This window comes from Ixodes scapularis, unplaced genomic scaffold (genome assembly GCF_016920785.2).
Source record: "Ixodes scapularis isolate PalLabHiFi unplaced genomic scaffold, ASM1692078v2 PGA_scaffold10__122_contigs__length_95168666, whole genome shotgun sequence".
NCBI lineage: Eukaryota > Metazoa > Arthropoda > Arachnida > Ixodida > Ixodidae > Ixodes > Ixodes scapularis.
The window spans coordinates 69,863,480-69,970,895 of record NW_024609836.1 but is presented as its reverse complement, the minus strand read 5'-3'; the positions used below and the strand labels follow the sequence as shown (position 1 = coordinate 69,970,895).

General features: G+C 46.6%; 4 protein-coding genes across 10 annotated transcripts; 2 read left to right on the top strand and 2 right to left on the bottom strand.

Moving 5' to 3' along the window:
• Nucleotides 1-812: 812 nt before the first annotated feature.
• Nucleotides 813-30,893, bottom strand: LOC8036516 (probable 2-oxoglutarate dehydrogenase E1 component DHKTD1, mitochondrial). Its single transcript, XM_029974090.3, has 22 exons — nt 30,161-30,893; nt 29,514-29,625; nt 28,768-28,903; nt 26,857-26,967; nt 26,076-26,187; nt 23,788-23,885; nt 23,529-23,592; nt 22,731-22,804; nt 21,406-21,680; nt 20,919-20,994; nt 19,864-20,055; nt 17,708-17,809; nt 15,540-15,671; nt 14,510-14,630; nt 12,910-13,061; nt 11,714-11,870; nt 11,043-11,143; nt 9,135-9,236; nt 4,668-4,913; nt 2,265-2,328; nt 1,553-1,638; nt 813-1,006 (listed from the first exon to the last, which is right to left on the bottom strand). Exons 1-22 carry the CDS (start codon nt 30,264-30,266, stop codon nt 902-904), a joined length of 2,724 nt encoding a protein of 907 aa, XP_029829950.2. The 5' UTR covers nt 30,267-30,893; the 3' UTR covers nt 813-901.
• Nucleotides 30,894-31,277: 384 nt separating this feature from the next.
• Nucleotides 31,278-80,017, top strand: LOC8036527 (protein Daple). Of its 2 annotated transcripts, none has more exons than XM_029974080.3 (30): nt 31,278-31,482; nt 32,628-32,716; nt 33,955-34,060; nt 34,734-34,803; nt 36,377-36,660; nt 40,478-40,653; nt 41,453-41,534; nt 41,626-41,697; nt 42,457-42,543; nt 43,092-43,238; nt 43,668-43,809; nt 45,119-45,231; nt 46,939-46,977; nt 48,649-48,789; nt 52,347-52,472; nt 55,923-56,099; nt 58,417-58,605; nt 59,269-59,378; nt 60,471-60,551; nt 62,543-62,656; nt 63,513-63,585; nt 64,155-64,394; nt 65,608-65,781; nt 66,722-66,820; nt 67,770-67,970; nt 69,560-69,768; nt 72,885-72,954; nt 73,970-74,072; nt 75,764-75,921; nt 76,782-80,017. In XM_029974080.3, exons 1-30 carry the CDS (start codon nt 31,435-31,437, stop codon nt 77,127-77,129), a joined length of 4,068 nt encoding a protein of 1,355 aa, XP_029829940.2. In that variant the 5' UTR covers nt 31,278-31,434; the 3' UTR covers nt 77,130-80,017. The 2 variants fall into 2 exon arrangements, with proteins under 2 accessions (XP_029829940.2, XP_029829939.2); XM_029974079.3 differs by having other exon boundaries at nt 75,737-75,921.
• A 1,426-nt stretch (nt 80,018-81,443) lies between these two features.
• On the top strand, nt 81,444-95,777 carry LOC8036518. Of its 6 annotated transcripts, none has more exons than XM_029974083.3 (8): nt 81,444-81,911; nt 83,211-83,342; nt 83,462-83,548; nt 85,608-85,742; nt 85,826-85,990; nt 86,079-86,228; nt 86,323-86,430; nt 94,923-95,777. In XM_029974083.3, the coding sequence occupies exons 1-8, from the start codon at nt 81,750-81,752 to the stop codon at nt 95,400-95,402; spliced, it is 1,419 nt and encodes a 472-aa protein (XP_029829943.2). In that variant the 5' UTR covers nt 81,444-81,749; the 3' UTR covers nt 95,403-95,777. The 6 variants fall into 6 exon arrangements, with proteins under 6 accessions (XP_029829943.2, XP_029829947.2, XP_029829945.2 ...); XM_029974087.3 differs by having other exon boundaries at nt 81,512-81,911; nt 85,826-85,981; XM_029974085.4 differs by having other exon boundaries at nt 81,567-81,911; nt 86,076-86,228; nt 94,926-95,777.
• A 1,058-nt stretch (nt 95,778-96,835) lies between these two features.
• On the bottom strand, nt 96,836-100,876 carry LOC8036519. The gene is made up of 3 exons (XM_040207224.1): nt 100,824-100,876; nt 98,391-98,484; nt 96,836-97,603 (listed from the first exon to the last, which is right to left on the bottom strand). The coding sequence occupies exons 1-3, from the start codon at nt 100,830-100,832 to the stop codon at nt 97,056-97,058; spliced, it is 651 nt and encodes a 216-aa protein (XP_040063158.1). The 5' UTR covers nt 100,833-100,876; the 3' UTR covers nt 96,836-97,055.
• Nucleotides 100,877-107,416: the final 6,540 nt, after the last annotated feature.

The following is a 107,416-nucleotide window of genomic DNA, read 5'->3' as shown; positions in this document are numbered from 1 at the left end:
GCACCGGGGAAAAGCAGCACAGCACTCGTCGAAAGTCTCGTCAAAAGAAGTATTGAAAGCAGATGCGTCTGCTTTCGATGCGAGCTTCGCTGCTTTCCCCCGGTGCTGCGCTTTCGTAGAACTTTCGCCAGGTCCTCGAAGATGGGGCTATCGTTCACGCTGGGTTTCAAGTATCTGCTTCGTCGAACAACTTTAATCAAGCACGAAATATCACCCACGGTACAGTGTACTAGACCCACGACTATTTTTATGGCAGCCTGCTGCCATAGTGCTGTTCGCCATATTACTATGATGGATAGAAATAATATAACTCTACCAAAAAGGTGGCCGACCTTGACTGCATTCCTGTCCATAGGCGGGGCTGGTCAAACACAATCCAGGAAATAGACGTAGAGAGCAGTGGCTTCGCCGGTGTTGGGTGTCTGCGTTGCCCGAACTTCGTTTGCGCTTTCTTGTCCCTTTTTAAACTATAGAGCCATGGGCAAAAGATCGCGACCGTTGCGCCATCTCTTGTCTGACGTGCCAAGGGGCGCCCTATTGTTCGAAGACCAGCGACTTTGCTGCTTTCCTCTAAAAGTTAAGCCTTTTTCTTTTTTTACTTTTTCCTCAGGTAAGTTCGCTCTGCCAATTTTATAGAAAAAATGCACCATCTGTGGGCAACACCGCACAGAATCGTAGCGCAATAGGTTAAGAAACCGATTTTTGAGGTCAATTTAAAGAGCCTGGCCGCAATTTGAGACACCCTGTAGTTATGCCCCCCCACTGCTAGGGAAAGGTAAGCTTTCTGATAAAAGGATTTATATGGTAAGCAGTTGCAACATCATAATCCATTTATTTCGTATATATACTAAGGGTTACGCAGCTTCTTAGTTGGGACACCTATGCTAGGCTCCTGGGCTCGTCAACTGCCAAATGCTTTCTGCAGGATTTCTTGGCATTCCCTCTGGTGGACTTGACCTATGCCGACCGCTGGGACGCCAAGGTTTCCACGTCCTGCATACTTGAGCTGGGAGAAACAGATTGCACGGTCGGTCGGAAATGTATGCCGAGACCTTTAAATTGCAAAAGCTTGAAGGGCCCACAAAACGATGTGGGGTTTGAGATTTTGGTAAAAATGCGGGCTTGCCAGACCGGTTGATCAAATTTAATTTTTTTTTCAAGTAAAAAAGCATGTTAGGTGGTTATTAAACACGGAAGATATTACACCGATGTAAACACTTACCTGTGGACAGCTCGATAAAGTTATTCTAATTAAACTGGGTAAAACAAATCCAGCAAATACTCTGCCTTAAGTGCAAGCTTTCTTCCTCTCTTAACACTTTGCCACATGTGCAGCCAGAGCTCGGTGAAAGGCAATGTGCACATTTTGTGGACCTGTTGCCGACTGTAAAAGCGTCCATTTTAAGTTTAGTTGCAAAATTACAATACCTTTTCAAAAGGGACTTTCATGACATTGGATTGGCTTCAATGACCTGTAGTGACTTGAATTCTGCCGCAAGGCGAAACGAGGTACAATTGTTTTTGACATGCGTCCTAGACCTTTTTTACCGACCTGCTTTCCAAGCAAGTTCTGGAAACGAGGTTGCACAAAGAACCATGGCCCCATGTTGCGATGTTCCTCTTGACACCAGACAAACTCTGCATAAAGAAATAAACAATAAAAAAAAGTATACAGACTTATGCACAAACACGTCGTTTACAAATAAGCCCACGTTTACCAAATCGGATTCACGCAAGATAAAGCACCTGCAGATTTGCGTGCACAGTGCAGCAGTGGTGTTGGTGAGAGGAGTTAATGTACCAATACCGAGCAAGCGCCCACTTGACATGTGGAAATAATCTTGAAAAACCAGAGGACGGGCACTTGTCAGATAGGCTCAAAAGCAAAACCGCAGAAGAGGCACACGAAAGGGTGGGTTTCACGGTCACTGCTTCGCACCGGGGTGTTTGGAGAAGCGGTCGACAAGAAGCATCTCTGTTAGCTGGGTGCATTCAAAAGTCTGAAGTAGGCGCCTCATATGTCCTTTGCTTAGTTTTCAAACATTCTAAAAAAGGCAGATGGGCACTTGATGGCGGAGGGACTCAAATTATTTTTTATCTTTGGAATGTAGCGTTACAAACTGTCTTTGCAACAAACCCACACCCTTGCAGCCATGGCTCCACTGGTACCTTCATGTTTTGACAAATGCAACATGTTTCTTCAAAACGCTAGCCAACTGATATAACGGACAAATTAGTTTTTGTTTTGCTGGACATGGACTCACCTTTGGCACGGGTGTATTTGGAGAGTTCTTCGGCCAACTCCTTGGCCGGGAAAGGGCAGAGCGCCTGCAAGAGGAACCAAAGAGCAAAAATGAGCTGAATTCCCAGAAGGAAAGCCTGCTAGAAGAAAGACTGCCTTCTATGAGAGTGCTAACACTTCTGAAGAGAAAGGTAGGAAACACTTACAACTCTAGACCCCCAAGACAAGCCAAAAGATACACAAGCATGGAGAAATCCCACAGGCAATTCCAAAAGAATACTCCAACTGCTGAGATCCATTATCTCCTATCTAGACCTCAGTAAAACATTGAACTTTTTTTTTCTTGTCTGGCCATGCCACAGTGCAACTGCCCTTTCTATTTTTCACCAATAAACACAATTTCATTCATTCAACCGGAGTAAAGGTTATGCAGTCTCTGCAAGATCAAGCACTACCTACGTGAAATGGTTGCTTGCAACACCGAGAACTATTTCAAGCCCAGGACGAAAGAATGATGCATAAAAAAGAGGTTGCGAGCAATGCCGCTGCAGTCGACTGAATTTGAACGTAAACGTGTGAACTGGTCTTGAGAGGTCCAACAAATGCACAGCATCCCTCACACCGTGCGCGTGGGCGCGAACAGAGTGCGGGCACGTGTGTGAAACCTGGCGACGAGTGATGACACTGATCGATCTAATACCCAGTATGGCAGAAGTGATGCTGCTCTGAAGCGTAAGAGCAGCAGAGGTGGACACAGCAGACGCCCAAATGCGGATGAGAGATGGGACGTCGCGACGACAGCGACCCGCGCGTTCGCTCGCCTTTTTCGTCGGCATTTTTGTGACCGACCACCTGGAGCACGGCGTCTGACAGTGTGATGTTCCAGCTCCCGTGACGCAATTCGTTGTTATTTTTGGACCACTTTCGAAGTGCAGGTGGGATGGGGTGGCAAACGTGCCGGTCAAAGATGCATTCTAGGCATCATACTGCCAACCTTACCGTTACGGTTACCGCAACAAAAAAGTAACTCGTTACAGTTAGTTACTTTTAGTTATATTAACAAAACAAAATTTAAAAAAGTAGAAAATGCCCCCCTCCCTCTCCTTTTACACACACACACACCTTAGCCCTATTGCACGATGCAGGTAAAGTTTGCGCAAGGCGATAATGGCACTCGGAATGTCGGAGCACATCATTTGGAGAGTGCGAGGAATGACTAGATTGTATTCATTTAGCGATATCTTAATCCTTACTAAATTGTGAAATGTGGCGACAAAAGTAACGTTGCTACTTTCATCGTTACTTAAAAAAAAATAAGAGAAATACAGTTGCAAGTTACATTTAGAAAATGTAACGCACCACAGTCAAAAGTTGCCAAAAAAGTAACGAAGATACATTAAGGAGCACTGACACATAAAAATCATAGATTTTTTTTTTATTATCTGAAACAATAATTTGAAGATACATTTGGGGAAACTTGGGAATTCAGCATTTGTGAATTAAAAAAAAAAACGATTTCCAAATGCCGATTTTGAAGTTCCCGCGCGATCCACGCCAGTGAAGTGACGTAACATTTTGCGGTCTCCTGCGAGTCGACTTTCTGTCGGACCTCCACTCGACGCTACGAAGCAAAGCGCCGTAACCATGCACCGCGACCCGAAGCGAGGAGAAGGTGAGAAGTGGGATAGAAGGGCGCCGGCCCGGGAAAAAAACGGCTTCTTCCCCGACTTATCGATCATCCTCTGCTCAAGTGCCGCCAAGTTTTCCGAGGGACGATACAAATCCAGGAAGCGACATCGCACCGGACTCTGATTTTTGGCATTTCAAAAAGAGGGGCCGTAGTGCGTTCGCAATTGCGTTAAAACCATGTTTTACGATTTCAGTTATCAGAAATGCCGCCTACAAAGCTTCTAAATTTCGTGATTTTTGACATCACCGATCAAAAGAAGCAAGGAGGTAAGCAGCGGGGAAGAAAAACGCAAAAAATAAAAAGGCGCGCACAAAAAAATTGTTTTTCGCGATGCATTTTTTTTTTTGCATGTCTATGACTACAACTTGCATCATTTTAGACAATAAAAAAAATACAACCTTTTGGGGTGTCGGTGCCCCTTTAAGACATAACTTAAAGACCGACGACCAGTTCGCGCTTTCCACTTTTCACCCGCTTCCCCCTCTCCCTACCCTTTCCACCCATGCCCGCCCCTCTTGGTCCCTTCTTTCCATCCTTCGCTTCCCTCGCCCGAAGGCATGGAGAGGAGGGTCTTCTGCCTTGCAGAATCTCGAGTCTGGTCGTCGGCCTTTAAGACAGTATGAGCACGTTTGCAAAAGCTGGTGACGAGTAACGAGTGGTAACACCTATCCAATCCAATCTGGCCAAATTGGTGTTGCGCTCAATCATAAGCGAGGCTCCATTGTCGACCCTTACCTCGAGCCTGACGATGGCTACGTCCTGGTCCTTGCCCAGTTCTTCCCTCTGCTTGGCCAGGGCATAGTAGTGTTTGCCGCTGCACAGCAGAACCTTGCTGGCAGAGGTTCGAGGAACCGCCTCGCCGAGAACCGGGTGAAAGAAGGTGCCGGGGGCCAACTCCGCGAGGGACGAAGTCGCGGCAGGGTGGCGCAGTAGGATCTTGGGGGAGGCCACCACCAGGGGCTTGCGGAAGTTCCGCAACATCTGCACGGGAGGGCCAGAGTCACAATGGTCTTTTGCAGGTTAAGAAAAAGCGGAACAAGTTCCTCCCAAAATGCCCTCCACTCTTCTACACTTTAATGAACACCCCCTTGACGTAACAAGGCCAACGGGCTGAACTTTCTACATCATCTAAAGAGGCAAATGCGAGGCATGAATTGGACACAAGTGCTGCATCAGCATTTGGCCCATACTTCAGCCAGTGTGTTGCACCATGTTTGCAATAACTTCTTTGCTTTATGAGGAATTGATGTCAAAACATGTGAGGAGATGTGTGCTTTGGTTAAATGATTGTGCGAGATGTTGCATATGTAAAAAAAAACAAAAAAACACAAAGACATGATTTTTTTTTTTCTGCAGAGCTCTTTCAGAAAGGGGTACCCGTGAGCGCGCCTGCGATGGAGAAGCGAAAGTATGTGTGCAAACTGTTCTCTAGAAGCGCAGAGGAACGCGAGAACATAACCTGGGTGGCGAGTGAGCATGTCTGCACAGTGCGACCACGCGGGTAGTTTGCAACGGCGGCTGCCGGAGGGGTGGGGAGGAGGAGGAAGGGAGGGCATTGCGGGAGGGTATGTGGATATAGCAGGATTGATGTGGAGGCGAAGAGCGCTCTCCCCGTGATCGCGTGGGTTTTTCGGAATGGCGGAGGTCTACAGGAAGGAAGGGGGGGGATGGAGGGAGAGTCTTGCCATGTGTAAGGGAGAGAAGTGCCTCTGCTGTAGAGTGGGGTTTCGCATTTGTGTACGAGTATTTTTTGTTGGGAAGGGGCACTGTCAGCTACCGCTGTCAGACAAGTACAGCAAATGTGATCCTATATTTAAACGTTACGAATGGTTTACTCTGAAATAAGAGTCAAAATGCAGGCGAGCTGGTGAACAATCATTATTAAGAATTAAAACCTTGAGACAAGGAAATGAAAATGGACATTTTGAGATGGTGGTGTGTATGCCCCTTTTTGTTTCCGTGTCTCAAGGTTTTAATTCTTAATTATGGTTTACACATTTGCATTTGCCTGTGATTGAATTACCACGGCTTAAAGTCTGGGGGGTCTCAGACCCCCCACTGATTTTAATGGATGGTCTGAGACTCTCCTCCACAGCCCCAGCTTTAGTGAAATTAAAATCATATCTTTCAATATAATAGATTGTTTTCAGGGATGTGACATTTGGGGATTAGCAATTTGAGGGTGGCAGGTCTAGCGTGGGCAAAGTCAACAGTGGGGTTTATTTTATGTGCATCTACTACATCTCGTCTGAGCCAAGCCAGCCCGCCCCCCCCCCCCCACTATTTTCTTGTAGGGACCCCCTAAACCTACGGGAGACTTTCAGCACTGCTTACGACGGGAGAATGCACTTGCACAACCTACTATATGTATTTTTATGCTTTGCTTTTTCACCGTGGGCTCGAAATAATCCGTACATCTCTCATAGATTTGATCGTGCATAGATTGGATCCTGCAAGTACTGCAAACCTTTGGTCTAGTTATACGCAGGTCAGAAAGGTTCCAGGACTATCCGATAGGTGGCGCCAGTGTGCTCTCCAGCGTTCTCTCGTCGTAAGCCGTCGCGAGCGAATGCAACGCAGTCAGTCTGTCAAATGCAAATCTGTGAACCAGCCTCAAAAGGATGGACACCCATCTGCACATACATCTGTGTCCTGTGCATGCCAACATAGTCCCCTCATCCTTCGTCGTCGTCTACACATGCTAGCTGCATTTCTACAGCAATTCGCGTCTCCAGCTCGACGCTCGCCCTCCCGCGGCGGAAACGGGAAGCGCTCTAGTGAGGGTCCCCCGACTCTCCTGCTCAGCGGGCATGGCGGAACTGCTCGCGATCATGGCTCGCGAAATGTCGTTTCCGAATGTAAACAAGACTCTTCACTGTCCCAACGTAGTGCTGCAGCCGGTATGGGATTGTACCTTACTGAAGAGTATTAGTATTGCGCATAGAAGCAAACGCAAGCGGTATGCGTTTGCGTTAGAGTTCCGTGCCCCACGTTGTGCGTGCGCCCCATCGCCATTCGCCATCCAAGACCGCAGTTTCGGGCTCCGCGCACGCGCAGTGTAGAACACGTAAAGCTAACGCAAACAAACAGGGCTTGAGTTCGCTCGTATACGCAATATTAAAACTCACAACTGTTTCACCGGCTTCCAACGCCAACGAAACGTGCTGCAGTGACCAGACGTGCAAGCAGGTAGGCGTTCCTTCGAACTGGAAAGGTTGAGATTGGCAAAACAACGGCGAGCAAATACAAAAGTAAATAAATGTTATGAAAAAACTAATAATTAAAAAAATGCTTTTTTTATTTATTTATTTTTTTTTTTGGGGGGGGGGGGGGCATTTGGTTTGGAAGGTTATTGGCGGCGACTTTGGGCGTTTCGCCGGTTGTCAAAAGTCGCGACTTTGAGCACAATATACTTTATTCACAATTAATGTAATTTTACATGGATTTCTCACATTCGCTAAAATGTTTTCATTGATTTTAGACTATTTTTTTATTGGTAATTAAAATGCAGCAACTGAAACCAGTGATGATAACTAGCACAGTTTTTATTGTCATATTTCTTCGCCCGTTTAATATTAGATCATAAGCAACAAATTATATTAGAACTTGAAGAATTACTTATTCAAATATGTGAATTTTAATATTATTATTATTAATACAAATCGCGGCAAAGTATGCCTCTAATTAACGCCAAGATCGCGAGAATACGCTATTTAACTATAACAGTCTTTCCAGAAAGGTATAATTCTGTTTTCTTTTTAGCATATGAAAAACTCTGACATAGTTATCAAGATAGACAAACAGTCAAACAATGGATGTAATATGAAGTCCTACACGTCCCGTGGTGCTATAAACACACACACACACACACTTCAGCTGTCTGACTCGGATTCCGTCTTTGGGTTGTTGCAGTTTATTAGTTTATACGTTTCATGGACATATTATAAAAATTATAATTATTTTCTTATTCTTGTGCTGGAATAATTGTCATTATTTCCCATGACAATTATCTGAGCGAGAGAAAGGCTGCGAGAACGCACAGATATCAGCGCTGATTTTTTCAGCAACTACAAATATCACCCTGGATCGAACAATATGTCACAAAATAAAGTTTCCGCGAACAACTTTTCTAAGTAAATAATTACGATGTGAGACACATCTTGAGTCGCGAAATAATTCGAAATTAAGGCCTATATCAAGAAATTAAATCCAAAATAGAGGTAAGTTTCGGTTTCGCTCCAGAATTAAAACGCGCATCCTTCCGTAAAAAATACGCTAAACACCGTTCTTGTTTTCAGGTTAAAGGGGTAGCCTGCGCTCATAAAACATTAGCTTCCTTGTATTACCAGAAATAATTTATGCCGCTCAGTGAAGCCAGCACACTAGACGGGCTCAACAGCGGCACGCATCTCTGACCCTCACTAAACCCGCCATCTTGGAAAATGAGTGGCGCCACCTATAGTTAGTTGGAGTCGCGGATAGCTATTACGGGTTCTTCCCACCGCTGGAAATGACGTCAATTGTTGATGTTGTAGTAGTTGTCGTTGTTAATGTTGTAGTAGTTGTACTAGTTGTGATTGTTGCTATTACCGTTGGCAACGTAGGATGTCCGTCGTCTATGTTGTCAAATCCTCAAAAAAGATTGCCTGCGGTAATCGAACCTGGGTTTGCTACGTGCGAAGCAGAACCAAGCGTTACCACATACTAGCTACGCCTCAGCACTAACAACTCGCTCAATACTTGGCGTTTTCGTAGTACTTGCGCGTGCTCTCTGGAAAAAGAAAATAGCCAATAACAAAATACCGTTGTGGTACGTCAATGCCAAGAGCTCGTGCCAAGAGAGGCGCTTTCATGTGCTCCGCAACAAAAAAAGAAACAAGAGCGTTTGCAAAGAAATGGTCAGATGTCCATTTTGTTCCAAACGCTTTTCTTCACGCACGCCACGGTGCGTGAACGTGACGCCGATGCTCAATGACTTTGTCGCGACTTGTTGCAGCTATCGCTGGGACTCTACTGCGGGTTAACGCAGGACTGCTAAATTTTCATAGCACAAATCCACAACCTTGTTGCCTCATGTGCACATGGACGTTGCACCACATGCTGTGCACGGCAAAAGACGGAGCACATTGAGCAACCCTTTCTGTTACAGCACTGCCATGTGATGCCGTCACTCAATCGCCCCTCTTCCCGCCAGACGCTCACCTGCCTCCTCAGCAAGTGGAAGTACTGGGCCGGTGTTGTGGGGTGCACAAAGGAGAAGTTGATGTCATCCCCGTCTACAGCATCCTCCTTGCTGTCTGTCATCTGTAGAACATTTTAGAAAACGATATAGGCTCCAATTATCATCTGCCATGACAAAACATATAGGAAAATTACACTGGTTCCTATCATCATCTGTGATGCTTTGAAATGCAGCGTATTTCGTCAAACACCTTCGGCAAAAGCAGACTCTTGGGCTATTTTCACACTGGCTGCATCTCAACTGGGAGTCGAGGCATAGCCAGCACCGATGGCGCCACCATATGTGGCTACAGAACCGAACACTGAAGTAAAGTTTGCTAAACAAGCCTCCAGCATTAACCAGGCAGTAACACCACTCCCGAACTGCCCGAGTAGTTCAGTGTTTTGAACTACTCGGGCAGTTCGGATGTTCAGGCAGCATGTAGGCCTCCAAAGTTTATGCAAGGTTTTCTAAAAAATTTTAGTGCCAAAAAAGACTCAAAGTTCCGGATAGTATCTGACAAAAAGTATTTGAAAATCACCGAAATAACAGCAAGTTTTAGGCAACCTAACGAACTCAAACCTTGGATGGCTTCTGGCATTTCTAGTTGCAACTCAGTAAAAAACCCAAACATTCCCAACCTTTCTACTGGGTGGATCTGATGGCATGGTAGTCCTTTAAAGGAACCATACAAATATTTTTCATGATGTGCTGTGCTACGATTTATTAAAGAGGTGCCAACAGGTAGTGCATTTTGTGTATCAAAAGTTCAAAGAATGAACTCACCCGAGCAGAAAGTAAAAATTAAGCATGCTTTTTTCCTACATGCGGCATCCGTCTGCAAAACGACACACATCTGATTGGCACAGCAGCCAAAACAAACTACTTTTATTCGTAGCTTGGTAATGATTGGGATGCACTTAGACACGCGGTCTCAGTCACTTCTTCTGACATCTGCTTCACTAACAAAGGCAAGGAGACGTTGGTCAGGATTCCCAAGATGGCTTCTTAGCCCCTGGTAGATTGAAAGAGCTGTTAACGCAGGTTAGAGAAAAAGATCAGAATGCAGTAGCTTGTTTTTGGTCTACAGTGCAGAAATATAAATGGCCAGCATGTGATTTTTTATTTCTTTAATTAGTTTTATCTATCTTAAGGGGCCACACAACAATACTGAGTTGAAATGTTTCTCTCTTCACACAAGCTTACTGGCCCCAGTGAGACCCTAGTATACTCTCACGCAACACCATAGAACGGGAAGTTTCTTCGTTGCGATGTAATATCAAAAATAAAAGCAGACTTTTTATTCCAGTTTCTCCTTTGCAAAACTCAAGTTTTAGAGAACGAAGGCTGCATTGTTGTTGTGACTAGTCACAGGGATTACCCTGTGATGACGATAATCGAATGCAGCTCATAAAGTAGACACGAGCACTGCATGAACACTCGGCTTGGGATGAGCATTCGGGTGGTGGCTCGTGTCAAATCGCCGGAGTGACAGAATCTGCCAAATCCCAACGATGTTGCTAGCTTAGCACGTGCACGCTTTGCTAACTTGAGCACGTGGCTATGGTGAACACTGGCGGAACATAATCAACACCAGGTGACGTAGCCACTCATTCTATTTGCGAATTAAGAAATGAATGCTGCTCGTTTTTCTAACTATTTTTTCTGCAGCTACTATAGTGTGGAGAGATAAACTGACGAGTGTTTCATAGGCTATAACATAAAGAACTAATTCTATGCGGTATTTAGTGGAAGTACGAAAATTGTTGCAGTGGCCTTGAAGCATACTGCCAGCCATGAGGCCAAAACAGGAGGATAAGCTCGCCGACTGCATTAACAGCCTCAAATTTTAGTATCTAGCAAAGCGAGGCAGAGGCTTTTGTACTGACCTGAAGGAACCTCTCGATGCGGCACGAAGAGTGTTCTGGCCCGGCCCCGTCAAAGCCATGTGGAAGCAGCACAACCATACCGCTCTGCAGAAACCACTTGGCTGAAAACAAAGGGAACCAGAAATTTAAAATTCAAGCATTCGAAGAATGCTTGAATTTTGAATTGAGAAAAAACTGGCAGCATTCATAGAATATGAATGCTGCCAGATTATACTAACCGACACCTCTAAAGCACAAAGAGATGAGCTATGTTTAAAGTGACATGACAAGTGGTTACATGTAAGACGTCACAGTATGGTGAACTTTTGATGTGTTACATACAAACAATATTTAGAAAAGTGGTTCTAAAATGGAGGTCCGTGGACTGTTTGGGTCCCCGAAGCCCTCTTCCATCAATCAAGCCAAGCAAAAAAAATTTTTTTTTTATTGATGCTGGCTGTTTTACAATGCTAAAAAGACAAAACTTCACGTGTGCCGAGTGAGTGGTGTTGATTATTCTGTGTTTCAGAGCTTCAAAGTTTACTTTTGTGTTTTCAGAGCTTCAAAGTTTACTTTTGTCATCGTAATTATCCGAAATTCGCGAAATATTGAGCCCGCGAAAATAAATTGTTGTCCACTGGCCTCTAAGGGGACGCAGTTTTGTTAGGTTTCAAGTCCCCGGGATGACCCACCTTCTCCCGAGGTGACGAAGGTGTCCACGACGACCTGCGCGCTGTTGTGGAAGTCGCCGAACTGGGCCTCCCAGATCACCAGGTTCCGAGGGCTCTCGAGGCTGAAGCCGTACTCAAAGGACAGCACCGCTTCTTCTGACAGCAGGCTGTTCACAACCTGCACAAGGCGGGGAGGGAAAAAAATGATACGAAAAAAATTACGGCTTCGTGCTTTGCATCGTCAGTAAGTTTTTGTGATTTTTAAAAGTAATTGTGTCGTGTTTGTTAAAACAGCGGGGAGTTAACCACTTTCGGTGGACATCTCGTGTCTCCCGTGTAGATGAGGAATTTAGCCCATGCAGCACAACTGCTAGCCTGCACCTTTTAACGCACATCGAGCAGTTGGTACAATTCTCATTTGGATCCAAACGGACAGGGGTAAGATCGGGTTGAAACAGCAGTAATAAAGCACCTTTGCTCAGGCTGAAACTTCCCAGCCACGTTTCTCATTTTCTGCATTGAATAGCAACCACAATGTAACACCTGTGCCTCTTCTCCACTAGTACACTCCTGTCCCGAGTGTCCTTTTTACACACGTTTAAAGCTTTTTACATAGGTCTGCATAAGCTCAAAGGTGGCTTTACGATACCATAAACTCAAAACCTTTTAAATGCACAGCATTTATAGGGCCAGCAGCTCTCGGCTCTTACGTGTCCATGGGATGTAACCTCAATGGCGAAATCTTGGTGTTCACATGAAGTCATCGGTGTGACATTGCAGAAGACCCATAAATGCCTGGCATTTGCAGCATCTTTGGGACGTACCAAATGTACGGGTCGATTTTGTTTGAAAACTTTATGGCCTGTTATGATAATGCAATTGCAGGCCGTTCACCTTTGTTGGTGTTAGACTGGTGGCATCTGATAAAACCCGCTTGCTCTACTGACGTCTAACTCCTGGTTAGCTCAGTTGGTAGAGCACTCTGCTGGAAATGGAGGGGTCCCTGGTTCGGTACCAAAACCAGGCAGGTTTTTTTCAGTCGTGCACCAGTCACCTAGCTGTGTTTGGAGATCTGTGTTTGTCCTTTGTCCCCCTTGTTCCCCTTCTCCAGGGATTATTATCGTCTTCATGACCTGACAATATTTGTTTTTGAAGGAGAACTTTTTTTCCCCGGGGCTCGATCAAACCGTGCTTGCAAAAGATTTTTTGGCACTTGCCTCGTAGTTTCCTTGGGGAGGGTGGTCGGGAGGGGGACACAGGTTGTTCAAAGGCACGTAGGGGATCTCGGTGGTGCGGTCCACCAGAATGGAGTGCCTCTGACTGAAGGTGCCCCGCCCCACGTCCTGGCCGCAGATGCGGACGTTGAACCCTGGAAAACCGAGACGAAAACCATCCTTGTGCCTTTTTTTAAAATCCAAAATACATCAAAGGGATCCAAACTTAATACCCTTAACAGGGGGTAGAAGCTGAGCTAGTTGGTGGTACATATTACAACGGTTAAACCAGCTGAACAACGAAATTAGGGAGAAAGGAGTAAAGACAGGCCCAGCGATCACCTGTCTTTACTCCTTTCTCCCTAATTTCGTAGTTCAGCTGGTTTAACCGCTGTAATTAATACCCTTAACGAGAAAAAAAAGAAAAGAAAATTCTTATGGTGACTTGGTGCCATTAGCAAAATGTTAAGCTCATAGAAGTGTTTTTTTTTTTTTTTTTATGGTATCTGCATGAAGCTTTTATTCACAATAGAGAAGTCTGAATTTGGCTGATGGAAAAAACAAAACAAAACATAAACATTCACTGCATTTTCAGAGTTAGTACTATGCCCTAAATGCGTTTAGGAAAAAAAAGAACTTAAATGTCTCCGAGTATTCACAACTAAACTTGTGCTCACCAATGAAAGCAAAAAAAAAAAGAAAAAAGATAGGTATACAGAAACATGTGCCATACTTGCTAACACCCAATAATAGGAGTGAAATTAACGACAAAGGTAAGTATGCAAAGCAGGGCAAGTTGAACGCCCCGGAATCCCAGGAACAACGACGGATGCTTTACAAAGAAGCTGAGACTGATCAGAAAAAGTATAGGTCTCTTTGCGAAATGATCCTTTGTCAAGGGTCTCATCTTAGTCTTTATCGCTCCTCTTTGTACATTCTATAAAGGTAGTACACACCATTGTAAAGCAAGAAAATCCATGTTGAAAACACTTACGAGCAAGAGAAAAACAGACGCTGAAATGCAAACAAGACGACGTGTAATGGCAATGTTTGTCAGTGTTCTGAAATTTTTCTATCTCGAGGAACGCCCATCTTTCTCGACTGGTAGCCGAAGTACCCCTCCTGGTTTCAGCACAGATACAATAAAGCACTGCAGGAGTGTACAGAGCTTGTAAACAATGCGGTAAACTGACCCCGGGAAAGAAAAACAAGCATGTGCAATTAATAATATCAAAACAATACTATTTCCCTTAGATGGTTAGGATCGTATGTGGCAATCGCGGAATCGGGAAACATTTTGAAATCTGGCAAGTCCTTCGTCTGTCCAGCCTACGAACTAAGATCCTAACCATTTAAGAGCAATATTGTTTTGACCTTGTACAAACAATAATGCACACACAGACCTTGTAAAGAATAATACCACATAGTCATGCAACAATGGAGGGTTCAGAGCTTCTAAAATCGAGCTTAAACTACGGGAGAACGCTCTATTTTTGTTTAAGAGTTTGGGGTAACCTTCGAAGGTTTTTGGGTGGGAAAAACCCCTAAGGTTCCTGGGAACCCGGTTTGAGAAACCCATGGGATAGGAAACTGGCCACCTTACCCTGGTAGAGCAAGGAACCAAGAGAAAGTGCTTCGGCCGTGGCCCATTCCAGGTTCGTCCCCTCCCCAATCTTCTTCAGTCGCTCTTGCACCAGCACTTTGTTCAGGTGCGGATGCACCGTCTGCAAATAGACGTCGTAACTTCTCTATCCCTCCGCAGATCCACGGTTGGCAGAGATACAGCAATCGCCCGGATGTCGAGCGACTAAGGAATGATGGTGGGGGATGAGCATTGTGAGCATAATGCCACTCAACCCAAATTTACGTATAATTTAGCAAGATCCAGTCCGGCTTTATGCAAGTTCTTTCCCAGAGATCAGGGGCAATGCAGGTGTTGCCCCACACACAAGTGTATTTTGATCTACAAACAGAACTGAGCTCAACCAAAAAGGACAAGATAGCGATTCGATTTAGAGTTGGTGACGGGCTTCCTGTCTATGATGACCCTTAGCCGGATAGGCATCTAAAGCCCGTCGCCGTCTGGAGGTGCATGACCCTTCCAGACGATAGCAGCGAAAACATCCAATAAATTATTGCTTCACGCTATTTAGCATGTTCATGGATAAACTTTCAGTTCGTCAACAAATAACAAAATGGGACCAAAGCATGCACAAACACTCAAATGCATAATTTTGTCCCCACTCAAAATTCAGCCCTATGCTCTGTTCACCTTATAGGCTGACAGTGCGGTGGAAGCTTCTGGGAGTTGTATGCCCATCATTCTCCATGTAATCGTGCCTTTACCCATACCCTCACGCCGAGAGAGAGCGAAGTCAGGTGATAAAAAGGAGGCTGCTGATTGGTCCGGCAAGCACGTATTTTTTACCGCACTGTCTTAGGGGTGAACTGAGCATACACACGAAAATGGATCTTCAAAAAATAACCAAACAAGAAATGAACGCATGCAGTTGATTGATATTTTCTTCCTGTATTAAAAAAAAGAAGAACAAAAGGGAGGAAAGATCAATCGGGCCGAGGCCGATGTTGTTACAGAACAAAAATAAGACGGAAGCTCTGTTTTGAGGACTCACGACATCTGGAGGCACTTGCACCGAGCGTGCACCCAGGTACTTGAGCAATTCGGTCGGGACTCCAGTGTCCCACGTGGTGACGGCCGACGGTGCTTGGCTCAGTCCACTCCAGCGGCCTCCGAACCGTGCAAACTGCAGGTTCCCCAGGGGAGAGGATATAAGAGGATCGGCATCATTTTGAACACCTGGGGAGTCACAGTGCATTCTCATGCTTTCAAAAGCATTACCAGTTAAACTGGTAAACCACAGATAACTAGCACATCCAGTTCAACTTTTATATACCATAATTTGAACAAAAAACATGTGAATTGTAAGATAGCATTCTACACAACATTGGGGGAAGGAAGCACAGCAGAAGCAAAGCTCACAATTTTACTCCACTAGTACTAGATACATGAGGAAAGGGTTGTAGGTCCCGACAAAGGTACCATTCCAATGGATATAACCATCAGTTAAAAGGATAGTGCATGTCCTTCAACAAAATTTACAATTTGTCTTCCAAATTTCATATGAAAAGTCAAATTAGAGTACATGCGATTAATATAGTCAGCATGTCTGCCCACTTCAGTTACATGTGTGTGTGCATCAGAACAATGGTAGAGTAGAAGTGGCCCCGCAGTGAATATCTTTGCGCAAGTTTTTTATGTGGGATATCCTCGTATGGGTGTCACAAGGCTATGGATGGTAACATTCACACCCTTGTGACAATAATGGGGAACAAAAGGGTAAAAGTGATCACATCTGGGTCCTTACAATGCCTGCCTCCACCCATAACAAGTGTGGACGTCGCGAGGGTAGGGATGATCACAACTGAATCTTTGTAATGCACATACCCTCGCAATAGTCACGAGATTCACAAGGATGTGGCTGTCAACAGGGCTCTCGCCACAAGAGCATATATCCAGTCTTGGGTAGTAACGTGTTACTAGTAACGCGTTACTGTAATTTTGGTACTTTTTTGATAACTTGTAACTTTAACGAGTTACTTTTTAAATATGTAACTTGTAACTGTTGTTCTATTACTTTTTTCGTTACTTTCCAGTTTTTTATGAATAATATATCACTGAACGAGTACAATTCAGCCATTCTTTGCGCTTTCCAAATTGTCTGTTCCGACATTTCGAGTGTCAAGTTATTTTTTGCACAGGCAAATTTGTAAATTTGGTGAAAAAAAAAAAAAAGTAGTTATCTTTAGCATGTGCTTGTACTTTGTGACTGAACACTTGCATCTTAGTATCTTGAAGAACTATCTGTGCAAACGCTTTTTCTGTGCAAATGCTTTTTAATCGGGTGAATCAAACGTAAAACAACAATACGCGCGGAGGGCACTGCAAATGTTTTGTATTTTGATTAGCGCCACCACTCCGCACTGCGCACGTTTCATATTTTGATTTGCGCCACTACTCCGGTGTAGTGTCAACAGTCGAGGCAATATTTACTGCTGTTTGCGCGGGGTTTGTTTATGGCTTGCCGGATACAAACCAAAATATGTCCAGGGACTCTATGAACCCAGCGCGACCGTCATTGAGCCAGCAATGTGCTAGTGCTACCAAGGATATGAATGTTGACAAGAACAAAGAAGAACTACCATGGTCGGCGTACAGAGAGTATTTTGCTGTGGTGGAGGTGGTTACTAACACCTTGACCGCAGAAAACGGCACTCTGTTGCCTCAACACCTACACGGCAATCAAAAACCTTTTCTGGCGAAACAACACGGCAATCCCATCCAGCGCGTTAGACGAGCGCCTGTTCAACAAGGGCAGGGACGTGTTCGTTATCAAACAAGGGAAACTTTCAGACACTAATTTCGATAAGCAACTGCTGCTAAGTTAGAATATGAAGTTTTAAAAAGCACACTTTTTAATTTTATGCAAATAAACTTGGTAAAAAGCGTTTTCTAGTTTTTTCTAATTTTTTTTGTGTTATAGAAAAGTAACTGAAAAGTAGTGTCATTACTTTTTAGAAGTAACTTACCCAAGACTGCATATATCACAAAGTGGTTGCCACGCAGCAATTTCCAAGTGTGCATGCAGAGCACACACATATGGTCGCAAACAAATCCCCACCCCTGCCCGTTGACAGTGTAGACAGCAGATGCCCGCTGGGGTCGACAAAGTGTCTAAACAAACACAAAACGCAATTACTTTTTTACAGATGACAAACTGACCGGTGGCACGCTGGTACCCAGCTTCTTGTGTTCTTCGTTAAGGTGCCCCGTGTGTTCTGCCACCATGCGTTCCTTCTCGCCCTCTTGCAGGCTGCCTTCTTCCTGAAAAGTTGAAGTGATCTTTGCAGTCTCCAGCAAAGAGCTCACTTTCGTGCGAGTCATTCAAAGTTGCAGTGCTGTACTGTATACCAACTCCTATGGCTCGACTGAGCCCTCTAGAATGGCTAGCTTGCTGTCTACATGGATGTCCGTAATCTCACCGCCAAAATTAAGTGTTATAGCGGTTTTGCGACGTTAGCATCATCAAAAAATGTCAATCTTCACAAAAGTATACCTTTACTTGGTTTAAGAAAACCTTCGCGTGTCTTGTACATACCATAAAATACCGAGCATGTGCCCATGACACATTAAAAGCCTACCCGCTACTTTTTAAGGCCCGCTTCAGACGGGGCGACTTTTCCAGCAATCTTCAGGTTGCTGGCGGGTTGTTCCCTAGCTTTCCCTAGATCGACGCGAATTGCTGAGATCGGGTCCGGCTCGAACAAGCGAGCAACTCGGAGCAATTCGAAGACGGTTGAGGCGGCTGCAGCCAATCAGAGACGCAATATTTTCACGTGACACCCCTGTGGTGTCACGAGAATGATTTCACATCCGCTTCTCTATGCGCTCCGGTGCAAAAAAGGTGAACCCTACTCTATCACGTGCCTCTTCTGCATTTTTGCTCCTGGATTTAACAGATGCCCATCCCGAAGTTTTAAAGCGACAGCGTTAAGGAGCTCGTGTTGCAGAAAAGCCAGTGTCAGTGGCGTTGTTACGGGAAAATCCTGATTGGTCGATAGGATTATGATGTCACAGCCACATTAACTTGTGCGGGAATTTCAATCAACCCACAACGCTCACTTGAAACGTAACGTCACGCGCAGAATGAAAGTGATTAAAAAACATGACATGTAATGCGAACTAAAGGTCGAAGCATGTCTCAAATGGTTCCACTTTATAAAGTAATTAATTTATCTTAGAGAAAAATTTCTTTAAAATAAATGAAATAAATGAAAATTTCCACCCCTGCCCGACGATTTGGTTGCAAGCCAGACACACTACTGACTAGGTCATGTCCGCCGCACTTCCTGTTCACTGGCAGGAAGAGCATGAAAAGCGAATGAAAAGGCAATGGAAACGGGGCCCGATAAAACTATCGCGTTACATTCTTAAAGGCGAAGCTTAAGCGTCTTCTACTATACAATTATTCCCAAACTTTTCCAGTACCTTACGGTAGTCGACACCCGGATTAATACTTTAACGAGGCAGCAGGAACGGGATTTCTCTATACGGCGAGTTTGAAAACCAAACTTTTTAGTTTATGAATGCCTGTAATAAGTGCCGGACACTCACCATAACATTTTTCTGCCCCATACACTATTCTATACCAAGGTAATATAGAATGTAGAACTAAAATATGAGTCGAACTGCCATGGCTGCCACCAGGCAGACTGGAGCATGGAGCGAATACAAGTTTACCACGTGTGATGAAAAGATATTGTGCACCTCAGCTTCATTATGGAGATCATGCATTCTCGTTTTTCTACCACAATCTCCTCAAGAATGTGTAGATGGCGTTCTACCATTGCGCCTGAAACGTGTCTTCGACTTTTCCTGAAGTGGCAACAAATGGTGTTGCAGCAGCCGGCTGGCGCGTCACGTTGAGACGACGCCAGGACAGTGCCAGGATTGTGGCGGTCAGCAGCATGACGCTTCCATGACGTCGTCAAGCGGAAATCGAGGGACCACATTTGCGGAAGCAATAAACACACCAATCGGAGAGACACCTTTGAGGCACCATAGTTCCAGGGGGTTGTTGCGTTTGGCCGAGCAGGACTCCAGGCCACGGCGAGAAGACGACACGGAAGCAGGGCAGACGGACTTTTTAATCCAGGCAAGCTCGCCGACAGACGAAAATCGAAGAACCATACCGGCGGCGGCGCGACCGAATTTTATCGGCTGCTGCCAAGAACAAATGAAAGAAAAAGTTCAATGCCAAAGATATTGCTTTTGGCGCGGCGGCTATCAACATTCGCGAGTTCTTGCTGCGCTCACGCGTGACAACGCAACAGGGTCGTCGAAGTTGCAGCCAAAGTGCAACGGATCACGCGTCTCACCTGAAGCTTCTTGGCGTACTCGTCCGGAACGCTGCTCCTGGAGTGGATTACGTCGTACATGAGCGGATTGGTGAAGGTCGGGTCGTCCATCTCGTTGTGGCCCCAGCGCCGGAAGCACAGCATGTCCAGCAACACGTCTTCGCCAAATGCCTGGCGGTACTCCAGCGCCAGGCGTGTGGACAGTGCCACAGCCTGCCGTAAGGTGTTTAGAAGGAATAAAAGTTAATTGCATAAATATTCAAATTTTGATATACCAGTTTGGAGTAGTATGCTATTCGACATTGTGATATTCATATTCTTCGAAGTGTTGATCGCTGCGTGTTAGCCTCGTTGTGTGGACTCCCTACTGGGCACCAGTGCACTGCTGAGAATCAATAACCGTGAAGCTCGCCTCCACGGGTGTTGCTTCTTTGCAGTGCACCTGTGCTCGGTAAGGCTAACTTGCCGCGACCAACACTTCGAATAGTACAAATATTGCAGTCAAGCAAGTCCCTGCCTAGCACCTGCCTGAAGGGCACACTGAAAGCCTGGAGCTCATGATTGTAGCATGAGCTCTTTTTTTTATTTTTTTTTTGGCAAACATTTATTATAATATTTGCGCCTCCTAACTAGATAGAAAAAAAAAATTTTTCCTAGGTTCTGTGTCTTTTTAGGTTCAGCTGGGCGTTTCTATAGGCTTCATTTTATGTCAAATTTATTTATTCATTACCAACATCATCCAGGAGGCATTATCGTAGGGGCTTTCTAATACAAAACAGTTTTTCGCACATACAAAAACAAAATTTTTCGAAGCACAAATATTTTACGTATTATAAAAAATAAGTACACAATAAGACAGAATATCACTCTGAAAAAGCTTGACTTTGAGTTTTTCGCTTTCATAATGTTCTTGAAAAAAAAAATGAAAAAAAAAGAGAAAAGCATTAAAACAACACAGTTAAAAAGCTCATTTCTAATGTAAGAGAAATTAGAGTAAATTCACAAGACCAGAGAGCCTACAACGTTCGCTGGACTGACTCTGCGTGACATTCGTGAGCTTTCACCTCCGTTCTTACCTCTGGGTCATCGCCATTGACGTGAATCACAGGTGCACTGATCATTTTCATAACATCGCTGACGTAAGGGGAGGACCTGCAAAACATTTAATTCCTGTTTATGATTATTTGTGTAGTTTGCCAGACCAGGCACGTGACACTTATGAGAGATTTCTTTTCTTATTCTCTTTTATGTAAACACACATTATGGATAGCTTTCAGGCCCAAAATGGAGAACTCCATTGGTACGTCTGGTGCTCTGCATCTAGATCCTTTTGCGCAGTGTTGCTACTCTGGCATCTAAGCTGTGCCGCAGAGGAACCAAACCAATACGACTTTCAAGAGAAGGCTTGCGACTTTCCCTACCAATTATCATCACAATAGTCACTGAAAGGTGAGGACAGCGGAAAGTTGTCTCTTCCTCGTCCACGTTTTTTGCGCTTTTAGGTATCCAAAGTTTTAATTCGTAGGCAGGTCTTGTCTTCTAGGAGGTACCGAGCATACCCACCTTCCGATCCTGGCCGGGGTGGTGAACCCGATCTGGTTGTTGACCACCAGGTGCACCGACCCACCGACGCTGAAGCCCGGCAACTTTGAGAGTGCCAGGGTCTCCATGATGACCCCTTGGGCGGCGAAAGAGGCATCGCCGTGCACCTGGACCGGCAGCACAGGGCAGCTCCCGGGCACGACCTGTCCCCCGCTCCCGGACCGGGACAGGTAGCCCGAGGAATCCAGGCTCTGCAGGCGGGCCCTCGCCTTTCCGACCGCCACCGGGCTCACGGCCTGGCCACGCGGAGACGTTACGAGTCGAGTCAAGTCGAGTGGTTCGGACGATCACGGGCGGAGCGAGTGAAGTCGTCTGGTACCATCTAGCCAAGCCGAGTCGTCAAGCACAGACGCCTATAATTCGTTTCGTGCCGCTTCGATACGTGCCCATGCTTGCAGCTTCAGCTTTGCTCGCACGGCCAAGTGAAAACAGTCAGCCAGTCAGTCAGTTAGTCAGTATTAATTTTCTCTCTTTCGTTTGTACATAATACAAAATATTCCTACAAAATCCTGCACGGCTTGTGTAAAGGCTTGCAACAAACCGTTTACAACAGGACCCTTCACAACAGGTTGCAACAAGTTCTCTACACACAATGCTTCTCTTAACTATCACTAGACCCTCTAGTGAAAAATCAGATGAACGGAAAAAGAAATGCATCTTTACATGATTTTTAGCACGCCTCCCGAGCGTGCTAAAAATGTTTGCTTTTTCTTTCGGTAGTGAATCATATAATTTTGGTACATAAGGATCTTAGAGCTTGACCATATCTTGAGGAAACCGTCGGATCATAAACAGTCTTGAGAATTACAGCGGAATAATATCAATATATTTTACAACACTAAAAAACACGAGCACAAAAGAGACATAAGAAATGCTTACTTGCCACCACCACAGTTATTATGGTTGCACTTTTTACCTTTTTATGCAGTTTCAATCGTGATAACAATTATACCACAGCTGATCACAAGTCAGACTTTGCACACAGAATCTTCCTAAATAAAGCCTCAAAAGAATCAAATCCCGACTGCCCTTTTGTTCCAAAGCCTTCTAGACCTTTGTGAAGCAACAAAAAACACCAAAACCCTCGGCACGCTTTCCAGAGCGGACTTGGGCGTCTATGAAATCACTACGCGCAAACGGGTAATCCGCTATCAATTTTCCGTTTCTTCACAGATCTGATCCTCAAGCTCCAATTTCCGAGGCCAACATATGCCTTTCGTGTCATTTGACGTCTGCCGAAAAGAGCTTTGATTTTGGAATTGAGGAGTGAGCTGCAAAATACTGACCTCCAGATGGGAAGGGTTTGGTAGCAGGGTTGCGTGCAGAGGCCCTGGATAGCCCGACAGGTCGACAGAGGTGCCTGCGGCCACGTTTTGCATTCAAAATTATTTTTCTTGCCCCGGCGGAGGTTTTCAAACTTTTCGACCTTCAGCAATCTCTTTCCGTCTTAAATAGTAAGTGAGCAGCCTCTCCTGCAGTCTCAACACTGATGCAGCAAAGAAATAAATAAGCTTACGGACATTGTAATCAATAACGCAGACTCAGTGTCGACAAACGGAGCAAAATGAAAAAAAGTTGACAACATTGCGTTCAAACGAAACGAAAAAAAAAAAAAAAAGAAAACCTCAACGCTTTGCTGGTCCACGCCATGTCTTCGAGCCGAGCCGCGCAGACAATACCCTCTAGACTAGCCTACCACCTTTATAAAGGAACAGCACCAAATAGTACTAAATAAAGGCCTCACTGACATCTCCAAAAATGGTCCTAAGGAATACGCAAGAAAGGACCCCCTAAAGAGCCTAAAAAAATTCCAGAAATATATAAAATTTCTTTGAGAAGTCGCGGGTTCGGTTAGACCCACTCTCACAAATTCTTGTCACCGCCATCAAAACCACGGGAACAACTCTACAGGATCCTTGGCATCCACAATAAGTTGCGCGAGGCGAGCACGTCATCTGAAAGTCATGAGCCCGTGCCTCCCGCAACGCCGCACACAACTCTCAAGACGAAGCGTGATGTGCAAGTCGGTACCTTGCCGTAAGCTACTTGCGCGGAAAGATCACATAACAAGAGGGCGAGCTTACTCAAATGAGAAAGGACGTCTCCGGATCCCTTGACGTCGGAGGGCACTTCGGGCATACCCTTCATCTGCGACAAAAAAGAAAGTTCTTGGAGGAATCTTATATGGAGTTAAAATAAGCAAAACTCAACCGTCTGTTGCTCTCGACGGTGCCACATATGTTTGATCGCGCCATCGGTTCATAAATGTGTCCTTTCTGCTGTTTACAAAGAGCGTTTCCCTGCTTTATCCAGGAAAATTCTTGGTTGCGGCAAAATGCTTACTTTCTGGAACACCTGGACGGCGGGAAAGTCCAAGAGCCCCGTCAGCAGATTGAGGCGACCTCTATGAGGCATTCCCACGACGATGTCCGTGACTCCCACTGTAACGAGTTTGACAGATTATTCACCAAGTGCTCCTGATGCACTCTAAAGTCTGTCTCAGGTTTTAGACTGGCAGGGCAAGCTCGACCCACGCAGCCGTCCACTCTTTCCCCTTTAGCAGAGTGAAGGTTAGAGGGGAGGCAAGAGGAAAGGAGGAAACCACCAACTGTGGCGAGCAGAAAGCCTTGTAGGAGAGGCTTGTCCTGCTAGTCTAAATCTGCAACAGACTGGTCTTTCAGATGACTGGCCTTTCAAAACCAATGAAACCGTAATATAATTTAGGGACATCCTGTTTTTCTAGGTGTCTCCTCGTATTGGAACAATGGATTTTATCCAAAAGCGTTGTTTTAGTCGAGCGATTTCAAACATTAAACGAGGATTAGTATACCTCTAATCTGATGACAGTCATAAGCACTCACTGAAGCTTAATTGGATCGAGCACTTCATGATGTTGTTGGTGTTGATAATTCAGATTCCTGTCGCGTGCACTGTTGAAGTATCCTCACAATTAACAATTGCAGCAAAGAGAACAACACCCCCCCCCCCCCCCCCCGTCAAAGTGCGCACATCACATAATTTTCGTACGTATCATTGCACCTGTTTCGTCACTCATACACAACTTTCCTCATTCAAGTGATAAGAGAGACTGTGCCTGTTGATTTTCTTCCATCATTCGAACGCTAACGAGGGTGTGAAACGAGACATTAACACATTTGCTGTGCATTCAGCTTTGATTTTAACAGCATTCAGTCAAACATTATAAATAGGGTTCGGAGTTTTCGGTTTAAACCGATAAAAACCGATAAAAGTACGCCGAATCCATTTTCGTAAATTCGGTTTTAAAGGCCGACGAACAAGCAGAAAGGAGGGAACTCTCCCTCAATTCCTCCTTTCCATTCGAGAAAGGAGGATACCTTCCTCCCTTCTGTGGGAAGTAGCTCGGAGCCCCGCTCCTGTGGGGAGAGGAGGAGAGAAGAGAGCAAGAAGGAATGGAGAGAAGGAAACTGGGAACTGGTTTTCTGCCTGGCAGAAGACAATTCTGTAGGTCGGCCTTTAACCAAAAAAGGTCAGGTTTTAGGTTCGGCCTTTTCGATTTAAACCGATAAAAGTATGTCTAATTCATTTTCTAAAATTCAGTTTTAACTGGAAAAGGTCACTTTGACCTCCCAGTCGTACCGCAGAGCCTTGGCGAAAAAGCGGAATGACAGTGTCTATCGAAACGTGTCCGAATGTATGGGATACGCGAATGCCATCACGACGTTTTGGTTTAATGTGCGCATCACACATTAAACCAAAACGTAAAGTCCGAAATGCTCCATGACTTCGCCCTGTACGAGCGTGTTTTCAAACTCGTTGTGAGAAAAACTGACTTGATGCAAGCTCTGCATGTTGTGTCGTGCTTCAAAACGTCGCACCGTGTCTCTTTTGGCGGTCACAATTGGTTGATTGGCAGATTTTGGCTCAGGCAGCGCTTCACCTCCTCAGCCGGCCACTGTCCAGTGTTAGCGTTAAGAGGGCATTCTCGAAGCTCAGGGTCATATTAACAGGCAAGAAAGGGTGCCGATCAACGAGGAGAACCTAGGAAAGTACATGTGTGTGTACTATAATAAGATCACGTAATCGTGATGTACAAAAGGTGAAGTTCCATGTTATTTCGGCATAGGCTTTGTATCTGACTTGCTTGTACTTCTGTTGTTGTTTTCTCGTTTCTTTTACAGTTGCACATATTTGCCAAATAAAGTGCCCATTTATGTTTCAATGTATCTGTGCCGTTATTCTTTGAGTGATCACAAATATCAGAGCTAGAAGGACCATCTTATCCGGTGTCCGTTGGTGTTCATTTTATATTCACCGAAAAAAGCCGATAAACTTTTGTGGGCATAAATATACGCCGAAAAAAACCGAAAATTGATTTTTAAAATAAACACGGAAAAAAGTACGCCGAATTTTGAGAAAATAGAAACCGAAAACGCGAAACCCTAATTATAAACAACTACCAGGGCCCCTTAAACTGCTCGAGACCAAGTATAACCCTATTACACGTGGAGCAATAAGATATACAGACAAGAGACTGTGCCGTCCTGTCCATTCTTTCAGTTTTTTCGTGTCTCGGGGTTTAGATTAAAAACATTCCCTAACCAGCTCGCCTGCATATACTTTCGCTCCTTGCAATCCTGCTTTTCACTTACCACTTGGTGCATGGCAGAACAGCTCGTAGAAGAAAGTCATCATGCTCTCGGCCCCCTCACCCCCGTAGCGTTTCACCGTTGAAAACTTTGCTGCCAAGAAGTTGTCAAACGCCTGTCATACAGAGCAAAAAGGCTTTCAAATTGGAAGAAAAACTATTATCGTACGTCACAAAACAAAAGGAACAAAGAGCCTAGAGAAACCACTGCCGTGAAGTCATGTACCCTAAGAAAGCAAATCAAAGTCATATTGAACTGAAGTGGTCAACTCGGCTGGTTTGTAACTAACGCCAACTAAAACCAGGGCAAACACATGCAAGACAAGGTAAGGCCAAGCACAGACATGCGCATGGACGTTGCATCGACATGAATTACTGTTTGGTTGTAAAACAGAGCTTGCAAATCTACACCCTTCTCTACCTTACCTTGTACACCTTAGTGTTGCCCTTAGTTACTCGCCTCAAATTAAACTTAAATGATCACACCAGCACGGACGTGGGTGTCACACAGTGCTCCTGAAGAAGGTAAAAAGACCACTCTGTTTCGGGGGTGGATTCCGTGCACGATTGTAGATGTACTGACCCGAAATCTTGTGGAGAGTTTCATCTGTCTAGTTGAGAAATTTTCTGTTTCAACAAAACCTAACAAGAGATGCTCAGAACAGCTGCAGTGGACGTTAACTTTCAGTTAACATCAAATTTTCAACACCGGAACGTGCGCCGGTGCTCAATAAACCTTACGGTGATGACTGCTAGCATTTCCGTTCAGGCAAACGTGAGCTCACCTGAGATTTTAACAAAATCTCGGCCATTTTCTTGCGACGTTCGACAGACGGCCTTCCTTCGCCGACGAGGGTCTCGTAGCGCTCTGCAAACCACGTCCTCCTGTCTTCTTCCTGAAACAAGACAATTTTGCTATCTGCCAAGGCATGACACGGCAGAAACACAGCATCAACACATCCTAGCTGTTATCGCAGGTAGGTTAATGATGAACAAAAAGTGAAAGCCGCTTACAACTCCCTGTAACGCCGAATTAGAGCGCAGCTCTTGAGGAGGAGGAGGGAAGGGCGCTGGGGGGGGGTTAGACTAACCAGGGGGGGTCACGTGACCTTGGGGGTCACGTGACCCCCAATGCCGATGATGTCATCACTGACGTCACTGATGATGTCATCAGTGACGATGACGATACGGGTACCGATGACGTCATTAGTGACGTCACTGATGACTTCACCAGTGATGATGACGATGACGATGCGAATGTCGGTGACGTCATCAGTGACGTCCCTGACGACGTCATCAGTGATGATGACGATGACGATGCGGATGCCGGTGACGACATCAGTGACGTCACTGATGTCATCAGTGATGATGACAATGACGATGCGGATGTCGGTAACGTCACCGGCATCCACATCGTCATCATCACTGATGACGTCACCGCCATCCACATCGTCATCGTCATCATCACTGATGACGTCACCGGCATCCACATCGTCATCATCACTGATGACGTCACCGGCATCCGCATCGTCATCATCACTGATGACGTCACCGGCATCCATATCATCATCGTCATCATCACTGATGACGTCACCGGCATCCACATCGTCATCGTCACTGATGACGTCATCATCATTGATGACGCCATCATCACTGATGACGTCACCGGCATCCACATCGTCATCGTCATCATCACTGATGACGTCACCGGCATCCACATCGTCATCATCACTGATGACGTCACCGGCATCGTCATCATCACTGATGATGACGTCATCAGTGATGATGACGATGACGATGTGGATGCCGGTGACGTCATCAGTGTCGATGACGTCATCGGGGGGTCACGCGACATCGGCGGGGGTCACGTGACCTCGGGGGGTCACGTGACCTCGAGGAGGGGGTCACGTGACCTCAGGGGAGTCACGTGACTTCGGGGGGTCACGTGACCTCGGGGGGATCACGTGCCCCCCCCCCCCCCCCCACGAAGTCACGTGACCCCGGTGGGGGCTCGCGCGGTGCATTATGGGACATTTCCCATGATGCACCGCGCGATTACGCCGACGCCGACGGCGACGCCGACGCCGCTCAAGCCGGAAACGGGCCCCTAAGAGCTGCGCTCTAAAAAATTTGCCACCAAGTTAGCACCTTGCATAAGTGCAATACAAATCAATAGTTGTATTGCTGTCAGTTTTTCAGTTATACAAGACAAACCAAAAGAAATACGAAAAAACTGACGATTCCTGCAACTATTTTGCGCCCTACACTTTTTCGGATTACCAAACTTTCGTCCCTTGACCACACGTTTCAGAAACATGCCTTCAGTCAGGCACGCAGCCGGGGGGGGGGGACCCATGGGGCCCAGGACCCCCCCGAAATCTTGGATTTTGCTGGGACCTCCTCTCCCCCCTCCCCCTCATACAGCATTTTGTCAAGGGCGCGCCCCCCCCCCCCCCCCCCCCCCTCCCCGAAGCAAAATCCTGGCTACGTGCCTGCCTTCAGTGATACGGTTGAACAAAAATGTTCGAGACCACTGGTGCTCTCTACCATCACATGCTCTGCCGTTGAGCGCCTGGCAACTCTCCGACCTTCTCGGACTGCTTTAAGTTCCCCGAAAATTTATTGATAAACACAGAACGAGTGAATCTGGGAATCCGTAAGCTCAAGACGCTGCTGGTAACAATGAGAGTCTGTACCAAGTGCATGAACTCGACTCCCATTGGCCCGCAGTATGCGTCCCTCAGGTGTCCCACGACCTCCTCCACTGTGTGGCCAGACACCCTTTCCGTAGGCTTGAGACTGTACGTCTGGAGGTCCAAGTCCTTGATGTACCTGGGGAGCAGGCGTGAAAAGCCATGCCAGGGTCACCTACCACGATACACGAAATCTTACCCAGAGCGTACTTGTGACACCCCCTGAAAAACGAATCACGCCTTCAAAATTCAGATTTGTGTAGAGTGCTGCACATTGAAGCATGCCTGCAGGTCAGTTTGTTCGAAACATAGTCACGTTTTATTTAAGGCAGTCTGAAAGCAAGCACTGCCAAAGATACCGCAGGAGTTTGTGTGAAGACCACAGCTCATGCACTCGTGTGCCCCAGCCCCCTTTGCAGTGCTCGTTTTTTATATTGCGCCTTAATTAAGACCGGCTGATTTCATTTCGGGCAAGCCGACCTCGGTATCCAAGGAATTCAGTTTGAGAAATAGTGCACTAAATTAGGTTTGTCAGATTTACCTGCATCTCTTGCACCGGTGCAGAAAAGTGTAGGGCAGTGTACATCTGGCGTGTGTATACACTGAGATACAACTGGCAGTACACCGTCCTACACTTTTTGCACCAGGGCAGGAGGTGCAGTTAGGTAAGTTGAACGAGCCTAGTGTTGCCTCCTGCAATACTGCAGGGCGTTGTTTGTCGAGATAGATATCAGCTTAGGCAAACATACTGTGCTGTCGAGGTCTTGACGAGGGGATTGATCTGGGCAATTCTGTGGCCATTTTTTCGGTAGGCATCGATAAGCCCCTGGAGCCTGGAATCTTCCCTGGCAGCATTAATCACTGGATAGAAAAAGGAACACATTTCAGTATTCCAACACACAAGATGCAGATCAAATGTTCCGTACATTGCTGTTGTTGTCACAGATGGGAGGACACAGAACAAAGTTGTTAGAAGTCCACTTTGTAGACCATACCTAACTGATGTCGCTACATAAGTAGGATCTGCATATGCCTGACATACTGATCATTTTTTAACTGTCATACACTTTTACAAAATCTGTGACAGATATCCATTTCATTACTAATAATCAAGACAAACCATCCTTGAAAGTTCAGGGATCGCTCGCATAAATGAAGTGCATGGGAAAGATGTTAAGTGCACTGACTTTAAACGAAGCCACCGGCTTCTATTTTACTCCTACTTCTTCACTATGCACACGGACTTTAACTATACTTCAAACTTGAGCTTGCTTTGAGCACTTCGGTTTACAGCGTTCCGCTTTACACTCGGGGACAACGCCGAATTTAAAGGTGACGCGTAGGACGACGTTGTGCGCCCGAGCCCTTCGCGTCTTCTACGCTCCTGTGACCTTACGTTCGCTGGAAAGACCCGTCGTGCAGTGAGATCTTCGCAGCCGTCCGTGCCACCGCCAAGCTCGCTTGCCCGCCGCGCTCAGCCTACCGTGCACGAATGGGTTCATTCTGTCACTCAATCGAAGAGACCGCACGCACGTTTTCTTTTTCTCTCTTTCCTCGCCGACGTCAACGAACCTCGTTGCGGTCTCGACGTTGGACACCTGTGGCTCGAGCGCTTTCGCCACAGCGACTGCCCTGTTGGCCTTGGTGTCTTGGTCGAGCGGTTTCGCTGGCTCTCTCCCCCCTAGCCAGGTCGTCGGCGGACAAGCGTTTTATCGCTGCTTATCTTCGCCTTTCTTGGCTGGTTTTATTCGCGTTGAGGCTTCGATGCCGTCGGGACATCAGTGGACGGCATAGATTAGACGGCATAGATTAGGCATTGTCTAGTTCATAAGATTAGTTTTGCAACTTTTTCTCAACCACCTGCTCGCACCTGCTATGTGTGCGTGTGTCACTGTGGATGCAACAACCAACAACAAATGCAACTTGAGTGGATGTAAGGTTGGTTGGTGCTTGCGGGGCTTGCGGTTGAGCGTTGAGCCTTTATTGTAGACAAATGTAGGCCACTGTGCTGTAGGCACGGTGCAAACTGGTGCAAACATTTTGGCGAACTCGGGCAGGCGATAATGCGATAAAAATATTGGGATACAGATGTAGGGAAACCACCGAAAAGCCGCTCAAAACTCAACTCCGCTCAACTGAAACCGAAACCAAGTTCGCAGAATATTTTTTTAATAATAAGATTTTGTTAGATCTAAATATATCACAAACACTTTATTTGCATATTTATTATTTAAATTATATTTATATTTTAACGCCTCTTGCACTGCTTCTTGATTGATTAATGCATGTCAATGGATGGAAAAGAACCGTACCACATAACCTTTTTGAGCTTCTTCCAGTATATATGTTAATTATATTTTGTTTTATTGAAGTTTTTAAAAATTTGTTAAGAACAAATTATTTTGTGTAGCTTAGTTGCCTGTTGTTAAACTCCGTCAGATGACACGAGCTACCTTCCAACTTGGGAGGAGAAAGTCCCCTCTCCTCCATCCGCCTCTCTATCCACCCGTAAAGGCCGTCAACTCTATGGCCGTCAACGACAGACGGACCGACGAACGAGGAGGGCTGCGGTTCTGGATGCCGAGAACGATGCTTGCTACAACAACGCGACACCAAATCGGCATGAGTTAACCGTGGAAGCGACTAGCGCACCCATCGCGACGGCTCAGCATGGCTAGTGGCGAAGAAAACTTCCTGCAAAGTCCCCTAGCAGCCTGGGTAAGCTCAGCAACCCCCCTCCTCCCCGTTCCTCAATCCACCTGTGCTGGTAGAGCCGTTTTCGCTGCAAACTGCCCCGAAAGCAAACAAAAAGTAAAACAAAATCTAAACTACAAGTGAGGTACCGTCTTTGAGGCAAAGCGAGCCAACTTTAGACGTTTTAGATCCTTTATTTGCTGCAGGAAATCTACGAATCGAGGTGCGAGTCGTGGGAATCTCGGCAAAGTTTTTCGCCAGCTCCGTTGCTCCACATCGGGCCAGTTCAGCGTGCACAGGTGTAGCAAATTGTTTACTGGGCATTGTTGTCGTGGGTTCGGTCTTGTTCGGTCTTTTCGAGCGATTCGACGGAGTGGGCGATCGATCTTCTTGCTGTTTCGGGGCTGTCCGCTTGGACGCGAAGACGGAGTGCGTCTTTTTCTGCGGCATCGCCTCAAAGGGTGCTTCGCGTAGAGGCGGTCCAATTATGACAATGGCTTCGGCTCTTCTTCGCACGACCTCGTAATCTGTGCTTGTTCTAGCCGCCGTAGTCCGGTGAACTTTGTGGCAACTTTTGAATCGATATCTTCTTTTGTGTTCTGTTTTAATTGTTGTCGTGTGATGATCGATCTGTGTGTGCGAGACTAGCTCAACTTTTGTTTTTGTTTTTTGTTTTCTTTTAGCTCGCGCTTTAAAAATAAGCAAACGCAAATTTCGCGTTTGTCTGTTTGCGAGCGCACCACCCTTTTACCGTATTATCGATATGAAGAAGGAGTTGCCCAGGAACGTAATGGGCGTCGATATCTGCTGATTAAGATTTTATGCGCGTGTATGACGTTACATAATATAAACAAAACAGAAAAAAAAACTTTTAAAAGAAATACAGATCTAAGAAAATTTAAGATTTTTAAGTAGTTTCTAGGGGTGTGTGAATAATGCTTAAAATTGCATAGCGCAATGCTTTTGATACTGTGAAAATCCTGTATGTCGTGGCTTTCTCAAAAGCCGTCAAGAATATAAAAACAACAAAATGTTATTCAATTCGACTCGCTACTCACACACCCCTAGCGGATTAATTTTTGTCATTGAGATCTTGTGGCTATGGGCCGAGCGTGTGAAGTAGAATATTTGCTGCCATCAGTGATTTTTCTTTTCTTTGGAACGTCCAGGTGAAGACATTTTACGATGACGACGGCAAGCCTCTCGACTTCAGGCAACTCTGCGATGGAGTCTTCTTGCACAACGTCTGGCTCCAGATGTAAGTGGAATTTCAGCGTTGCAATTTATGTGAAAATATCACTGAAGTGTTCTTGTTGTGATTCAGCAATATCAGGTGTCTGTGTTTTGGGTTGAATTTGTTTATTTTTTCTGCCTGAAAAAGAGAGAGGAGATTTGAAGAGAAAAGACGTGAGAAAGCTCTGTCTACTCGAAACAAATTTGAAAAAGAAATTGGGTGTGGATGAACTCCAACGTTACTGAATGGGCAGATAATGAGCCAATGCAAACAAAACTACTATAGAGAAACAATTGCTCAAAACTTAGTGAACTACATAATGAATCATTACCATTACATAATGCATCATCACTATTACGTAATGCATCATAACCAATATATTGCCTACATTGTAATCCTTCAATGCTGTTTGTGTTTTGTCCCGCCTCTTTATCTAACTTTGGCTTCAAGGCAAAATAATAAAAGCACAGAAGGGATACTCCACACATGACTACACTGAAAACGTGTAGTCATCTGTGCTCTGTTGTGTTCCCTTGTTCTTTCAGTTTGAAGTACCCTTCGGCAGCATGCTTTGCGTGTCTAGCAGAGAACTCACTCTTATGCCAATAAATTCCTACTAATAATTGTCATCATCACCATCTAGTAGATAATCTCACTTGCTGATAAACAGGGATACCAGGTTTTATGGGAAAAATAAAACAAGAAACAACTACTTCTCAATATGGCTGACAGTTTTGATGTAGGAACAAAATAAGATTTGGAGCTTCTTTTCCCAGGGGCTTTTTAATGGGTAGCTTTATTGCAAATTTGAACAATTACTATTACCTTTTTTTCCGTTGGTTGTTTAGTCTTGTTACAATGAAGGCCCATGTAATCTTGTAATGTCAGTTACTGAACAAATGAATACTGAGAGCTGGATGCTTCACTGAAAAGTTAAGGACATGACATGCAAATAGAGCTGCTTTAACCTTCCCAAGATCAAAATCATAATTACTTGTTTATTCATCTGTATTATTACCAAGCTAATGAGCCATACAGGCCGTTTGCATCGTCCCCTTGGCTTTAGCAGGAGCATGCCAGGTTTCTTTGTTTACAGCCATCGGACTCCTTAATGATTCGGCATTAATGGTGGGAATTGCACATTTATTTTGATGTTAAAAGCTTGAATAATCGGGAGATTAGTAACCATTTTTATTTTTGTAGCAACATACAGAACCTAAAGCTTTACAAAAAAAAAAATCTTTGTTGTTGATTCATTGCAGCGACACCCATCCAATGTTTTCTGGTGTTACGAATCCGGCTCCCGACATGACCGCCCGGCTTCGAAACCTCAACATGCTTGTCCATAACATCAAGGTGTTTTATGAGGTATGTCACCTTCTACTGCTGTTAGCCCAATATATAATAGTCGAAAGCTGATTTGCCAGGACACTTCATGCAGCATTAGTATTGCTAATAAATTGAAATTGTATAATTCCTTAATTATCCAGCTTTTTTTTTTTATTGCTTATGGTGTGGCGTGGGAAAGAGGTAATGCGTGATGTTATTAGTGCTTAAAGTCTTTTAGCTATATGAAACATCTCTTTGCTGCAGGGTGTCTCGCAGCACAGAACGAGTTTATGTTCAGGGAATTTTCGAACTTGTTTCAAAATAGTAAAATCTAGATTTTCGTCGAAAGGCTTGAACACCTTTTGAGAAGAAAGACAAGGAAATCAAAGGCAGCTGAATTTTTTGTTTCATTACCTTAGCTTCGCTGAAATGGTGTCTGCTATTTCAAATCAGAGCGGCCGCAAGGTTTCTAGTCTACCAACTTCAGTGTGCACTGTAGATTTCGTGCCATTTCGATGGGAAATGGTCAGAGTACAGATTGTTGGGCATTATGGATGTCTGGGACTACTAATGCGGTCGCATAGCAACTTTTCCTCAGTCCTGCCCAACTGGTTTACGGAAGATAATAATATTAATATTGATAGTTGGAAGTCGTTAATTGTTCCGCGTTTGCTGTCATTTTCTGACACTCTTGTGACCCTCTCTTGTTCAGGAGGTGTTGGAGCAAGTCCTTGTCATGCACCTGCCCAATGTTGTCAGCATTGCAAAGGGAACTTATGATGGTGAGTCGTGCATTTGTTGTGAAATCCCGTATCCACTCCCGTTTCGGTGAGGTACCACCCCAAAAGCTCCGAAGATTACTCCCCGGTATGATTGAAATCGGACTGTGCCTTCCAAACTGAAGTCTGTTGCAGGTTTAGAATAGCAAAGCAAGCTTCTCCCAGAAACGCCTTCACTCTTCTTACTTTAGGAGAGCAAACGCCAAAGAGCAGGCGGGTAGAGAGGAGAAAACCTTCAATTCGGCAAGCAGAGAGCTTTGTGGGAGGTGCTCTCTATGCTATTCTTAACCTGCAACAAACTATGTCACACCTGCAGACCGATCATCTTCCTAAGCCATTGTAATAGCCAGGTGCGCGAACCTGGGCCTACACTTGGGACGGTTGTCGTTGCCGCTCGTCCAAACGGGCATTTTCTTCGTAGGGATAAGTGCGAAACACCGAGCTCCGTCACCCAAAGGCCCGTTCACACTCTTGCGACTCCGTGTCTTAGGACCGCGCGTCTTAAAACTTCTTAAAATCTCTTACAGTGATAGAATGCACTGATGCCATCAATGTGGTGACCCTGGAACCGCCTTTCACTGCAGCGGAGGCTCTGCTGTGTTTGCGAGATCAAATGTGCCTACTGCCTATGAAAAATGATAGTTCTTAACATCGGCAAAAGTTTTTCGAGCCGAACAAATAGGAAATATACGGGACTGCCAAGTGTTTCACAGCTGCTTGACAGGTGGTGCTATGCGTTCCCATGTCGTAAGAGATTTAAAGAGGTTTTAAGGTGCACGGTTGTCATGAGTCGCAAGTGCTTGAACGTGCCTCAACTCGTCGCCTTTCACACACACATTTCACTGAACTAAGGGTTTTAATGGCAGTGTCTCGTGTGCTAGAAAGCTGGGAAATGGGGCGATTACATGTTTGGGCCAATTGTCACTCCCCATGCGCGAACGTTACTTTGAGTAGATACGTTTGATCGTTCAAGCAATTTAGGACATCCCCATCGACTTTTAGTTATTCGAAAATTAAAATATATTTCTTATGCTGGTAAACGTTCGCCCATCGGTTGATTTCGTCGAGGCTCGAGCAACCCTTACTAGGGCGGTTTTTTGCGAGTTATGCGCCATGCCTGTTGCTTGGTAACAACGAGTGTAGAGACCTGTGTGATTCTAAGTGACTTTTGGTGGGTTACCTCAATTCACTCGTGACAGACTGGTTTCCGCATTTGCATTTGAGTATGATCGACAGTGTTGCAACCACCTGTAGCCGCATACAACAAGAGAGCACAGTATTTCCGAGGTTAAATCTACTGACTACCTATGAGAAAGGGTGGCCTATAACATTGTCCAAGTAGTTTTGAGAACACGGCGAGAGAATAATGCGTAAAATATATGCAGATCGTAGGTGTTCCAGGGATGCTGTCCATCACACTGAAATGCAGGCGTGTAAACCAGCCTTTGTAACGAACTACCGTTACAATAGCAAACAATCTTTGTAAAACATGGGAGGTGTTTTTGTTGTTACACTATAGCCCTCTCGTTTCGTTTATTCTGAGGTGCCTTCCGTGCAAATTGCCACCTTTCTGCAGAGGGGAGCGAGCAGGAGCTGAGTCGTCTGCTGCTGCTGATGCTGGGCTGCGCGGTGCAATGTGGCCGCAAGGGCCGCTTCATCGAGGCGATCCGGCGGCTCGACCTGGCTACGCAGGCCTCCCTGGCCGAAGCCATAGCCTCGGTCACGGACAACCCGGAGGCGGTCTGGACCAGGGACTGGGGTCGGCTCGAGGCACTCCCGGACTGCGACCGGGCGCGCATGTACACCACCCTTGTGCGCCACGTTGCCGCCCTCGCCAGGCAGCGGGACGCTGCTGCGCAGGTGCGTCGTTTGGCCTCGCGCTTTCAAAGCGATAGCTTTTAATGCAAAAACATTAAAGGGCAACTCCGCTCAATTCCGAAGATTTCGGGATAATGAGTGATTTCGAATTAAAAAACCCTAGTAAAAGACACTACGTCGTTTGCTTCGCGAAAAATGGGATATATATTTTTAAATCTAATTTTAAACACGAGCGGAAATCGAAACCGAAACTTCGGCTCCGTCTGGCAACATTGGCCTCGGGCCGCCAAGTACATGGCCATCACGTGGTACGAGATGTCACTTGATCCTCGGCCCAACGACGGGCAGGATGGGTGTGGGCGGGCAGCAGGCGCGAGTGTCGTTTGCACCGCACTCTTCGCCACGTTTTGGTGTCTACGGCATTCGACGACGTCTGCACAACTGCGGCATAAGTCTGCGACTCTGCGCACGTGGTGTCCACAGTGTGGATGAAACTCCGAGAGGCAATAATCACAAACGGTGAGACGACGACGGTGGTCGTGATGCGGAAGACGGCGGTAACGGCGGTAACGGCGGGACCACGGCGGGCGGTTGGTCTGCTCCCAAGAAGCGCGCTGCCCAGGCGCGTACGCCAATCACGTGGACACCGCTGAGCGCCGAGAGGCAACGTTGCTGACGTCATGCGCTACGCTCGATCGGAGAAGTAAAAACAAGCAAAATGGGGCCATGATGATGACGTTTATCTCAGTGTTGGCTCCGCCCATGCCGTAGCCTTGACTGAGCTGTTGGTTGCACCTGAATTCGCCCGCTCGAGTCAGCCGATTTCGGCAACTTGGCGAGTTGCAAAGCCGGACCGTTTAAGAAACATTTAGACAGAACTGCGTCGTAATATTTGTTGTGTGGTCTTCCTTCCTAGGCGATACTGAAGAGGACTGCATTGTTTTTTCAAAACCAAAAATGAAGCGGAGTTGCCCTTTAACTATTCCAGAGAGTGGAGCCGGCGGCTTCCGTAACCGCGGAAGGATGCGAAACAAAAACCCCTTCTCCTATTGGCTGAGCAAAACGGCTCGTAGATAGCCATTGGCAGCCACTTTACGAGAGCGCGTGCTCGGCTACCGCTCTTATGTCAGGTGTTGCAGTGGGGGGGGGCTGCGGCCGCTTCACGAGAGCGCATGCTCGGCGGCCGCTTTCGTGTCATTCGTTGGAGGGGGGGGGCTGTGGCTGCTTCTTCTTTTCTCGGTGCAGAAGATCGTAGCGGCACCTGAGGCATCTATATTGTTGGTGGCTGCAACCTCGGCAGTAGCGAAACGTGGCCATCCACGCCAGTACACCACAGACGAACTAAGGGAGTGGAAGAACCACATTCATGCTTTCGTATTCACAACTCATAAGAAAAGCTTATGTGTCTTTTTTTCACAGTGATAGCTGTTACGGGCTCTTCTCACCACTGGCAATGACGTCCGTTGTTGATGTTGTAGTTGGCATAGTAGAGCGTGGGGTTTTTGCCGTCAGTGGGCGCGTTAAGTCGGCGCTCCTTTACTCCTACTCCGACGCTCCGAGTTTCATACTCCGAGCGCAACAACTAAACGGCGCATAGCGTACAAGAGCGCGACACACCGAGGCTGCGTTCCAAACCTACGCGAATGGATCGGAGTTACCCTGGCGGATTGTGTCACGTGACAACAAAAATAGAGAAACGCTGGACGCGGGTAGGTTTTCAATAACCACCTTTACCCTAAAGTTAGATCGAGTAAGTTTTGGAACACGGCCAGAAACTATCAACGAGCCACACGAGCTCCTTCCGACCGTGAATACAGGTGGCAGAAGCCGAAAATATTTCGAAGATAAATAATTAGGCCCGTGTGGAGCAGCAAGGTCTAAAGCAAAAGAGACGGCGACGTTATGAAGTTTCTACGAACGTTTTAATATTCCTGAAAGGTTTAAAGACTCGTTTCGTGCACATATGTGGAAGGTTACCTTGGCCTATCTATTTATTGACCATGCATGCTGTTCCGATTTAAATTAAAGACAACATTCTTGAACCCGCTCGTCGACGCAGGAAACCCCCCAAATTTGTCAGAGATTCCCCGGTTCCGTCGGTTCCGTCTCGCAGCGAGACGGAAGCCACGCCGATACCGGCTCACCGTCGATCGATAGCATGTCAATTCGTTTTTAGGCGGTATGCATGAACAAACCTTTGCCGCAACGCTAACTGGTGTTTTGGCTTTCCAATCTGAGTATCTTTATTCGCTGCGGCTGGGCTAAGCATTCTAAGCAGGGCAGCGGTCTGACTGTCTTTTCATCACAACTGTTCTGTTGCCGAGCTATCGGCACCTTGTTCGATAGATCAATTCGTTTTCAGGCAAGACGCACGAACAAACCTTTTCCTCAACGCTCACTGATATTTCGGCTTTCAAATCGAAGTATCTTTATTCGCTGGGCTAAGCATAATAAAAAAGACAGAGCGGTCCGAATGTCTCCTCATCTCAACAACTTTTCTGTCGCTGTGCTATCGGCATGCTACCGTTTGACAGATAAATTTTTTTTCAGGCGAGATGCATGAACAAATCTTTTTCGGAACGCTAATTTCTGTCTTGGCTTTCAAATCAAATTGTTTTTACTTGCTGGATTAAGCACTAATCAATTGAAAAGGGGCAGCGGTCCGGCTACGCCTCTCGTCTCGACGGTCTCAACAGCAGCGCAGCCATCTTGTTTGTTTATGTGATGTCACGGAGCGCGAAGAAGTCGCTCGCGCTCTGAGAAATTTTCGGTGCACGAAGAGCGCGCTCGAGTGCCAGTCTTCGGTGGTACTCCTCTCCGTTTAGTGAAAGGAGCGCCAAACTCTCGCGCTCCGGAGCACGGACTAAACGCGTCTATTGTTGCCAAATCTTTAAAAAAGATAGCCTGCCGCCCACGTTAATCAAACCTGGGTTCGCTGCATGCAAAGTGGAGGTGTTAGCACAGGGCTATGCCACAGCATTAACAACCTGCTTCATACTCAGTTTTTGTAGCATCTGATGCCCACTGAACGCGCTCTCTGCAAAAAAAATTGCCAATAGCAAAACACCGTTGTAGCACTTTTAATGCCGAGAGCTCGTGCCAGGAGACGTGCTTTCACATGCTCCAAACAAAACAGAAACAAAAACGTTCGGAACAAAACGTTTGGATTTCTCTTTTGTTTCTAATACTTTTGTTCATGCACCCCACAGTGCATGAACGTGACGCCGATGCCCAATGACTTTACGTGGACGTATCGCAGCTATTGCTGTGGCTCTACTGTGGATTAATGCAGGACTGCTCAATTTGTTTAGAGCGCAGCTCTTAGGGGCCCGTTACGGCTTAAGCGGCGTCGCCGTAACCGCGCGGTACATTATGAGAAATGTCTCATAATGCACCGCGCAAGCCCCCCCCCCCCCCCCCCCTTGAGGTCACGTGACCCCCTCCCCTCGAGATCACGTGATCCCCCTCCCCCGGAGGTCACGTGACCCCCCCTCCTCCCCCAGGTCACGTGACCCCCCCCCCCTCGAGGTCACGTGACCCCCTCCCCCAAGGTCACGTAACCCCCCCCCAAAAAGATTCAAGAATGAGGGGACGAGGAGAATAAGGCAGTGAGGAGGGAGGGAGGAGGGGTATAGCTTCCTCTCAGTACCCTTCCATCCTCCTCCTCAAGAGCTGCGCTCTAATTCGGCGTTACATGGAGTTGTAAACGACTTTCATTTTTTTAATCGATCAATTAATCAAATTTATTTGCAATAAATGCAACACTTTTTTTATGCAACAAATATAGACAAACGTCTTATTGGTTTGTTTTGCATCTTACGTTAAACAAACAACGACATGTTCGTCTCGCTTTCCGCAGCGGCTGGTCAATTTGACGCTAGAGCAAGAGTCGTGCGGCACGAGCGCTTCGGATGTGACGGGCGACCAGTTGTCAAGCGGGGGCGGAGAGGGCGCCCCCTACCAAGCGGTGGACTCTCGGCTCGGCGTGGAGTTGGCAGACGCCAAGGCCAAGCTGCGTCGCTGCCAGCAGGAACTGTGAGTTGTGGCGTTCGGAACGCCCTCTACTTTTCTCCTCTCGCCTTGCGTCGACGGGAGTAAAGGCTGGTTCGCACGTTTGGGTTTGGGTGTGATCGACCACGTTGCACCTGCTCGTAATCGCTTACAATCGCGGAACACGCTTAAATCCTTTCAATGTGTTTGTGTTTTTCTCGCAAGTAACATCAAATGCGTCGACGCACTCCGCCAGTGCCTCATCTGGCCCTTGGAAGCAAACAGTGGTGCAGCGTTGAAATGAGCGGCTCTTGAAAGCAAATGGCGGCAGAGCAGTTGCTCGTGGCATGTGTCTCATTCGTTTGATCAAAAATGGTGGTTGGCACTTGTAAGAAACGCGAAGTGGGAATTTGATCAAGGTATATTTTAAACACACGAGTACACTGGCCTGTCGGATAGCCCTGAAACTTTTCCAATCTGAATGTACCTAAGTAATCCAAAGGTTTTGCTGTGGTGCAAGATCAAATCTATGCACTGGTTACGGGAATGGCTGCCTATAATAATTGTCAGGATTATTCTAAGTGCACTGTTGAAGAACGATGCTTAAAATACATGCAGATAGGAAGTGTTCCAGAGTTAACCAGTAGATGGCGCCAGTGTGCTCGCTCATTGTAGGCGACTTCAACGCAGTCAATTAAGCTCCAACGCAAATCTGTGGATCAGCCTGACCTTGTTGTAAAATAACTCGGCGTTTGTAAGAGTTGGAATACTTGTAAGCAATACGCCGCGATTGTCCTCTCTTTTGTGAATTAAACGTGTCTTTTTTTTTTTTTCTTGCTCTCAGCGAGGAGAAGTTGGAGGTTGCTTCGGAACAGAAGGAGGAACTGCACCAGCTCAAGGAGGCCATTGCCCGTCTCCGGCAAGAGGTGGGTGTTTGTGGAGTCGCCGACGTTTCGCCGGCATTACGCCGGTTTGCCGATGTAACGCCGGCGTCCTGTGTCTATTGTCCGTTTGTAGAACCTGGAGCTGGTGCAAGACGCCCGGACTGCCAAAGCGTACCGAGACGAGATAGACATCCTGAAAGAGAAGGTATGTGCTCCTTCTATCGGCGCTACAAGCAGGAAGGCGGTGTGCTAATTGGAAACTAACCTTTTGGCAGACGGACGGGTTTCGGAGCTTTCGAGGTCGTGAATCTGAATGAGCCAAATTTGTTTACGGTTTTGAAAGGGTTGAAGTGCAACCCTGTGGAACCGAATGTGGCATAGTAGAAAACATTTGAGTTCCAAACAGTTGCAACGAGGTATCCCACTGTTGCAGATAAAAACAAACTTTCTGAAGAGCTTGGAAACAAAGACTTCCTTGACACATTTTCTTCCCGCACACAGTCTCTTTTCACCGAGGATGCAAGTTAGAGGAAATTGTATCATCCACATTTTATGTACCTCCACGATTAACTCTTAGACGTTGTAATGTTGTCCTACTAAACAGCGTTCAAGTGTCATTTTAATTTTCACATTGTACGTGCTGCGAGCACTGTGCCAATTTGAGTTTCCAATGTATTTGCTTGATATTACGTTTTCTGTTATTATTTTGCTCGTTACTTTTTAAGTTACACCACACCCCGTTGTTGTAGTTGCCTTGGCCTCTGTATGAGCGGCTGGAAAGTCAACAAATAAATGAATAAAAATTATATTGGGGATGAAATTAAACTTATTGAAATGAGCATACTAGTGGGCCTGAAGTTGCACTGGCTGGAGTTAGTACATGCAGAGAAATAGTCGGCTTTTTGATTGGCGCTTTGGCATTTGTTTGTTTCCATCTCGTGACGGCTGCACAAATTGCACGTAGGTGTTGAAGCTGGACCGGCTGGAGAGCGAGATCCAGCGCTACAAAGACAAGATGAGTGAGCTCGAGTTCTTCCGCAGTCGCGTGGAGGTGAGTGGAGGGGTCGACCTGGGGGGGGGGAGGGCAGAACACGATCTTGATGGCAGTGAAGCACGAGGTCGAAAACCTTTGCTTGTTTGGCCTGTGTTCCTTGCACGTGTCTTTTTCGGGTACATGCAAACTATTTTAGATAGCCCACCTAAACTCGAAAGCAAATCGGGTGAAAATAAGGATTGGGCTACCTTTCGGTATGTGATAAAAAAAAAAGTGTCAAAATTGCTAGTTTTAAATTTTGTGACCTGCAAAACTTGTTTTGCAGAATGAATCAAAGATGAACTGTCGTTCCCTGTTATCAACGTTTGCTATCTCCCGCCATGGCTAAGTAGCACCATTTCTGCCGAGGTTATCATTGGCCAGAGCCCTGCGGCTACTAGCACAGTAAACTATTTTTCTGTGTTTTTGAAAAAAATAAAATAGCAAATTATGTCAAAATAGCAATGGATTACCTGTTGGGGGTGGGACGTCACTCGGCGGGACATTACGTTACGCTTACGCCAAAGCCCTCTTGGCATACAAATGCGTCTACTCCGATGTTTCAGGAACTGCGGGAGGACAAGCGGATCCTCGGAGAGACCAAGGCCATGCTGGAAGAACAGCTCGAGGGGAGCCGGCGGCGAGCCGAGCACGCCTTGCAGCTCGAAGCCCAGCTGCTGAAGACGCGAGCTCGGCTCAGCGAGTGCACTCTCGTGAGTCGGCCCCCCTCTTCCTTCGCCGTCGGGACTCGCGATTCCGTCTGCCGCCGACCCGGAAGCTTGCGCGTCGGCAACACGTTCCGCCATACTTTCTGTTCAGGCCTCGGTGCTCTTCCCTTTGTTCTGGATGTTGGTTTCTGAATGCCTTTACGTAGTAGAAGAATAGGCGCGTGGGTTAATGCTGGTTACACGTTTACTTTCGAGTGCGATCAACCTTGTTGTAACCTCTTGCAATCACTTACGACGGGGAAACGTGTAGACGCCATCTGTCGAGCAGACGTGAGAACTCCTTTGTAAGTACATATGTGTGAGTAAGTACCGTAGGTTACGGCGATGGTTTAGTCGAGAGGTGACGAACCCGGTATGGTTCCGTTCATGGATGGGGGGAACCGTCTCGAGGAGAAGTTTCTCGTCTGTCTGCAGGAGCGCGACTTGGACCGCAGCCAGGTGCAGAAACTACTGGAGCAGAACTCCCAGCTGCGACTTGACCACCAGGCCAGCCTGGAGGAGTCGGCCCAGCTCCAATCCGAGCTCCAGCGACTGCGTTCGCAGGCCGCCTCACCCCGTGGGTGCAACTCCTCTCGTCGCCTCGCTGGCACGGCTGCCATGCTCGTGCACGTCGCCGTCTTTGAGGGGGTTTCTACACGAGCCATAAATTTAATTTACCGTATTTTCTGCGGTGTAAGTGACACTGCATATAAATAACTCCTTTCAAAAAAAGGTTGATATTTAAGCCGCACCCACATATTTTTACGGTTGGCGCAACAAAACTGTATTGAAAATGTGTGTTACGATTGCAATGTATATGTAGGCTGAAGCAAGTTCAATTATATTCTCGTCAACGAAGCGAACGAGAAGTATAACCGACAGGGCAAATTTCTGCAGAGGGAAAATTTGAAAGAACGGCAGGACTTATACGTCGGGAAATACGGTATATACTATGAACTCGTTTCCATCAATATACGCTCGTAAACGTTTCATGTTCACAGTTTTACGGCGATGGCCATCATTGGCGAGGTTTTGCAGCGGTTTTCCGGCCCGTGTTTGGAGTACGGCGTAGCGTCGTGGCCCGCCGAGTTCAGTGGGAAGCGCTTCCCACTAGGTCTAGCGAGGAATCGCGCCACGCAACACTGATGCCACAGTATCGCACCACGTTACGTGACACTGTGACATTAGGCGAAGTGCTTTCCCGCTGAATGTAGATAGAAAATTGCAATATCATGCGACAGTATAATTGTTTGCATCTCGCAAGGGTGGTGGAGATTGAGAGTATGGTCTGCATGCTGTAAGGTGAGCGGTAAAATTTTGCCGCCAAATTTAGTGGGAAAAGTTTTCCACTAAATTTAGCAGGGAAATTTTCCCACTAAATTTATCGTAAAAAGTTCCTGCAATTTTCCTGGCAAATTTAGCGGGCAAATTTTACCCTCGTGACGTCACACGTGACAGCACACAAAACTTTCCCGCTAAATTTAGCGGAGAAATTGACGGCACGTGACCTCAACACCAATTCAGCTTCCCCGCTAAATTTAGCAGAAAAATGTTGGTAAATTTTCTGCAAAATGTAGCAGGAACATTTCCCCGCTTAATTTAGCGGGTGAAATTTTTGCTTACTTTAGTGGGAAATTTAAGGAAAATTTCCCTCTAAATAGGAGGGTAGTAGGAGAGGAAGAGGGGAGGGGAGGGGAGGGAGGTGAAGGGGAAGGAGGGGCATACCCTCTCCTCCGTACCCTCCCCTTCCCCTCCTCAAGAGCTGCATTCTACTTTGGCTCTACAAAAAATTGTAAACGTCTTTTTTTTTTTCCTTTAGTTCGTTTGCCATTGGGATAGTTCATACCAGACTTTGGGAGCATTGGTGTGCGGTTGTGTCGATGCAGGGACAGAGAACAGCCTGCTCGAGCAGCTCAACACGGATGCCGAGACGAGGGTGCTCCAGCTGGAGTTGGAGAACCGGAGGCTCCAGGTGTCTCTTGACGAACTCAGGGCTAAGGTAAACACGGGGTTGCTCAGTAGGCAACCCTGACAAGACAGATGCTTTTTTTTTTTTCAAACATTGAGTTAGGGCAGTTTCACGTGACACCCTCTTTGCTCTAAACCCCACCGGAGAAGGTGTGGGTGTATGAGGCCCACATACATCCCTGGTCATACTTGGCGAGTTCGTTTGTCGACAGAACGACTCGCCATATACAGTTGAACCTCGATTTAATGAAATCCAATCTTATGAATTTCCCGATTTAACAAACAAATTCGGATTCCCCGCGCAGCCTATGCCCGCAAAATGACTTCCTTAATTTTACGAAGTTCCCGATTTAACGAAATAATCAGCGGGTCCCGGTGACTTCGTTAAATCGAGGTTCAACTGTATCTGCATTTCGCCGACATTAAAAACGACGCCGATAACTAAAGGCCCGTTCGCACTCTTGCAACCGAGTACGACCGAGAGGGACCAGACCGGTTTTTAAGCCTCTTGCGACGCTGCAGCGCGTCCGGTCCTAAGACGTCGCGAGAAGATTAAAAACCAGTCTGGTTTCTGTCGGTTGTACTGGGTTGTAAGAGTGTGAACGGGCCTTAACCGTCTGCATGCAGACTATTGGGGAACGCCTCGAACGCTGTCCATCAACGTTACGGAACACGGCCTGCGAGTAGGGAAAATGCGCTTCGTGAAACCGGCTTACGCATAGTGTGTCCGAAATGCAGAGGCTGGCTCTAAAATCGACCATATCATTTGCATATTTTAGTGGTGAGTTTCAGCTTGTGAAATTTTAAAAAAATTTCACAAACTGATTAAAATTTAAAAGAAAAAAGTGACGTCAATAAATTTGTTTGGGTAAACGGCGGACGTTGTTGCAGACGACTGATTTAGCAACATTTGTAACTTGTTGCCTTCTCCCAATAGACGCGGCGGGCAGTACGACTAGGTCGTCTGTTTCCGAACGAGTACATCATTTACGGCTATCATTTGGGCAGTGTCAGGTTTTATGATACAAGATACTTTTTTTTCAAACTTTTTATGAGCTTAAAGGGGCCATGAAACAAATTTTGGGCTGGGATGAATGATTTTAAATTGTGACTTTACTAATCACATATCGAATAGTAGGCCAAAAGAAAGAGGGTAGAAAGTTAAAAGCCAGCTTTTCGGTACGATCAATTGAAAATATAGCGGACTATTTTGTACCTTCTTTCCTTCGAAAGCTCTTCGCCTTTCACTATGATACATCTGCAGTTTCCAAAGTGCGTCAGCGGTGCCAAACTGACGTCAGCCGAGCACTGCTCACGCATTGGACACGAGAATTGCGTCACTCGGACGTATGCGCTCGTCAACAATCAATCCGTCGACGAATATTTGGATTCGCGTTCGTGGCCAATGAGTGCCCTGACGGAACTTATCATCACTGGGGAATGGCAAATTCTATGGTGTGCCTAAAAAGCACAGTGGAAGCTAGGAGTCATCGCACCGGTGCCGAAGAATGTCACGATGACGTGATTTGAAAATTCGCGTTTGAGTTGAGGATTAAAGCTAAGCAGGAAGAAGTAGGAAAATCGTTTCATGACCTCTTAAAGGGCCACCTAAAGATGCCTTAGCGCAAAAGTTAGGTGCAGAGTCTCTTAGTTCGTTAACCTGTGCAAGTCATTTAATGCCGCTTTTGCAGTCGTGCCTGCCGCGGACAGGACGCTCACCCTTTTCCATTGCCTGCAGGTGGAAGAAAGTCCAACCAAGGAGGACTTACAAGCACAGGTGAGTGTAGACCTGGAAACTGATTGTGAGGCTAGAGTTCTTAAGAACATCACTTTTTATAGAACCCACTAGCGAATGTGAGTCAAGCCAGGGCTTCTAAAACACAGATGTTTCACTGCTTGTAAATGTAATGTGTGTCAATTTGTTTCAGCCTGAAACCTGACTCGATTTGCATGTTTGTAGCTTCTAGAATGGATGTATGCTGCGAGGCTTTTCGACGGAGTCTAATCTCATGAATAAGGGCACCTCTGTTCTCCCACAATATTGTCCATAATTCAATCTGTTCATAATAATGAGACAAAAATGCCCGTATTTACCCAGTTCATCTTTGAAAAGATTGTCTATAAAGCGGGGCATTCATATTAACGGGGGCCTATATTAACGAGACATCGCTTTGTAAATAAGCTTGGGCTATGAAACTACATAGGGTGGCTCCCACTTGATGTGGGCATGATGCATTCAGCTTTCAGAAACAGTGAGCGAAAACATCTGGTTTTCAGTGCTCTATGGTCATAGTGCTATTTTCTCTTGTTGTTATCAAACAGCCATCAAAGTATGGTACTTTAGACAGTTGTTTGTAATAAAATGTTTTTAACCCAATATTTTTTTATTAGTAACAGATTTTTGGTGTGACTTTTTATGTAGGAAACATAAGTCATTTGCCTTTTTCAGTATTAAAACATTGTGCCTGTGCTGACATGAGTCATTCTTAGTTTACAGAAAAAGAAGTCTGTGCATTTTACTCCTTTAAAGTATATAGCTGCTAATCTCTGGTCTTTGTCAGGAAACCATTCTTGCATAAAAAAGATCCCAATGTGCTACCACCTAAAAAATTGGGCACGGCTTCTTAGTAGTGCGCCTTTCGAAAGTTTCACACCTGAGTAGATTTATAACATTGCTGATGATGGCATTTGTAATGTTTCTTCGTAATTTGAGTGAGCGTTGGGCTTGAGGTAGAGATCACCATATTTTCCGGTCTATGCACCGAGAAACTGAGGGAGAGGAGGTGAGAGCAGACGGGGACGTCAGTACGCCGAGTTCTGGTTAAAATAATTAGTGGGTAGACCTAAGTCTAGCCGCTTCTGTTTCCACTGCACTCGTCGAACACGTTGAAACGCTGAACGCTGCTGTTTGGCTTTCGCATTTGAACGCGTTCGACGAGTGCAGTGGAGACAAAGCTAGCTTTAGGTCTACCCACTAACATTCAAACCAGAGCTTGGCATTCTGATGTCCGTGCGTGCCCTCGTCTCCTCCTCTTTCTCAGTTTCCCGGCGCGTAGTTCATACCCAGTGTATACTATTCCAAAAAAGGATTTCAGCCGAAAAGTTAAAACTTTGCTTAATTAGTCTGCACCGGTTGCATAGTCCATACATGAAACCTTTCATGTGCAACACACCTTGACAAATGACTGCTTTATTGGCACACAAAGAGCCTGCTATCATATAAAAATCTTAATTAACCTACTTTGTCATTTTGTATATCTGTCGCATCTCGTTGTAACAAACAGTCTAGGAAAAACATCCTCTTATAGTCCACTCCTGTAGTTGGTCTGCACCGCACAAATTTACAACTTCTAAACACGCAAAGTCTACAGACTATAGTTTGGAAAATACAGTACTCCTTATCTTGGAAGAGAGAGCAGACGACATGTCCCGCGACGTCTGCTTGCAGTGTGCAGTGGCTAACGAGCGCCTGGAGCGGCTAGAGGAGAAGAGGGCAGCCTTGGAGCAACAGTACGAGGCACAGCTCCGGCGGGCGGCCGAACTCGAATCCGCCAACACTGAACTTGAACGCCAGCTAGATTCCTGCAAGGTGGGCGATGTTTGCATTTGTCATGACAATTTGTGTGGGGGGTGGGGGTTTAAGGAGTTTTCCGCAGCCATTTTGGTGACTTAGTTTTATTTTGGGAGATTTTTTTTCATTCTGATGAGACTTTACTGTAAGCGATAATTGTTCTATTATTTGAGCTGTTTATTTTTGTCGGTGATGTCTAGTCTGTCCATATCAGGATAAAAGAAGTAGCTCGATTTTTTAAATATTTTTATTCATATCTGGAAGTTTGATTGTCTGAATATTTCTCCTGGGTGCTATGCTTGGGAAATGTCGGGTTTGGTATAGATGTTTATACAGCGCCAATTCAATATGCATTACGATTGATTTTACACTGCATTGGTGTGGCAGGGCAGTTTGGCAGGGCCAGTGTACTGTATAGTCATTAACCTCGAATTTTTAATGTTCATCACATAAAAGTTATAGTGATTACAGAGAATTACATTACTACAATGTTCATTAAAATAAACACTGACTGAAAAAAAAAATCATTGATCATTGAGTTTGCAGCATCTGCTTTTACAGAACAGACTTACCCTAGTGTCACAGTGGTGCCTCAAAAAGCTCACAGCAGTGCCTCAGAATTCTCACAGGACTTCCTCAGATGTGTGAGAGCAGCATCACAAAAGCTTCACACCAGTGACTCACGAGTGTCACAGCTTCACAGAGTGTCACAGGTGTGAATCAGAAGTGTCACAGCAGTATCTGAGTTGTGTCACAAAAATCTTGGGTTAATCGCTTGAAAGTGTCAGAGCAGCATCACATAACCTTTACACCAGTGCCCCAGTGCCTTAGCAGGATCACAGCTCTGTTAGAGAAGTGTCACAGCAGTGTATCAGAAGTGTCACAGCAGTGTATCAGAAGTGTCACTGCAGTATCTGAGAAGTGACACTGCAGTGTATCAAGAGTGTCAGCTGTATCTGAGAGGTGTCACAGCAGTATCTCAGAAGTGTCACAGCATTGTCACGTCAGCATTATCGTATATTCAGCTGGTCACTTTCCAGCATTTTTGAGCACTCTGAGAAGCCAATGCGCATTCGGCTGGTCGAAGTCGGGCACTCTAAGTACAGTATAGACCACTTACAACGTAACCGCTTATAGTGCAGGACCGGGTATAACGCGGTTTTTTTAAACCACCGGTTCACCTCCCATAGAACTCCATGTAATTACATACCGCTTAAAATGCAGGCGCGCGAAGGGAAATACCGGTTATAGTGCGGTTTTTGGCACAGCCCGCCGACCGCGCCGACGACCGAAGCAGCGAGCTCGCTTCCCTGTGCGACACTAGATAACGGCGCTGACGGCGCGAGCCGCGGCCGCCGCGGCCTTGCGCGGCCGCACGCTGCACTAGCGGGGCAAGGATGTTGCTCGAAAAAGCGGGGAGAAGCGAGGAGAGAGGCTTCAGTTGCCTTAGCGACGGAGGGACGCACGCACGTGTCGTTCACGTGCGTGCGTCCCTCCGCTGCGTTGGAAACAAAGAAACAAACAACCGCAACGACAGACCAATCGCAGGTCGAGGAGAAGTGTTCGCGCGCGTTGCATGCTGTCTCCTTTCCCCCCCAACCTCTCTTACAACGCTTCTCCTCCTCCTCCTCCTCCTCTCTGGTCGCGGGCCGGCTGCTTATGGGCTGCTTCTATCCGTAAACATGGCGTCGGTTGTGATCGTCGTCGTAGACGGCGTTCATCTCATCGTTCTGCGTAAAAGCGCTATCCTTGACTGTGAATTTTCCTTGTGTGTTGCTGTGATAACCCAGCACGTAGTACTAGAAGGGAAGATCCACCTACTCGTGCGGCGATGTCGTGGCGGCGCTCTCAAGACGGCAGAAACGCCCGTGTCGTTGTGTTTGTTTACTTCGACTACAGTGGTGATTTCTAAGCATTTGTGTCCTCGAACATCGCCCGGATTTCTTATTTGGCGCATTTCATGCGTGGGCTCAAGTTCAAGGTATTACTGGCGCGTACCGTATGAAGGATGCGAATTTTCACGCGTTTTCATCCCCGGAGAAAAGTGATTAGGGTTAGCAATCCTGAACGCTCGCAACGTCCGTCCGCAACTCGCGACTCCGTTAAAAGGCTGCGCCAGGCAAAAGCCGCTCATTTCTTTCAAAATGTGTGACACACTTGAGACAGAACTGTACTAGTCTGGTGAAATAAAGACTTTCCTCAAATTAAGCTTTATTTTTTATCTAACATAAAAATAAATTTTTTTTACAAAGGTAAGTTGTTCCATGGCATGTATTTTGGCCTGAAAAATTGATGTTTTGGTTATAGCGCGGTACCGCTTATAGTACGGATTTTCGCGACTCCCGAGACATACGTTATATGCGGTCTACACTGTATATTCGGCCGGTTTCTTTCAGAGTGCTCTCAAATCGTTGGGTTGTGCCTTCCTCCGACTCATAGCGCTGTGAGGCACTCCAACTTCTAAGTGGGAACGGTGGCAGTGTGCACGAGATGTCCAGTCACATGACTTCAGCCACTTCCGCTGTTGTGTTAAAAGGGAAAGAAGCAGATATGGCCAAGAAGCTTAGCGTCAGACACTGCCGCGTTTGAAGACCGCACCCTTCCCACGGTGCCATGCAGTTAGTACAGGAGGTGCCCAGTGTTTGATGGAGGACTTTCGCATTGAAAACCAGCGTCTGCATTGAAGGCTGCCATTTTTAGTGCGGACATGTGGACATGTGACGGTGGCACTGGTGGTGCGACATGCAGAGGTGCTGGATTGGTGAATGGATGATCGGTATTGGCTACATTCTTAGTATTGGGTGGTGGCTTGCGCTAATGTGGATTGTGGCTGAGCGATTGCGAAAGCTGCCCTCAGTGTCTGGTTCTGTGTCGGCGAACCCAGGGATCCTGGGTTCGAGCCCCACCCCTGCCCGTTTCGATCTGGATGAGCATCGTACCGGCGTGCGGTCGTGTATCACTACTGCGTGATGCACGTTAAAGACCCCAGGCTGGCGGTTGTACCGCACTGGCTAAATTTCTCATCTACAGCTGGGAGACTCGTCGCCCCTGTGAGGCAGACCAAGTTCTAGGCTGTATAAACACACACACAACCCAATTTTTTTTTTTTTCTGTGTCGGCACTCTGGTTGCTTGGAAAATTTGCTGAGCTTTCGACTGGCACGCCGTTCCTCTAGCTTGGATTTGGAGATGCTGTAGCTTAGATTCGGCGTGCTGAAAAGCAACCAGATGAATATACCATTAGGGAAATGTCACAGCAGTGTGTCAGAAGTGTCACAGCAGTATGAGAATTGTCAGAGCAGTGTCACCAAAGCTTCACACCAGTGTGTCAGAAGTGTAACAGTAGCAAATCACAAGTGCCACAAATTGGAGCACTGCGATACTGCTGTGAGCATTACAGCAGCATCACAAAAATCTTGCATTAGTCTTTCAGAAGTGTCACAGCAGTGTTTCAGAACTGTCACAGCAGTGTTATAGAAGTGTCACAGCAGTGTCACAGAAATCTTGCATTAGTCTCTGAGGAGTGTCGCACCAGTGTAATACACAACAAGCCAAGTAAATTTCCGTGTCTCTCAGGGCGACTCTGCTCGTCTGGAGGAGTTGGAAAAGACCGTCCAGTCCTCTTCGCTGGAGTCACAGCGACTTCAGCGAGCTCTGGATGCCTCGCAGGGCCGCCTCTCTGAGTGCAGGGCAGAACTTCAGGTCAGTGCAAAGGCACTCCGCCCTAGAATAGGCGGACTTAAAAGGAATCTCCTGTGGTTTCTTGAGCTACCTAAATTAAAAGCACATTTGGAATACCCAAGCTTGACTCCTCCCAAGCTATTGAGAAAATGGCAGATAAGGTTATGCCAAAACCACCATTAAAATGTTTTTTACGCTTTTTAGAGCGCAGCTTTTAGGCACCCATTTCCGGGTCGAGCGGCGTCGCTGTCGGCGTAATCGCACGTTGCATTATGGGACTTCTCTCATTATGATGTCACACGTGATGTCACACATGACACCACTCTGCCCGGGAAGATATTTCCGCTAAATTTAGCAGAGAAATGTTTCTGCGAAATTGATCGGAAAATTTTTTCCGCTAAATTTAGCGGAAAATCTTCCCGCCAAATTTAGCGGGAAAATTTTACCCGTGTGACGTCACGTGAATGAATGCGACGTCACATGAAATTTAGCGGAAAAAACTTTTCAACTAAACTTAGCAGAAAAGTTTCCCGCTAAATTTAGTGGGGAAATTGACGTCACGTGACGTCAACGCCTATTCAGTTTCCCCGCTAAATTTAGAGGGGAAATTTTCGCTAAAGTTCTCGCTAGATTTAGCTGGAAAATGTTGGTAAATTTCCCGCTAAATTTAGCGGGAAAGTTAGCAAAAATTTTCCGCTAAATGGGAGTAGAGAAGGAGAGGAGGAGGGGAGGGGGGAAGAGGGGCATACCCTCCCCTCCATACCCTCCCCTCCTTCTCCTCCAGAGCTGTACTCTAATTCAGCATTACAGAGACTTGTAGACGTCTTTCATTTTTTTCCTTTGGGGTTATGTCGCACATTACATAACTTGTGATTCGAGCAGGCAGTCTAATTAATAAACAGTATCTTGCATCTTTTTATTTACTATTTTTTTTGCTGGTGTGAGGTTTTTCGAAATTGATTTCGCACCATCAAACTTCTTGTAACCCTTCGGGAACAAGCTGTGCTGCCCCCACATTACGTTTAATGTCACATTTTCAGTGTTGCCAGCTCTCGGACCAAATTTGAATATTCAATAGCCGCGAAAAAAAAGTATTGTCTTCTAATTTGGATTGTTATTTCAGGCGTGCCTATCAATGTATTGAATCAATTTTGAGACAAATCGGTGACTATGAAAATTTTGTTGGAGCTCCCTCTAACTGTTTTGAAGCCTATATAATATTTTCAAAGATGTGGCCCGGTGTTCACATTATTTTTCAATGGGATGGAACACAATAAATCAATGCTCAGGCTTTTTTTTTTTTTATGTTCTAGCAAGAGCACGTACAGTGCTTGCCAGCTGTCTTAGTTGAGAGCATAAAACGAAAATATTGAGGGTGGTAGCTTGTCGCCTTTCTGCCATTACGTTTCATTGTGGCGCGTCCACTTCCCACCTGCACTATGCACCGAAAGATTATCCATCCCACATTTTGGCACCACTCATCTCTTCACCACGGATGGGCCTTTCAGGATTTTAAAGGATATGCAGAGGCATTTGTTGGTTCTGTTGTCTTCCAAACCGGAAAAGTTTGCTCACCTTGAGATGCGTCGCAATGCTCCCAAGGTGAAACTTGACCAGCGTAGCTGGTCAAGTTTCACCAAGGTACTTGACCAGCTACGCTGGTCAAGTTTAACCTTGGGAGTTCAGCGTCTTTCCTGTTTCCTGTTTACTTCAACAGTTTCGTAACGTTGTTCGCTGATTTCAATCATGTGCAGTGTAGCGGTATGGCTCCTGATCCGAGTTCTCTGACACGCATCGCACCATAGTAATTATACAGGGTATTTACACCTTCAGCTGTGCTGGGCTTGTTGTTTTGGGCGAGCGTTGTGTTTGCATAAACGAACAGAGCATGCGCACATTTATCGCAGGTGGCTTTGGCGCCGGGTTTTACAGTGCAACCCACTATCAACGATACGCCATATGACGATGCACTGTTTATAACGATCAGTTTCTAGACTGGTAATGATCAGTTTCTAGTCCAGATACAACGATAATCGGTGATAACGATTGAAATTTTGGGTCTTCTCATTATTGTTATAAGTGGGTTGCACTGTAGTTGCGGTTGAGGTGCAGCATGTTCGGCCAATCGTCGCAATGGCGCTGGGGGTCGTGTGATTGCACCCCTCACCACCTATCTTTCTTGCCTTCGGTCGCCTGTTCCCCTGGTACTCTAAGCCTCTGTGTGCAAGAATGGAGCAGTGGAAGCATACACCGGAGCAAGCAGCGAGCGCTCGACGGTGTAAACGCTCCCGTGACAGAGAACGTCGTCGACGTGTAGGCGCCGACGGGCTCACCCGGGGTGTTATGACGGAACGGATCGTGCCGTGCGTAAACGTGAAGCGGCACGTAGAAGAGTATGTTGCCGAGCGACGAATGGACACACTGGGTGCAGCCAAGCAGTTTGTGCAGTGCGTCCGCAAGGACGTGTTTGGTGCTAGCTGTCCTGCATGCGATTGGTCGAGGTTTGCGGGACCTGGTGTCCTTGCCGGCGGTTTGTCACGAGGTTCTTTGGTCGTCGTACTCGGGCAGAGACCCAACTGCCATCAAGTTGTGCGCTACGTGCCTATGCAGTGTTTGTGCGTAGGCACGTAGCGCACACATAATCACTGTTCAATGCAAACAAAAAAATAACAAAGAAATGTCACATAATTATGTGACTTCACATCACCGAAATTTCCACTCAGTCACGACGCAATATCGTGGAAGTGTCACACCAGCTGACGGTGTCTATTCTCATCACGTCGCATGAGCGTCCGCGCAATCTTTTTTTAGGCTTTACAAACTTGTTTTGAAAAAGCTGTGAAATCTACACTAATGCAGTTTGTGCAGGTGAGTTACATGGTTAGGGGGACATAATATAGGGGGCTAATTGTCATGGTAAGTCAGATAATTGGGTCGAATTTGTTGATTAACTCTTAAAATTAGCGGGAATAAAGATATGGTTCTAATTAGAAACTTGCTGAGCATCATCAAAAACCACTAAATCAGTAAATTTTAGAAAGATTTGGAGCCCATGAGAAGCATGGCAGTGCTCTAAAGTTACCACTCGGGCAGCAGTCTCAAGGCTGGCAGTGCAAAGACGTGGGTGATAATACCACGGTGCGCTTATCACGTGTTTTCGCACTGCTCAGCAAGTTTCTAATTGGAGCCATTTGTTTAATCAACAAATTTTAGTTAAATATTCGACCTATCGTGGCAACTAACCTTCTATATTATGTCCTCCTGTCCATATAACTCACCTGTACGAACAGCATTAGTGGAACTTTTACAGCACTTTTGGAAAGAATCTGTGAAGCCTAAAAAAGAACACCTGTATAGAAACAGATGCCAGTAAAACGACCACTAACATAAAAGATAGCAGGAGCGGGAAATGGTATTTGCGAAGTCTTCGGTCCTTGCGTGGATGCAAATGCCGCCCACGATTGGTCACAGGCTTCCGAGGCGGAGAGTGCCAAGCTGCAGTCCACGCTGGAGTCCTTGCGGGGTCAGCTTCAGCGTCTGCACAGCCTGGAGTTGGAAGGTGCTGACCTGGAAGCGTGGCTGCACCGTGCCGAGCAGGAGCGGAAGGGCCTGGAACGGGAGTCAGCCCGACTCCGGGTCACACTACAGGTAGGAGAAATGCTTTGGGCTGTTGAATCAAATACAGTTGCCGACTGATTTTTCGGACGCTGCTAATTTGGACTTGTTCGATATTTCGAACCTAAAGGAGGAACTGTGACCTATCCGATTCTCAAGCTAATAGAAAGTTGCCGAGCGCAAACGGAGGCGTAACCTGAAGCAGTGCAGTATTTTGCGGCTTTTTTAAAGGGAAGCTACGGAGCTTCTTGGAAAAAATGAGTTAGAAGTGAATTCTAGTGTATTTTTACCCCGTGAACCCGAGTACCCAAACCATTTGCTGCGTAAGTATTGTTAAACGCGAGAAAAACGCGAAAGACAGCCGCTGTCCGTGACGTCATCGACGGATCTTTTGGCTGCCCAAGGCTAGGGAGGCGGGGCTTCAGCCCTATTTTGAAATTGCTCTTGTGGCTCTCCGGCGCGTCGCATTGAAATATAATTTTGATATCTGTTAGTCTAAAGGCCAAATGAACGCAATTCAAGCGTTTTTTCTCAAATGTAGAAGTGCCCCATCTTCCCTTTAAAGCCTGCTTAGGCGTAATAAAGGCATAAAGGCAAGTTTTTTAATCTGCAGATTTTTAGGACTGCTGTCTTATTTTGGACATTTTTTTTGGTCCCTGCGAAGTCTGAAAAGTCGGTCGGCGACTGTACTTTGATGTTCGAATTTATATACAAAAGTTTAGAATATATTTGCTCATCTGCGTGATAGTGTGATCATTGAAATTTCAATATGGTAGAATCGAATACTTTTATCTTTGAATATATATTGAGAAGTTTATGATATTTGCTCACTTGCATGACAATGCAAGTGGTCAAGCTTCAAGTTGTCAATTGACTTTGGTCTTGGAGCATTGTGTGTGGCAGTCAAGGTGGCTTCAAAAAGCCGTAGCAGAGTGTTTGCCTCTTGTAACAGTGTGCTGTGTAGCGAATGCAGTGACTACCGAATACTACTACTATTCAGTTCAGAGCTCGGTAACTGACTCGAGTAAGATCTGATAGAAGACATACTGGTAGTAGTTCTTTACTTGCGTGCAATTTAGAATAATATTTCACTTTGAAGCCCTATCTAATACTCTCCAGCAGTTGTAGTCCATCGCTAGTTTTCTTTTATGTTGAACTCTTAATGCAATTGGCTAAAATGCTTTCCAATGTTGCAGGGTATTTTTTTTTTTTTTTTTTAATCCTTAGCTATATTAAAGTACAGATTTTTCTGCTCCTAAGTTGCTCCAAAATGGAAATACTTCTGCTTCGAAAATTGCTCCAAAACTCTAGTTATTTCAAATAATACACTATTCGATATTCACTTCGAGATGAACTGCAATAATAATATTTTATGGTGTGTTGATTGCGGCGTGTCAGCCCCGTGGAGCGTGCTTCTTACTGTGCACGGGTGCAATGCAGAGAAGCAACACCTGCGAAAGCGAGGTCTGCGGGTGCAGCTTCCCCGCAGTGCATTGGTGCTCGGTAAGAAGCACACTCAACGGGGCAAGCCGCTGCGACCAACATTTTGAAAAGTATGAATATCACAATTGTGTGCTTGGAAGAAAAACACTTTCAAAGCGGGATGGTGCATGCACGTGCCTAGAGTATTTAAATCTAAACAGAAACTTTTAATGTTAGTATCGACATTGCTGTAAAAAATTAAACTGTGGCTGTATGTTAGGCAGAGAAGTCCTGACATCCTGCGTTCATCGATCGGGAATTATTTTTGCAATTCGAGATTGAAGAGAATATTTGCATGTAGCAAGGTTTGTAAATCCCCTCAATCAAGTACAGCTGGGCATCTCTATAGGTTTAATTTTATGTCAAATCTGTCATTTCCATGCCATACCAAAGGCATCAGACTTTTTAAGGTCACAGTCCATAAATGTAGTTAGGTTAAAATTAGCTTATAAATGAACAAGTGGAAGCTTGGGAGCAACCTTCATGAGTTTAGCTGGGTCTTTGTTTAAACATAGTGCAGTAGCGGCGAAAGACTTGGAGAAATTATTTGATATTAGATTTGAAAATTTTCGACCAAATCCACTATTCGGTTCGGATTTGCTTTGAACTCAAAAACTACTATTCGAATACGACTGATATGCATGCACCAACAGAGGGGCGCGGACACAAAGCAACAACATGAATGCCTATTCCCTGTTCGTGTTATTCTTTTCTGGTATATGTGTGAGCTTCCTTTGATCTTGGGTTTTACAATGTTCAACTTCAACCAACTCACATATGTTCTGTTACACTGTTCAAGAATAGTTGTTTTGAGTTGAATGACATGAACTTCGTGTTTTCAACGCTCTTTTGCGATGTGTTTGTCCAGGCCAAAGACGTTTCTCTAGACGAGCTCTCATCACGTGTGTCGCTCCTGGAGCGCGAAAACGAGCAGCTGCGAAAGGATGTTCAGGCGCAAGCTCCAACCGCTGCCCGGGCACGAGAGTTGGAGCAGCTCTGCCAAGAACTGACTCAGAAAGGAAGCCTGGACAGCAAAGCCCTCACCGATCTGCGTCAGGTAAGAGGTCAAGTGCCATGCTGCCTCCATTTCCTCAAGAAGTCCCCATTCCTCCCAAATTGTTTTCATCACCCCACAAAAGTCCATATTTCTTTTTTAAAATTTCCTTTTTGGGAAATTTTGGGGAAGACCTCTTGCTGATCGAGGGTCTTGTGGGGCTCGTCGGCCTTCGAATTTTTCCAGTTGATTACACAGATAAGTCATTCTTGTTTTGATAACAATGTTCCTAATGTAAAAGTAATAGCGTGCAGTATATAAATCACTGATCTTTCTAGTCTATTCATTTTGTTAGCATATTTTCACTCTTCAAAAGTGTCCATTTCTGAAGATTTTGGGGAAGATCTTTTGAAGATTTGGCACAATTCTTTCCGTTTTTCTTTATACACATAATGTTTCCTATATAAGAAAACATTACATGCAGCACAAGAAAAAAGCCTGAGCTTTCTTGCTATTCATTTTTGTCAACTTTTGCTTTTTTTAATTTATGACTAAAAAGAAGGGTTTAAAATAGTGGTTGAAGCAAAGATCCTTATCATCTTTCGACTGTCAAAATGTAGTAAATTGTGAACAGCTGTAACTTCTCACTCCGATACAGTGCGATCGTGTATGACTGCAAAAAAATCCAGTATTTTGCAAAATTGCTGCCCCGGGTGACATGTGCAGGAGCTTGTGGAAGAAAAGCTTCGGAGTGATCAACTCACCGGTGAACTTGAGCGCATCGCCTCTAGCTTGGAGCTGACCACAAGCCTGTGGAAAAGTGAGCGAGAAAGCAGGTGAGTTTGATTCCTGGGTGATTAGTGGCATAGCCAGGGGGGCTTATGGGGCTTTAGCCCCTCCCCGAAATATCCAGCTGACAATATACGCGTGCATTTCGATCGCCCCCCCCCCCCCCCTTGAAATAGCTCGGATATGCCAGGATATACATAGCGTAAGCTTAGGTTCAGCAGGTTATTCTTATCTGTCCTGGTTGTTTAGGATTAGCTTGATTATCATGCAAACTGCTGCTTCAATGACACACACACGGTATATGCATTATGTGACTACTTTGGGATCCAATGATTTAAGCTGTGCGCCGTGTTGTTATGTATCAAGCAACCAAGCTGCTGCCCAGAACAACCGGACAGCGCGAGCCATGATCTCGAGCGGGTGTGCATCGGGGACTGACATGTGTGACGTCAATGCTCCTCGCGCATGCGCAGCACGACTCTCCAGGAGCCACGCGAAACTGCTCAACCTCGGCCAGTGTAGCTTACGCTACAAAATTATTTCTGCTACGCCACCGCCAGTGCGGGTGACGTGCGTCATGTGACCACGGGCAAGTTTCGTTCCAACATATTGTACACTTTGTGGATTAAGAATGCATTTTTAAGGAGGTGTCTTTATTAGCTTGCAGATCTCCTGGGGAAGGCTGCCAGAAAGTTTTTTTTTCCTGCAACTGAAGTAATTTTTTCCAGAATGAATTGACACCTTCCTAGGACTTTTCAAACTTACAAAAGCGTTCACCTAAGCTATGTTCTTCCGTGAAATCTCAGTTCAGGAGGGTTGTCGTTTTATATTGAAATGATGTGTTGGGGCCGTTGTTGGTCTGTTTTTACTGAAATTTTGTAAGAAATGTGGCTCCGCACTTCCTTTCTTCATTTTCATGCTCTTTTGTCATCAACAGTTAAAAATATTTCTTCCCAATGCACTAACAAAAAATATTTAAGTTTGTGCAAAATGATTCTTGAAGCATTTCACACTCTTTTTTAGTACATTGGGATCTCTGGGTCCAAACGATATAACCTATTTTCTCGAAAATGCATCGTTGCTAGACAAACCCGCAAACCTGAACAATTTGGTTTACCTATTTATCCTTTGCGTTGCAGTCGAGAAACGCAGATGCCTTCTCGGGACACTGGATTCCTGCCATTGCTTTGCCTGGAGAAAACCAAAGCCGTCCTGGACGAGTGAGTGCCATGCTCTCTTGCTCTACCGGTTTGTGCCGAGTTACTCAAAAGCGGCATTCTCTAAGAGCCTATTTAAAAAGGGAGCATACAACGTTCCTGCAGTCTTTCTCTTCCATACTTTCAACAGTAAACTTGAGCTTGTGGTTGACTTTTATGTTTCTCAAGTTAAAAATACAACCCTTTGGACTGACGGATTTCTGAAGGGGGGTATCTCACAGCTGTGGATGCATTGTGTGTTGGTTTCTTTGCCCTTAAAGGGGCACTAATGGAGATTTTGAGATTGTCTTCTTGTGGCGCGAACTCGATCTACGCACCCTAAACATCCTACAAAACCCAAAATTGCAATCGCGAGTGACCTTTTTCATCCTTGAAGACACGACCAAACACTGCGATGCGCCACTTTTCCGAGATATCTTGGAAAAGGGGCGTATTGCGGTGTTTGCTTGCGTTTTCATAGAGGAAAAATGTCTCGCATCATTGTAATTTTGGGTTTCCTGTAGTCTTGTGCGAATATTCAAATTTTCGAATAGTAGTTTCGAATAGTGCTCTATTCGATATTCGCTTCGAGAGCAGTTGTAATATTCGGGCTTTTTGAAGTGTTCGCAAACTCAAGGTCGCATGTTTGTTTACTGTCTAAAGACCGAAAAGAAACGATATCGAAAATCAAGAATATACTCACACGTTCGGCAAAATGGTATAAATATTTTGGTGGGAACTTTGAAATATATTTATCGTACTTATTTCATCAACTTTTTTTAATAACGGGTAGAAGAAACCGAGCCACGAACTCCAGAGATGCCCGCACCATCTTCCCCAATCTTGGCGCCCCGGTTGCCAGCAATCTTTTTTCACCACTGCCACGTCCAGACATAAATTTAGAAAAACAAGTTTAGGATAAAACTAAATACCTTTAGAAATTTCTCATAACATGCATGATTGCTCAGAAACTTTTATTTACGATAAAACTCATAAACACGGTTTCAAAATATTTAGACTATATTATTTCGAACGAATATCATATTATTACAGGGACAAGGTGAGTGGATGACATCGACATTGTCAAAATGACGGCAGCTAAGTCCGTTGGAAAGATGGACTAACGACAGCGTGAGAAGTCCAGTTTGAAAGTATTTCTGTAAACTTACATCTAAAAACGGCCAAGTTTTTTTAACGGCAAGTATTCGATATTCAATTCGAAAATATTCGACCAAAATCACTATTCGCTTCGAATTCGATTCAAACTCAAAATCCACTATTCGCACAAGCCTAGTTTCCTGTGATACTCAGGATGGATAGATTGAATTTGCACCATAAAAAGAGCATCTCAGAATCTACTTTAGTGCCCCTATTAACCTGTTGACGTTTATCACTGTGTACATTTCAAAGTTCCCACCTAAATGCGAAACTTTGCACACCGCCTTAGGTATTGCTATTTCTTACGTCTTTGGCGAACCATAAACATTGTATATGCACAGTGTTTCGCTTTGCTGGTCTATTTATAGTTCTCAAATTAGACACTCCGCACACGTGGTGCCCACTTCGCATACCAGCTGCTCTGGAGGTAGTGCCAACTGGCGGTAGCACTGACTCTTTCGATTCAGACTTTCCAACATTTTAGGAATTAAATTCAGAGGATGAGAGCTGGTCACATGACAGAGAAGCTCTAGAAAGTACCTTTGGTTAGGAATCCGAAACCGCTGGAATGTCGCGGAAGCGGACGCACCAAGATGAAACTGAAAGGAATGAAGGTGACAACTTTTTGCTGTCAATATTTTTATTCAATGCTTGTAAAGCTAAACAGCTTGCAAGCACTGTATGTGCTGTCGCTAGATAATTAAAAAAAAAACACCTGCGCATTGACCTTTTCTTTAGACTATTCCTTTAAAAAAATGCCGACCACTGGGAAATATCTTTTTGGCAGAAAGAACTTTACCGTCATAGCCTTAAAGCAGACTTGTGGAAGAGCTGGTTGGGGTCGTTTACTCGCACAGGATTGAAAACCTGTCTGCAGTGAGTGCAGAGGAAAAGCGAAGCAAGGCGGACCGCGAGGCACTTCTGCCCAAGAGCACCGAACTCATCGAGTGCATGCCGGAGGCTCCGGAAGGGTGAGAACTCACTTAAAAATTTCATCTCCCTCATTAGCTGCAAGGCGTTTCTGGACGACATTTAAGTTTATCGAGCGATGTCTCGTTAATATGGGTACCCCTCCATACGGACGAAAGTCTTGGGGACGAACCGGGTAAACACGTGCACTGTTCCCCCATTATTATGGATGATTTTTGGGGTATTAGAGGTGGCCATATTAACGAGACGGGACTAGCATAAAACACTGAATGTCTGCCCACCCCATGGGTGGCCTGCCCCGATTTCACCTGTCGTCGCGTAGAGGGTCACATGACCGCTCGTACCACGTGATAGCCATGTTTTGGCGGCCCGAGGCCAGCATTGCCCAACGGAGCCGAAGTTTCGGTTTCGGTTTCTGCCCATGTTTCGAGTAGCATTTAAAATATGTATCCCATTTTTCGCAATGCAAATGATGTAGTGCCTTTTAGTAGTGTTTTTTAATGTGAAATCACTCATGATCCCGAAATTCTTGGAATTGAGCGGAGTTGCCTTTTAAATTTTCTGAATGTTCCTGAATGTCTTTTACATTATTCCTGTGTGTTCTTTGCATTTTTTTTATTTGCTTAACATTATTATTTTTCCTAATGTGAGGTTCCTTACGAGCATTTAAGGTCTAATAACTGAGAAACATGTCTAATACTGCGAGAATATTAAATTTAATTGCAGTTTCTGTGTTACAGCCCCTTTGAAAGCCAAGTGCATGCCACAGTGTTGCCGTCAGAACCCTGTTCCTGGTCAACATGTTCCTTTTGTACCGATGGACCTTTTAAGAAGAGTGTTCCCACATTGAAAGCTAAAAGGATGATTGATTAATTGAAGTGTTTTGCATTTCGTCAGTGTGGACAGGGACAAGCTGATCTCTCGGAAGGTGTTGGAGCTTAAGGACAACATCCTGACCCTGGAGAAAAAGGTGCGGCACTGCTTTGCTCTTCCACTTCCCAAATACAAATCATACCTGTGCTTTTGTCTGGTTCTTAGATAAAGTTAGCCAGATGTGACTCCTTTCAGTACCTTCTATTAAAATTTTCACACTGTAGTTTGCTTTGCAATAGTCACGAGGGCTGATTGAGAAATTATGAAACTGCTTATTTTTTTCCTTGCAAGGAGGTACGCGGCCAGTGTCATGCCAATGTTTGCGAAAGTAATACTTTCATGTGTCTGAACCCTCAGTTGGACTGTTGTAGTTTTTAGCATTCTGTCGCAGCGAGCGAAGGCACCTCATACGTGTCGTCATGGCAGATGACAAAGACGTTCTTGTGAAACATTCTAACCAATATTTCCAATGTGAAGGCTGCCGCTTCGAAAAAGGAAGTACTATTGGAGCCCGTAGAGTCGCCTGATTTCGAATAACAAAAGTCGGCTCTCATCACTTCTCGGCTAGCCTTCGTATTATTGCTAAGTTAGCGGAATCGGGTGGGTACCTGTTTGCCTTTGCGCCGCGTTCCAAGACGAGCGACGGCCCGGCTTCATTCGTTACAGAACGGCGTCTTCGAAGAGGAGAACTGGCGCCTCCGCAGCCAACTCCAGGCGCTGCAGGAGCACACGGCGTCACTTCAAGGGCGCGCGACGAGCGGGGAGCAGCGGCGCCTCTCGCTTCAGTCTCAGCACGCGCAGCTCCAGGTGGAGGCGGCCTGCCTCGGGTCGCAGCATGCGGCCCTGCAGCAGTCGGCCTCCCAGCTTCAGGAGCGGCTCGGCAGGATAGAGGCGCAGAAGGATCAGGTGGGGCAACGTCCCGAGACACACGTGAATGTATTGCTCGAACTGGGGGGGGGGGGGGGGGGGGGGGGTTGCATTCTTTCTCTTGCTCGACAGCTTAGGGCAGGGGGTTGAGAACTTGTTGACCTCGAGGAAGCCTTGTCTGCCCTGAATGGCAGCCGAGCATGTACCGCCCCTGTTTCGTCGTTGATGCGATGAGGCAGTGCAGAGGCCTATGGACTTTGCGAGCCATAATGCACATTCTAGGGGGTGTTTAGCCTGTGTTGGGCATAGTGGGTAGCTCTGGTCTGCTTAAATGGGTCTTAAGCTGGAAAAATATTTTTACTTGAGGGAATCCATGCGAATACTTTGGGGAAACCCTGGGTTCCCAGGATCCCAGTTTGAAAGCCCGTGGTGTAAGACTTTTAGGTGCACCGCGGTACATCGCTCATGTACGATGCAGACCAATTTATAGACTGTTTTCGTCTGATGCTTGCTGTGTTGGAACATGGTGTAGCTAAATTGGGCGAAAAAAAGACAAAAAAAAAACTAGATAGTTTAAGCGTAACAGCAATAAAAAGTGTAGCCAAAAAGAAAGAACTAATGGCAGAAACCCCTTCAATTCTGGCGCCTTGCTGTCGTAAAATAAAGTGATTTGCTAATTTTGCCCCAACTCCGCTATGTCAGAATCCAACGTGGCTTCCGTACGACAAAACTTTCTACGAGTTCAGAAGTTTGAGAAATTAAAATGTTACACTGTAGTTGTTTTTCTCCATCTTTTTCCTTCAGTAATTTGTTCTAAGTAGAACTTTTATACATATGTAGCCTTGTACCATGTGCTTCATTCTTAGGGTGTCTGCACACCCGGGAAACTTGTAGTTTATGGGAAATTCCTGGTCATCCATAAAAAATAAACGTTAAAAAAATTTAGAAAAAACATTGCGAGAGTCGCGAAACTTTCTAGAAAAATCTTATTTTGCCGCTTTTGCTTTCTCTATTAGTAAGTCTAGAATGTGCGACTACCAATGTTTCTCGGAGATTGTGGGATTGCTCCAGCCATCCAAGCAGACACTACAACACTCTGCTATTCGTGATATACAGCGTTGTCATCTTAGTATTGTGGGTCTGGACTTCATTTTTAAACTAATCACTCGAGGAGACAGAATTAGAGTCGGAGAAAACCCGGGAACATTACGGTCGCTCCCCTCAACCTTCGACCTTTTCCGACATTGGACAGCTGAGCAGCGAAAAGAGCGAGCTCGAGCACAGCCGGGAGGCCCTGGTGCGAGACCACCAGGTGCTGGAGAAGCTTCACGAGCAGCTGTCGGCAGACTACCAGGCCCTGGCCTCCAACCTGAGCTGCGTCAAGGCCTCCTGCAAGCTGCTCAAGCAGGAGAACACCGCCCTCAAGGTAAGACCGCCGACATTTCTCGCCCTGCCGTTCGGCGCTTACCTATGCACGTTTGAAACTGCTGTCTCTGGGCACCGCCATCTTGCTGTCAAGTCTGGAATGCATCTCTGACCGATGTGTTTACCGCGTCGTCGATTGTGGTCTCCCGATTTCCACCTGGTGACGCCATGTAAGTGTCGTGCTCTTGCCTGCCGCGATCTCGGCAACGGCACAGCAGCGGAGGCGATTATGGCAGACGCCCGTTCGGCTGTAGGTTGCTCTTCACTGCGAAAGTCTACGGAAGCTTCGGCAGCCTGGAGTTGGATCGTTGCAGCTACAGCAAAATTTGCTTTCGCTCGTCTTTTCTGTCGGAGCTTATGCGGAGCGCAAGTTTGTCTGCTTCCTTTGCAGGAGTTGTGGGGATGTCAGAAGGCAGAGCTCCAATTGGCTCTGATTGAAGGATAGTGGGTAGACCTCAAGGCAGCTTGCTTTGAGGTCTACCCACTGTCCTCCAATCAGAGCCGATCAAAGCTCGACGTTCTGACGTCATCGCAACCCCTGTGCAAGAAGCGGACGAACTTGCACTCTGCGTACGACCAACCGTTAGGATTATGGTATCTGACAGCATGACACACCAGTTCCTGTGTCGTAATTTGTTACCTCTTTGGAAACCACTTTGATGCATCGACGACATAGGACGCCAAACACACTTGTCGAGGATGCATTGCAGGTACGGTAGTCTTGCCGCTGGTGAGTGTAAATGGTCCGTTCATCAAGCCTTGCTTGGGCATGCTCACAGTGGCCACAATAACATCGCATGGAGTAAAGCGTTTTCCACCTATGGTGGCCAGACTAGCCTTTGAAGTGTGGCTGCTGGCACTCCTGTGTGTAGGGGTTGGTGTACATGAATGCTCTAGTTTTCAGGAAGCTGAGAAGACGAACTGTGTTGTGGCACTTGCAGGAGCAGCTCGAAGAAGCGACGCTCGCCGGCGAAGTTCTGCGGCTTGCCCATGACGACCCGCAGGGCACAAACCTGCGCGCCGAGAACGCCAAGTTAAAGGTGGGTGGAGTGATTTCAAAGAACTGCATGGTACCGGTTGAAGGTTCAAGTGCCTGTTGATGGGCCACTGGTAGGCGTTTTGGAGCAGTTGAGGTTTCAGGTGGTGGTGTCACAAGGGGGGAGGGCGGAGGGAGAAACAACCCTGGGTGCGGCGCTCAAGGAAGGGGGTCGCAGCGGTCCACCACCCCAGGTGCCGCTGACCCTAGTGATACCATCGAGTTCGAGCCAGCATATTCAAAGAAGAATGGAACCTTCTTGAAACACTAAACTAGATTTTGAAATTGTCTTGTCATGGTGCAAACTCAATCTATGTGCCATAAGCATCCCAGAAAACCCAAAACTATAATCAGGTAGTCAATTAAAACTTGTTGTTGGCCTAGTTGGTTCATGATGCAGTATAGAGGTTTTTTGCGCGACACAGGGGACAATTACAAGCAAGTAGACACGGACAAGCGCTTGTCCGTGTCTACTCGCTTGTAATTGTCCCCTGTGTCGCGCAAAAAAACCTCTATACTATAATCAGGTGTGGGCTTCTTTGCTTATTAATAATGCAACCAAACATAGCATTACGCCTCTTTTTTTTTTTAGATGTATTCCAGTAAACTTAGTGGAAAATTTTTCCCATTAAATTTAGCGGAAACATTTCCCTGCCTCGACGATTCTACTGGAAACGCATCTAGAGATCCGCCATGAATCCTCGCCAGTAACAGCTGTCTTCATAAAATGAGAAAAAACGAGGCTTATTTGCATTCAGAGTTCTCACTAAAAACCGACAATGAAAAGTGTTGCCCTAATGTTCGCCAGCAGTTTAGACATAAGTACAAGATGCGAGCAATCTCCCTAGGGCGGATACAGCTCTTCTGCCCGACTCCCCTGCCCTATCTTGCAGCTAGTTAGAAGCAGCGTGTACGCTAAGAGGTGCACGTCCTTGCGGGTCTCCCACCAACAGGAGGAAGCAAGTGCGTTGCGCCAGGCGGAAGAGCGGACCCGTGCAGAACTGGACTCCCTGCGCGCCCAGCACCGGGCCCTCAAGGACTCTCACAGCAGTCTGCGCATGGACCATTCCCGGCTTAGGGGAGACCTGGAGGAGAGCAGGGGTGATCTCGCCACCGCAAGGCTCGACCTCTCGCGACTGGTGGCCAGCTACGAGGTATTGCAAGACCTTCCGAGGACTACCGTAATTGGGCTTCTGTGTGCCGGGTCCCACACGAGCATTCGCCATTGCCTGTGCAACAGTCCAAAAAGGGATGAGGATTTGAAGGTCATGATGATGTCTCCAAGGTCATCGTGATCTTTAGTATGTTTTCTTTCTTGGCTTAAGAAATTCTTTTTTTTACACAAGTTTTTTCGCCTTATTTTGAGCACCCGCCATTGCCTGCTAGGTAATTCATAAAGATTTGAGATCCTGAAGGTCATGATGACCATTTCAAAGTCACCATGACCTGCAGTACCCTTTGTTCAACCCTGACCTTCTGGAATAGTTTTATTTTCTTTTAATTGATGCAGGTTTTTTTGTTTTTTTTTGGAATCTAAGCATTTTTTATTATTGACTGGGCAGTGATTCAGAAAGGGTTGAGAATCTGAAGGTCACAACGACTGCTCCCAGGTCATTACGACCCTACTGCCTCTTGTTTAGTCGTCAATTCCCGTGACAAGCCAGTTTGTAGCTTGTTCTTGCATTTTTATCACGCAGAAAAATGCAAATCTGCATCTGTGATTTGTGGCATTGGTTCCTGTGACGTGGGAATTTGTAGCGAGTTTCCGCGCAATTTCACGCACCGCGGAACTCGAGTTTGCCGTGTCCGCAATCTGTGCTGTTGGTTTGTGTGGCATGGAAATTTGTAGCGAGTTCCCGGGTATTTTACGTACCGTGGAACGCGAATTCGTCGTTTCTGTGGTTCACGGTATAAGTTCCCTCGTTGAGTGGTTCATGGCAGGCGCCCCTGGTACAGGCTTATTGCTAGTTTTTCGTGCAACTTTGCCGTCACATCCCCAGAGATCGCCCGCCCAACATCCTTCACCGTTTATCTCTTCTTGACGGAGGGGTGTCCGTACATTATTTTACGGTACATACGCATGACAGAAGTTGTGGGGAAAGTCTCACAATGCCGTAGCACCAACGAAGGAAGCATGCGCGGGCTTGCTTTCGGAAATTTGGCCTCGAAAGCACGAGCGTTTACGACAAGCTCCAGACATCTACGTGCGGGCCTTGGTGGCTCCGAGGCGAAGTGCCGGCCTACGAACCTCCAGGTGGCGGGTTCGAATCCCGGCCGAGGTGCCCACAATGTGACGGAGGCTCATATTGGAGCAGGCCCGAGATTTCACGTGCACGTCAAGAGATCCCCGGGTGGTCGAAATTAATCCTCGGTCCTCCGCTGGTACGAACTGGATGCCCTTTGTTGATGTCTGACAGTGCGTGGGATTGGGCTAGTTGGTTTCTCATGTTTTTACTAAACTGTGCCGCAAAAAGGATTGTGAATAATGACACTCAGACTAGAAAAAACAATGTAGCGCACAGAAGTAAGCAAATATCTTTTAGTTTCCATGTACTGCGTCAATTTTCCAGCCTCGGTGTCGTCATCTGTAGCCCTTCGTTGATTTGGCTTTGTAAAACCCCCAAACTTGATGTTACGTTTGGCATTGCATGCTTTTGCCGCTTTCCGCACTGGCTGCACACTTTGCGGCGGGAGGCGCGTCGTGCCTCGCTCACGCCGCACTACTCTGTCGGTGGCGATGCAGGTCCTTTCCCAGGCGCAGGGGACGATGCAGGAGGAGCGGCAGCGCCTGCTGTCGGGCCTCTCCTCCCTCCTGCGCCTCTACCGGGGCCGTCTGCCCGAGCCGTCCTCCTCGCCGGGCTTCCAGGAGGAGTGCCTGCTGCTCCGAGACCTGGAGGCCGCACGGGACGACCTCGAGAGCTGCCTGCGGGACTACGCTCGCAAGCTGGACGGGTGAGGGGCCGTCCTTAGCTGTCACAGAAGCAAGCAAGCGCGCTTGCTTCTATGGGTTGGGAGAGTATGTTGAGGACGATGGGGAAAAAAACAAAAAAGTACATGCTTCAGAGTTAAATGGGGAAAAGTGAAATAGCAGCAGAACGTAAGGGCGGAAGTGAGCTGGTGTATATTAAACGTAGTGAAGAACCCGAGACTGAGGTAAAACAGACGGCGACAAGGAAGAGAAGGAGAACGTCTCAAACACAGCTGTGTTTGAGACGTTCTCCTTCTCTTCCTTGTCGCCGTCTGTTTTACCTCAGTCTCGGGTTTTTCACTACAATGTTGAAATAGCAAAGCCGCCTCGGTGGCTCCGAGGCGAGAGCGCTGGCCTACGGATCCCCAGGTGGCGGGTTCGAATCCCGGCCGAGGTGCCCGCAATCTGACGGAGGCTTATTGCGGAGAAGGCGCCGTGTAACCGAGCTTTCAGTTGCACGTCAAAAGATCCCCAGGTGGTCCAAATGAATCCTCAGTCCTCCGCTGAAGCGTGCCAGATGCCCGTCGTTGGTTTGGCACGTAAAACCCCCAAATTTGACTTTTTTTTTTGTTGAAATAGCAGGTTCAAAATGTGTGACTGCGAAAGAAAGCAAACTTTGCGTCCCGCCGGACCACTAGCGGTGGAAGTGCTTTCTTTTAAAGATGATAAACATGAAAATTTTTTTGTCATCATGCCAGTGCTGGGAAAACTACATCTAAAAAGTGCTTAATGTAAAGTACAAATTAAGTGAGAGGTTACTTACTTCAAGTAAAGTAGTAAGTACCCTGGGTGCAATGTTGAAGTCAAGTACTAAAAATGCAATGTACTGCTATGCAATCCTGCAAGATTGCATTGCAAATGCAATGCAATCTTGATGATACAAATCTTGAGGGATCGTGGAAAATATTTTTATTATCCGAAATTTGTATGAACAAAAAACAAGCCATGAAAGTAAAGGGGGTGCTACTTGAAATTTAATGGTCGCACGCCCGGCCAAAGAACACGGTAATGTTATTCTTCATCTTCATTTTTTTCAACGTTACCCAGGAGACACGTTTGGAACATGTAAAGGTGTGTGCACGTGTCGTTGCGGATGTTGATCAAGCTCGCTATGCGCCGCAGCACATCAAGGGCATGCAACGTTTCAGAAATCATCGGTGCCCAAGCAGCACAGATATGGTCAATCATTGGCCAATGGCTGGAAAGGGTCCTTTGGCCAGTGGCCAGACGGTGGCCAGCCATTGGCTAATACTGACCTTTCTCTGGCCATCAGCCATCAGCCAAGCATTGGCCAATGAATGGCCACTCTTTGGCCATTGGCCGAAAGGCCATCGTCAGCCATTGGCCTATGCTTGGGCAAATTTTGTGCTGCTTGGGTGGTTGCTTGTCGTTAGTTACGTCGCCGTCATCATCTGCGCTACTTGACTCTCCTTGTGGGGCCGTCATTTTTGTCAATGATTTCTTCGACGGTCCTTAATCTGCAAGTCGCGAGGTTGTCATCCGCGGTAATTAAATCGAAGGCTGATTCCTGACATGTTGAATTAAGTCGCAACTCACACTGGGCAAATAAGGGATGTCCTTCCAAAAGTTGGTTGAAGAAAATCGCGCAGAGTTTAAGGGACGTGCGTGTGCAAATGAAGACGGTTCTGCAGGGGCTTGCTTGTTGACAATCATATGATCAACGCTGATTCCGAACATCATTTTTCATGTTCACTCGAGTGATTGACAGTTACTAAAACCTGTTTATCACATGAGAATAAAGATAAAGCAGCAACCCTGGAGTAGTTGAATGTGAGTTACTTCAGCAAGTTGAATTCTAATCACGTGACAACACAGATGGTGCAGCCAGAGGAGTGCATCTTCCTCTACCACCCATGGGTCGCGAAATGGGCGTCTGCAGCGCCAATTGAATCCCCTGAGGTTTGGCGGCTGTACTAAAATCAAGGTGGTGGCCCACCGAAACAATAGGACAAGTCCATCTTGTTTGGGCCTGCGACGGCTTCAGTAGGTAGGGCGCCACCATATTGAATAGGACCCTGGGTTTTCCAGGCTCCTGCAATTTCACTCTTCGTTTCTTCGCAGGCACAAAAGGTGGGCGATAAAATATGCGATCATTGTGCTTTTGTGCTTTTTTTTATTAAACAGGATGTCGGTACAGTGACTCACAAAAGTCTATGTGATGGTCAGCGTGGTCGTCTTCTGCATTGTGCCGAGCTTGGCTAAGTGGACCTGCCGTCTTCAGAGGCTTCGTTGAGCAGTCGCTATCTTCACAGATTTGCCCAGGAGGCAAATCACCTTTCATCTGATGCCAGTTTTGCAGTTCGGGCGGAACCTGTAGTAGATTGAGTCGGTATCAGCCATCTAGCCAATCTGAACTACCTCATAAGTTTTGGAGAGGCAACCCGACAATTCTATATACCATATTTGCACGAATATAACTTGACCATATAACGTGAGAGCAGGTTTTCATGCCCTCGAAAATAAAAAATAATATTTCTCTGATAATAATGCGAGCCAAGGCCGCGTACATTTTCCGCACTCGGGGGCATAGCAGAAGTAAGTGAAAAGGCAATGGATATAGAAGAAATATCAGTTTATGTTTTGACTGCACTCATCCTCACTGCTCAGGTCCTTCTGTTTACAATCCACTTAGCTACAAACATAAGCAGCAGCAGGGCACGGCTTGTCTGGTAGCTCATTTTTCTTTGGGGTGAGCTCCTCGGCAGCCCACAAACAAAGCAAGGCATGAAGCAGAAGTACCAACGCACAAACACCAGACCACTGCGGAACAGAAACTACAAAATGCACAAGCAGAAAAAAGACTGCTGGACCGGATATACGACCACAATTGTTCCTGTTCTGGTCCCACCGCATAAACAAACACCTCGTGTGGCACAATTCGCACAATTCCGTAACCACGGTCGGTGGTCTTGGCTTGGCTTGAATCGGCCAATGCCCACATCCTTGCATGGCGCGCTGCATTTCTGCGGCGTGCGCACGTTGTACGAACACAAAGGCGATAAAAATGCTTTTTATGTTTTCTAATCGCCCCTTCAGCAACCGAGAGTCACCGCCTGTCTCTTGTATTGTTTCTTTCCAGGAGTCTTTCTCTATGCAAGGAGCCCTTAGCAAGGGCTAGGCTGAGTCATCTTACCTGCAACGTAACTGAGGTGAGTGCATTGCACGATAACTGCAACGAACGTTCGTGAGCAGCAGGTGTCATTTGAAACTTCGCGTGAGGTCATGCTTTTCTGCTGTAGGCGGGTTGGGGAGCGGGCCTTTTTAAAAATTGACTGCCTCTTGGGTATCTCTCAAAGACATTCTGAAAGCATGGCATTTAAAAGGCCTCTTTGCACTCCTCTTACGGGCAATGTGAGGAGGCCACTGAAGCAACGTTGTGGTGTTGTGCGACGTATCAAATAATGTTGTGATATCACCTGACTCGTGACCTCACGTGACAGCCTGATTCACGGAGTCACGTCTTGTCGTGGGACCTTGTGTGTTGTTTCATTCTCATTTGTGTAACAATGAAGTATTTAAAGCAATAGCTTAATGTGGGAACCCTCTTTACACCTTGCTTGCTCAGGTTGGTTGCACCGTAACATGGTCTGAATGTGAACCTGAATCAATGTATTGATTGATTGATTGCACTACTGATTACACCGATTCGGATTAGGAAGAATTGGTGCAAAAGCGGCGCCATACCATGGCAGACCAAGAGCGTCGAGCTCGACAGACGTCGGAAGAGGGGCAAAGGATTCGAAATGCCATCGCATTACTACTACGTCTCCTTTGGCAGTAGCCAGAGAGAGGGTGTGGTTGTTTTGATTATTGTTCCTGGCCACATGTTAACATATGTGCACATATCACTTATTGTTTAGTTGGGAAACGTGACACGTTAGTGCACTGTAGCTCCGAACAAGTGGGACGAAGGCTCACACTGCAGAACTCGGGGATCCTGGGTTCAATCCCCCCCATCCCCTTCCCCTCCATTTCGGTCCGGACAAGCACTGCACATGCGTGCGGTCGGGTATCGCAACTGCACGACAGGTCTCGGGATAGCGGCCGTATACTGCTTTGACTTTCTCATCTACTGTGGAGACACCGGATGCCCACTGGAGCTGACTAACTTCCCAGCGTCTAACATACACACGACACGATTACAATTGCAATCCTCCGTTTCAGATGGAGGAGGTGCTGGGGGTCTCTCTGGCCGGGATCGGCAATGGCCTCTGCGCTCGCGGACGCTTCCCGACGGACTTCGGCGAGCTGAATGGTCGCCCTTGGGGTGAGACTCATCTCCCTTCCTGCGGGGAGCTCCGAGTTGAACGCTCAGCAAGGGGGATGGCAAGATCGCTGAGCGCCGCGATTGGCCGGCACCGTGCTTGACCTTGGTGCTGGCCAATCGCGGCGGTCTGCGATCTCTCCGACTTTCTCATGGAGCGTTCGACTTGGAGCTCGTGTTCTGGAAAGTTGAGTCGGTCATTCTGTACTGCCCTTAACTGCTTACAACGTTTTGGCTTTTCCAAAACTTGTTTCTTTTTCTCGATTTTAACTCCCGTTTGCATGTGCGGTGCAGCACCGATCCAACGCTAATTCAGTGCTGAAAACAATGCTGACCTTAGCATTGTTTGAGCACATGAGTGCAGTGCTGGTATAGCAGCGTTGCATGGTTCCGGTTAGAGTGCCAATAAATAAGCTACGCTTCAGAGTAACGACATTTCAGCCTCCTTGGTGCTTATAACCATGGTAGCCAGTTATCTGAAGCTTTATCTACAATCGCAAGAAACGTTTTTCCATCCTCCAAAAATGTTAAAACAGTTTGCGACAGAGCAAAAGGACATTACCTGAGTTTCCTACCACCGTGTCTAAAGATGAGGAAGGCGCATTTCTGAATTGCGACGATCGACAGTTGCGTCTGTTCTGCTCTAAGCACCAAAATGGCGGTGCCCACTAGCAGATTGGAGAACGGAGTGCCAATACTTTAAGCCAGTGGTTCTCTTTGGGGTCCGCGAAGGCATTCTACGGGTCCGCGATGCCCTGCTCATCAGTAAAGCCGGGCAATAAAAGTTGTCTTTTTTTGATCGAGGAGAAATTTTTCAGTGGGCGCGTTTTCTTGTGTGTATGTCAATAATAGAAGTCTACTTCACACCAGCCCTTAGAGAAATCCATTTATTAAATCATTATTATATTTAGCCTACCTATACCTTTAGCCTCCCTTCACCACAAACGGGGTCCTCCATCATTTCTGCCAAACCACAAGGGGTCCGCGAAACATCGATGGTTGAGAACCACTGCTCTAAGCGTAGCTTATTTAGTGGCTCTAGTTCCGTTGACAGTGGCTCATATTTCATATCCGAGAGGTTGCAAGGATGCATTGCAGGGCTTACCATTCTGGTGACGTACTATTCCCATTTGAGATCCAAATGTTAAACGGTGCATGCAGAGAGGCAGTTGGAGCATTGAGTTTGCTCCGATATCCTAAACCTTATTTTTCTGAGAACGAAGCTACCTGTCTGCAACAGCAGGCAAAATCAGACTTGCCTCCATGTGCTCTTCCATCGCCGGCATGGGACATCATGAAATCGAACTTGCTGCGGAGTGATACCCCACAATTTTGCGAGTCGTGAGAAGGATGCCTCAGCAGTGACTGGAGAAAGCATAATGCTAAATCAGCGCTACATTCGGCACCTTTATGTGCAGCATTGAGTGGAGAGCAGTAGTTTTCTTCCCTCGTCATAAAAAACCTTTGGATTCTGTCTCCGAGTGACAGAACTTGCTCGGGAGGCCTGTGTAAATTTAGTTTACCCTTAACATTGTGAAACATGGCTGCCAAAGCACATGCTGTGCTTTCAAACAAGTGTTACTTTCCTTAGTGGAAGCGTATGACGACGTGGAATTCAGCTTCCAAAGCACTCGACCCGTGAATTGCGGTTACGACACTCGACGCAGGCGGGTGTGGTGCCCTTCCTGGCGCAGGGGCACTGTCCCAGGACGACCAGATCCCGGTGCGTGACGTGGGACCCCTGTCGCAGCCGTGCCCCGTGACGCCGGCCCTCGAGGGCTCCAAGCTGCCCGAGTCGCTCGTGTTCAGGGACCCTCCCCCGACCTGTTCGACGCCCCTGGGCACCCCAAAGGTGGGTGCGACTGGCATGGGGCATCGAGCTGCAAATCTCAATGGGGTTCTGCTCCGATTCCTCCGGCAGGAGACGTATACATTTTTCTCCTCATCATCAATTAATTACCGTTGCTATAGTCATGGAGAAGGTGAGGACAGAAAGGAGGAGCTTCGGCTGACCCGCCTCTGGTGCGAACCTCCCACTCTCGACAGCGTTGCTTCGGCGTCTCGAGCGCACGCGTGCGGCCTGAGTGCGGCGGAAGGCACGGAGCGCGTGCCGGAAGCCAGGTGTTCGAAAGACGCGCTCCGCCGTCCTCATTCTACGAGTGACTATAATTAATTTACGAATTGACGTCGCCGTGGCATTTGTGCGACAATTTTCGGACGCTCTGTCGTAACGCTACGCTCGTCTCACTAAGTTGAGCCTTAGAACATGTCCTGGGTCGAAACACGTCAGAGACTTTAAAAGGATGCATACACTGCACGGCTCTATTACTGTAAACTTCGGCATTCTTTTACACTTTACTTGGAAACTTGCGAGCGTCGGAACTCGCTGTAGGTTAGTTCCTTGACCAAACACTTTCTACTGCTCTGGTAGTTTCGACGAGAGTCCTTCAGTACCGAGAGGAAAACGGAGAAAACGGGCGACGACTTTTACGTGCTAAGAGTGTCGCAGAGTGTACTTGGGCTAGTTGGCGATTTGCTGCGGAGGATGAAATGGCGTAAAAACGACGGACAGGCGAAAGAATGAAATACGCGACGGAGTGCTCCGTGGTGTTCGTCGTTCTTTCGCTCGTCCGTCCTTTATTAGCCCTTTTACCCTCTACGGAGCTCGAGGAAATGAAGCACTCAGCTCCCTGCCTCATCTTGCTGTCGCAGCAGCGGCAGAGCCCGCCTCCGCGGCCCCACGTGACGGTGGAGAACCACACGACTGTGAACCTGGTGACGCACCTCAACACCACCGAGCCCGCCGTGCCCTCCTCGTCCGGCTTCTCGCGCAGTCCCGCCGCCCGGCACTCCATGTACTCCCGCCTCCGCACGGGGGTGGCCAACTCCCCAGGGCTGAGGGCGCCCCTGCGTCTGTGCGCATCGCAAGAGAAACTGCTGCTTGACGACTGTGCGACGGACGCGGAGCCTCCGCCGGGCGCCGCGGAGCCCGCCGCACCGCAGGCGGGCGGGAGAGAGAAGCGCGCCAACGCGGTGTGGTACGAGTACGGTTGCGTCTGAGTCCCGTCTGCTAAGTTCGCGCTGCGGTGCTTGGAGCACGTCCTCGTCAGCGGTTCCTCGACTTCGTTATAGGAGCGGTCTCGACAACGGTGGAGCGGCGGGCGTGAACGGAACGAATGCCCGTTCTGCTGTCGGTCGCTCTGCTGCCGCACGGTCGACAGAAACTGAAGCAGACGCGAGACGGGACGCCATGACAACGGTGACCCTCTCGCATTTGCAAGTCTTTTTCGCTGGCCTTTCCACAACCGACTTCGCGATGTCTGACGGCACGACGCGCCAGTTCTTGTGACGTAATTTGCCGCTTCGGGACCGCCATTGACGAGCTGGAGGTTTACGTCGCCGAACATGCCGGTCGAAGGCTCGTTCCGGGCACCGTGGTTAGCGAAGAAGGGTCGGTTTGCATTTCTGCTTCTGGATGGGTGGGGGACGGGGAAGGGGGGCCTTGCCTTATTTATTGCCCAGCGCATCCTTTCGCAGGATGCGGCGGCTCTGACATGTTGTGATATTTTTTGCTTTTCTTTCTCGTCTATGTGTGCCTTTCTTTTTTTTTTAGATGCGTTTCTTAGGCAGCTTGGGAATGGTTTCGTTTTGGCATCGAATCCCAGAGTTTGGAGAGGCCATTTAGGGCGTCCCGTTCGTTGCAGAAACGTCGCGCTCGGTCTTTCCTGCCTCAATCTTTTGGTGCAGCGAGATTGGGAAGGGAGACTGCACGTGGGTAGGCGTCTCACTGCGGTTCCCGTGCCAGGCGGTTGGGGGCTTTGGTGGTTGGCTCAGTTCACGACGCGGGACGAAGCTTTCGGGCTCTTTGCTGGCTGGTGACGCATCGTTTTCTTGGGCCCTAGGTTGAAGTAGAACATCAAAGATCTTTGTGTGTAGCACTGTTTTTTTTTTCTTTTTATTGCTCACGTGTGTGTTTTGTTTTTCTGTTGCGAATGCGCGCTATGCAATGCTTATTGGTGCTAGATCTAGAATTCGATTGTTGTTACGTGGTGAGCATGCTTTTCCATCAAGCTGGAGGCAATATTTTTAGCTTCTTTTCTTTTCTTGCTTTGGAAGGGCCTCACCAGCTTGACATGCCTTCTGTGCGGTAAGGCAGCTTTACTTTTCACAGGGTGTGTTCCAGAAATTCTATTTGTCCATTTTGTTTTTAGAGGCACAGTGCGTTTGCACATGCCCTTGGAAAGTGAGGTTGACTCTTACCTTCCATTATACGGTCACACTCACGAAACGACTTGCTGTAGCAGTGTGAAGCAGGACATTGTCACGTGCGCACATGTCGGCATGCAGGTGTTGATGTAACCGAAGCACGGTTTGTTTCAAGCACATTGATTTCACGTACGGTCACAGACAAAAAGAAGCTGTAGTGTGCCAACGCGTCTTCCCTGCTTGTTGGTATGGAGTGGTTTTGTTTCATTTTCATTTATTGTGGTTAGGAAGCACCGACATTTGTCTGAGGGACCTCCTACATGCTTTCTCTAAACCCATTCACATGTGCATGCCACCTCTAAATTCTGCTAAGATGTCCAACTAAGTGCAGTTGTGTGTTCGACGTTTCTTTGTCCGCAACTGCACGGCTCAAACTGCGCTCTACCACCAGAGCGCAGGCTTGATCTTGGTGATGACAAAACTGGTGTCTGTCAGCCTAGAGGACATGCTTAGGTATGCTCAAGGTGTTTTTCAGCATACCTGTGTGCAAAACTCAGTGCAACTGTCCTACAACAAATTCATGCATGGAAGGAATAAGCCTGGTGTAGGCAGCTTGAAGTGTGATTAGCGGTGTAGTTATGGAGGTGCTAGAGTTTTTCTGGCACATCCTTAACTCTAATAATACCCTTTTGAAGCCACCGTGTGTACACATCTTTAACTGTGTTGCTCGTGTGAGCTGGTCTGGCCGCCGGTTCGTGACTCCCTGTTTCTTGAACGTTCCGTGAGCTTTTGACGAAACGCAAGAACGTTGCAGCAGCCCGTAGACAAGTCGAACAATGCAAGAAAGATCAAAACCAAAATTGCGGAGCAGTGTCCCAACAAAGGGAACTGATCTAGTTCTACCGGAGTTTGTCTTTAGAGGCACACCACTGCCATTTTTTTCTCGTAGGTGTCCAACTTTTGTCGGCCTGTCCCGAAAGAAAACTGTTCTTGGTGTGCTTGCAAATGTCTGGCGGTCTGCCCTCTTTTAGCGTAGACTACTGCTTGTTATACACAGCACGTCGGCTTCTAGACGGTTGTACTTATTACCGACCCGAAGGTTGTGTTGCTTGACGTGGCGTCGCGTCGCATTGCATCGTTTGACATCCTGTCGACACAGTCTGGCTTTGTTGATGGTATTTTGAACTACTGGCGGCGGTTGTCAAAGGGAAAAGATGGTTTCGCCTTTGGTTGAGAAGCAATAAGTCCGCACATAAGATGAGACAAAAATTGAAGCAGTTTTAATATCATCAGTTCGTTTTTTTGTGTTTTTTTTTTGTCAGGCAACACGGCTTTGTTACGAGCGTGCACATCTTTACGAAAAGTTGTTGTGAATCAGCACAATCTTTCGACCAAAACTATTTTAATTATTTATGATAGCTGCATTTATGTACTGTTTTGTACGGTTTTATAAATTTTATTCTGTAAATAGATGTACAGTTTGCCGTAGGACCTGTTTTTATTGTTGCTTTTCGATGAGGCCAGAGTTTGCTACTCGAATGAAACCTGCGTCATTTCACCGGTCTTTCGTATAATTCGCTTGTTTTTGTCATTTTTTATACCCGCATAATGGGCATCGTCGTGTACATCTCATATTATTTGGCAGATGTTGCCTGTCTGAGGATTCGCTTACAGAAAAAGGCTTTATGCACTATTGTGCCTGTGAGTGGATGTGTGCAAATAAATGGCTTCCATAGTCCTCACATTCTCGTTTCTCTACGCTGAGTGCCTGGTGCAAGGTAAGCCTTGTTGCTGTATGCAAAAGCTTATCTTGAAGTGCACAGTCGTGCGAATGAGGACACCTAGATTATTGCTAAAATGAAGCACTATAATTTATTACACCACGTTTTCTAAGATGGTGGTTGCCAAACAAGAGCTTGCCGGGCACTGTTTTTGCTAGAGAACATTGCAGACAGATGAATTTTATGCCAGTTTGTCCTGGACTGGGGAGTGGCAATAAGTCAGAAAAGACAGTTTTCTTTTTTCACCAGTCAAGAGGCACGTACTCAATAAAAGACATTAGCTGGAAGTAAAACAAATAAAACTGGTGGTTCTTCAAGTAATTTCGGCTACATGTCGAAATGATGAACATGATGAGCTTGTGCCGGGGCCACTGCCGCCATCTGTCGGTTCGGTTCTTGCACCAGTCGGAGGGTGCGTGGATAGCAGACAGCAATGGCGTAGCCAGGAATGTTCTGGGGGTGAGGCTGAGGTGGCTGAGATGTTCATGACTTGGAGTGTGGAGGAGGGTGGTCAAAATTAAGGCACACATATATTAGAGGGTCGGCTGGATTTCTGGTGTGGCTGAAGCCTTACAAGCCTCCCCACTAGCTACGCCACTGGCAGATCGACGTTGAGGTAGGGAAATCGGTTATCTCTTTACTTTGTACTTGGGTAAGTTTGTTCTTTCAAAATTTCATGCAATGTTTCCACCACCTTCAGGCACCTCTGTGATAAATAGTAGCGCGATACATTACCAAACCAATTTGTACGGCCACTTAAAGGCAATACACAATGAAAAATACACAGCACAAAAGGACATAAAGGGAAGAGTGTATTTTACTTTATGTAAGGCGAAAACCAACTAGCCCAACTTTCTACTTTATTAAAGGCCAACACCTCGGTTTTCTGCAGGGAAGATAATCCTCTTGGCGCTCCCTTCTTTTAAGCTGCGAGGAAAGCCAAGTTGGGGCAAGGTAAAAAATGGAGAGGATATAGGAAAGGAGGAAGTGGGCAAGAGTGGAAAGCGCGAAGTGTGCGTCGACCTTTAAAGGCTTCATACGGATTCGTGGGCACGCTGTAAAGAGACGCGCGTGCATTCTTTTTTTTTTTTTTTTTTTTTCTGTTTGTGTGTGCGATATATTGCAAAATGCCCAAGCGCTTAGTCCAATGCGTGTGGCCACTGCAGAAAAGTCTCCAAATACTTTTTTTTTTTTTTGCATGCAGGTTATTCTGGAGCTGGCTTCTTCTTCATGTTAATTTTTACTGGGAAAACAGCTGGTGCAATGACGCCAAAAAGAATTCAAAAATCGCTTGGTAAACTGTTGAGCGACCAGAAGTTTAACATTTCTGGTGTAGGTAGCGTACTTATTCTACCCAACTCAGAGCCGTTTGCTATCACTGATCTCTATCCAGACCAGTTCAGTGGCTCTACGACTCTACCGGCTCCGACTCTGCCGACTCCAGTGAACTCCACCAACTCCACAGCTTGCGCTTGCCCGCTTGCCGGAGTCCGGAGGTGTGTGGTTGTCCCTGTTTGTCTTGGTCGTCGCCGCCGGGCTGGCCGGGCACCCGGGCTCGCTCGCTTTCATTTCTTGACTCGTCTTTTTGGCCTATTCTTCAGCTCAAAATCGCCTGACCGAGAGTTCCAGCGAGGCTGGTGACGCGGTGCGTCCGACTTTGGTTCATCGAGTCAACTTTCACGCTCCCTTCAAAATGGTATGCTGCAGCGCCGTGGGATGTTTCAACACCAGCAAAAAGGGGTTTGCGCTCTATCGCTTTCCCACGGGAGAACAAAACCGCGAGAGACGACGCATCTGGGTAGCGAACGTCGGGCGTGACAAGTGGACGCCAAACGCCAACTCTCGTCTCTGCGAGGTAGGCACTCGGAAATCGGCTGCTTCCGCCGTGTTCCACACTGCGTTTGAAAAATGAGCGCGCGCCTTTCGAAATTGCGTGTTTGTTTGTTTTTCGCCTGTGCTTGCCTTGTGCATACCACATAGAGTAGATCATGGTGCATACACGCGCGCTTTGTCTGCACTCGCGTTTGTTAGCGTTACAACAGCGCTTTACCACAATCCGTCTACCTTTTTCTTCGCGCAAACGGGATCGACTGCTTCTATCCTCCAACCTGTCAAAGACCCAGTTTAGACGGCCATCTACACAAAGCGACTGCTCCTTTGTTGAGAGGAAGCCACGAAGCAACCATCATGTCAGTACCAAATTCGAGGCAAAGTAGTCATTTCGGAGTTCTGTCAGTGGAGCGGTCTGTGGGTGGTAATGTGGAGCTGTTTGGTGGTTTCATACCAGTCCTGCTTAAAACACTATGGTCACTGGCAGGGTCAAGAAGCACTGGGTGTCTCTTTCAGATGCTCAGCCTCTAGCATACACTCCATGCCTTTCGTCGTGCTTTGGCTGTGCATACGCGCTTCATGCTTACAAGTTGTCGTAGCGTTATCGAAGGTATTAAGTTTGCGCTGGAGGTGGGACAACTGAAAGGCCTCCCTGCGATTCTTGTGCTGTCACAGATTATAAAGACAGCATTGAGATCGGTGCCCGAACCTGCCAGTGATTCCACGCTCTCGTTCATCGTAACTTGGCGAACGGCGACAGCTTCACGGAAGTGTACTTAGGCGATGCTGTCACGTGCCTCGCTCTTACATTGTTCTTGGCTAGCCGGGGTCATGGTGCCTGAAGCGCTTCTTCCACTGGTGTGTTTGCTGTGTCCTCGTTTGCGGCCTCTCAATTTCCGCCTGGTGATATAGAAGTATTGTGCTGTTTTCTGCCACAGCAGTGGAGGCGAATGTGGCAGACATCTTTTCTGCCATGACTCGCTGTCGACTCGATGGTTCACGGAAGTCTGTGCGGCAGTGAGTTTAGTTGTCACGACAACAGCGACACTTGCATTCGCTCGACTTTTTTCCCAGAACTTCTGCACCCGACCATTGGGGCTGCGACACCTGACAGCACGACACGCTGGCTCTCGTGACGTAATTTGTTGCCGCTTCGGGACCCTTCTTGAAGCATGGGTGCACAAAAGGCTACACACTCCAGTCGAAGAAGCATTCCGTGCATCGTACGGAGGCCCATGGCATCTACTGTTTGCCAAGTGATGCAGGAACACAACGTGGTTGCTGGATACAAGACAACCACAAAAATTGTTTTATTCTCGTGCAGGTTCATTTTGACAAACACCAGTACGAGATTGGTAGGCAGGACGGATGGAAGAAGTTGAAATTGACTGCCGTTCCCACATTATTCTCACGCTTGGTGAAGGAAACGCCGCGAAAGCTTCGGAAAACTGGACGGGTGAGGTCCCGAGCTTTTAGGCCGGTTAAAGTTTCATCTCCCTGACTTTTTTTACTAGTCGTTATTTTGTACAGTTTATAGCATTATTTTACTCCCTAATTTGTTTCCTTCCATTGCAGGTTGTGTCACGTGCCAGCCGACCTTGTACCAAAGACGCCTGCTTGCCGATTCCCTCGACACCTAATTGCCTTTCAGCGGAAACTCTGGTAAATGACGTTGTAAGCAGGGCTGGACATCGAATAACGATTTGAACCTGATTGTTTTGCATTTTTTAACTGTTCTAGTGTATTGCTTGGTTTCATCGCATCAAGAGCGTAATGCTTAGAACGAAGGGCAAGAGTTTCAATATTGTTTCAGATGTCTTTGATGCATGACCGGGGTTTATGGCTTTTAGTGCCTTCCTTTATGCCTAAAAGAGACCTAAATAGCAAAGGAAATCTAATACATTCGGATTGTAACCCAGTACAGATATGCAATGAAATAGCTGCAGCAGTGTCGCGCCTAATCCTGATCCTGGCCCACTGCTTGGGCCTGTCACAAAATGCAACCCCCCCACCCAAAACAAAAAGAAACAACAACAAAACAATGCTAAAATTAGCATGCAAGTTGGACAGAGCAACGGATAGGGCATATGTGCCAGTCCTTGTCTAAAAAGTGTATTAGTTATTTGCAAAGTCAATCTATCAGTTGTCCTGTTCTGGTGGTACCGAGTGCAGTCAGAAGCAGCTGATCGTTTTTTAAATATTGTGAAGAGAATCATTCCATAAGTGGTGACAGGTTAAGAGTTCAGAGGAAACTTCTCCCATTTCTTTCCACTTTAGCATAGCAAACGCCAAAGTGGAAAGGGGTGGGAGGCAGTGGCGTCACAAGGGGGGTGCGGGGGGGAGGGCAGGGCAGGGGAGGGGAGGGGAGGGGAGGGGAGGGGAGGGGAGGGGAGGGAAGGGAAGGGAAAGGAAGGGAAGGGAAGGGAAGGGGAGGGGAGGGGAGGGGAGGGGAGGGGAGGGGAGGGAGGGTCGCAGCGGGCCACGCGAGAGCGGAGGGGGGGGGGGGGGGGGGTTGCGGTGGGCTACCGCCCCAGGTGCCGCTGACCCTCGTGACGCCACTGGAGTGAGGAGTCTCCACTAAACCCTTAACTTGTCACCGACTGTAGACCTGTGCAAAAAGAGCTCTCTGGCCACTGCCATTTTGCGAACCGAGCGACCCCTTTCAGCCAGAAATTTCTGCCACCTGCCTGAGCTGTGGAAACCCGGTCAGTGTGACTTTCCAGCTGCATTGTGCATTCGGAGTTTGCCGGCTTTTCTTGGAAGTTTTTACTTTATTTGCCTGTTTAGGTGTGTGTTATCTTCCACTGTGTGTTATCTTCCACTGTGAGAACCAGGGAAAACCAGGTCTCGTAGCCTGCTCGGCCTTCACAGGAAACAAACAAAGAGAGCGAACGTCAGGCAGTTCTACGTTCCTGGAGGAGTATTTTGAGAGATATTCTTGTGTTCCGTGTCTTCGCGAGAAATAGCTGATAGGGTCGGGTCCGTGGTGTGGGGACGAAATACACATTCATTCATTTGCTTTGAAGCTGTGCAAAAAAGCAGCTCTCTTCTACATGTGCCCCAAAACATGCCAGATTCCGTCTGATCGTCGTAAAGTGACTATCGTCGACACTGTATATTGAATATACTGTGTTATTTGAGACCTTTCTCAAAACCTGTTCGGATAACGCGGCACCATGGGGTATGTACAGCACTATATGTGTTCGATTTATGAAACTCGTTGAATTTCATGTTGTGGGCAGGGAATATCCATGCAGTTTGGATATCCTGTATGGTCAAATATTTTCGACGGTTAAGACCTTTGTAGGTTGACACGGCTGAGTGTATGGTGCCGTAAAATGATCAACATAAAATTAAACAATCATTCCAGTTGCATGTGTTCTGTCGCACAGAGACTCACCAAAACAGCTTTCATTTCTTTGTTTTTGTTCCCAAAAATAGTACAATGCATGCTTAAAAACCCCGAGAAATTATCTTTGCCATAGAACACAAAAGGAAATATAGAATATGGCAATTTAGCCTCCACCAGCGTCCGGGAGTGCGCCTACGCAGGCTGCCACAGCCCACTGACGAGAAACTCCACAGCCCAGCACAGTCGGGCAACATTGACATACCCTCTCAAAAACCAGGGACGCGCTCTGTAAATCCCTTCGTTCGAGACTGCCCTCGTTCGAGACTGTCGCTTGAAAGGTATAGCTAACGCACAGCTTTTACATTTCAGCAGTGCCATAATAGCACTGTTCCAGAGAATCTGAACGCCGAGAGCTTTCCCCAAACCGACAATCCGTTCAAGCAAGAAGTGTCGACATGGTCCCAGAAAGAGTCATCCACAGAGAGCCACGAAGCACAAACTCCGGTGAGTGCAGTGGGGGTTGCCGATCGTTGGCAATGCCCTCTCCATACAGGCATCTGCAGCATAAGATGACACCTCCGTTGTAGGAGCCCTTCGCTACAGAGTTGGAGACTAAGCACCAAGATCACCTGTACAGCACGGCGCATGAGAGGCCACAGACTGTTCAGTCATACAGCCACGCTCTAATCGAAGCTCCCTGTGTGCCTGCTTCCTCGACAGCTGGCCTGGCAGTGCTCACTCCGGTAGGTGGTGTAAGTGTGACTGAATGCAGTTGACCGTGTTTCAGATGTTTTTTGAGATTACCATTTGAGCCGATATGTTTTGATTTCGTTTCAGCAGCATGCTACACCATTGAAACCTAAGTACGAAGATTGCCCGTGCAATACGCCGCTTGATGGGCCACAGACAGTTCCACCGTTCAGCCATCCTATAATCGAAGACCACTGCGTGTCTGCTGCCTCGACGGCTGGCCCGGTAGCAGACACTCCGGTAGGTGGTGCGGGCGCAACCGAAACCCAACTGACCGTGTTTAAAATGCCGGTGAGATTATAATTTAAGCCGATGAACCATTTTCACCTTTCAGCGGCACACCGTCAACTCGCAGTGGAATTCGAAAGTCGACGGCCATACCCAAACTGACAGTCCGTGTCTGCCGGGGTTGCCAACATCGTTCCAGATAGTGCAGCTCGTGGTAAGTTGAGGCTGGGGTTTCTCTGGAGGGACGTAGGTTACATATGCACACGTTAAGGTACCAACAGACCGATCTGCCCAGCCAGTTTGGTTATGCTGTTGCCACACGCCGTGGGAACTGTAGTCTTTCTGCATGTGCGACAATCCCGCTGCAAATTTGTGCGAGCAGAGCACGAGATAACACGAGCTGTCTCGTGCACTGTTGTCTGCCTCCCGTGGACCACAGTTATGGTGGCACCATGCGTGTGTGGAAAGCTTGGTGAGGTCGGTCTTTGAACCAATGAAGTTAGTACGGCCACCGTTGGTGTGGAAAGGCTCCTCCATTGGTCAGGTTGGGCAAAGCACCCGAGTCGGAAAGAGGCCGAGAAGAAAATGTGTAAGGAAAGGTTGCAGCTTTAGCTACATATTGCTCTCGAAAACAAGGAACTGGGAAGCAACATTAGTTTGACAGTTTACGCCAGGGGTGGCCAAACTGCGGCTCACGCATGCGGCTCTTCCCGGGTCCAAGTGCAACTCTTAGGCGGGCACACCTGCCCCCCTCTGGCTAAATCATAGGAAAAATATATACAATAAAATATAGCTTGCAATCTGGCGGCCTTTTGCGCCACATTGCTCACCTTGGAGCAACCGCTTTATGAGTGGAATTCACAATAGCCATCAACTAACATAAATAATATTTTTAATGCCACTTTTTTTGTGTGTGTGTTTCATCCATTAAAATGGTTTTATTTTGTGGCACTTTTAAAATGTCCATATGGCCACCCTTAGTTTATGCCATGCAGGGTGGAGAATGACAATCAAGATGATTTAGATCGTGACTTAAATCATGATTTGTATCGCAATTTAAATTACCCCAGTTTTACAGTGATGATTTCAATCAAACCATTCCTTCACAAATATATTTTTGTACTTGCAGGTTGTGTTTTATTTGATGCTTTCTGTGTGCATTTGCTGTTGTTTTGTGGATTGTGGCAGACTGAACACGAGCAAATTGTGCTCTTCTGAGCAAATTGGAACGTTAACCTTTCTTTCTGCCTTCCACGTTGTTTGTCAGTTGGGGGTGTGTTTTTTCAAGCAGATCATAACACAACAGAAGAAAAATTAACAGACATAATGGCATATTGCAAGCAAATCAAAACATAAAAAATGCCAATCAAGCTGAAATAAGAATAATGGCGCTAGGTTTTGGCCCCAGACGGGAAGAAAAAGAAAATGGAGACAGTTGTGTATTGAGATGAAGTGGGTGTGTTGACCCCTTTGCCTTTTCCTCTTATCTCAGGGTTTTATAAGCAAGCTATTAAAACGCTTTTACTAACTAAAAAAAGAAAAAGAGCTGCTTATTTACATTAAGAATATTTTGTTAATTAAAGTGTGATTTAAATGCGCAGTAATTCTTTCATCTGCATTGTTTTTAATAATCTAAGGGATTGGTAGATCAATCTGCAGTGCTTAAAAAATGTTCAGTGATAAATAATAGTTTTTTTTTGCTAGCTGAAGTGATTTAAATAAAATTAATCTGATTTATATTAAATAAACCTAATCTAATACTTTTAGCGTTTTTTTTTTTTTTTTTGGAAGGGGGGGGGGGGTTGTTTGGGTCATAGAGTTATTATAATGTACGCTAGAGGTTCAGCTGGCGCTAGTGTCTATGCGACTTCCGTGACGCAAATTGAAGCAGACAGCAACCAGTCTACTTTCCCAGTCTTCCTGTGTATTCCTATGGGAAAGCGCGCGTGCATTTTGTCTCTTCGCCGGAAAATAACACGGAACACTTTGGTTATTTGGGTCGTACCGAATAGTATGTACCTTGATTAACACTGTAAAAGTGTAATTGCTTTATTTAGCGCATTTTTTTTTCATCAGTGACCGATGTTTAACTTCGCTAAATTTCAGTCCCAAACGTGTGTTCCGCAGCAGGTGTGTAGAAACAAGCGACGATTCGAAGCAAAATTACAATTGAAAGGAATGTAAAGTGTGTTCAAGGCTCGCCAGCAATCCGGTGACGCTTATATATTGATAATATGCCAGTTCTGTCACTATATAAAAATGACCCCGTCGTGCATGAGCGGATAAAAACATTCAAAACGTAGAGAATAAAGTCCGTGGGCTATAAAAGTTGTCTCTTTGTATTGTTTTCTCTGCCGGGCAGCTTTTATCGGGCGCTTGTTCTCAAAGATTTCGAGCGTGCGAGTGATATTTTGAACGTAGAACAAGCAGCTACGCTCAGAGCAGAAAGAATGAAACGGTACTTACTTATTTAAAATAGGAATAGATTACGTGGCCTTCAATTAATTTTGATCGTATATGCACGTGTAGTTACTGATCCGGTGTTACTGCGTAGTTCTTGCCGTCTTTCTTAATTTCCAGATGTTCTTCGTCCACGCTGAAAAGCGCCGACGTCGTGTTCGCGCTAACAGTGTCCGACAGTGCACATAAATACACGTACGAAGCTGTTTTAGCACCGTTTTTAATGCGATGAATTTGAAAGAAAAACACCGTAACTGACCAATTATTTCGTCGGCCTGACTGTGAAGAGAGAGAGGTAGGTGTTTATTAAACAATGATGTCAACCAGCGCCTGGTGCTGGTTTGCTACATTGTGAAATGAACGGAAGCGAAAATCATAAAGATAGAAGAGGGAAAGGTAAACAGAAGAATATAGAAGAGAGAAAGGTAAACAGAAAAAGATAGAGGGAGAAAACACACAAAACCAAAGTATTAAAAACTAAAAAAAGAAGAAAAAAAACTAACGAAAATGTTTCACTGGAAATTGTCATCGGCCATTGCTGTTCATCTACTCCCCTACAGTTTCTTCTGTAAGCAAGTAGCTGCTAGAAATTTCAGCAGAGCTTTCGTAGCTTTATACCCCTCAGCAGCAGAGATCCATGGACCAAGCAGAGTACGAATGCTTACGTCTTGTTCATTTTGTAGCCTCAGGTCTGTCTTCATAAGCTCTCTTTCACGGCTGTAGTCCTTGCATTCACACAATACATGTTCGATGTTATGGGTGACTCCGCACGAAGCACAATCAGAAGACTCAGCTCTGCCGATTTTATAAAGATGGCTGTTGGTGTATGCCACATTCAGTCTCAAGCGATGTAGGACCGTCTCGGCTGCCCTTGGTAGTCCCCGAGGTGCCCGAAATCTAAGTTTGGGATCGATATTGTAAAGATAGGAATAATGATATTGAGGATTTCTCCAAAGGGAAGACGCTATTTCTTGGCCTATATCTCTAATTAAGTTATTTGCATCTGATTTAGAAAACGGGATTGACACAGTAATAGCGCTCTCATGAGCGTTTCGAGCGGCTCTGTCAGCGATAACATTTCCGGTTATACCAGAGTGACCAGGAATCCACTGTATAATAAACTGGTGCCCTTTGCATGAAGCTTGGCGAGTTGCTTCCAGAATATCCTGTGCGAGTTGCAAGTTCGGGCTACATTTCTTCATCGTAGAAAGGGTGAGTAGAGCAGTTTTAGAGTCCACAAAGATAGCCCAAAAACTAGGACTCTCGGCTCCCACGCGAGTAACAGCTGCTCGAATTGCTGCGAGTTCCGATGCTGTTGATGACGTAACGTGGCTCAACCTTGCTTGTATGCATGCGTCCAGAGACGGAATATAGGCTCCCAGGGTCGATGATGATGACATTGTAGATCCGTCGGTGAAGACATGTCTAAATGAGGCATAAGTTCGGTTTATGTATTCCAGCACTGTCTGCGTAATCACGGGGGTGGGCATTGTTTTCTTCGAAGTGATTCCCGGAATACTTGTTCTTATTTCTAAGTGAGGGTACCTCCATGGTGGATAGCTTGGAATTACCGCAGCTTCGAAAGAAGTTGGGATGTAATCCTCCAAGAGTGCGATAACTTGTGCAAAGCCAGATGATGGTCTCTCTGTTACCATATTTGTGAGGTGATCGCTTATATGTACGAGATTTGTGACGAAGATGGGCTCTTAACGTTTCTTGCGTTCTTAAAACGGCCGGTGAAACCGCTTGTGCTTCCGCAAGAGATCCCAAATTAGAAGTGCCTTTAGGAAGCCCTAAACATGTGCGGAGAGCTTGTGCTTGAATACTCTCGAGTTCTTTTAGAAGAGTACGTGAGATGTTATGCATAGCAGGCAGGCTGTAGCGCAGAAGTCCAAGAAATAAGGCATTATAAAGGGCAAGGAGTGCGGAGACAGAGCATCCCCATTTGGTTCCACTAATCATCCTGATTATATTGATGAAAGAGGAGAGCTTTTTTTTAAGGCGTTTTACATGGGGGCTCCAGGTCAGCTGCCTATCGAGAGTGACACCCAGGAAGGTATGTTGCGTGACATATGGAATTTCCTTTCCGTCTATTTCAATTGGGTATTTGTCCGTGTGTTTTTTTGTGAATGCCATCGCTGCTGACTTTTCCGGCGATATGTGCAGACCTCGGAGGTGTAGGCACCGTGCGGTAATGTTAATGGCTTTTTGTAGTCTTGCTTTGTTGATATACAGAGATCTACTGCAAGTCCAGAAGCAGATATCATCCGCGTATATAGACACGTGAACGGTTTTTGGGAGAATTTTCAGGAGACCTATGAGAGAAATGCTAAAAAGCATCGGGCTGAGGACGCCTCCTTGTGGTACTCCCCTAGTAATATGATGAAGACCGGTGTTGCCGTCCCGTGTCGATATGTAGACTTCTCTTTCTTTTAGATAATTGGCTATCCATTTGTATACACGTCCTCCAAATCCAATGGCCTTCATATCTTGAAGAATAGCGTTGTGTTCTACGCAATCAAAAGCCGACTTTATGTCCACAAATACAGCTGTTGTTTTTTTATTTACTACCTTCATTTGTTCAATACTAGTTACTAAGTCAATAACGTTGTCAATGCTGCTTCTTCCGCGTCGAAATCCATTCATGGACGAAGGATATAGATCTCTATTTTCTAGATCCCATTCCATACGGGTAAGCAGCATTCGCTCCATTACTTTGCCTATGCAACTTGTTAATGCTATTGGACGGTAAGAGTTAATGTCTAAAGGAGATTTTCCAGGTTTTAAGATTGGTAGAACCCGAGCAATTTTCCATTCCTTCGGTACAGAACCCGTTTCCCACGAGGAGTTAAAAATGTGTAGCAGTGCGGTCCTCGCCCCCTCCCCCAAATGGCGTAAGGCTGAATACCGTACACCATCCGTGCCTGGGGATGACCTAACGTTAGACATCTCGAGCGCCATATCAAGTTCCTTTAAGGTAAAACATGCATTGATTGCCTTGCATACACTTACGGATACATGTCCCTCCTGCGCACTGACTTTGTCGTGGGGCCTTGAAGAGCTGGAAGTGATCTTGATACAGAACTCTTCAGCGACGACTGTTTCTGTTACTTGGCGACTCAGACTGATGGCGCAGAACGGGTGAATTTGCTGTGGCCTTGCACGTAGGCTTCGCATTATTTGCCATGTTCGATCGAGTGGTTTTCTCGGGTCAAGGTTGGAACTAAGTGACCTCCAGCGTCTTTTGGAAAGTTTGTCCAGGTGGCGTTGAACACGCTTTTGCGCTCGCCTAGAAGCCCGAACATCCTCAACATTCTTAGTCTTCCTTGCCCGGCGTTCTGCTCGTCGACGAATGGCCCGAAGACGCTCATATTCACCATCGACTGCAGTATGAGGTTTTGTCATGTTGACATTTTTTGTCGCCTGAGAAGTTGAAGAGGTTACAGCCTCTGCAAGACCTTTTGGCTCGGCTACCGCGATACATGCGGATTCCATTTTGGTTTTAAAGAGATCCCAGTCAGTATAACACATTGTGGTACGTCGCTTCGTGCAGTGCATTCCTTGAATCGTAGTGTATGTAGGAACATGATCGCTACCGTGTGTTTCAATATCAGCAAACCACGTTGTTTCCCCAGAGAGGGTTGAAGATGCGAACGAAACATCTAAAGGACTACTCATAGATGCCCCTCTAAAATACGTCGGACTTCCGTCATTGAGTACTACAAGATCATGTTTTAGAGTGAGGTCAAATAATGCGTGTCCTCGAGTGTTATTCTTTTTACTTCCCCATGATGCGTGGTGACTGTTGAAATCGCCCGTCAGAATATGAGGGGATGGGGTTTGCTGTAGAATAGTATCGAGCCTTTGAACGTCGAAGGGTGCTCGAGGCGGAATGTAGCCAGCAATAACTGTGAAGGAAACTTCTGCTTTTCTAATAGTTGCTGCGATATACTCATTTGTAGGGTGTGGCGGGATGTTATGTTGAACAAATGTCAGATCCTTCCGAACGCCGAGTAAAACTCTGCTGAGTTCATTTCCTCCGTGAGAATGATACAGTTCATATCCTGATAACCTGGTGTTGTGAGACACTCGCGACTCTGAAATCGCAATAACAAGAAATTGATATTTAAACACAAATTGACGAAAGTCCGCTAGTCGGTTTCGAAGACCTCTCGCGTTCCATTGAAGGACGGTGGCTTCACCACGAAGCTTCTCTAACGACACCATAGCTTGATAAGTGGAACTATTGCATCGATTACAGTTAGTAGTGCTTGGGATAGGGGAGACTCCCATGTGCAAAGGATACTACGGATGACATTGACGATTGTTTGAAGCTTGTCCCCAGTAATAGACGGTTGATCTTTGGCTGGTGCCTTGGATTTGTCCTGCCTGGGTTGCCTGTTTTCTTTGACTTCTACATCAGATTTCGAAGCTGAATTGGGGAGTCTGGGAAATTCGTTTTCATTCTTCAACTCCAAGGTGGATACTTGGGCGTCTCTTGGCTTCACATCTGTTTGGATTTGTCTAGCGTTTGACAGCTGTGTTGACGAGGAAGGTTGTGGATCTTGAATTCCCTCCTGTAGAAGTTGGTGAGCTCCCAGGTCTTGTTTCGTTTTTGTACCATCTGTTTTAGAGCGACCTTGGGACACTTTCTCCTTCGATGACAGTAGGGCCGCTTTTGCTGTTGTGTACCCAACTTTAGCTTCGCTCTTGTACTCATATATTTTCTTTTCCCTTTGGTACACAGGGCACAGATGCGATGTCGAGTCATGTGCTTTATCGCAATTTGTGCAGAGCAGGTCAGCCGCTTCACACTTCATACGGTCGTGTGCTCCTCCACAGCGAGTGCAGCGCACGTCGTTTGTGCAGGCGGTTTGGACATGTCCAAAACGACCGCATTTCCAGCACTGACGTGGTTTCTCTATGTACGGCTGCAACTTGAACCTTGTGTATCCCACGGTGACATATTCTGGTAGTGTGTCCGTGCTGAAGACGACTTTGACAGACTCAGATTTACCCAGTCGAGAAATGGAGATGACGGGTGCAGTTGCACGGACTGCCGATTGTAGCTCGGCTTCGGTAATGTCTGCTGGTACCTGGTAGATCACTCCGGCCGCCAATTCCCTTGGAAGTGGTTCATAAGCGATGACAGGTATTCCACCTAATGAGGTGAGTCCAAGAAGCGCTTTCGTGGCTTCAGTGTTTCTTGTGTCAATCGCCAGCACGTTGAGTCTTCGATTGGGCCTAACCAAGATGACCCCATCTGGAGCAGTCATTTCAAGTTTCTCTGTAATCTTCACCGGGTTAATTGTTGCAATCATGCTTACTGGATCTTTGGGCTTGATTATCACTGTAAGGCGGGGATGAGCCTGGGTCATGGTTTTGACTGTCTTACTGCTGCAGTCTGAGCTAGTAGATGGTTTGCGTCTTTTTCGGCCCAGGACCATTTGATATGGCTCTGAATTCATATCTTGATCATCAGAGATACTTTCGTAGTAGGATATGGTGCTTGAGGAGCTCGACATACCCGTTGACTCCTGTTCCATTTCGGTTGGCGTGGCAGCTTGGCCGGAAGGAAGGCCCTCCGCGGCCATGGTCGATGAGCGATGCGTCAAATTAGAAGATCGTATGGTTTTTTTCTGGTCCGAGCAGCGAGAAACTTGATTAAAATCAAAATATAGCGAGACGCCCACAATAGCAGTGAAAACAGAACAGACTTCTTCTTCTTCTCCTCTATTTCCACACCACCTGACTGAGAAATGCTCCAAGCTACCTAGTACGTATGAATTATTCGGGATATTTGCTCTTATGATCGAGCGCAGAGAGAAAATGCACTCACTTTTTCCCATAGAAATGCATTACCGGAAGTCAATTTTCGACTGGTTGCTGTCTGCTTCAATTTGCGTCAGCACACTAGCGCCACTTGAACCTCTAGCGTACATTATAATAACTCTATGGTTTGGATGCCAGAACAACAGTGCTATAGTTACACATTTCAGGAAATTGACCAACTGTCTACTGCTTACAGCTGCCTACGACGAGGGTAGAGTAAGTGTACTTTGGCGCCATCTATCGGGTAACTCTGGAACACTTCTGCGTACATATTACGCATGGATTGCGCTAGTGCGCTCGCTCGTCGTAAGCAGGCGCAAGCAGGCACAGTCCGGTCGGTCAAACCCAGACGCAAAGGTGTGAACCAGCCTTCTAGCGCACAGTGCCGGTTACATTGCAGCATTTATCATGCAGCAGTATGCAACGGAGCAGGAGAAGGTGGAAGACCTTAGCGAGGACGTTGCCGAGCTGAAGCGGCAAGTCCAAGCCTTGCAGAAGAAAAACAACGCCCTCACACAAGAAATGAAACGTATCGTCGAAGGTCTCGGCGCCGTGTTCACGGAGGATCAGACGCGCGCTCTCGGGAGGCATTCGAATCACGGAAACGCGTGGTCCCCGGCTACGATACAGAAAGCGCTGGAGCTGCATCTCGCGTGTGGGTCGGCCGGCTACAACCTGCTCCTCTCACAGGGACAGCCTCTGCCCTCGGAGCGTACCTTGCGACGTCACCTCCTTGGTGGTGTCAAGTTCGGCCCTGGAGTCGTCGGAGAGAAGTTGGGCCCCACGACGATCAAAGTGGCTGCTTCGAAGCCTGGTGTGGCCATGATCGACGAGGGTGCAGCCGTTGTCATTGCCCTATATGACGGCTCGCACGAATGTGCGCTGGGCCTCTGACGCGTCGCGCTCGGATTTTGTTGCCTGGTGGGCAGTGGTCGCGGTCACCAGGTACGGAAACGCCAAGCGTTCCTTGCGGACGTTATGTGAATACCAGTCGTCATTACATGGATGTTTTTCTTGCTGCTTCAGTGCTGACCATCAAGTGCTTAGGATTTTGTTGGAGCGGCCCTGTCGTTTTGTGAGAGGACATTTGAGCCTAGCTAAACACACCCACCGAACACTCCCTGGTGTGAGCACGTTTCTGGGCATTGCTTCGAACCTGGAGCCGAACTATCGCTGCCATCAATCTGGCTTAGCGAGCTAAGCCAGTGAAATCGAAGCACCCAGAGCCGTGTGGCTGCAATAAAGATATCCCAAAGTTGTATATAAGTGCGAGTGTTTTGAGACGTTCTTTTTCTCTTGTGGTGTCAACATTCGTATTCCTCACTCTTGGGTTGCTTCAAAATGTTCACATTATGGCTCGCTTTCTTCTCCTGTGTACAAGCGCTTCCTCTCCTTTCACTCGTACGTGCGCGATCACAGCGAGCGTTAGCTTTGACGAACTCTCATCTTGCTTTGAGATATTTAACGCTTTTTTTACTTTTTTTAGTGCGTTATTTTACACCAGAGATAGATCTTATTGTGGTCAGTTTAGAGTGCCTGCATGAGTGCCTTTTGCTTGGTGATAACAGGTCCGCCATTTTATTGCCCGGCCGCTTTCAGAGTTGAAAGAACGCTCGCATGCTCGCAGAAATCTCGCGTAATATTCGCGGTTGAAAAGTACCGTGCGGAATTGCATCCAGTCTCCACGCTTCTGGTCAAAATGGGATCTGCATCTGCTGGGAATGCTAGTCGGGCCTTTTTAAAACCACATTTTATTTTGCTCTTACGCAGTGAACATGCGCGAAACAAGAATTGCAACAAGCAAGTCCCCAAAATTTTTTATTTACCGGCGCCATCTTTTTTTTTTTATGGGGGGGGGGGGGGTTTAATTGTAACGTTGTCTGATAGTGACAAAACAAGAAAACTCCAGCGGCCCGTGCGGCAGGTTGCGCTACCTAACCGACAGTAATTAAACGTGAGGAAGATACATATAAAGGGGAGGGGGGGGGGGGGAGGGGGGACCCCCCGTTTCATGTTTCCGCTCGAAGATAAACACCGCAGATTGTGGTGCTTATCTTCGGGTGGAGAGAAAATAGGAATCCATGAGATATGTCGCTCCATTGATGGGACTGTACTCCGTCCACCCTTCAGCCTTGTGCCAGTTTTGTTTTACACGTACACCTCTATGCTTTGGTGATTGGTGTATCTCGTGACACTGAGGATCCTCCTCGATATTTGCACTTCATCAAAGTCTGCATACTACATCAATTTTCGAGATTTAAAACATCATTCAGAGAGAAATTCCCAAAGCGATGCCGCTCTGCAGTGTCCGTTGGAAGCGTTTACCTGGCGCATGCATGAGACCACTCAGCCCGTCTCGAACTCTGACTGGTGAGATCGGTCAATCCTTGCGGGGTTCGAGCTAAATTGCGCAAATACCCATGGCACAAAGGCCAAGGTCGCCTGAAAGCGCTCGCACGGAGACAATACAAAGAGGTGCAATTATGACGCATATTTTATTAACAATAACAGGCGGAACTCGTAAAAGGGTCGACCAGCTAAACGGGTTCAGACAGCTTTCACGGACATAATTTTCATAACCCTCTCGAAAGGAGACTGCTTGCAGGTGGCGTAGAGCGACTCGCACCCAAGTCCTGATAGACCTCCCAGAAGTCCTTTGAGCACGTACTTCGAGCCATCTCGAGCCATGACGGCACCACTCAGCGACCTCAGCATGGCGGCGAGGGTGGGATACCGTTGAACAGCGTCTTCCGTGATCTCGCACACTGCTCTAGTGCGGCATTCTTCACCATCAAGTCCCACAGCCTTGAGAAGATCTTCACCGGCGGTTGGAGGTACGGCTGCCGCCAAAGTGTTGCCGAAGGCGCGGAAACCAGACTGCACGATGGCGCTCAGTGTTGGGACGAAGGTGAGGGCGAACAGGAACAAGTAAAAGACGCCGAAGGACAGGAGCAGGGGCTTCAGGCTGCCGAAGAACACCGCGACCAGAGGACCGATGATGGCGAGGGCCAGGGGGAATGCAGCAACCGGGAAGCTTCGGGCACTGGAGACGGCAATTGTAGATTCTTCAGGGAGGATGAGATGAAAACCGTTCGCTGAAAGAAAAGAAAAAAAAAGAAATACGTTGGTTTTTATCGTTCTGAAGTCGTGGTCTTGAGGGATATACAACACATCTGAAGGACTCTTTACTTATTCCCCGAAGCAGCAGAGGAGGCGGGGATTTAGGAATACAAACATAATTGAAAGTTATTGCATAGGCTCAAAACAATATTTAGCTAGCAGCCTTATACTTAAAACGTGGAGGATAACCATAAAAATCAAAATGCTCGCAGACATAAAAAAAAACACAAAAACAGTTGTCCAGACCAGTTCTTGGCGATCACACATTACCCAGCTAGAATCTTTCATGCATATATGCATTCTACTAAAAGTAGAGATGACTCTGAAAGTCCCTTGTGAAAGTATGTATACACTTTATAAAAGTAGTATAGAAATCTACTCTGAAGGCTCGCCAGTAGAGTGCTTTAAGAAAGTACGGGAGAAGAGTAAAAGTCGAACACTTTTATAGCGATGGCATCATTACCCAGCGAGAAACTTGCATGCGACATACGCTTTCTCCTAAAATCAAAGCTATCTACCCTGAAAGCTCGCCACTGCCAAAAAAAAAAAAAAAAAATACATGCAAGTGGGAGAAAAGAAAATCGTACAGAACGGTTTCAACGATGGCGAGTAAAGTGTCGCATGAAGGTTTCTAGTTGGTACAACTAGAAACTTTCAAGCGATGCAAAAGTTTTTGGGAAAGTAGAATTTGCGAGCAAAGAAAGTACATATCTAACATCACGTTGACTGAATCTCCCACCAAAGGAAAGTAACACAACTTACATTGAGAATTGCTGCAAACCGACAGGAAGACAACCAGGGACACCACGGCAGGCTGCATGGTCGTAGATGGACGTGGACGGCGGCAGCAAAGGTTCTAGATGGCAACCCGACGAAGGAAGTGAAGTCTTCTCTTCAGCTCACCTCCTTTTATATATACGCAGCCGGGGTTGCTAAAGCATGTACACCCGGATGCGGTGCACTCGAGGTACAAAGCATGCTTTGAAGTCCAGTTCAAACTCTACAAGGTTTGGGGGGTACAAAGGGGCGTCGGGTGACCTCGACGTTACGCTAGCAACTGAGGTCGAAAGGCCGACAGATGACAATAATCCTGGAGAAGGGGAACAAACAGGACAAAGGACAAACACTAATCTCCAAACACAGCTATAGGTGACTGGTGCGAGACCGAAAAAATCCTCTTGGTCCAGATGACCTTGGTTTTTCTGCAATTAAGATGCGTCCTCCTCTCCCAACGCAAGAGGACCACAAGAGAAAGGAACTCTTGCGTAGTGTGTGACGTGTTTCTCGCTTTGCACAACACTTAGGTTGTTACCTTTGACCTCATTTTCCAAGTGCACTAACACAACTGTCTTTCACACAATTGTATAAAAAAAAAAAAGATACGAACGATGGGGTAGTTTGGACAACTCCCGTCCTTTCTGGTAACATACAAAGAAATATCTTGGATAGGAACAAAACAGTCGTAATTTTGTTCATTAATTCTTGCCTTCATCCTCAAGTCGACTGCTTCATTGTCGTCGACAAGACATTTTCACTGTTAAAAGTTTTAGCTTAAAATGTTAAAAATAAATGTCCTCGAAATAAAAATACATTTCTTAGGAATAACTTTATCAACCGCGGCGGACGTCAGGGCACGAGTGCAACGTGTGAGTGATCGAACTAATGACGCGAAAATCATTAGAGAGTTTTAGAATAGGAGGCCTCAACGTTTGGGTTCCCCTAAGAAATTGGGGGACACAAACGCAAGTAATAATCAAAAATAAATTAATAATAAACGTAAAACATACGTGCTTAGCAAGTACTTCTCGGAGAACAATTTGACATGGGTGAATCCCCTGGCCGCTTCCCCACGTTCACAAATTTTCTAGGAGGACGACAATGACGTCATAACCCGCGGTTGATTGCGCCCTTCTTTTCCAGAAGTACGGCAATCTGTGTGAGATATCGATGTATGAGTGATGTCTTGGAGGTTGTCGCGTCCCGGTTCAACGCTTCTGCGGCCTTATTTTCTGAAATCCTAATTTCGGTTCAGGCACTGGCACCACAACCCAAAGGTCGTATTTTTTTTTATTGTTTAAAACGTTGCAAACTGTACTCATATAGAGACGAAAAAAAAAAAAAAAAACCTCAACGCGAAAAAACTGTTTTTTTTTATACGCGCGCGCGCGCCTTTTTATTTTTGGCGCCCATTTCTCCCGCTTTTCACCTCCTCGCTTCTTTTGATTTGTGACGTCAAATATCACGAAATTTAGAAGCTTTGCAGGTGACATCTTTAATAACGGCAATCGTAAAACATGTCTTTTTTTTTTTTTTTTTTAACGGGATTTCGAACGCACTAAGGCACCTCTTTTTGAAATACTGAAAATCGGAGTCCGGTGTGATGTCGTGTCCTGGATTTTTAATCTTCCCTCGGAAAACATGGCGGCGCTCGACGCATGTAGCAGACGATGATCGGGGAATCGGACAAGGTGGTCTTTTTTTAGGTTTGGAGATGTTTTTTTTTTTTTTACTTCACAAATACTGATTTCTCAAGTTTCGAACTTTGAGGGTAATGTCCGGGCATTGTTTTCAATCGTTTCGGATAATAACAACAAAACAAAAAAAGATTTTGACGTGTTAGTGCCTTTTTAAGCGCGGTGCAAACCGAAGACGGCTGTCGGATCCGACATCCGATTTCGGCAAGAAAACCGGTCCGGTGAGAAGGAAACATCACGTTTCGTTCCGATGCCTTCCGAGTTTTGACGCACGCCTGCGGGAAGAGAATGGAGAGCGTGGAAAGCTTTTTGCGCGCTCGGAGGCTCGGGCGAAGTAATTCCGACAAGGTCCGGCTTGTGGATGCGTGCAAATCAAAATCAGCTCTCGACGTGCCCGCCCCACGTCCTTTTTTTGTCGTAGTCGGATATTCGGATTCGACAGCCGATTTCGGTTTGCACAGGCCTTTAAGTGGCTACGTTTGCGTTCGGGCTGATAGGCGAAGAAGGGCGTCCGGAGAGTCGCGGAGATTGTTTGTGTAGGTAATAAGGATCACAAAGCATGAAGGCGCAATCACGGTGTTGTGGAGAGACGATTTTGGTGAGCCTATTTTCCGGTGAGATTTTCTCCGGGGGAACATTTCTCTGGTAAGCTTTATGCTCGTTCGCCCGTCTAGGCTGACGGGCGCTTGAAAACGGACGGAAATGACTAAGAACACCGTACCTGGCACATTTGCTGTTAATGTGCACTGTCCGATTCGCCCTCCATGCAGCAACAATCACCTGTTCAAAACCATAAAAAAAAGAACAATTTTGCGAGGACTTTATTTTTGTGGTCACCGATGAGCTGGAAGCAGCTTTCCAGGCGTGAGTGCAATGAACTACCAAAGAGTGGTTTCGGCAGGACATGGAAAGGCTGCCACACAGGTGGCAAAGTGCACTCAGCTTCAGAGGTAGTGCGTGAAGGTAAAAAATGAAAGACATTTACAATCCCCTGTAACGCCGAATTCGAGCGCAGCTCTTGAGGAGGAGGAGGGAAGGGTACTGAGGGCAAACGGTGGAACGTCCCCTACTACTAACATGGGTGTCGATCGCAAGTCACAGAAAATGCACATCTTTGTTGAGAGCAGGGGGGCTAAGCTCGCCTCCGGCGGGAATCTCTCCGATGCCACGTCACGAGGGAGGGGAGGAGCTTCTTTTGACTCCGCCCCGGCGAGTTTCCCACTCCCCCTCTTACATTTCCGACCCCCCCGGCGGCGGCGAGTTCCCCAGCGTAGCTCCGATTCTTCCCTACGCTCCGCAATTAAGGGTTTTTTGTTTTATTTAAATCGGGGGACCGGTGGCCGGCTGGGCTAGCGCACACCAGCTCGGAGCACGTCGAGCAAAAGGTCCGTTGCAGAACCCAGGATGCTGGATTCAATCCCCACCCCTGCCCGTTTTGATGTTGATGAGCATCGTACCGGCGTGCAGTCGTGTAACACTACTGCGGGATGGACGTTAAAGACCCCAGGCTAGCGGTTGTACGGCACTGCATGGCTAAATTTCTCATCTACAGCTGGGAGAATCTTCCCCGTTGAGGCAGACCAAGTTTTAGGCAGTATCGACATACATACAGCCCAATTTTTTTATTTAAATCGTAAATGACAAATAAGAATAGGTAACAGCAGGGATGCTAATTATACAAACATTGCTTGGATGTGGGCTAGTTGACTAGACATTGTGATGGTTTGCTGCGCCACGTAGATGCAAGAAAAACGCTCTTGATAAAGATATAAACTAAAGCAGAGTATAGGCGAAAAACAACATGCAGGAATGGGGCAGACTAACAACTGTGTAATTTCTTTCTCATCTTTCTCCCCCCACACCGCCATACAGCCACAATATTTTTTTTTTTTTTTCAGAATAGGGTGCACGTGGAGCGAAAGCTCGTGCTGCAGAACCCAGGATCGTGGATTCACCCCCCACCCCTGCCCTTTTCGATGTTGATGAGCATCGTACCGGCATGCGGTCGTGTATCACTACTACGTGGTGCACGTTAAAGACCCTAGGCTAGCAGTCATACTGCACTGGCTAAATTGCTTATCTCCAGTAGGTGACAATGTCGCAATGTTCTGGCATGTTCTCCTGCTGTATAAACAACTAACGGCCAATTTGTTTGTCAAAATACGGTGTGGAAGAAGAAAGATGAGAAAGAAATTACACAGTTGTTAGTCTGCGCCATTCATGTATATTGCTTTTCTACTATCATCTGTTTTAGTTTGAATTTTATCAAGTGCGTTTATCTTGCATCGACGCAGCACAGCAACCCATCAAACTAATTGTAAAAGCCTGTAGGTAATGGTAAATTGCGTTCCTGGTTGCAGATTGCCGCAAAAACACATTGGTTTCTAGGATTCACTTTGTAGATTTTGTATGTAGGATTCACGACGGGGACAACAGTCCATTCACGGCTCCATCGCCTCAAGCCCGGTTCGCAACGCAGTTCATCGGACAGCCACCTTACCACGTCTTTCGAGAGGCGATAGTGTTGTTGAAAATCAACGTCGTCCATGTCAAACACATTGGCGTGGTTTAAATACCTATGCCGACGGCAAAACACGAACGAAAACGCTGCCATTTTGGACGCTTCTCCCTGATCTCGCGCCCAACTCGCCCAAACTCGCCTAGGTCGGAGCCGGCAAGCTTTTCCCTTCCGCGGCGGCTTCTGCCACGTCACAATGACGTCACCGCATCTCGCCGCGAGTTCTGAATATGCAACTCTCCGACCGCCTCAAACCATCCGTTCTGACGTCACGATCTAGGGAGTGTCGGCGCGTGTCGTCATGCACGGCGCCGACCAATCGCGGCGGTCGGCGAGTTTGGCGGAGAACTCGCCTCGATCTCGCCGCGCCGAGCTTAGCCCCCCAGCACGTGTAAATTTGGCGAGAATTTAACGGGGCAATTTTTTCCCCTAACTTTAGCGGGGAAATTTTTTCCGCTAAATTTAACGGGGAATTTTTTTCGCTAGATTTAGCGGGAAAAGTTTTCCCGCTAAATCAAGCGGGGAAATTTGTTGCTAGATTTAGCGGGAAATTTTTTCCACTAAATTTAGCGGGGAATTTTTTTGCTAGATTTACCGGGAAACTTTTTCCACTAAATTTAGCGGGGTATTTTTTCTGCTAGATTTAGCGGAGAAATTCTTTTCCGCTAAATTTAACGGGGAATTTTTCTGCTAGATTTAGCGGGGAAATTTTTTTCGCTAGATTTAGCGGGGAATTTGTTTCGCTAGTGACGTCACACGTGACGTCGCTGGTGACGTTACTGATAACGTCATCAGTGATGATGATGATGACGCCACGGGACGTCACTGGTGGGCCTTGTGACGTCATCGTCACTGATGACGTCATCAGTGACATTACCAGTGACGTCACGCTTCTCATAATGCACCGCGCGGTTACGCCGACGGCGACGCCGCTCAAGCCGGAAACGGGCGCCTAAGAGCTGCGCTCTAAAAAAAACGTGTGTAAAAAGGGTTCGTGATATAATTTTCAACTCCTTCCTCAGCTTTTATCATCAACTCAAAAGCGAAACGAGAAATCACGTGGACGCAGACGCGGAATAATGGGTCAGGCTTGGGGAAAGGGGGTTGGCATTTGGGTGGCGGGGGAGGGTGTCTGCTGAGATATGACGGTTCGGTCGACGAAACCTTGCCCAGATCTATTTGGTTGACCCAAAATTGGCTATGTCACCAAAAACTAAACCTTTGGCTAATGTATATCAATTTGTTGATAAAAAAAAAAAAAAAAAAGGTTGCCCCCCCCCCCCCCCCCCCTTTCTTCCTAAATCTGCCCCTACGTGGACGTGACGTGCTTGGGTGCACCAGATGCGATGACTCCTAGCTTCCAGCGTGCTTTTTTAACCACACCATGAAACTTGTCATTCGCAAGTGATGCTAAGTGTCGTCACGGCACTCACTTGGCCACGAACGCGACTCGAAATATTCGTCGAGGGATCGATGGTTGACGAGCGCCTACGCCCGAGTGACGCAGGGCTCGTGTCCAATGCGTGAGCTGGGTTCGGCCGACGTACTTGGGTACCGTGGATGCATCCCAGCGAAAAGGCGGAGAGCTTTCGAAGGAAAGGAGCTAAGAAATAGTACGCTATAGTTTCAAAATTTCGTACCGAAAACCAGGCTTTTAGTTATCTGCCCTCGTGTACTACTCTCTTTGGACGCACTAAACGACTTGTGATCAGTAAAGTCTCAATTTGTCCCAGCCCCCAATCTATTCCATGGTCCCTTTCATATGGCACGCCCCTCGTGTCCTCCCCGTAAATATAATAAGCGTTAATATAATAAGCGACTCCCTGCGTTTCTTAAGCTAGGTCAATAGGGTGTTCTAGAATAGGGGCCCCAAAGCTTGTGGTCCCCCGAGTGACCTGAGGCGTGGCACTACGCATGCGCACGGCGACGCCCCAAGACCCGCTGGACCCGAAGTGTTGGGACCCCTAAAAATCTTATGACTATTGGCGACTCCAGCGAAATTGACGGCACCAAGCGGCGAGAACAGAAAGCCGTGGCGGCAGGTTCACTGTCCGGCCTTCCAGAGCGAATCCGATATTCACAGCGCACAATATTGCCGATAAAATCGCAATATTGTTTCACCAGTGGACATAGGGCATCCTGCGCTAGGCACGTTCGCTCGTCGGCATGCCTAAGCTTAGCGTGAGCGCGTCAAATATTCGCAGCACCTGCCGGTCAAAACAGAAGCCGTCGAAACAGGTTCGAAACCACGCGCCGGAAATCCCCAACGAGGAAAATTCATATGGGGTCATTAGCTCGAGCTGTCGAAGGAGCACATGGTGCGGAATGAACGTGATGGGAGCGCTAGAGTCACTAGCGCTAGAGTCGCTCCAGAGTAGCGACACTCGAGCCGGCTCGGTGCTTGAAATGATAGTTTCTAGTTAACTGAGGCTTTAGCTGAAATCGCAGCGAACGCCTTTTACACTGTCCACAAATGTCCAAACAGTCTCCCACAGAGAAAAACGACACCACCTGAGCTTTCTCACACAGCTTATCTAAAGCTCAAGAAGTCGCATTTTCGAGTCTATGCCCCGTACGTGTGACGTCATAGTTCAAAACAAACCGTTGCTAGGGGCGTTGCTATGGGCGAATACATGGGATTGGATTTTGCTCGGAAGGAACGATCGGTTAAAAATCAAATGTTGAATTTAAACGTCTAAAAACAATAGATATAGGAAGCCTTGATTTCACACTTACCATGACACAATTTTGTCGAGATTCGGCTGTTTCTGAAATATTTACGATGGCAACTTCCGGTCCTTGAGACGTCGCGAGATGCTCTGACTGAAGTATGCCGTCTGAAACAGTTGAAATCGTTTGCATAATGATACGAGTTTGATCTCGTATTTATTGGGAACATGTCAGGCTTAAGAAAGCTCACCAGGTTTATAAAAAAGTGAATTGTGTTTGCGTGCGATGCGAGATACTGTCTGACAAAAATCATCACACGCATGGAGATCTGCTAAAAATACAGCAAGAAAAGCGAGAAAAAGAAAAAAAAAGAATGAAAGAAAAAAGAGGGCCTGATGCTGCTTTTATATCATATTTAAGGATGTCACAGGCACGTGGCCAGGATTTTGTTCCGGGGGGGGGGCGGCGGGGGCGCCCATGACAAAATTCTTTATCAGGGGGAGGGGGGAGAGGAGGTCCCAGCGAAAAGGAAGATTTCGGGAGGGGGGGGGGGGGGGGCATGCCCCCGCCTCCCCCGCCCTATTGTAATGAAGGAGCAATGATTTTGTCTCTTCAGGCCACGGTCCCGCTGAATGCGGCAGTTTAGGTACTTTTTGGCAGATCATTACTCATCTCCTTTTAAATACGGTTTTGTGGGATCGATGTCATTCGAAAGGCAATGCAATCCTCTTTCATTTGATATTCTGTATGTGTTGGTTTTTACTGCACATGCGCATTTGTAGCGTTGCGAATATGATGGCGCGGACCCTCACTTGCTCCGCTAGTTCATGTTTTATGAACGATTCATTAAAGGTAACACGGTTCCAATATAGCAGTTTTGTAAAGATGATGTCGGAGCAGAATGTAACGATACACTTTTTTGGTATTTGCACTACATTGTTTTTTTCATCCCTCCAAATATTGCCCTAAAATTGACATTTTACAGCACGAATATGTTTTTAATGACAAGCGCTAGGGTAATGAAATTAGCTACAGATGTAGTGCTTATAATTGGCAATATGCAGAAAAAACTTTAATGTTGTGTAAAATATTTTTGTTTAGATATTTTATATCAAACGTAGCACTTTTTTGTGCTTCGAGTCATGGTAGTTCAAATGCCGCTGAGGAAATAATTAAACTATGATAAAATATTTTATAACATTTAGAGCTACAATGGTTGCCCAAGAGGTGGACGATGGCTTTTTTTAATTTTAAAGTCATAACGGTCCAGGAGCGTTTCAAACTTACCTGTTTTGACGCATATCTTTTTTGGACATCAAACAGATTTATTGGCATCTAATAACATTTATTGGTTGGAATAGATATACATTGCGATGCATTACATTTTCACAATAATCTTGCTTTGGTTTTTTAATAGGTGTAGAGCTTAGCTAAATTTAAAAACAATTATAAACTGTTTGGGTGTTTTGTGGCGCTACCTGGCGGATGGCAGACAAACTGCTGATTTCTAATGTTCAAAAAATTTCCGAGGGCGGCGTTGGCGTCTGTATCATCATCAATCTCCGTGTCTTTTTACCTTCACATTTAAAAAAATATATTGAAAAATTTACTATCGATAAATGAATGGTTTAATACTGGGTCATGTTAATAAATCTAAGACAAATAATTGCACAAGCATAGCGTGATATAATGTGTTCATTATTCGATGTGGTTGAAATCAATAAACAATAAAGACGAAGAGGAAAAAAATACACCCGAGTTCACTTCATGCCTAGAGTCACTAAATGAGGAAAGGGAAGAAGAAGCGACAAAGTTAGAGCAGTGCTCTGTATGAGCTCCGTCTCAATTCATCCCGGCTGACTAATAATCCTCGCTATCCACCCCTTCCAACGTTACCAAAAGTTGGGCAAGTGTTTCAGCGCAGTGTGAATTTTCTATTTCATCTGTGTGGGGATTTTTTCGCTTTACGAGACGTGTGTTAGACCACGCCGGTGGAGCTAGGCCTAACACTGGGCGAGGCCGCTCGAAGGGCGAAGACCCAAGCTCCACGACATGGAAGTGACTGTCGAGGGCACTGAAATTACTCCGGAGACGCTCCGAGAACCTGGTTGGCTTCCGGCGCACCG

What these genes read in the sequence shown, in the direction of transcription:
- LOC8036516 (XM_029974090.3), bottom strand. Translation starts at nt 30,266, where the DNA reads ATGAACCCATTCGTGCACGGTAGGCTGAGCGCGGCGGGCAAGCGAGCT. An exon ending in GCATCGAGAGGTTCCTTCAG is followed by an intron (nt 9,237 to 11,042) that starts GTCAGTACAAAA and finishes AATGTTCTACAG; the next exon opens with ATGACAGACAGCAAGGAGGA. An exon ending in CAAATACACCCGTGCCAAAG is followed by an intron (nt 1,639 to 2,264) that starts GTGAGTCCATGT and finishes TTCTTTATGCAG; the next exon opens with AGTTTGTCTGGTGTCAAGAG.
- LOC8036527 (XM_029974079.3), top strand. Translation starts at nt 31,435, where the DNA reads ATGGCTAGTGGCGAAGAAAACTTCCTGCAAAGTCCCCTAGCAGCCTGG. An exon ending in ACATCAAGGTGTTTTATGAG is followed by an intron (nt 34,061 to 34,733) that starts GTATGTCACCTT and finishes TCTCTTGTTCAG; the next exon opens with GAGGTGTTGGAGCAAGTCCT. An exon ending in AGGAGGACTTACAAGCACAG is followed by an intron (nt 46,978 to 48,648) that starts GTGAGTGTAGAC and finishes GTCTGCTTGCAG; the next exon opens with TGTGCAGTGGCTAACGAGCG.
- LOC8036518 (XM_029974081.4), top strand. Translation starts at nt 81,750, where the DNA reads ATGGTATGCTGCAGCGCCGTGGGATGTTTCAACACCAGCAAAAAGGGG. An exon ending in GCCACGAAGCACAAACTCCG is followed by an intron (nt 85,743 to 85,825) that starts GTGAGTGCAGTG and finishes CCTCCGTTGTAG; the next exon opens with GAGCCCTTCGCTACAGAGTT. An exon ending in GCCCGGTAGCAGACACTCCG is followed by an intron (nt 86,229 to 86,322) that starts GTAGGTGGTGCG and finishes TTCACCTTTCAG; the next exon opens with CGGCACACCGTCAACTCGCA.
- LOC8036519 (XM_040207224.1), bottom strand. An exon ending in GGTTTGCAGCAATTCTCAAT is followed by an intron (nt 97,604 to 98,390) that starts GTAAGTTGTGTT and finishes CTTTTCTTTCAG; the next exon opens with CGAACGGTTTTCATCTCATC.